General features: G+C 44.2%; 1 protein-coding gene across 1 annotated transcript; it reads right to left on the reverse strand.

The window, feature by feature from the left end:
- Nucleotides 1–4499: 4499 nt before the first annotated feature.
- Nucleotides 4500–118344, reverse strand: KIT (KIT proto-oncogene, receptor tyrosine kinase). Its single transcript, XM_063920918.1, has 21 exons — nucleotides 118194–118344; nucleotides 72700–72969; nucleotides 72122–72403; nucleotides 60023–60156; nucleotides 55742–55901; nucleotides 54443–54632; nucleotides 53248–53363; nucleotides 47324–47438; nucleotides 40449–40630; nucleotides 40204–40304; nucleotides 39958–40084; nucleotides 39451–39555; nucleotides 39256–39366; nucleotides 34892–35042; nucleotides 20942–21021; nucleotides 20526–20653; nucleotides 18449–18571; nucleotides 15678–15789; nucleotides 14842–14941; nucleotides 13421–13526; nucleotides 4500–6076 (listed from the first exon to the last, which is right to left on the reverse strand). Exons 1-21 carry the CDS (start codon nucleotides 118240–118242, stop codon nucleotides 5954–5956), a joined length of 2865 nt encoding a protein of 954 aa, XP_063776988.1. The 5' UTR covers nucleotides 118243–118344; the 3' UTR covers nucleotides 4500–5953.
- Nucleotides 118345–144179: the final 25835 nt, after the last annotated feature.

A 144179-nucleotide genomic window follows, 5' to 3' on the forward strand; every position in this document is an offset into this window, starting at 1 on the left:
CTCTAACGAGCAGGGCCCTCTTCCCTCATGTGCTTTTCCTTTTCTTACTTTAATCTTCAACTGCACCAAATCCCGCGGTTTTCTGCCAGCGATACTTATTTAAGTGTAATCCGCTGATAGGTTATTTACCCTATATTTGTCCTATATTGTCTTCAACTGTAAGTTGTTGTTTTCATGTTTTGATGATTTGTTTATGTACTCTGTAACTGAGCGCTGCTGAACCCTTGTGGTGCAATATAAATAAAGGAAAATAATAATAATAAAAGTCACAATATAGATTAAAGGACTGATCTGTCAACAGCAGACAAGTCCAACAATACAGCCACAAATTACCCTGCTCCAGAGATCCATGTAATGCCAGTAGGGATTTACCCCTGCTAGAAAGACATGTTTCTTGCTTATGGCGAATCCAACACATGGCATTACTTATAGTAGGGGAAGGCAATTTTTGCCATGACCATTACAACATCCTAGTAAAGGAACCTGGCATATGCTGCGTCACCTCGTCTATCCCTTGCTGCATGTCCTCCCCTCACTCATTGTTGGACTAGGGCATGAAGGCCCCACTGGAGGAATGCAGGGGTAGGGGCTCATGCTTAAGGGGTGTGGCCAGTCCGCACAGAGGCTTGGACAGTCAATAGAGACCATGTATCCTACCCTCTAATAGAGTAACAATGTATCATTTGAGTGCACCATCTGGAACCTGACATTAGAGGAGGGGGTGGGTCCCACCGGGGATATCCCCTGTAACCCTATGGGCCAGTCCAACCCTGCCCTCACTGCACCTCATCCAACTACTGCCCCACTGTATAATTAGCCCATTGTTCCCATTGCAGAGTGGACAAGCCATGTACGGAAGTACCACATTGTCCAAGGGCATCTCTAGCACATCAGAAGCTCTACGCTTCTCTTCCCCTTTCTCTTCCCATCCCCAAAAACACCCACAGGACCACTATGATTGTGAAGGGGACATAACTATAATCTTCCCAAGAGTTGGGAAAATGACAATTATCAGGCTGGCGGGATTGATCTTTGGGAGATATGCTAATATATCTGTGGTGATATTACTTTCATTTTAACTAATATTTTGGTCAGGTATTGAATTAATTAGTGATTTAATGAGGGAGAGCTATTTAAACCTCTGATGTCACTGATAAGTCTTCAATGGTAATAAAATAAATATGGAAATATGGATGTAATGCCGCCCGAGTTCGACCAACGTGCAGGATTCTGGCTGAACTGGGACTTTTTTTAAGGGGACAATCACTTACAAGGCAAAACTATACCTTGTAAGTGATTGCCCCTTTAAAAAAGTCCGGTATACCGCACAATGGCCAAACTCGGACAGCATTACATGAACCCGCCCACAGTTTCTAACACTTTGAGGCAGATGTATTAACCTGGAGAAGGCATAAGGAAGTGATAAACCAGTGATAAGTGCAAGGTGATAACGCACCAGCCAGTCAGCTCCAATATGTAAATTAATAGTTAGGAGCTGATTGGCTGGTGCATTATCACCTTGCACTTAACATTGCTTTATCACTTCCTTATGCTGTCTCTGGGCTTAATACATCTGCCCCTTTAACTCTTTCAGTACAGCCACATTATTATACAGCAGTGAACAAGGTGAATACATTAAAAAGATACCAAAAACTGTTGCAGGGCATGCTGGAATGTGTAGTTCCACAGCACATGGAGTGCCACAGGTTGTCAACACTTGTCGCAGAGAAATCTGAAGTGTCTAGTTTAATATACTACAAAAAAAGAAAACTACAATACAATGTCTTGAAAAAAACAAAACAATCTAGAATTTGGTTGGGTAGATTAAAAAAATGAAATGAAAAGGCCTCTTGTCTTGGAGGGGTTAAAAAGTAAATTGAAAAGAACTGAAACTTTGGAAATCTCACAATGGGAGCATAGTTTGGTCTGAGCTAATTACTATTTTGTGACATTTTGTCTGAACTTTTACTGCACAAATAATGAACTTGTTACTTTCAAGATGTTTGCACAGAAGTGAAGTGAACCGCTAAGTATTTGATAACTCTCCCGATGTCAGTGTTATGAAAGGCCATAAACTCTTACAGAAAAATAATAATAATTTCAAGTATTTTATTTTTCCTGGCATGCTCTAACTGAGACTAGTTATTAATAAGCAAAGTATTTAGTGTTGTAATACTTTATAGTGGAAAATTAACATTATAATTTACTCTCCAGAATCCTCTAAAGAACATTATTGTCAGTTTGCTATTGTTTGTGTGAGCTGCATTTATTTCAGGGTGTACACGTAGGGTAAGTTTACAAGCCTCAGGCATAGAAATGATGGATTTTATTAATGCTGGGCACACACTAAACAATGTGTGTACCCAGCCGACAGCATGACCGATATAACGATATATCAGTCAGCCTTACACACTGAATGATATATATTGCATGACATGTTGTTTGCGGCCACATTTAGGATGCATGCCGTCGTTGCCAGGATCGCCCCATTGGGCGTGCTGCACATCTGACGGGGGGACCTAGCAAACGACCCACAGGAGTGCACGATCGCGGGTACACACTAGATGATTATGGCAGATATATTGTTTCGATCCATGTCGAAAGGAAATATCGGACGATATATAGTCTTATATGTACCCAGGTTAAGAAAAGGATTCCAATTTAAAATGTTTTATGACATTTATTTTTCACATAAAATATCATGGGTCACTGCAGAGCTGAAATACTGATTGCTGAGTCTTCAGATGCACCATTGGACGCAGCACTGAAATTGGCTTGAGCCCTATGGTCGGTGCAGTTTCTCCATCTGGGTATAGCCTCCACTGTGAGTGGTTGAGCGTCTCTGTATGTGACCACTTTCAGCAAAATGTCTGCAGCACTCCCATTCGATGCAACATTTTCTTGCATCTGTTTAGCCACCCCGTTACTGCCCGGGAACGCCCACACATTTCTACTACTGTGCGGCATAATTTGCACTGAGACTCCGTACAAACACAATAGGGACGCATTTGCAGTAGGACTCTGATGCATGTGCAGATGAAAAACATTGCTGCATTGCGTCCGAATCAGGCCCTAAAATATTTGTTAATACAATGATTGCTGTATGCCAGTAATGGCTAAAACCTTCCAGAGAATTTGCTGGAATGATGCAGGTGGTTATTATCGTAGGGGTTTTATCTTACCAGGCCATGTGCTGCGTTGTTGGAGGGTGGGCCTGATTCATGCTTGTAAGTAGAGCAAAAAAGCAAGCAACTGGCCAAAACCATGTGCACACAGATTTTGATTTGGGTGGGGGCTGCAGGGACGACCATATAGTGCAGGAGGAACCACTTAGCACAAATAAACATACATATGATCATATACAGTGGTGCTTGAAAGTTGTGAACCCCTTAGAATTTTCTATATCTCTGCTGAAATTTGACCTAAAACTATCTAAGATTTTCACACCAGTCCTAAAAGTAGATAAAGAGAACCAAATATACAAATGAGACAAAAAAATTAGACATGCTCATTCTTTTTTATTGATGAAAATGATCCGTTATCGCATATCTGTTTGTGTCAAAAGTATGTGAACCTTTAGGATTAGCAGATATTTTGAAGGTGAAATTATAGTCAGGTATTTTAGATCTATGGGATGACAATCAGGCGTGAGTGGACTACCTGTCTTTTTAAAAGAACGGGGATCTATCAAAGGCTGATGTTCACAACACATGTTTGTGGAAGTGGTATCATGCCATGAACAAAGGAGATTTCTGAGGACCTCAGAAGAAGAGTTGTTGATGCTCATCAGGTTGGAAAAGGTCAAAAAACCATCTCTAAAATGGACTCCACCAATCAACAGTCAGACAGATTGTGTACAAATGGAGGATATTCCAGACCATTTCAAGTTATGTCACTGCACGAAAGGGGATTTTGCACAGCTCAGTTGGTATTTTGCACTTTGTAAATAGTTATATTTTGTAAACTCGAAACATTTTTCATAAAAGAGTGTCTTGATCGGTACATGTCTTGGGTTTTGAAGTGTCTGTTTCTCGGAAATAGTTTTATATTAGCACTTTTTGTTCTCACAAAATGTGTGGCTGTGTATGGACATTTACTATGCAGCTGAGTGCAAAATATTATGCTGTTAACAGCCACTTCAGACTGAGAGAGGCTGCAGACTCCTTTAGTTGGTTTACAGCCAGGAGGTCTCTTGTGTATCAGAAAAAAAAAAACTCTGTTCCCACCGCAATTTAAATTTTATCTCAGATGTCTTCAGTTCTGATAAACTCCGGCTTCCAGTCCTTGGGGCATATGTAATAGGTCTGATGTTGCTAGAGGTGCGGGATGCTGGCCGCCCTCAGACATGTTTTTAAAGGGGCAAGGCAAAACCATGCCTGTAAATGATTGCCGCTTTAAAAAACCCTCAGTTTTGGGTTTAGTGTTCTCTATGTGCACTTGAATGAGTAAGTTAACTATTCAACCGATCATGATCATACACAAAATGGCAAAGGACCATGTAACATGACAGAACCGTTTATTATTAACAATTGTTCTTAACAATCAGGCAACATACCCCAAATGTTTTGGAAACTTGCAACACTACTTACACCTATTTACATACATATAAAAATACTTTGAATATTTGGTGTGGGGAAAAGCTGGGGGTTTCAAAGAAATTATTACTCTATATTCCATATTTACAGGAACAAAATAACACAAAATGAAAGAAGAAATATTAACACCTAGTCACACTGAAAGTAACAGTTGCAGTAAAAAATGTACAAAAATATAACATCTTAAACCATTAAAATAAAAGTGTCCGACCAAGTGCCCCCAAAGTACCTTAGTATTAATGGTTTGGTTAACACGCATATTGAAGTGATTTGTACAGGGCCATACAGTGGAAATTTCTATCTAACTCCCTGAACAGTTCTGTCGGCCAGGAGCGGGAAGGGCAAAGCGTTTCTTTTTTCCCAAGAAAACATTTCAACATATTAAAAGGTGCAAAAACGGCAGAGACAAATGCAGTGCAAATTTGGGGCGATGCCTTAGCGAACCTTTTTGTAGAAGAACCGCAAGCTTTCAAAGAAAGTGTTAACATTAATATAGGGTTAAGCTATTGACAGCTGTTGCTATAGGATACAACGGCCAATCTATCTTCTAATACTCCTTTTATCCTGGTCTAGGTAGAAGGTAATTGAGGATGATAGAAGCTGTAGTTCTACAGTAAGCCAATCGGGAGTTCTTGCTTCAAGCTAAGAATTATCTACATAAGGCATGACATCCCTCTGGTACAGAACGTGGAACTTACTTACCCAAATAATTTAACTGTAATAACTATAATATTTCTTGCATTTACCAATGTGATTAAGTGCATGAGAATGATCAATAAATATCGGCATGTATCAGACCATATAGGAGAACTGAATCAGTAGCAAGAGATTGGAGAAGTGTGTGTCAAGTCGTACAGCAGGAGAGCTACTCAGTAGCAGTGTTTTTTTTTTGCATTTTTGCAGCTGCAATTTATCGTTTGTGTGCTTTCTTATGCTACAGCTGAACATCGTTTGTTAACTTCCTTAAGTCCCTAGCAAAGCTCTCAGAACTGGAATGACAGTTGGAGTAAGCATGGATTTCAACCTTTATAGTCCTTGGCAGGTACCTGTCACCGTCCCTGATCTGTAAGCAGAGCTGGATTGTTTAGTAATATCAAGACTATCTTGTCTCTAGTAACATACAACAACAAATATTTTCTGATTGCAGACAGATGTCACAGATTGCTCAGGTATCACATTTCTTGGAGGGAACCTTGGGGTCAAGCTCGATGCCTGGATCACCGAGGGCAGTGATGGCTCTTTCCTGAAATTCAGCAGCTCAGTTCCTCACTTTCTCTATGTACAGTGGTAGCACTGGAACATTTGGTGTGTGAAGATGAGAAAATCCACAAGCAGCTTGAGGTGACATGATGGGCTACTCATTGCTCCCGGTGTGCTAGTAATGGCTGAGTAGACGAGGTGCTGCTCCCCACTGAGTTTATCCTCACTGTGTGGTCCACTGGCGCATGGTTCGGACATACTGGAGAGCTGTTTGAAAATGTCTGTTTTCAAGAAAACAATTGAAAGCAATTAGTTTTTGTAAAGCGGTTGTGCAACTTTAGTACAAGCTTAGCCTAACTATGGTTATACAGTGGCTGCTGAACTACAAATCCCAGAATGCCTTGTCAGGCTTATCTCTGGTCTAGTAATGCATGTTAAAGGGTAGATTTACTACAACTTCTCCCAAGGTAGGGAGGCCAAGGTAAAGTGGAGTTTTTGCCCATAAACGCAATCGGGTTCTAGCTCTCATGTATCCAGTACAGTGTGGAAATGGTAGCTGGAATCTAATTTGGGTTGCTATGGGCAGGATTTCCACTTTTTCATTTTAGTGGGGGGGGGGGGGGGGCAGGGGGGAATCAAACCTTCAAGTGAGTCAAAGTAGAGAAGTTACCCATAGCAACTAATCAGGATCTATTTGTTTTATCTAGTGCAATCTATAAAATCACCAAGAGATGTTTACTGGTTGTTATTGACAACTTCTCCACTTTATCTCTCTCAAAAGCTTGATACATCTCTCCCTAAGGCGTCTATTCATGAAACGGTGAAACAAGTGGAGAAATGAGCCTGTGGAGAAGTTGCCCATGGCAACCAATCAGCTGCTCCGTACAACTGTATAGTATGCAAATTATAAATGTTACTTCAATGCTGATTGGTTACCATGGGCAACATCTCCACTGGCTCACGCCACCCTTTTCACTGCTTCATGTATAGAAGTTGCCCATGGCAACCAATCAGCTGCTCCATACAACTGTATAGTATGCAAATGATAAATGTTACTTCAATGCTGATTGGTTACCATGGGCAACTTCTCCACTGGCTCACTCCACCCTTTTCACTGATTCATGTATGGACCCCTTAATGTCTTATTAAATCTGCCCGAAGTGTTTCTTACTTTAGTGCTGAAAGGACATGAGGTCCAGAATCTTCATATAGGAAGATCCATCTTATAGCACTGATAACTTATTATTGGGGAATACAATACAGCATGATGTCTGCAATGTGCTGCAAACAGCCTCTGGAACAATCAGGCGGCACTTTGTGTCCAGTAACACTAATTTTACCTAGCACCCCATGGAGGTACACAACAAAATTAGCAATGTCTGGCTATCGGGTTAAGCAAACATGACGTTTCATTGATTTCCTCCCTAAGAATGACAGAATGAATGCTTTCTGTACACTTAATTAGAACAGCGGCTGATTATCCCTAGGTCTTCCTGCTATAGTCTGTTATACAATAGCTGACCAGCGGCTCTTCCGTAAGTCATGCTACTATGGCATAAGTTGCAACAGGGTTAGTGGTTCAGAAGGGTATTGACCCAATCACGGGAGCATTTCTAACATTATAATATCAATGTTTCATTACTATATGGGCGTGTAGTATTATGTGTGTGTAAAGATAAATGACAGGGAGTTAATTGATAAAATAAGATTTTACTTACCGATAAATCTATTTCTCGTAGTCCGTAGTGGATGCTGGGGACTCCGTCAGGACCATGGGGAATAGCGGCTCCGCAGGAGACAGGGCACAAAAGCAAGCTTTTAGGATCACATGGTGTGTACTGGCTCCTCCCCCTATGACCCCCCTCCAAGCCTCAGTTAGGTACTGTGCCCGGACGAGCGTACACAATAAGGAAGGATCTTGAATCCCGGGTAAGACCCAAACCAGCCACACCAATCACACCGTACAACTTGTGATCTGAACCCAGTTAACAGTATGATAACAATGAAGTAGCCTCTAAAAAAGATGGCTCACAACAATAATAACCCGATTTTTGTAACAATAACTATGTACAAGTAATGCAGACAATCCGCACTTGGGATGGGCGCCCAGCATCCACTACGGACTACGAGAAATAGATTTATCGGTAAGTAAAATCTTATTTTCTCTAACGTCCTAGTGGATGCTGGGGACTCCGTCAGGACCATGGGGATTATACCAAAGCTCCCAAACGGGCGGGAGAGTGCGGGTGACTCTGCAGCACCGAATGAGAGAACTCCAGGTCCTCCTCAGCCAGGGTATCAAATTTGTAGAATTTTACAAACGTGTTCCCCCCTGACCACGTAGCTGCTCGGCAAAATTTTAAAGCCGAGACCCCCTCGGGCATCCGCCCAAGATGAGCCCACCTTCCTTGTGGAATGGGCATTGACAGATTTTGGCTGTGGCAGGCCTGCCACAGACTGTGCAAGCTGAATTGTACTACAAATCCAACGAGCAATAGTCTGCTTAGAAGCAGGAGCACCCATCTTTTGGGGTGCATACAATATAAACAGCAAGTCAGACTTTCTGACTCCAGCCGTCCTGGAAAAATATATATATATATATATATATATATATTTTTAGGGCCCCGACAACGTCTAGCAACTTGGAGTCCTCCAAGTCCCTAGTAGCCGCAGGCACCACAATATGTTGTTTCAGGCGAAACGCTGACACCACCTTAGGAAGAAACTGGGGACGAGTCCGCAGTTCTGCCCTGTCCGAATGGAAAAACAAATATGAGCTTTTTTTTTAAGACAAAGCCCCCAATTCTGACAATCGCCTGGCCGAGGCCAGGGCCACAACATGGTCCCTTTCCATGTGAGATATTTCAAATCCACAGATTTGATCGGTTCAAACCAATATGATTTGAGGAATCCCAACACTACGTTGAGATCCCACGGTGCCACTGGAGGCACACAAGGGGCTGTATATGCAATACTCCCTTGACAAACGTCTGGACTTCAGGAATTGAAGCCAATTTTTTTCTGGAAGAAAATCTACAGGGCCGAAACTTGAACCTTAATGGACCCCAATTTGAGGCTCATAGACACTCCTGTTTTCAGGAAGTGCAGAAATCGACCTAGTTGAAATTTTTTCGTGGGGCCTTCCTGGCCTCACCCACGCAACATATTTTCACCACATGTGGTGATAACGTTGTGCGGTCACCTCCTTCCTGGCTTTGACCAGGGTAGGTATGACCTCTTCCGGAATGCCTTTTCCCTTAGGATCCGGCGTTCAACCGCCATGACGTCAAACGCAGTCGCGGTAAGTCTTGGAACAGACAAGGTCCCCGCTGGAGCAGGTCCTTTCTTAGAGGCAGATGCCACGGTTCCTCTTGGAACAGACATGGTTCTTGCTGAAAGCAAATCCCATCTTAGCTCCCGAGGCCATTAGTCCTCTGTGAGCATCTCTTGAAGTTCCGGGTACCAAGTCCCTCTTGGCCAATCCGGAGCCACGAGTATAGTTCTTACTCCTCTACGTCTTATAATTCTCAATACCTTGGTTATGAGAAGCAGAAGAGGGAACACATACACCGACTGTTACACCCACGGTGTTACCAGGACGTCCACAGCTATCGCCTGAAGGTCTCGTGACCTGGCGCAATACCTGTCCCGTTTTTTGTTCGGGCGGGACGCCATCATTTCCACCTTTGGTCTTTCCCAACGGTTCACAATCATGCGGAAAACTTCCCGATGAAGTTCCCACTCTCCCGGGTGGAGGTCGTGCCTGCTGAGGAAGTCTGCTTCCCAGTCGTCCACTCCCGGAATGAACACTGCTGACAGTGCTATCACATGATTTTCCGTCTAGCGAAAAATCCTTGCAGTTTTGACCACTGCCCTCCTGCTTCTTATGCCGCCCTATCTGTTTACGTGGGCGACTGCCGTGATGTTATCCCACTGGATCAATACCGGCTGACCTTGAAGCAGAGGCCTTGCTAAGCTTATAGCATTACAAATTTGCTCTTAGCTCCAGTATATTTATGTGGAGAGAATTCTCCAGACTTGATCACACTCCCTGGAAATTTTTTCCCTGTGTGACTGCTCCCCAGCCTCTCAGGCTGGCCTCCGTGGTTACCAGCATCCAATCCTGAATGCCGAATCTGCGGCCCTCTAGAAGATGAGCACTCTGTAATCACCACAGGAGAGACACCCTTGTCCTTGGATATAGGGTTATCCGCTGATGCATCTGAAGATGCGATCCGGACCATTTGTCCAGCAGATCCCACTGAAGAGTTCTTGCGTGAAATCTGCCGAATGGAAGCGCTTCGTAATAAGCCACCATTTTTTACCAGGACTCTTGTGCAATGATGCACTGACACTTTTCCTGGTTTTAGGAGGATCCCGATTAGCTCGGATAACTCCCTGGCTTTCTCCTCTGGGAGAAACACCCTTTTCCTGGACTGTGTCCAGAATCATCCCTAGGACCAGCAGACGTGTCGTCGGAACAACTGCGGTTTTGGAATATTTAGAATCCACCCGTGCTGTCGTAGAACTACTTGAGATAGTGCTACTCCGACCTCCAACTGTTCTCTGGACCTTGTTCTTATCAGGAGGTCGTCCATTTTCTTTGAAGACGAATCCTCATTTCGGTCATTACCTTGGTAAAGACCCGGGGTGCCTTGGACACTCCAACGGCATCGTCTGAAACTGATAGTGACAGTTCTGTACCACGAACCTGAGGTACCCTTGGTGAGAAAAGCAAATTTTGGGACATGGAGGTAAGCATCCCTGATGTCCCGGGACACCATATAGTCCCCTTGTTCCCAGTTCGCTATCACTGCTCTGAGTGACTCCATCTGGATTTGAACCCTTGTAAGTGTTCAAATTTTTCAGATTTAGAATCGGTCTCACCTAGCCTTCTGGCTTCAGTACCACCCTATAGTGTGGAACAATACCCCTTTCCTTGTTGTAGGAGGGGTAATTTTATTATCACCTGCTGGGAATACAGCTTGTGAATTGTTTTCAATACTGCCTCCCTGTCGGAGGGGGACATTGGTACAGCAGACTACAGGAACCTGCGAGGGGGGAAACGCCTCGACATTCCAATCTGTGCCCCTTTGATACTACTTGTAGGATCCAGGGGTCCTGTACGGTCCCAGCGTCATGCTGAGAACTTAGTAGAAGCGGTGGAGGGCTTCTGTTACTGGGAATGGGCTGCCTGCTGCAGTCTTCTTCCCTTTCCTCTATCCCTGGGCAGATATCTTATAGGGACGAAAAGACTGAGGCTGAAAAGACGGTGTCTTTTTCTGCAGAGATGTGACTTAGGGTAAAAAACGGTGGATCTTCCAGCAGTTGCCGTGGCCACCAGGTCCCATGGACCGACCCCAAATAACTCCTCCCCTTTTATACGGCAATACATCTTTGTGCCGTTTGGAATCTGCATCCCCTGACCACTGTCGTGTCCATAAACATCTTTTTGCAGATATGGACATCGCATTTACTCTTGATGCCAGAGTGCAAATATCCCTCTGCGCATCTCGTATATATAGAAATGCATCCTTTAAATGCTCTATAGTCAATAAAATACTGTCCCTGTCAAGGGTATCAATATTTTTAGTCAGGGAATCCGACCAAGCCACCTCAGCTCTGCACATCCAGGCTGAGGCGATCGCTGGTCACAGTATAACACCAGCATGTGTGTGTATACTTTTTAGGATATTTTTCTGATAAGCATGTGAGCGCCTTATCCACCCTGAGGGGTGTTTCCCAATGCGCCTTAACTTCTGGCGGGAAAGGGTATACCGCCCATAATTTTCTATCGGGGGAAACCCACGCATCATCACACACTTCATTTAATTTATCTGATTCAGGAAAAACTACAGGTAGTTTTTTCACCTCACACATAATACCCATCTTTGTGGTACTTGGAGTATCAGAAATATGTAACACCTCCTTCATTGCCCTTAACGTGTGGCCCTAAAGGAAAATACGTTTGTTTCTTCACCGTCGACACTGAAATCAGTGTCCGTGTCTGGGTCTATGTCGACCGACTGAGGTAAATGGGCGTTTTTACAAGCCCCTGACGGTGTCTGAGACGCCTGGACCGGTACTAATTTGTTCGCCGGCCGTCTCATGTCGTCAACCCACTTGCAGCGTGTTGACATTATCACGTAATTCCATAAGTAAGCCATCCATTCCGGTGTCGACTCCCTAGAGAGTGACATCACCATTACAGGCAATTTGCTCCGCCTCCTCACCAACATTTTCCTCATACATGTCGACACACACGTACCGACATACAGCACACACATAGGGAATGCTCTGATAGAGGACAGGACCCACTAGCCCTTTGGGGAGACAGAGGGAGAGTTTGCCAGCACACACCAAAATGCTATAATTATACAGGGACAACCCTTATATAAGTGTTCCTCCCATATAGCATTTAATATATATGTATATCGCCAAATCAGTGCCCCCCCTCTCTGTTTTAACCCTGTTTCTGTAGTGCAGTGCAGGGGAGAGCCTGGGAGCCTTCCCCTCAGCCTTTCTGTGAGGGAAAATGGCGCTGTGTGCTGAGGAGAATAGGCCCCGCCCCCTTTTCGGCGGGCTTCTTCTCCGGAGATTGTGAAGTCTGGCAGGGGTTAAATACATCCATATAGCCTCAAGGGCTATATGTGATGTATTTTTCGCCATACAGGTATTCTACATTGCTGCCAGGGCGCCCCCCCCCGCGCCCTGCACCCTCCGTGATCGCTGTGGGAAGTGTGCTGACAGACAATGGCGCACAGCTGCAGTGCTGTGCGCTACCTGAGGAAGACTGAAAAGTCTTCTGCCGCCTGGTTCCGGACCTCTTCAATCTTCAGCATCTGCAAGGGGGTCGGCGGCGCGGCTCCGGGACGAACCCCAGGGCGAGACCTGTGTTCCGACTCCCTCTGAAGCTAATGGTGTCCAGTAGCCTAAGAATCCAATCCATCCTGCACGCAGGTGAGTTGAAATTCTCTCCCCTAAGTCCCTCGATGCAGTGAGCCTGTTGCCAGCAGGACTCACTGAAAATAAAGAACCTAAAAACTTTTTCTAAGCAACTCTTTAAGAGAGCCACCTAGATTGCACCCTTCTCGGACGGGCACAAAAACCTAACTGAGGCTTGGAGGGGGGTTATAGGGGGAGGAGCCAGTACACACCATGTGATCCTAAAAGCTTGCTTTTGTGCCCTGTCTCCTGCGGAGCCGCTATTCCCCATGGTCCTGACGGAGTCCCCAGCATCCACTAGGACGTTAGAGAAAAGTCAATTTTAAGAACTATAAAGATAAGGTTTAGCATGGTAGTCTTGATAACCAAATATACCATTTCAGGCATTTCTGCATCTCACAGGAAACTTCTGAGTCACTGACTTGCTAAAACCATTACAGAGTATAGGGATCTATTCATGAAGCAGTGAAAACAGTGGAGAAACAGATCAGTGGAGAAGTTGCCCATGGCAACCAATCAGCATCTCCCTTACATTTTATAGTATGTACTTGATAAAGGTTTCCTTCAAAGCTGATTGGTTGCTATGGGCAACTTCTCTACTGGTCCTTTTCGTCACTCTTTTCACTGCTTCATGAATAGACCCCTCAGTCCATTTAGGTGTAGGAAAAAATAGAACTTACATGTCCCTTGCTGTCCGACAGCTGCTGTTCCACCATCTGTACAATCTGTTTAAAGGTTGGTCGCTTCAGTGGATCGGAGTTCCAGCAACTCTTCATGATTTCATACCTGAATACAAAAAAAAAACAAGTGATGTTTTTAAGGAACACAGTGATTTAGAGACTGTTTGTATATCATACAGGGAGAATTTGAGCCACCAGAGTACGGTTCTCAAGATATTCTGGGGTACAGTATGTATCTTATTGGAATCTTGGGACAGATAATGAGACTCATAAATAGGCCTCTGTGACATAAATACATAAAATAGGGATTTGTGATATATAAACATCAAAGACCTCTTTAGACAGAAGCAGTTACTGCACTGGTTGTCAGTTACAGCCAAGAGAGATCTTAAAGTATATAAAAGATAGCAATTTAAATCCTTCTTTTTGATTCCAAGACATTAATCGAAAAGCAACCAGGACGCATGTGTTACTATTTTTAACTAATTAATGACCAGAAAGGTTTTTAAACTTTCTTGATCAGATCATTTTAAGATCAGTTTCACTGGGAATAACGTTTCTATTTTAAGTTTTCTCAAGCAATATTTTTCCCTGGCAGCCCATGGCTTTCATTTGCTACCACGCTGGTATATTATATAACCCAGCCCCAACGTCACAGTAGATTATTTTAGAATTGTAATGTAAGTTGATATGCTAGCTAGCAATAGATTCCTATTGTCAGTGATCTGTATGGTGTGCAGGATTGGGTCTCCTCTGCTTTGTCACGGTTGCCTTCAGCCTGTAGAAAGCCCCGGTGAAATTATAATGATGTCTTCAGACTCATTAAGATATAGGAGTTAAGTAGGGTACACACGGGGAGATATGTGCTGAGCGAGGGGGAGAGGCGGCATATGCTCACTTCACCCAGCGGTGAAGTGAGCGATCTGACTAGATTGTGCCTGCATACAGGCCAATCTAGAGAGAGTGATAGCGGTGCGCGAGGCCATGCATTGCTATCGCTATGGGGCGTACACAAGGAGCGATGTGTGCTTCATTTCTAAACAATCTAGTCAGATACCCCCATCCCCTCTTAAGTCCGGTTATAAGGTGCAGATATGGCTATACGTACTATCTCGCATTGTAAAGAGAAACCTGCCCAGTATCTGTGTATTACATACAAAAGCAGCCTTATTGTTCTCTGTCTTGTCTGGGTATATATGAGCACCCTTTAAGCTGGACTGGCTGCTATCTCTCGATCAGGCCCATACTATGGCAGGCTCTGATATACTGTATACAGGATAGTGAAGTATTACCTAACTTCCCCAATATTAAGTTTCTCTTAAAGTCTTTCCTATATATTTTTTAAATAGACTCTGCAATCTATCTAACCCCCTATTTAGCAACTCACAAGCAAACAGGTAAAGCGTTCTGTGGTTACTTACAGTTCAGCCGGGGCACATTCTGGGCTGAGCATGCGGTAACCATCCTTTATCATTCTGTAGAACTTGGAGTCCACCGGTATGCGAGGGTAGGGGCTGCTTCCTGTGCATTAATCAAACAGTAAAGTGTTACGACAGGACAGGAATTGCTGGAGAAGAAAACTATATAGCATGTGGAGTTTTGCACTGAAAATAATGAAATAGCTTCAGTAACCGATTATTTGCCTCATGTTTAACTCAACAACAAAGAATTCTAGGAAATCTGAAGATATTTACAAAGCTAAATAATACAGGGGGAGATTTATCAATGCTTGGAGAGTGATAAAGTGGAGAAAGATAAAGCAGTAATAAATCAGCTTCTGTCATATTACAGGCTGTGTTTGCAAAATAACCAATTAGTTGGTACTTTGGGATCTATTTACTAAGCCCTGGATGGAGATAAAGTGGATGGAGATAAAGTACCAGCCAATCAGCTCTTAACTGCCATGTCACAGGCTGTGTTTAAAAACTGACAGTTAGGAGCTGATTGGCTGGTACTCTATCTCTGTCCACTTTATCTCCATCCAAGACTTAGTAAATAGACCCCATCTCTCTTCAAGCTTTCATAAATCTCAACCAAGGTGTCCTAGTATGTATTACTTGTGTTGCAAAAGCAGTAAGTAAAGTTCTGGGTAACACTGTGTACCTAGTGTATATATTCAGTTTATGTACAAGTATAGATATTTATTTTATTTTAATGCCCTCATGGTAAACATAGAATAATTAGGTAAATAATGAATAGTTTTGCAACTTCTTGGTTTTCATGTTTTTTTCCCCCCCAACATCCAAACACAACATACCCAGGGAAAAGATTTCCCAAAGTAGGATCCCATAAGACCAGACATCGCTTTCAAATGTGTACACGCAATGAAATATACTTTCAGGTGCCATCCACTTCACCGGGAGCCGAGCCTATTGGAAAACAATATTTAAAGTTCTAATTAAAAAAGGCACTAAGTCAATAACTTTGGGAACTGCATATTTTCACTAAATATTGTATAGATCTGCATGTAACATTATAGAGGAGGAAGAGCCGTGTTTTGAAACTGTTACTTGGATCACTTGCTAAACCACATTTGCATATAGTGTCATTAGCAATAAAGCTAATGGAAACAGATAAATGTATAAATAGTTGTATAAAGTTACACAAAAGGAGCATGTTTAAGTAAAACAAATACTCTGACCTAAAAAAACATTTATACTAATCTTTTATTCAAATCTTTTGCTAATACACTGCCCCAGATACAGGAAAGGTCAGACCACATCAGCATGTGCTCCTTATAGTTGTTTCCCAGCAAGATTGTTGTAAAAACGCATTTGTTTGTTTCTTACTTCTTTTCTAGAACGGTTGTATGTAGTCTGAATAATTTCAGCTCAGGCTTTGCTTACATTACTTGACACATGAAATCAATTTTAATAAATAAACATGCGCATGTCTCGCTAGTAAAATTAGCAGTTTGATCTGTTACTTCTCAGTTTAACACGGGCTGAATTTCAAGACATTTTTTTTATATCTCTTGTGGCTGTACCATGTCCTGCATCTAAGATGTGATCTATTTTCTAAAGTCAACACAGGTAAAATTTACTTTTCTTTTTCCATGTTCCAGATTTAAAGAAAAGGCTGGTTTCGGGTTTTATTTACAGTTTCTTATATAGCGCAGCATATTCCGTTGCGCTTTACAATTGGAAACAACAATGATAAGACAAACTGGGTAATAACAGACAGTCATAGAGATATGAACTATACATCAAATTCTGTAACCGACGTGCGTTCAAATCTAAGGGTGGCCCACAGGCTATACACTAAAGCAGTAGCTGTAACATATGCCTTTGAAAAAGCTGCAGGCTATACGCAGCGAAACGCGTTAGGTGTTGTCAGATTATCAGGACGCTTTACTGAATTCGAAACCGAACCAGCCCCGGATTACCCCCCTTTGAATTACAAGAGATCCAGAGACTTTTCGGCCTATTACCATACTGCATGAGGGACCTATTCACCAAAAGGACATTGCTACACCATCATTCCTCTAACGGTAAATTGCATGCATCTCTAAATGGATTAACTCTGCAAAGAGACTCTTGTTGCACTGGACTATTAATTTTACAGGGGCACTATTGGAACGGACTCCATCAATTTAGTTTTATTTCAGTCCTGACCGGATATCTATGGTAATATCCAATTTTTAACCACTGTATATGAATTCATACCATTTTTTACTCTTTGTTGTATGTATGCATTACTATGTTTTTTATTAAATTGTCTTGATATTTTATATTATGGTTATGTACTGATATATGAACGCAGCCTCCACCCCTATTCCATTTCTGTAATTCTGTGGGAGTGACTTCCCCATTTTTTTGGCTGCAGCTTAGCGAGGCATCTCCTACTTCAGCGCCCTCAATACCTGTGTACAGGTTTCTCTTGCTGTAACATTACTGCCTCATAACACTGAGGTCTTGGGTTTGATTCCTATAATGGCCCTAACTGTGTGGAGTTTGTATATTCTCCCATTGTTTGCGTGGGTTTTCTCCAGGTGTTTTGGTTTCCTCCCACGTCTCACTGGGGCAGGGACTGATGTGAATGGCCAAATATTCTATAGTCAGATGTGATTTATAAATGTCTATGTTGATTTACCAAAAGTAATTTAAATCAAATTAAGTGATGAGTCATGTTTCAGAAAAGACAAGTTTATATTTCAGTACTTTCTGATTACAAATTTAAAGTGACAAGCTGAAAGTAATTCTGGTAATTAAAGGGTTCGTGACAAGAAAGATGCCATTTTGGTTCTTTAGTGTACTCATAACGTGACCACAATTGAGTTGGCCATTTTCTGAGTCAAATCAATAGTCGATGGACGTGGCCTAGCTTTGCTTCCCATGCCTAGTGATGTTTCCGTAGATTGTAAGTTGGCGAGCAGGGCCTTCCTACCTCTATGACTGTTTGTTATTACCCAGTTTTGTTATATCATTGTTATTTCCAATTGTAAAGCACAACGGAATTTGCTGCGCTATACAAGAAACTGTTAATAAATAAATACTAGGATTTCATTACTACTGGTTTGTTTCCATAAAATGGCTGCGTTCACTGTACATGACATTACTACTTTCTGTCAATGTATTTAGTGGAAATGTTTCCAAAAAAGAATACAGGAACAATGCATTCCAACGTGTAATTTAACAAAGCTTCATGATTATCTATGTATTTATCACTGAGTGAAATAACAGAAGAAAAAATAATCTCTTGGAAATATAGGTTGCCCTATATTCCTATCCAACAGTTCCAGCTGTATTACCTTTTCCACCATTTGTTAATCGGTTTAAAAAGGTCAAAACATTTATTTTTTTTGTAAAATGTACATTATGTACAATACTTCCATTATGGGCAATAAAAATGTGTCTAAAAGGTCTACTAAAGTGTCATTTTTACATGAAGATTTACATTATATCACCAAATCATTATGTACTCTCCAAGAGAGAGCGTCCTGATGTGATTTGCTATCTTCTCAATGTTTTCTAAGTGAATTTGAGAACACTGAGTAACTCTAACTGAATTACACCTGATTTGACTTACATTTCCTTTAACCACATAATTTGAGTCATTTTTGATGTCTCTAGCCAGGCCGAAGTCGCAGATTTTTGTTATTCGACCGTGAGTGAGGAGGATATTTCTTGCTGCGAGGTCTCGGTGAATGCACTGTAAAAGAAAGAATTAAAGTAAATTAGGTAAGAATAGGAGATGAAAAACAACTCACACAGCAAGCAAAGAACCCTTGAGAATATATTTTATGTACATTAGAACTGAATTTTATGTGGAGATAAGTAAAAAAATAAAATGTAATTCTATGTTCTACTTTAATAATTCCATTTACTGATTTACTGAAAATGGAATTAGCCCGGGGACTTATTTATATACCCGCAGTCCCAGTATACACCATAAGATAATAGAAAAAAAAAATGTTCTCGCTTTTAAATAAAAGTAAAAATGTTACAATTTGAACAATCAAGTAGACAACCATAGACTCTTTGGTACCTATTCATTAAGCACTGCTGTTCGGCTGTGCTCATTTTGTATTCAACTTACTGCGAGCAGCAGTGGTGGACACACAAAAACACATGAGCAATTAAACATTGCTCCAGTGCGGAGACAGCTGATCTGAAGATCAGCTGTCCCTGTGATCCCTATCACTGGTACTTCTGTAGCAGTGAAACAGCACTGCCATGTACTAAGGTTCACGCATGTGCACAAAGCTCTCGATGGCCAGTAGAGGGAGATGAACAGAGGTGGAAGGATGTGAAATGATCTCTTTTCACAATCACAATTCCGCTGTCAAGCACCGAAAATTTGGAATTTTCGGAGCTTGATAAATTTAGGTCCACATACTATAGTATGGCGACGCTAGGGTAGATTAGGAATGAAAGCTAAGCCGGAGATATTCCAGATATCTTCTGTATTACCTATATCAGTGGTTCCCAACCTCGGTCCTCAAGTACCCTTAACAGTTTATGTTTCCCAGGTCTCCTCACAGGATTGCAAGTGAAATAATTTACTCCACCCGTGGGTCTTTTAAAATGTGTCAGTGGGTAATGAATGTACCTGTTCAACTGCTAGATGACCTGGAAAACATGAACTGTTGGGGGTACTTGAGGAGCGAGATTGGGAACCACTGACCTATATAATGAACGACCCAGATGTTAATTTTCACCTACTTTTGTAGAAATTAAGGGATAATAAATAGACCCCTAAGGAGCTAATGCAAATGCAAAAATGTTAAAACAAAATATGAAGTAAACATAGACATATGTAATACTAATTGAAGACTAACTTAGAGACCATGATAGTCATAAGTCTTTAAATAACTAAATATGAAAGAAAGCAAGTACAAGACTTGTTCCTTTTGAGCATTATTATTATTTAAATAATAATAAATATTATTATTATTATTATTATTATTATAGCATTTATAATTATTAATATAGCATTATTATTGGATTTACATTACAGTGAGTCTATATGGAATATATCAGTTGGCCAAAGGGATCACTGTGTCAAATATGTCTGTACCACTTGTCCATTCATGTTTATAAGTAAAGCAAAAATAGCAAGTAACTTTGTGTCTGGAACAAACCATGTTGTCATACAATGGTAGCAAATACATTTATATGTTTCCTGTGCAGGGTAAATACTGGCTGCTTTTGCATGTAGCCCACAAATGTTATTTTATTGTTACACTGCAATTTAGATTTCAGTTTGGACACACCCCACCCAAACCTAAATATCCCTGCACATGTTACATTTTTTCCACCTGCAGTGCAACATGGTTTTGTCCAGTTGCTTGTTTCTTTGCTTTACTTACGAACATGAATCAGGCCCCAAGCACAACTCATAAAGAAGTCTGAAAATATTAATGGTGCAAGAATAGTTATGGTTCCATTTTTAAGTCGCCTGAGTTTACGTTCAAGACCACTGAATAAACCATGTAGATAATCAGTCCATATATTTATTTTTGAAGCCTTGTTTTTGCCTTGTAAGTCAAGTAAATGTGTGTGTGTGTGTGTGTGTGTGTGTGTGTGTGTACGTGTGTGTGTGTGTGTGTGTGTGTGTGTGTGTGTGTGTGTGTGTGTTTGTGCGCATCTGTGTATTAACTCACATTTTTAGACGCCAGGAAGTTCATGCCCTGTGCAACTTGATATGAAAAACTAATCAAATCTTCTGTATCTAGGGCTAAATCATCCTCTTCAGGCATTGCAATGGTGACATCTTGATCAACATAGGAACCTATTCAAGATAAACGGTTTAAACAGTTACACTGAAGTTTACACAAGCTTGCATTGGGTCTAAGCAAGTACCACTTTATTTTATTTTTCACACTATAAAACTATGTGAAATTTAAACAGAAATTTGAAGTTTGAAGAAATATGGTCATTTTCTAACAAATACAATTATTTTAGCTTTCACTTTGGCATAAATTGTGTTTCTTCTGTATGACGTACATGTAAGTGACTGCGGAATACTTGTGGCTGAAGCCACTGTAAAATCCAATTTTGGAGAATGAATGAAAGTTACCTGATTTCCTCTTATCTGGCTTAGTTGGCACTACATAAGGTACTCCTGGTTTCATATCCATGTACTCGCTGATTCCATCACTGGAACACAAGAGGAAGGACAGAATTGAAAGCAGTGTCCCTATTTACAGTTCCATAAATGAAGATTCCAAGAACAAAGACAAGGATATGAATTGTTTTCCTTGGCAGAAGAAAAGAATAACAGCTCTTGACATCCATATTCTTCAGTAACTGCAGCACAGGATGCAACGTCTATGTACTAATTGCAGAAGCTCACTGAGACACAACCATTGGTTTCAACAACAAAGCCAGCTGAATACATTAAACAGAGAAACAGACCCTTTTATTTCATCCATGAATTGCTGTCCTTAAAGCCCACCTTTTCTTTCTTTTTTTTTTTTTTTACAAAGGCTTCTTATGTGTCATATGCTGGTTTATTAATGCAGGGTACCAGCATCAGGTTCGCTCCACTGTCCCATAAAGTCATAACATATGCTGGGAGCAGAAGTTATAACAATTAGTATCAGGAGGGGAAGACAGCAAGTGATGAACAATAGACCAGTCTCCGGGGAAATTTGAAGCCAATATTGTTTACATGTAACATGACCTTCTACAAATGCTGCACATAGGTCAGGTACATTCCTTCTGCTCTTAAATACGTTGATATGACTGAATGCATGGTACGCCAATAATAAGATTTTACTTACCGATAAATCTATTTCTCGTAGTCCGTAGTGGATGCTGGGGACTCCGTCAGGACCATGGGGATTAGCGGCTCCGCAGGAGACAGGGCACAAAACTAAAGCTTTAGGATCAGGTGGTGTGTACTGGCTCCTCCCCCTATGACCCTCCTCCAAGCCTCAGTTAGGATACTGTGCCCGGACGAGCGTACACAATAAGGAAGGATATTGAATCCCGGGTAAGACTCATACCAGCCACACCAATCACACCGTATAACTTGTGATCTAAACCCAGTTAACAGTATGACAAACGTAGGAGCCTCTGAACAGACGGCTCACAACAATAACAACCCGATTTTTTTGTAACAATAACTATGTACAAGTATTGCAGACAATCCGCACTTGGGATGGGCGCCCAGCATCCACTACGGACTACGAGAAATAGATTTATCGGTAAGTAAAAATAAGAATTTACTTACCGATAATTCTATTTCTCGTAGTCCGTAGTGGATGCTGGGGACTCCGTCAGGACCATGGGGAATAGCGGGCTCCGCAGGAGACAGGGCACATCTAAAAAAGCTTTTAGGTCACATGGTGCGTACTGGCTCCTCCCCCTATGACCCTCCTCCAAGCCTCAGTTAGGTACTGTGCCCGGACGAGCGTACACAATAAGGAAGGATCTTGAATCCCGGGTAAGACTCATACCAGCCACACCAATCACACCGTACAACTTGTGATCTGAACCCAGTTAACAGTATGATAACAAAACGAAGTAGCCTCTGAAAAGATGGCTCACAACAACAGTAATAACCCGATTTTGTAACAATAACTATGTACAAGCATTGCAGACAATCCGCACTTGGGATGGGCGCCCAGCATCCACTACGGACTACGAGAAATAGAATTATCGGTAAGTAAATTCTTATTTTCTCTAACGTCCTAGTGGATGCTGGGGACTCCGTCAGGACCATGGGGATTATACCAAAGCTCCCAAACGGGCGGGAGAGTGCGGATGACTCTGCAGCACCGAATGAGAAAACTCCAGGTCCTCTTTAGCCAGAGTATCAAATTTGTAAAATTTTACAAACGTGTTCTCCCCTGACCACGTAGCTGCTCGGCAAAGTTGTAATGCCGAGACCCCTCGGGCAGCCGCCCAAGATGAGCCCACCTTCCTTGTGGAGTGGGCCTTTACAGATTTAGGCTGTGGCACGCCTGCCACAGAATGTGCAAGTTGGATTGTGCTACAGATCCAACGTGCAATCGTCTGTTTAGACGCAGGAGCACCCATCTTGTTGGGTGCATACAATGTAAACAACGAGTCAGATTTTCTGACTCCAGCTGTCCTTGAAATATATATTTTTAATGCTCTGACAACGTCCAGTAACTTGGAGTCCTCCAAGTCGCTAGTAGCCGCAGGCACCACAATAGGCTGGTTCAAGTGAAATGCCGAAACCACCTTAGGGAGAAATTGAGGACGTGTCCTCAATTCTGCCCTGTCCGAATGGAATATCAGATATGGGCTCTTGTATGACAAAGCTGCCAACTCTGAAACTCTCCTGGCTGAAGCCAGGGCCAACAGCATGGTTACCTTCCATGTAAGGTATTTTAATTCTACCGATTTTAAAGGCTCAAACCAATGAGATTTGAGAAAATTTAGAACCACGTTCAAATCCCACGGTGCCACTGGAGGCACTATTGGGGGTTGTATATGTAGTACACCTTTGACAAAAGTTTGTACTTCAGGCACTGACGCCAATTCCTTCTGGAAGAAAATTGATAAGGCCGAAATTTGAACTTTAATGGACCCCAATTTTAGGCCCATAGACAATCCTGCTTGCAGGAAATGTAAGAATCGACCCAATTGAAATTCTTCCGTTGGAGCCTTCTTGGCCTCACACCACGCAACATATTTCCGCCAAATGCGGTGATAATGTTGTACAGTCACTTCCTTTCTAGCCTTAATCAAGGTAGGAATAACTTCCTCTGGAATGCCCTTTTCTTTTAGAATCCGGCGTTCAACCGCCATGCCGTCAAACGCAGACGCGGTAAGTCTTGGAACATACAAGGTCCCTGCTGAAGCAGATCCCTTCTTAGAGGTAGAGGCCACGGATCCTCCGTGAGCATCTCTTGAAGTTCCGGATACCAAGTTCTTCTTGGCCAGTCCGGAGCCACCAGTATTGTTCTTACTCCTCTTTTCCGTATAATTCTCAGTACCTTTGGTATGAGAGGCAGAGGAGGGAACACATACACTGACTGGTACACCCACGGTGTTACCAGAGCGTCCACAGCTATTGCCTGAGGGTCTCTTGACCTGGCGCAATACCTGTCCAATTTTTTGTTGAGGCGAGACGCCATCATGTCCACCTTTGGTTTTTCCCAACGGTTCACAATCATGTGGAAAACTTCTGGATGAAGTCCCCACTCTCCCGGGTGAAGGTCGTGTCTGCTGAGGAAATCTGCTTCCCAGTTGTCCACTCCCGGGATGAACACTGCTGACAGTGCTATGACATGATTCTCCGCCCAGCGCAGAATCCTTGCAGCTTCTGCCATTGCACTCCTGCTTCTCGTGCCGCCTTGTCGGTTTACGTGGGCGACTGCCGTGATGTTGTCGGACTGGATCAACACCGGCTGACCCTGAAGCAGCGGTTTTGCCAGACTTAGAGCATTGTAGATCGCTCTTAGCTCCAGTATATTTATGTGAAGAGACGTCTCCAGGTTTGACCACACGCCCTGGAAGTTTCTTCCCCTTGTGACTGCTCCCCAACCTCGTAGGCTGGCATCCGTAGTCACCAGGACCCAGTCCTGTATGCCGAATCTGCGGCCCACTAACAGATGGGCAGTCTGCAACCACCACAGGAGAGACAACCTTGTTCTCGGTGACAGTGTTATCCGCTGATGCATGTGCAGATGCGATCCGGACCATTTGTCCAGCAGATCCCACTGAAATGTCCGTGCATGGAATCTGCCGAATGGAATCGCTTCGTACGAAGCGACCATCTTTCCCAGGACTCTTGTGCATTGATGTACTGACACAGTTCCTGGTTTTAGGAGGTTCCTGACAAGTTCGGATAACTCCCTTGCTTTCTCTTCCGGGAGAAATACCTTTTTCTGAACCGTGTCCAGAATCATACCCAGGAACAGCAGATGCGTTGTCGGGGTCAATTGAGATTTTGGAAGATTTAGAATCCACCCGTGTTGCTGAAGCACTACTTGTGTTAGCGCCACACCGACTTCCAGCTGTTCTCTGGACTTTGCCCTTATCAGGAGATCGTCCAAGTAAGGGATAATTAATACGCCTTTTCTTCGTAGAAGAACCATCATTTCGGTCATTACCTTGGTAAAGACCCGAGGGGCCGTGGACAAACCAAACGGCAGCGTTTGAAACTGATAATGACAGTCTTGTATCACGAACCTGAGATACCCTTGGTGTGAGGGGTAAATCGGGACATGTAGATAAGCATCTTTTATGTCCAAGGACACCATGAAGTCTCCTTCTTCCAGATTCGCTATCACTGCCCTGAGTGACTCCATCTTGAACTTGAATTTCTGTATGTACAGGTTCAAGGATTTCAGATTTAGAATAGGCCTTACCGAACCGTCCGGTTTCGGTACCACAAATAGAGTGGAATAATACCCCTTTCCCTGTTGTAGGAGGGGTACCTTGACTATCACCTGCTGAGAATACAGCTTGTGAATGGCTTCCAAAACCGACGTCCTTTCTGAGGGAGACGTTGGTAAAGCAGACTTTAGGAACCGGCGAGGGGGAAACCTTTCGAACTCCAGCATGTAACCCTGAGATATTATCTGCAGGACCCACGGGTCCACTTGTGAGTGAGCCCATTGATTGCTGAAAATCTTGAGTCGACCCCCCACCGTTCCTGAGTCCGCTTGTAAAGCCCCAGCGTCATGCTGATGGCTTTGTAGAAGCCGGGGCGGGCTTCTGTTCCTGGGCAGTGGCTGCTTGCTGCCCTTTCTTACCCTTTCCTCTGCCTCTCGGCAGATAAGACTGTCCTTTTGGTCGCTTTTTATAGGAGCGAAAGGACTGCGGCTGAAAAGACGGTGTCTTTTTCTGTTGGGAAGGGGTCTGAGGTAAAAAGGTGGATTTGCCGGCAGTTGCCGTGGTCACCAGGTCCGAAAGACCGACCCCAAACAATTCCTCTCCTTTATATGGCAATACTTCCATATGCCTCTTGGAATCCGCATCACCTGACCACTGTCGCGTCCATAAACTTCTTCTGGCAGATATGGACATCGCGCTTACTCTTGATGCTAGAGTACAAACATCCCTCTGAGCATCTCGCATATAAAGAAAAGCATCCTTTAATTGCTCTAGAGTCAATAAAATACTGTCCCTATCCAGGGTCTCAATATTTTCAGTCAGAGAATCCAACCACACTACCCCAGCACTGCACATCCAGGCTGAGGCTATTGCCGGTCGCAGTATAACACCAGTATGTGTGTATATACTCTTCAGTGTAGTTTCCAGCCTCCTATCTGCTGGATCCTTGAGGGCGGCCGTATCAGGAGACGGCAACGCCACTTGCTTTGATAAACGTGTGAGCGCCTTATCCACCCTAGGGGGTGTTTCCCAGCGCGCCCTAACCTCTGGTGGGAAAGGGTATAATGCCAATAACTTCTTTGAAATTAGCAATTTTCTATCGGGGGTAACCCACGCTTCATCACACACATCATTCAATTCCTCTGATTCTGGGAAAAATACAGGTAGTTTTTTCACCCCCCACATAATACCCCTTTTTGAGGTACCAGCAGTATCAGAGATCTGCAAAGCCTCCTTCATTGCCGTGATCATATAACGTGTGGCCCTATTGGAAAATACGTTTGTTTCTTCACCGTCGACACTAGATTCATCTGTGTCGGTACCCGTGTCGACTGACTGAGGTAAAGGACGTTTTACAGCCCCTGACGGTGTCTGAGACGCCTGAACCGGTACTAACTGGTTTGCCGGGCGTCTTATTTCGTCAACTGACTTTTGTAGTGTGCTGACATTATCACGTAATTCCATAACTAAAGCCATCCATTCCGGTGTCGACTCCCTAGGGGGTGACATTACCATCATCGGCAATTGCTCTGCCTCCACACCAACATCGTCCTCATACATGTCGACACACACGTACCGACACACAGCAGCCACACAGGGAATGCTCTAATCGAAGACAGGACCCCCTAGCCCTTTGGGGAGACAGAGGGAGAGTTTGCCAGCACACACCAAAAGCGCTATAAATGTATATAAACAACCCTAGAAGGTGTTGTTTACTATATATGCGCTCTTAATATATAAATATCGCCAATTTATGCCCCCCTTCTCTTTGTTACCCTGTTTCTGTAGTGCAGTGTAGGGGAGAGTCCTGGGAGCCTTCCTCACCAGCGGAGCTGAGCAGGAAAATGGCGCTGAGTGCTGAGGAGAATAAGCTCCGCCCCTTTTTCGGCGGGCTTTTTCTCCCGGTTTTTAAGAAACTGGCCTGGGTTAAAATACATACATATAGCCTTAATGGCTATATGTGATGTATTTATTTTGCCACTAAAGGTAATTATATTGCTGCCCAGGGCGCCCCCAGCAGCGCCCTGCACCCTCCGTGACTGAGTCAGTGAGCCGTGTGACAACAATGGCGCACAGCTGCAGTGCTGTGCGCTACCTTCATGAAGACTGTGGAGTCTTCTGCCGCCTGTTTTCCGGACCTCCGTTCTGCCGTCTCTTCAGCGTCTGTAAGGGGGATTGGCGGCGCGGCTCCGGGACGAACCCCAGGCTGACCTGTGTTTCGACTCCCTCTGGAGCTAAGTGTCCAGTAGCCTAAGACTCCAATCCATCCTGCACGCAGGTGAGTTGGAAATCTCTCCCCTAAGTCCCTCGATGCAGTGATCCTGTTGCCAGCAGGAATCACTGAGATTGAAACCTAAAAAAAAAAACTTTTCTAAACAGCTCTTTAGGAGAGCCACCTAGATTGCACCCTCTCGGACGGGCACAAAAACCTAACTGAGGCTTGGAGGAGGGTCATAGGGGGAGGAGCCAGTACGCACCATGTGACCTAAAAGCTTTTTTAGATGTGCCCTGTCTCCTGCGGAGCCCGCTATTCCCCATGGTCCTGACGGAGTCCCCAGCATCCACTAGGACGTTAGAGAAATCTTATTTTCTCTGACGTCCTAAGTGGATGCTGGGGACTCCGTCAGGACCATGGGGATTATACCAAAGCTCCCAAACGGGCGGGAGAGTGCGGATGACTCTGCAGCACCGAGTGAGAGAACTCCAGGTCCTCCTCAGCCAGGGTGTGCCCCTGACCAAGTAGCAGCTCGGCAAAGTTGTAAAGCCGAGACCCCTCGGGCAGTCGCCCAAGATGAGCCCACCTTCCTTGTGGAATGGGCATTTATATATTTTGGCTGTGGCAGTCCTGCCACAGAATGTGCAAGCTGAATTGTACTACACATTCAACTAGCAATCGTCTGCTTAGAATCAAGAGCACCCAGTTTTTTGGGTGCATACAGGATAACAGCAAGTCAGTTTTCCTGACTCCAGCCGTCCTGGAAATCTATATTTTCAGGGCCCTGACAACATCTAGCAACTTGGAGTCCTCCAAGTCTCTAGTAGCCGCAGGTACCACAATAAGCTGGTTCAGATGAAACGCTGACACCACCTTAGGGAGAAACTGGGGACGAGTCCGCAGCTCTGCCCTGTCCGAATGGACAATCAGATATGGGCTTTTGTGAGACAAAGCCGCCAATTCTGACACTCGCCTGGCCGAGGCCAGGGCCAACATCATGGTCACTTTCCATGTGAGATATTTCAAATCCACAGATTTGAGCGGTTTAAACCAACGTGATTTGAGGAATCCCAGGACTACGTTGAGATCCCACAGTGCCACTGGAGGCACAAAAGGGGGTTGTATATGCAGTACTCCCTTGTCAAATTTCTGGACTTCAGGAACTGAAGCCAATTCTTTCTGGAAGAAAATCGACAGGGCCGAAATTTGAACCTTAATGGACCCCAATTTGAGGCCCATAGACACTCCTGTTTTCAGGAAATGCAGGAATCGACCGAGTTGAAATTTCTTCGTGGGGCCTTCCTGGCCTCACACCACGCAACATATTTTCGCCACATGTGGTGATAATGTTGTGCGGTCACCTCCTTCCTGGCTTTGACCAGGGTAGGAATGACCTCTTCCGGAATGCCTTTTTTCCCTTAGGATCCGGCGTTCAACCGCCATGCCGTCAAACGCACCCGCGGTAAGTCTTGGCACAGACATGGTACTTGCTGAAGCAAGTCCCTTCTTATCGGCAGAGGCCCTGAGTCCTCTGTGAGCATCTCATGAAGTTCCGGGTACCAAGTCCTTCTTGGCCCATCCGGAGCCACGAGTATAGTTCTTACTCCTCTACGTCTTATAATTCTCAGTACCTTTGGTATGAGAAGCAGAGGAGGGAACACATACACCGACTGGTACACCCATGGTGTTACCAGAACGTCCACAGCTATTTCCTGAGGGTCTCTTGACCTGGCGCAATACCTGTCCAGTTTTTTGTTCAGGCGGGACGCCATCATGTCCACCTTTGGTCTTTCCCAACGGTGCACAATCATGTGGAAACAACTTCTCGATGAAGTCCCCACTCTCCCGGGTGGAGGTCGTGCTGAGGAAGTCTGCTTCCCAGTTGTCCACTCCCGGAATGAAAACTGCTGACAGTGCTATCATATGATTTTCCGCCCAGCGAAGAATCCTTGCAGTTTCTGCCATTGTCCTCCTGCTTCTTGTGCCGCCCTGTCTGTTTACGTGGGCGACTGCCGTGATGTTGTCCCACTGGATCAATACCGGCTGACCTTGAAGCAGAGGTCTTGCTAAGCTTAGAGCATTGTAAATTGCTCTTAGCTCCAGTATATTTATGCGGAGAGAAGTCCCCAGACTTGATCACACTCCCTGGAAATTTTTTTCCCTGTGTGACTGCTCCCCAGCCTTTCAAGCTGGAATCCGTGGTCACCAGGACCCAGTCCTGAATGCATAACTGTGGCACTTTAGTAGATGAGCACTCTGCAGCCACCACAGAAGAGACACCCTTGTCCTTGGAGACAGGGTTATCCGCTGATGCATCTGAAGATGCGATCCGGACCATTTGTCCAGCAGATCCCACTGAAAAGTTCTTGCGTGAAATCTGCCGAATGGAATCGCTTCGTAAGAAGCCACCATTTTTCCCAGGACCCTTGTGCAATGATGCACTGACACTTTTCCTGGTTTTTGGAGGTTCCTGACTAGCTCGGATAACTCCCTGGCTTTCTCCTCCGGGAGAAACACCTTTTTCTGGACTGTGTCCAGAATCATCCCTAGGGACAGCAGACGTGTCGTCGGAGACAGCTGCGATTTTGGAATATTTAGAATCCACCCGTGCTGTCGTAGAACTACTTGAGATAGTGCTACTCCGACCTCCAACTGTTCTCTGGACCTTGCCCTTATCAGGAGATCGTCCAAGTAAGGGATAATTAAGACGCCTTTTCTTTGAAGAAGAATCATCATTTCGGCCATTACCTTGGTAAAGACCCGGGGTGCCGTGGACAATCCAAACGGCAGCGTCTGAAATTGATAGTGACAGTTTTGTACCACGAACCTGAGGTACCCTTTGTGAGAAGGGCAAATTTGGACATGGAGGTAAGCATCCTTGATGTCCAGGGACACCATATAGTCCCCTTCTTCCTGGTTCGCTATCACTGCTCTGAGTGACTCCATTTAGAATAGGTCTCACCGAGCCGTCTGGCTTCAGTACCACAATATAGTGTGGAATAATACCCCTTTACTTGTTGTAGGAGGGGTACTTTGATTATCACCTGCTGGGAATACAGCTTGTGAATTGTTTCCAATACTGCCTCCCTGTCGGAGGTAGACGTTGGTAAAGCAAACTTCAGGAACCTGCGAGGGGGAGACGTCTCGAATTTCCAATCTGTACCCCTGGGATACTACTTGTAGGATCCAGGGGTCCACTTGCGAGTGAGCCCACTGCGTGCTGAAACTCTTGAGACGACCCCCCACCGCACCTGTTTGTACGGCCCCAGCGTCATGCTGAGGACTTTTGGCAGAAGCGGTGCAAGGCTTCTGTTCCTGGGAATGGGCTGCCTGCTGCAGTCTTCTTCCCTTACCTCTATCCCTGGGCAGATATTATGGGGACGAAAGGACTGAGGCTGAAAAGACTATGTCTTTTTCTGCTGAGATGTGACTTGGGGTAAAAAAGGTGGATTTTCTAGCTGTTGCCGTGGCCACCAGGTCCGATGGACCGACCCCAAATAACTCCTCCCCTTTATACGGCAATACTTCCATGTGCCGTTTGGAATCTGCATCACCTGACCACTGTCGTGTCCAGAAACATCGTCTGGCAGATATGGACATCGCACTTACTCTTGATGCCAGAGTTTCGCATATATAGAAATGCATCTTTTAAATGCTCTATAGTCAATAAAATACTGTCCCTGTCAAGGGTATCAATATTTCCAGTCAGGGAATCCGACCAAGCCACCCCAGCGCTGCCCATCCAGGCTGAGGCGATCGCTGGTCGCAGTATAACACCAGTATGTGTGTATATACTTTTTAGGATATTTTCCAACCTCCTATCTTTTGGCTCCTTGAGGGCGTCCGTATCTGGAGACGGTAACGCCACTTGTTTTTATAAGCGTGTGAGCGCCTTATCCACCCTAAGGTGTGTTTCCCAACGCGCCATAACTTCTGGCGGGAAAAGGTATACCGCCAATAATTTTCTATCGGGGGAAACCCACGCATCATCACACACTTCATTTAATTTATCTGATTCAGGAAAAACCACATGTAGTTTTTTCACACTCCACATAATACCCTTTTTTGTGGTACTTGTAGTATCAGAAATATGTAACATCTCCTTCATTGCCCTTAACAAGTAACGTGTGGCCCTAAAGGAAAATACGTTTGTTTCTTCACCGTCGACACTGGAGTCAGTGTCCGTGTCTGTGTCGACCGACTGAGGTAAAAGGACGTTTTAACGCCCCTGACGGTGTTTTAGACGCCTGGACAGGTACTAATTGGTTTGCCGGCCGTCTCATGTCGTCAACCGACCTTGCAGCGTGTTGACATTATCACGTAATTCCTTAAATAAGCCATCCATTCCGGTGTCGACTCCCTAGAGAGTGACATCACCATTACCGGCAATTGCTCCGCCTCCTCACCAACATCGTCCTCATACATGTCGACACACAAGTACCGACACACAGCACACACACAGGGAATGCTCTGATAGAGGACAGGACCCCACTAGCCCTTTGGGGAGACAGAGGGAGAGTTTGCCAGCACACACCAAAAACGCTATATTATACAGGGACAACCTTTATATAAGTGTTTTTCCCTTATAGCATTTTAATATATATATATATATCGCCAAATAAGTGCCCCCCCTCTCTGTTTTAACCCTGTTTCTGTAGTGCAGTGCAGGGGAGAGCCTGGGAGCCTTCCCACCAGCCTTTCTGTGAGGGAAAATGGCGCTGTGTGCTGAGGAGAATAGGCCCCGCCCCCTTTTCGGCGGGCTTCTTCTCCCGTTTTTCTGAGACCTGGCAGGGGTTAAATACATCCATATAGCCTCCAGGGGCTATATGTGATGTATTTTTAGCCAGAATAAGGTATTATACATTGCTGCCCAGGGCGCCCCCAGCAACGCCCTGCACCCTCCGTGACCGTTGGTGTGAAGTGTGTGACAACAATGGCGCACAGCTGCAGTGCTGTGCGCTACCTTCATGAAGACTGAAAAGCCTTCTGCCGCCGGTTTCTGGACCTTCAATCTTCAGCATCTGCAAGGGGGGTCGGCGGCGCGGCTCCGGGACGAACCCCAGGGTGAGACCTGTGTTCCGACTCCCTCTGGAGCTAATGGTGTCCAGTAGCCTAAGAAGCCAATCCATCCTGCACGCAGGTGAGTTGAACTTCTCTCCCCTAAGTCCCTCGATGCAGTGAGCCTGTTGCCAGCAGGACTCACTGAAAATAAGAAACCTAAAAACTTTTTCTAAGCAGCTCCTTAAGAGAGCCACCTAGATTGCACCCTGCTCGGACGGGCACAAAAACCTAACTGAGGCTTGGAGGAGGGTCATAGGTGGAGGAGCCAGTACACACCACCTGATCCTAAAGCTTTAGTTTTGTGCCCTGTCTCCTGCGGAGCCGCTAATCCCCATGGTCCTGACGGAGTCCCCAGCATCCACTTAGGACGTCAGAGAAAAACAGTTCAGATAATTAGAATAAATAGCCCCTAATGTAAAATGATTATAAAGGTCACGGATGTGGTCTGTGACCAAATGAAAGCACACGGCTGTTACTCCAAAGGTGACTTCTGATATGTTTTTTTTTATCTTGGGTACAGTATTACTTATAATGGGGCAGCAAAGATTATTATTATTATTATTATTATTATTAACAGTTTCTTATATAGCGCAGCATATTCCGTTGCGCTTTACAATTAGAACAACAGTAATAGAACAAAACTGGGTAAAAACAGACAGACATAGAGGTAGGAAGGCCCTGCTCGCAAGCTTAAAATCTATAGGGAAATAGGCATAGATACACAAGGATAGATGCTACCTATTGCATAATGGTCCACCAGATTGCTAGGTTCTTAATAGGTTGTATGATGATACCCCACAAAGTTATCCAAGTGTCAGGAGAGTGTGAGACTAAAGAAAGACAAGATATGTGATGTTATGAATACTCTACAGAGGATGTAATTAGATAGGGAAGCACTGAAGGTTATGTGGGTGGGTCTGGAATTTGATAGGCTTGTCTGAAGAGGTGAGTTTTCAGGGAACATTTAAAGGTTTGGAGACTAGAGGCGGGTCTTACTGTGCGTGGGAGGGCATTCCACAGAGTGGGTGAAGCCCGGATAAAGTCCTGTAATTTTGAGTGTGAACAAGTAATGCGTGTGGATGAGAGACGTAGATCTTGTGCAGAGCGGAGAGGTCGGGTAGGGAGATATTTTGAGATGAGTGAAGAGATGTATGTTGGTGCAGTTTGGTTAATAGCCTTGTATGTGAGTAAAAGTATTTTATATTTAATACGGTAGAAGATGGCGTAGTGGCAAGCATTATTACCTTACAGCACTATGAATTCACTTTCATATCCAGGTGTGTTTTACCTTTACTGACAGCTACACATTCCATCACAGAAGACGTTCAAGATGAGTTACAGTATGTGACCCAAGTGGCCTCACTGCTCCCCAAATATAAATACGTTTACTTGAGTGACATTACTAAGCATAAAGGTGCATACACACAGTGCGATGTGTGCTTACGATTTTGACTATATAGTCAAAATCGTAAGAAAAGTTAGCACATATCGCACCGTGTGTACACAGCTTGCGATACCAATGTGCGCTCCCGTGGGCTCGGTAGCGCAAGAAAAAATAGACTGTGCAGGCATGGCAATTTTGACTATATTGTGTACAAGCTAGTTTCTAGTATAGTCAAAATTGTATACAGTCAAAATCGCAAGTAAAGATAGTCAATATCGGTGGTTTTGGGCTCCAGGGAGTTCAAGGGAAATCGCAAAGTCAAAATCGGCACTTAGACAATATCTCACCGTGTGTATGCACCTTAAGGATATATTTTAACCAAATATATATGTACGTCACCTGTGTATAATATAATGGTAACATTTTTAGTCAATAACTGTTGTTTTATTTACTATACAGGTTGAGTATCCCTTATCCAAAATGCTTGGGACCAGAAGTATTTTGGATATCAGATTTTTCCGTATTTTGGAATAATTGCATACCATAATGAGATATCATGGTGATGGAACCTAAGTCTAAGCATAGAATGCATTTATGTTTCATATACATCTTATACACACAGCCTGGAAGTCATTTAATACAATATTTTTAATAACTTTGTGCATTAAACAAAGTGTGTGTACATTCACACAAATCATTTATGTTTCATATACACCTTATACACACAGCCTGAAGGTCATTTAATACAATATTTTTAATAACCTGTATATTAAACAAAGTCTGTGTACATTGAGCCATCAGAAAACAAAGGTTTCATTATCTCACTCAAAAAATTCTGTATTTTGGAATATTCCGTATTTCTGAATATTTGGATATGGGATACTCAACCTGTATATGATAAATGGGGGCAAAAGGCTCACATTCTCACTTTGTCTTACCTATTTACAAAATATACCTGGACAAAGCACCTCACGAGTTCACACTAATACAGCTATTTTTAATTAGTTTATCCCATTAGTAAAAGAATATATGAAAACCATATCTCTGCTCACCAAACATGATTCCTTGAGTTAAGAAGGTTCTTGTAAAGGGCATTTTCTGAATGGTCTTCAAATTTTGGGCAGATGAAGGAATCACGCTTTCTTCTCAGATAATTCAGTAGATCTCCGTAGCAACAATATTCAGTGATGACCAGAGTGGGGCCTGGTGAACAAATCAAAATTCATATATGTTATGGGAAAGTTGAACATATGCTTTTACAGTGTGACACATTTTAGCGCAGTATGGGGGGAGGCGATTCAATTCAATGCAAAGGCAGTGATGGATTCCGGAATGCCAAATTGCCTCCATCCATATTGCAAGTTTTGCGCTCTCACCGCATAAAGCTGCGTAGTGCTGTAAATGGCTGATATGTGCGCAGGTGGACATTGCGGCGCCGCTCAGCGGCACACTGCCAGTAAATGAAATGCCAGTAGCAAGTCTAATCAAATATTGAAAAGATTAAATAGCTCATTGCCTTGCAATAAAAAAAAAGATAATTTTACACATTTATACATCCAAATGTGACATCTTATTAATGCAAACCATTGCCTGTTTAAGTAACATGAACAATTAGGTGAAATATTGACTTATTTTAGGGCTTGCTACAGATCTTGTGATTCCTCGCGTCTTACTTCCAGCTTGCTGAGAGCTTTTATAAATCTATTTACTTACACTGCAGTGATAGGTGACAGGAAAGATCACAATATACAATTGTTCGTTCTAAGGTATTCCTATGTTTAACACGTTTTTTTTAGCTGCATTTCCAATCTAAGTAATTGTTATTGATCATTAAGACAAAAGTAAAAGAAAATCCAGTCAGTGTACTTTATCAGTTTAAAGAACCCGTTAGAGGAGTCAATAGGCAATAAGGCCTTTCATCGGCGTAACATAAACCTTCCATTATATTTAATTCTATATTAGCTGCACTCATCAAGCATCATTGTACATGACAAATACACTTGCCCATGAATCCATCAGTAGTGCTCTTCTTTAATATATATATTCTGTTTTGACTGAACACACTCTCTAGCAGTTTGCAAACTGTGTCCTATTTTGCTCAGAATACTATGTTCTGCTCCTGATTTTCCCACTGATTTTCCAAGTAAATTAATGGTGAACATATCTTCCATATTAATTATTTCAGCTGAGGTTATCTCAGTTTGGCCGTCAGGAGATAAATGTGGTTGCAGAACATTGTATTCAAGGTTTCTGTGGGAATATTCCAGTCTAGCTCAAAATTCTTAACTACAATATAAAAATTCAGTAGCTTCAGGAGGATAGGCTGACTAACTCCCAGGACATCTCACAATTCAAAGCAAATAAAAATCCTTAATTTAAACAGTGTACCTAGAAGGCGTCTGGAAAACCAGAGTTCCATAGGCTGACGTTTATAATGAATGGCTGCTACAAAATCCACACCAGTGCCACAAGTTAAAGACGTGTGAATTATAGAGTCATTAACCCTAAAATACAAGTGGGCTAATATTAAATAGCCACTAATAATATAGGGGGTCATTCCGAGTTGTTCGCTCGGTAAAAATCTTCGCATCGCAGCGATTTTCCGCTTAATGCGCATGCGCAATGTCCGCACTGCGACTGCGCCAAGTAAATTTGCTATGTAGTTAGGATTTTTACTCACGGCTTTTTCATCGTTCTGGCGATCGTAATGTGATTGACAGGAAATGGGTGTTACTGGGCGGAAACAGGCCGTTTTATGGGCGTGTGGGAAAACACGCTACCGTTTCCGGAAAAAACGCAGGAGTGGCCGGAGAAACGGAGGAGTGTCTGGGCGAACGCTGGGTGTGTTTGTGACGTCAAACCAGGAACAACAAGCTGTGAAATGATCGCAGATGCCGAGTAAGTCTGGAGCTACTCAGAAACTGCTACGAGGTGTGTAATCGCAATATTGCGAATACTTCGTTCGCAATTTTAAGATGCTAAGATTCACTCCCAGTAGGCGGCGGCTTAGCATGAGCAAATCTGCTAAAATCCGCTTGCGAGCGAACAACTCGGAATGACCCCCATAGATGTATACATTTCACAAACATATTAGTGTTGAAGCCACTTTAGAAAAAGTTGTGATCATAGGGATGGACATCCTGCAGTGACATCAGTGAAGGACACAGACCATTAGGTATTGTCTCCCAGACTTTGCAGAAAAGATAACACAAAACATTAGCTAGTTTTCAGCTGCACAGACAAAATTAACATAAAACAAGATATTTCCAGCTCTGTAAGGACGTGGAAACTTTCACTGATATAGCTGTAATTGTGAATAGCGGCTCTTTTATATAAGGCAAGTCATATTTTAGGCTTAGCGGTCTTTAACTGAGCATAGCTTTTACCACAACAACCAGCCCCCTCCCCCACCTCTGATGTTGGATAGTCTATCATCAGTTACACGTCTAAGGTAAACAGCATGTGACTGAGACACTTGTCTGGAGAATAAGCACACACAAAGGCATGCACACAGATTAAAGAGCTGCGGTTACTAGCCTCATCTGTGGCGAACACTGATGCTTTCTTGGTAGAACCAAATTGATTGTCACACACATACATTATCACAAGTCGTACTAGTGTGAGACACTGTTTATAGAAAGAGGAGGGTAAGCTCTCTGTGACTGCCCAGGCGCAAGTCTACTATGCATGTAATCCACCAGAGAGAGATAGTATTAAAGCATATCAATGCTTGAACTCTACTGAATAGAGTGTGTGTTTCTGTCTGACGAAGAATGATTGCTGACACATTTACTATGCTCCACATATAGCAGCACAAGTCCACATTAACACTGCTTTAATTTTCACTGGCTCCATAAGGCTTAGTCACACACTGGGACTTAAGCTGTATTTGCAATTAAATAATTATCATTAACCCTTAGGCAACCAGGTGGCTTATGTCGCAAACGTATGTTTTTGGCAGTACAGTGTACTTTAAAAAAAAATAAAAAAATAGTTCCACATAAAAAATACACCAGACTAATCTATCATATTACCTGTCTGTGATACGTGACAGGGATACAGCCTATTTCACGAGCATACACTATCTGTGTGTCCAACTTCCCCATTCTGTTACCAAGCAAAGAACTATATTTACTGACGGTGTAATAAGGAGTGAAAGGGTGTATATACATGTAATCACCAGAGTACAGATATGTCTGTGTTTTCGTGGCTTAGAAATGTGAAAATACACACACACACACACACACACACACACACACACACACACACACACACACACACACTTTTCGATTCCAACATATAAATGGAGCAGGGAGAGCTGAGTCTTGGTAATAAAGGGCAGTTTCTTGAATGGTAAATCTGGTAACACTTCCGAATAATTTTACATATCTGAATTGTCCCAAAGCATGAAGCGTAAAATTTAAAATTAATTTAAAATTTCAATTGACGTAAGCTGAAACCTATGCACTTTCTGTCCTACCACTATGGCTGTGCCCATCAGAAGTGTGATCCGAAGTCTTTGTGGTCTAGTATTCAGACTGATGATCTGATCAGACAGATCTGGCCATACACTATGGGGTATATTTACTAAAATGAAGTTTTCATAAGTGGAGTTGTTGCCCATAGCAACCAATGATTCTGACTATTATCTTCTAGTAGTAAATATACCCCAATGAGTCTCCTGTGGTGCAGTTGGATGATCACCACATACAGTAATCATCCACCAGGTTCATTCTCCGTTCTAAATGACATCTGAAAGATCCTGACCAGATGTTGGCCTTGATCAGTAGACTTTTTGGGCCCACACAATTAGGTCCTACTTAGCCATACAAGCTGCAACATGTATGGGATATCTAGGTCAGTGGTTGTGAGTGGAAAGGGGGTGACTGGTAAAGGTTTCTCTGTGAGGTTTATAAAAACAATCATAAAATTGATCTCTCCAATTTTTCTAAATTATTATCCCAATTATAGTACTCATTTTTCAAGGGCCCCATCTCACCAGTATTTTTCATGGCCCCAGGTTCTTATGTATAAACACAACAACTGCTGATCCAACTTTAATCCAACTCTCCATTAGAGGAGCTATGTTAGTTCTCCCCGGATGCAGCAAGAACCACACAGTGACAACAGTACAGGCTCAAACTATATTTAAGTGTCAGGGCCCTGCTAAACACAACAAAGGATTGAGGTTCCGAGAGTGGGACACCTACCAAGTTACTATAATTGGGAGGGATTTGCTAAAATCGGAAAACCCCTTAAATGACATGCAGATATTGATTAAAGACCTACTTTGTGGTTTCCTCTTTAACTGTACAGTGTTCTATTTCAGAACAGTTGGATGTAGATGGATTTATATTAGAAGAAACATATTTCATGAGGTTATTTACAGATGATAGTTACTTATATATTCATTTACCTCCCACAGTGCAAGCTCCCAGGAGATTCACAATGTTCTTGTGATGGCCAAGATAGCTTAAGACTTTCAGTTCAGACATAAGTGCTTCCCTCTCCGTGGCATGGGCACTTGCTGCAATTACAGAGAGTTTTATTCAGCATCAGATGTAAAGCGTCATTAACAATTGACAGGAGACAAAAAGGCACCAGAGCTTACGTTTCAGCATTTTCACAGCAACTGTAAGAGCATTGTCTTCTTTCAAAAGGCCATAAGCAGTGGCTTCAACCACTTTGCCAAAAGCACCGGCACCCAGAATTTTACCTAGTTACAAAAGAAATTAAAAAAAAGTCCTTCAGATCAGTATAATATAAAAAACTATAATATTCAACTAGAATAACATAGAAGAGTCTATGAAGATAAAACAGAACACACTTGGCAATACTTATGCACAGTGGATTGCAGGCAATTGCAAATATTGTAACCCAGAGCAACCGGAAGCCCATAGGAGCCAATCAGATTCTGCCATTAGCCTATTGATCATATTTTATATTTATAGTTTTCCACAGTTTATACAACTGTCTGCTTAAGAGTATTATGTTTTAGACTTGTGAGTACAGAAGTGATGCCCAGACATTTTGTAATTTCAATATTTTATGGCTAGGATAATAAATACTAAAAAAGTGTCCAGTTTAATACAATTACTGTATAGTCTAATACACTAACCAAAGCACAGTCTGTCTCTAGGGAATTCCCATTTGTTGTCGTAAGGAAGTTGTGTTGGGTCAATATAAACGTAATTATTTCCATTGATTTCTTCTACTACTTTCCACTGTATTTCATACTTGGGTTTCTGTTAAGCAAAAGAAGAAGTAAATAAAAAAAACGTAATCAATAAATATAAAGAGAAGTACTGCTACTTGCACAGCGCCAAGCAAGGGATGAACATTAATTGTGCTAAATTTGACGTACCTGCATGTATTTGTACATAAGGACAGTCACAGCGACTCCCATCACTGCAGCAGCCACAATGAACCCGATCAGCAGGGGAGTGAATAAAGTGTGGGGGTTTTCTAACAGGAACAAAGGAACAGTACATTGAGATATCACAAGTACCTTAATAAAATACATAAAAGTGTTCTTTCATAAATGTATAATGATGTACTACCACAAACAGGCTTAGCATGAAACTAATACAATTAGATCGTTTTATTTACCTTTGATTGCAAAACTGAAATGAGATGCGGTGCTGTCCACACCATTGGACGCAATGCATTGCACAGTGCCGTTTTTCTTAAAGGAGCTCACGTCAATGTAGCTTTCCACCAGCATACGCCCAAGTGATGAGTTTTCCTGAATATACTTTGTGTCGGATGGGGGCATCGGGGAGTTTGTACAACTGCAATAACAATGTCATGTTATACAGATGGTGCAATAGTTAGCATTACTGCCTCACAGCATTAAGGTTGTGGGTTTTGAATCCCACTCTTGTATATTCTCCCCGTGCTTGCGTGGGTTTCCTCCCACAATCCCAAATATACTGGTAGGTTAATTGGCTCCCTAGTGTGTATGTGTGGTAGGGAATAGAGATTGTAAACTCCTATGAGGCAGGGACTGATGTGAATGGACAAATATTCTTTGTGAAGTGCTGCGGAATATGTGTGCCTTATATAAATAACTGATACGATAGAATATTCCTTATGATGGACTAAGCACAATCGCTCACGTTGGCGTGCAAGTTTGAGGCTAGTGCACATTTTCGATGGTGAGACTGACTGTTGCGTCTGAAGGCTCACCAAGTTGTATTTGGATGTCTAAAGAGGCTCAAAGTGGGCGTCTCAGTCACATTCAAACACACGGCTGTACACCAGGGAAGTGCTTGTGGCGGCATTTGCATAGAGTTGCTGGTGTGTCAAACTCAGAATCAGGTCTCTTTGTACAGAACTTATACATATCCTCTGTCAATAATGCATGGCAATGTAGGAAGAAGCAATGTCTGGCTTTCAGGAGTATTTATTGTGCATCTAATAAAGAGTTCTCCATTTAAAATAGGATTTTAGTACCTACCGGTAAATCCTTTCCTCGTAGTCCATAAGGGATACTGGGGATCACTTAATACGATGGGGTATAGATGGGGTCCAAAGGAGACGGTGCACTTTAAATTTCTTCCACTGGGTTTGCTGGCTCCTCCACTCTATGCCCCCTCCTACAGCCAGTCTAGGTAAAACTGTGCCCGAAGGAGAATGGACATACTTGAGAGAAGGAACATAACAATAACAAGTAGTGAGATTCACACACCAGCACACCACAACATAAACCGACCAGCAACGGCTGGCAACAAAACAGCAACAGCTGAACAGATAAACTTTCGCAGCAAAAAAACCTGCAGACAAGGCCACGCACTGAGGCGGGCGCCCAGTATCTCTTATGGACTACGAGAAAAGGATTTATCGGTAGGTACTATAATCCTATTTTCTCTAGCATCCATAAGGGATACTGGGGATCACTTAGTACGATGGGGACGTCCCAAAGCTTACAGAACGGGCGAGAATGTGCGTAGACATCTGCAGCAACACCTGCCCAAACTGGGTATCCTCTTTGGCCAAGGTATCAAACTTGTAGAACTTCACAAAGGTGTTATTCCCTTACCAGGTAGCAGCTTGGCATAACTGCAAGGCCGAGACTCCACAGGCAGCCGCCCAGAAAGACCCCACCGATCTTGTAAAGTGGGCCTTCAGAGACTGAGGAACAGGTAAGGCTGCTGACACATAGGCCTGTTGGATAGTCAGCCTAATCCAATGAGCAGTGGACTGCTTAGAAGCAGGGTAACCTTTTTTCTTCGCATCATAGAGCACAAACAAGGAATCCGTCTTTCTGATCCGAGCCGTCCTCTTGACAAAGATCTTAAAGGCTTGCACAGCATCCGATGCAATCGGAGGAGCAGAAGCGCCAGAACTAGACGGGACCACAATAGGTTTGTTCAAATGGAATACAGACACAACTTTCGTCGGGAACTGCTGCCTAGTCCTGACCTCTGCTCTGTCTTCATAAAATACCAAGTATGGACTTTTACATGATAAGGCCCCCAATTCTGAGACATGCCTAGCAGAAGCCAGGGCCAGTAACATTACCGTCTTCCACGTAAGGTACTTGTCTTCCACCGTCATCAACGGTTCAAACCAGGAGGACTATAGAAACTGCAATACCACATCCAAATCCCAGGGCGCCGTTGGTGGCACAAAGGGAGGCTGTATGTGAAGTTCCCCTTGCAAGAGGGTCTGAACTTCAGGCAACACTGCCAACTTCTTCGGGAAGAAAATAGAGAGGGACGAAATCTGTACCTTAAGGGAGCCCAGACGTAGGCCCATATCCACTCCAGCCTGGATGAAACACAAGAAGCGTCCCAGGTGAAAATCCACAGAAGAATATGTGCGCTCTTCGCACCAAGAGACATATCTCCTCCAGATATTATGGTAGTGCTTTGACGTCACAGGCTCCCTGGCCTGAACCATGGTTGCAACAACCTTCTTGGAAAGGCCATTGTGTGCTAGGATGTTCCGCTCAACCACCAAGCCGTCAAACGAAGCCGCCGTATGTCTGGGTAGACGAACGATCCTTGTTGCAGAAGATCTTTTCTCACTGGCAGATGCCAAGGGTCTTCAACGGACATGTCCAGAAGATCCGCATACCACGCCCTCCGAGGCCAATCCGGGGCGATCAGAATTGCCTGGACACCTTGATTTCTGATTCACTTTAGCACCCTCGGGAGCAAAGGAATCGGAGGAAACAAGTAGACCAGCCGGTAAGGCCAAGGGGACGTCAGCGCATCTATTGCCCTCGTCTGAGGGTCCCTGGTTCTTGAGCAATACCAACAAAGCTTCTTGTTGAGTCGAGAAGCCATCATTTCTATCTGTGGGCAGCCCCACAGGTCGATGATCTGTTGAAACACCTGTTGGTGGAGACCCCACTCTCCCGGGTGGAGATCGTGACAACTCAGGAAGTCCGCTTCCCATTTGTCCACACCCGGAATGAACATGGCGGACATTGCTCTTGCGTTTCTTTCTGTCCAGGCTCTGCTTTTTGTCCCTCCTTGTCGATTTATGCAAGCCACCGCCGTGGCGTTGTCCGACTGAACCTGGTTCACTCGATCTCTGAGCAGAGGAGAGTCCTGAAGCAGAGCATTGTAGATCACCCGAAGTTCCAGAATGTTGATTGGAAGATTGGGCTGACCATCTGCTCTTGATCTGAGCCCCTTGGGTGACAGCTCCCCATCCTCTCAGACTCGCATCCGTTGTGAGAAGGATCCAATCCTGAATCCCAAAACTTCGACCTTCCAGCAGGTTTGAGGACTGTAGCCACCACAGGAGGGAAATCCTGGCCTGAGGTGAGAGACGTATGATCCGATGCATCTGCAGATGTGATCCGGACCACTTGCTCAGGAGATCCAATTGAAATGTTCTGGCATGGAACCTGCATACTGGATTGCCTCGTATGAGGCTACCAACTTTCCCAACAGTCGGATGTAAAGATGGATGGATATCCGATTTGACCTTAGAACCGCACGGACCATGTACTGAAGCATCATTGACTTGTCCTCTGGGAGGAATACCTTCTGAGGTACTGTATCCAGAATCATCCCCAGAAACAGGAGCCGCTGAGTAGGCTCCAGGTGTGACTTATGGAAATTGAGAATCCACTCATGATGTGACAGAAGCTGAATAGTGCGGTTGATACTAACCAATAGAAGCTCTCTGGATCTCTCCTTTATCAAGAGATCGTCCAGTAAGGAACAATGTTGACCCCCTGGACTCGGAGCTGGAACATCATTTCCGCCATCACCTTCGTGAAGACTTTTGGAGCCAGGGACAGGCCGAAGGGCAGAGCCTGGAACTGGTAGTGGTCGTTCAGCAGGGCAAACCGCAGGTAAGCCTGGTGAGGTGGCCATATCGGGATATGGAGATAAGCGTCGTTTATATCCAGCGAAACCAGGAGCTCTTGTTGTTCCAGACCTGAAATCACTGCTCGCAAGGATTCCATCTTGAACTTGAAGACCTTTAGGTAAGGGTTCAAAGATTTTAGATTGAAAATGGGCCTTACCGAACCATCCGGTTCCAGGAACCACATACAGGGTGTAGTAGTAGCCCTCCCCCTGTTGTAGTAGCAGCACAGGAGCAATGACTTGGGACTGGACCATCTTCTGGATGGCCTGTTGCAGTGTAACTCGAGTATCTTCCAAAGCTGGTAAGCCTGATTTGAAAAATCGGTGGGGAGGAGCACTGTTGAACCCCAGCTTGTAGCCCTGAGAAATGAGCTCTCTTACCCAGGTATCCTGGCAGGAGCTGTCCCAGACGTGGTTGAAGTGACGCAACCGAGCTCCCACCTCGAGATCCTCTTGGGGTGGGGATGCACCGTCATGCTGAGGTCTTGGAGGAAGCTGAACCGATGCCCTGTTCCTGGGAACCCGTAGCCGCTGGTTTTCTAAGCTTACTTCTGGTGCCTCGTGTAGCGTCTCTGGCTCTAGATCGAAATTTAGTGGTCCCAAAGGACTGAGTAGATGGCCCCGGATAGGAGTGCCTAGCCGGCGGGGCCCCAGAGGGGAGAAACGTGGATTTTCCTGCAGTAGCTTTTGAAATCCAAGCATCCAACTCAACCCCCGAAGAGCCACTCCCCTGAAAAAGGGAGAGCCTCCACACTGCGCTTGGAATCTGCGTCCACTATCCACTGGCGCAGCCACAAAGCTCTTCGTGCAGACACTGCTATAGCAGTAGTCCTAGCATTAATAGCGCCTAGCTCTTTAATAGAGTCGCACTCGACTCGTGCCGTGTCTGAATGTGCTTGACCAGAGTAACTTTACTCACCAGAGACATATCCCCCCACGAGGCCTTCCTGAATCTGGCCAGCCCAGGTGTGAATGGCATGTGTCATCCAGCCACCCGCTAGCACAGGACTTTGTGATACACCAGCTGCTGTGTAAATGGACTTGAGCGTAGACTACATTTTTCTATCCCCAGGGTGCTTCAAGGCCGAGGTTCCAGGGACCGTTAACACCACATTTTTAGAGAGACAGAGACGTCTACCACAGGGGTGTCTTCCCAGTGTTTCCTGCCTTCTGGAGAAAATGGGAAAGTGTTAAGGAAGTGCTTAGTCACCTGGAATTTTTTCAGGATTTTTCCAGGCTAACTTAAACAAGTCATCTAGTTCCTTAGAATCAGGGAAATTGACGCTAGCCTTTTTCTGTGCTGCGAAGAACGACTGCTGTGCTACAATGTCTTTCGACGGGATTTTTAACACATCCCTGATAGCAATTATGAGGGGCTCAATCCCCTGTGCAGGAGATTATGAATCCTCAGTAATATGATCCAGTTCCTCCCCCTCCTCCTGGCCTTCTTCATCAGATTCTGAGAATAAATCAGGGACCCCACGCTTATGTGGCCCTGAACTAGGGAGGGGGGTCTGTCTGTCATCTGCCTTTGCTGCCAGGTCTGCTACCGCCTGCTGCAGCTGCTGTGTCTTTTGACTATTTGCAGTGAGCTGAGATGACATGTCTGCCATCATGGTTTTTATAGCACCCAGCCAGGATGGCTCCTGGACTTCCCCCCCAGCGTCCTCACTAACCTGGGAGGACTGACTACATTGTTCACATGAGAGAGAACCATCTACGGAGGGAGATAATCTGGTATGACATACAGTGCATAATTGGTGTTTTACCATGTTTACAATATAACACTCACACACATATACAGACAAGTATAGATATAGACAACAAGCCTGCCCAAACTGTCTGTGAGGAGGAGACCCAGAGAGAGAGACCAGCACACCCAAGCCTAGCAGACTCAGTAAGACTGCAGGCTGCCTGTAACACGGTGTAACACCGGAGTCTTGTCCTTTTTTTAAAAATATAACATTATATAAACGGCTCTCCCCCTTAATTACACCCCTGTACCAGCTTTCCTGTGTATCTGGAGTGCCTGGAAGGAGCTGTGAGTCCCTGCTACTGCAGCTGTAAGCTGAGGAAGGCACCAAAATGTTGCTGGTCCTGCTCTGAGGTAGCTCCGCCCCCACAATGGCGCCGGAGCTACAATGATTTTTATACTGGCAATGTGGTGTAAAACGAGGTATGAATACCTGATTTCACCACCGCTGGCCAATATACACAGGGGAGCTATAGCAGACCCCCCGGGAAGTGTACGTATGCCACCTCTACGATTGTGCCGCACCTATAAACGGGGGACCCCCCTAGTGGGGCCCCCAGTGTATACTCACCGCTCTTCCTACCTTCAGGCCAATGTTAGGGGTGTGCGGCGTGCTGCGTTTGCGACCGCTAAGGCGCAGTGCACCGCTGTACAACAGACTCTCAGGGTGGTGGTCCTGCAGCGGGGAAGGCCGGTGACCATCCACCCCCAACTCCCACGGTGCAAGTATGCTGTTGCCCAAACAGCATACCGAAATAATAAAGTTTAAATCAAACTGAAGAAAAAATCCTCTGGAGCTCCAGAGTGTGCATCCTCTCCTGAGGGCACATTTTCCAAACTGGCTGGAGGAGGGGGCATAGAGGGGGAGAGCCAGCACACCCAGTGGAAGAAATTTAAAGTGCACCGGCTCCTTTGGACCCCATCTATACCCCATCGTACTAAGTGATCCCCAATATCCCTTATGGATGCTAGAGAAATCAATATTTATGTGTATTAGCAACTATCTTGTACAGAAAAATAAATGCATTTGCCCCCTGTTTCTCGCTCCTTTCAGATGTTTGACTCTGCCAGTAATCTGCTACTGCCACTAACAGAATACTAGTGCATCCTGTGGGTGATTCTCAAACTGGTTGCTATGTGCCCAGGTTTCCACCACCATCAAACGCAGACCCTCAAGAAAGGAAGGTGTCTGTAAGGTAAGTATATCATTATTTTTAGTGTACACCCGCCAAAATTCTCTTGGCCTGCAGCTGACATGCCATTTGATTTCCATTTGTGCCCTCAAGATTATGTATCAATATTGCTGCCATGTGACCCTATGGAATAACTAAACCACATACCAACAATGGTAGTCATCTAAAAACTTTTGCCTATTTAAAAACATTTTTTTTTCTTATTACCTCTGGTCAGATCCTGGACAGAAGTACCAGTTGATGGAGGGCAGAGGGAACCCGGAGGCCACACACTGCAGCAAGTCATTACTAAATTTCTCTGCAATTAGGATTTCTGGTTTTGCTGGGGAAATATATAAAAAATAAGAATTTACTTACCGATAATTCTATTTCTCGGAGTCCGTAGTGGATGCTGGGGTTCCTGAAAGGACCATGGGGAATAGCGGCTCCGCAGGAGACAGGGCACAAAAGTAAAGCTTTTCCGATCAGGTGGTGTGCACTGGCTCCTCCCCCTATGACCCTCCTCCAGACTCCAGTTAGGTACTGTGCCCGGACGAGCGTACACAATAAGGGAGGAATTTTGAATCCCGGGTAAGACTCATACCAGCCACACCAATCACACCGTACAACTTGTGATCTAAACCCAGTTAACAGTATGATAACAAAAGGAGCCTCTGAAAGACGGCTTCCTACAACAATAACCCGATTTTTGTAACAATAACTATGTACAAGTATTGCAGAATAATCCGCACTTGGGATGGGCGCCCAGCATCCACTACGGACTCCGAGAAATAGAATTATCGGTAAGTAAATTCTTATTTTCTCTATCGTCCTAGTGGATGCTGGGGTTCCTGAAAGGACCATGGGGATTATACCAAAGCTCCCAAACGGGCGGGAGAGTGCGGATGACTCTGCAGCACCGAATGAGAGAACTCCAGGTCCTCTTTTTGCCAGGGTATCAAATTTGTAGAATTTTACAAACGTGTTCTCCCCCGACCACGTAGCTGCTCGGCAGAGTTGTAATGCCGAGACCCCTCGGGCAGCCGCCCAAGATGAGCCCACCTTCCTTGTGGAATGGGCATTTACATATTTTTTGCTGTGGCAAGCCTGCCACAGAATGTGCAAGCTGAATTGTACTACAAATCCAACGAGCAATAGTCTGCTTAGAAGCAGGAGCACCCAGCTTGTTGGGTGCATACAGGATAAACAGCAAGTCAGATTTCCTGACTCCAGCCGACCTGGAAACTATATTTTCAGGGCCCTGACAACATCCAGCAACTTGGAGTCCTCCAAGTCCCTAGTAGCCGCAGGTACCACAATAAGCTGGTTCAGGTGAAACGCTGACACCACCTTAGGGAGAAACTGGGGACGAGTCCACAGCTTTGCTCTGTCCGAATGGACAATCAGATATGGCTTTGTGAGATAAAGCCGCCAATTCTGACACTCGCCTGGCCGAGGCCAGGACCAACAGCATGGTCGCTTTCCATGTGAGATATATCAAATCCACAGATTTGAGTTGTTTAAACCAATGTGATTTTAGGAATCCCAAACTACGTTGAGATCGCCCAGTGCCACTGGAGACATCAAAAGGGGGTTGTATATGCAGTACTCCCTTAACAACTTCTGGACTTCAGGAACTGAAGCCAATTTCTTTCTGGAAGAAAATCGACCGGTCGAAATTTGAACCTTAATGGACCCCAATTTGAGACCCATATACACTCCTGTTTGCAGGAAATGTAGGAATTAACCTAGTTGAAATTCTTCCGTGGAGCCTTCCTGGCCTCACACCATGGAACACATTTTCACCTAAGCAGTGATAATGTTGTGCGGTCACCTCCTTCCTGGCTCTGACCAGGGTAGGGATGACCTCTTCCGGAATGCCTTTTTCCCTTAGGATCCGGCGTTCACCCGTCAACGCGGCTGCGGTAAGTCATGGAACAGACATGATTCTTGCTGAATCAAGATCCTTTCTAGTATCTCTTGAAGTTCCGGGTACCAAGTTCTTCTTGGCCAAACCGGAGCCACGAGTATAGTTCTTACTCCTCTCCTTCCTATCATTCTCCATACACTGGGTATGAAAGGCAGAGGAGGGAACACATACACCGACTGGTACATCCACGGTGTTACCAGAGCGTCCCAGCTATTGCCTGAGGGTCTCTAGACCTGGCGCTTCATGTGGGACGCCATCATAACCACCTTTGGTCTTTCCCAACGGTTTACAAACATGTGGAAACTTCCAGATGAAGTTCCCACTTTTCCGGGTGGAATTCATTCATGCTGAGGAAATCTTCCTAGTTGTCCACTCCCGGAATGAACACTGCTGACAGTGTTATCACATGATTTTTCGCCCAGCGAAGAATCCTTGCTGTCATTGCCCTCCTGCTTCTTGTGCCGCCCCGTCTGTTTACGTGGGCGACTGCCATGATGATGTCCTACTGGATCAGCACCGGTTGACTTTGAAGCAGAGGTCTTCCTAGGCTCAGAGCATCGTAAATTGCCCTTAGCTCCAGTATATTCATGTGGAGAGAAATCTCCAGACTTGACCACACTTCCTTGGAAATTTCTTCCCTGTGTGACTGTTCCCCAGCCTCTCAGACTGGCATCCGTGGTCACCAGAACACAGTCCTGAATGCTGAATGTGCTGCCCTCTAGAAGATGAGCACTCTGCAGCCCCCACAGAAGAGACACCCTTGTCCTTGGAGACAGGGTTATCCGCTGATGCATCTGAAGATGCGATCCGGACCATTCGTCCCGCAAATCCCCCTGAAAAGTTTTTGCGTGAGATCTGCCGAATGGAATCGCTTCGTAAGAAGCCACCATTTTTCCCAGGACTCCTGTGCATTGATGCACTGATACTTGGCCTGGTTTTAGGAGGTTTCTGACTAGGTCGGATAACTCCCTGGCTTTCCCCTCCAGGAGAAATACCTCTTTCTGGACTATGCCCAGAATCATTCCTAGGAACAGCAGACGTATCATCGGAAAACAGCTGCGATTTTTGGAATATTTAGAATCCACTCGTGCTGTCGTAGAACTACTTTAGATAGTTCTTTTCCGACCTCCAACTGTTCTCTGGAAACTTGCCCCTTTCAGGATATCGTCCAAGTAAGGGATAATTAAGATGCCTTTCTTCTTTTAAGAATCATCTTTTCGGCCATTACCTTGGTAAAGGCCCGGGGTGCCGTGGATAATTCAACGGCAGCGTCTGAAACTGATATTGACAGTTCTGTATCACGAACCAGAGGTACCCTTGTTGAGAAGGGCAAATTTGGACATGGAGGTAATCCTTGATGTCCAGGGACACCATATAGTCCCCTTTTTTCCGGTTCTCTATCACTGCTCTGAGTGACTCCATCTTGATTTGAACCTTTTTATGTAAGTGTTCAAAGATTTCAGATTTAGACTATGTCTCACCAAGCCGTCTGGCTTCAGTACCACAATATAGTGTGGAAGACTAATACCCTTTTCCTTGTTGTAGGAGGGGTACTTTGATTATCACCTGCTGGAAATACAGCTTGTGAATTTTTTCCCAATACTGCCTCCCTGTCGGAGGGAGCCGTTGGTAAAGCAGGCTTCAGGAACCTGCGAGGAAAAAATGTCTCGACTCTCCAATCTGTACCCCTGGGATAATACTTGTACGATCTAGGGGTCAACTTGCGAGTGATCCCACTGCGCGCTGAGACTCTTGAGACTACCCCCCCACCTCACCTGAGTCCGCTTGCACGGCCCCAGCGTCACGCTGAGGACTTGGCAGACGCGGTGGAGGGCTTCTTTTCCTGGGAAGGGGCTGCCTGCTGCAGTCTACTTCCCTTTCCTCTATGTCTGGGCAGATATGACTGGCCTTTTGCCCGCTTGCCCACATGGGAAACGGAAGGATTGAGGCTGAAAAGACAGTGTCTTTTTCTGCTGAGATGTAACTTGGGGTAAAAAGGTTGGATTTCCCAGCTGTAGCCGTGGCCCCCAGGTCCGATGGACCGACCCCAAATAACTCCTTCCCTTTATACGGCAATACTTCCATGTGCCGTATGGGATCTGTATCACCTGACCACTGTCGTGTCCATGACATCTTCTGGGAGATATGGACAACGCACTTATCTTGATGCCAGAGTGCAAATATCCCTCTGTGCATCTCGCATACATATATATAGAATGCATCCTATTAAATGCTCTATATCAATAAAATATTTTTAGTCAGGGAATTCGACCAAGCCAACCCAGCACTGCATCTCCAGGCTGATGGCGATCGCTGGTCGCAGTATAACCACCGTATGTGTGTATATACTTTTTAGGATATTTTTCCAGCTGCCTATCAGCTGGCTCCTTGAGGGCGGCCGTATCTGGAGACGGTAACGCCACTTGATAAGCGTGTGAGCGCCTTATCCACCCTAAGGGGTGTTTCCCAACGCGCCCTAACTTCTGGCGGGAAAGGGTCTAACGCCAATATTTGCTATCGGGGTAAACCCACGCATCATCACACACTTCATTTTATTTTATCTGATTCAGGAAAAACTACAGGTAGTTTTTTCACTCCCACATAATACCCTTTTTTGTGGTACTTGTAGTATCAGAAATATGTAACACCTCCTTCATTGCCCTTAACGTGTGGCCCTAATGAGGAATACGTGTTTATTCACCGTCGACACTGGATTCAGTGTCCGTGTCTGTGTCTGTGTCGACCGACTGAGGTAAATGGGCGTTTTTTTAAAAACCCCTGACGGTGTTTCTGAGACGCCTGGACCGGTACTAATTGTTTGTCGGCCGTCTCATGTCGTCAACCGACCTTGCAGCGTGTTGACATTTTCACGTAATTCCCTAAATAAGCCATCCATTCCGGTGTCGACTCCCTAGAGAGTGACATCACCATTACAGGCAATTTCTCCGCCTCCTCCAACATCGTCCTCATACATGTCGACACACACGTACCGACACACAGCACACACACCTGGAATGCTCTGACAGAGGACAGGACCCCACTAGCCCTTTGGAGAGACAGAGGGAGAGTTTGCCAGCACACACCAAAAAACGCTATAATTACATAGGGACAACCTTATATAAGTGTTTCTCCCTAATAGCATCTTTATATATATATTTATATCGCCAATTAGTGCCCCCCTCTCTGTTTAAACCCTGTTTCTGTAGTGCAGTGCAGGGGAGAGCCTGGGAGCCTTCTCTCCAGCCTTTCTGTGAGAGAAAAAATGGCGCTGTGTGCTGAGGAGATAGGCCCCGCCCCTTTTCCGGCGGGCTCGTCTCCCGCTCTTTAGTGAAGTTTGGCAGGGGTTAAATATCTCCATATAGCCTCTGGGGGCTATATGTGAGGTATTTTTAGCCAGTATATAGGTTTACATTTGCCTCCCAGGGCGCCCCCCCCCAGCGCCCTGCACCCTCAGTGACAGCGTGTGAAGTGTGCTGAGAGGAAAATGGCGCACAGCTGCAGTGCTGTGCGCTACCTTTAGAAGACTGTCAGAGTCTTCAGCCGCCGATTCTGGACCTCTTCTAACTTCAGCATCTGCAAGGGGGCCGGCGGCGCGGCTCCGGTGACCATCCAGGCTGTACCTGTGATCGTCCCTCTGGAGCTGATGTCCAGCAGCCAAGAAGCCAATCCATCCTGCACGCAGGTGAGTTCACTTCTTCTCCCCTCAGTCCCTCGTTGCAGTGATCCTGTTGCCAGCAGGACTCACTGTAAAATAAAAAACCTAAGCTAAACTTTCTCTAAGCAGCTCTTTAGGAGAGCCACCTAGAATTGCACCCTTCTCGGCCGGGCACAAAAATCTAACTGGAGTCTGGAGGAGGGTCATAGGGGGAGGAGCCAGTGCACACCACCTGATCGGAAAAGCTTTACTTTTGTGCCCTGTCTCCTGCGGAGCCGCTATTCCCCATGGTCCTTTCAGGAACCCCAGCATCCACTAGGACGATAGAGAAAAGACAGTGTTAAAATTAGTGATGAGCGGATTCGGTTTTACTCGGTTTTACTCGGTTCTCAAAACCGAATCTTATTGGCTCACTGATGTCACGTGTTTTGGATAGCCAATAAGATTCGGTTTTGAGAACCGAGTAAAACCGAGTAAAACCGAATCCGCTCATCACTAGTTAAAATTAAGCTGGCCGGAAAAACACAACTGTCTTAACCCATGACGCGCAATTAGAAATATATTTACTTTTTACAAATATGTTGAAGCTGACGGATGAGTTGGCATCAGAATTGGAGGAGTAAAAAGTATATGTTCCTTTCTCACTCCCTTTCAGGCGGATCAGATGCAGTTCGCTAATATACCTGCAGCATGAAGAAAGCACACTTTAGCCATTGGGAATATAGCTTTTACATGGGATGCAATATACAGCATGTGTATTGCACAGTCCAACTGTAAGCATGAGTCGGCAACTAGAGGTTAAGCAATAAGAGTACAACTGCTCCATCATTACACTATGGAAATATGACTCAATGGGCTATTATAGGTGGAAGTATGAAACACTGTCCTTTTCAATCTCAAACCACCGAAATATATCATGTGGGCATCACATGTAAGTGATCAGCAAAAGTGCCATACTGTGTTATGTGCTATGTTATTATCATGAATGTTATTATTATAATAATCAACATTTCTTCATATACCATAAAGATGCTGAATAGCAAACTAGAAGGACACATAAAAGGCAGTGAACCAAATAGCACAAAGGAGCTCGCCCAGAAGAGTTTGTAAATAAGACTAACGCAGACAAGAAACATATGGTCTGTCCACTATGTCATACAGTTTTACCTGGGGTAATTAGGTGGATAGAAGAAGTCACTGGGCCTGGTTCAGATTTGGAAGCAAAGCAAAAAAGCAGCAACTGGGCAAAACCATGTTGCATTGCAGGTGGGGCAGACGTGACATGTGCAGAGAGATTTAGATTTGGGTGCGGTGTGTCTGAACTGAAATCTAAATTGCAGTGTAACAATTAAGCTCTCTAACATTTGTGGGTTACATGCAAAAGCAGCCAGTATTTACCCTGAACAGAAAAAATATAAACGTATTTCCTCCCCTTGCATTGCAAAATGGTTTGTTCCAGGTACAAAGTTACATGCTTTTTCTGCCTTGCTTCCAAATCGGGATCAGGCCCATTGAGCACAAGGCTGTAGATAGAATACTTTTACATAGGTCACAGATATGTGAGACGTCTTATTATCTGCAATAATTTACAGTAGGATTTGCATCTTCCTAATGAGCATTGACGTCATATAATCACTGTACAAATGTAGAGTGAGATTGGTTGACAAAATTGGGTATTTTTTGTAACTTTATTCTTATTTTTTTTAAGACATATTATATTCAGTTCAGATCTAGTGTCAAAACTAAACAATTATTATTTTACCTGTTGTTGCCTTCATCTCGGAACTCTGCAAAGTGTCCGGAAGTGTTTAGAAGGGTTCCATTCATGTACATCCAGGTTTGTTCATCTGGTCGGGGGTATGCATCAATAAAGACCCTCAACACAAGGTTATCTCCAGCAGTTACATCGACGGTTGTGTTCTCCATGACGTCAAGGCTGATGTATCCTATTTCTAACCAGACAAAATAATAACATTCATACATTTACATTCTGTATGAAAGCCTCCTAAATGTACCCCCCCAAAAAAAAATTGCAGCACAGTATTAAATGTATTTCCAATCTGGATGCCACAAGTTGAACAACTTTATATTATCAGGCAGGCCTATATTCCTTATCTTCTTATACTGTCTAATTCATGTGGAGACACACCTAATTTACAAGTCTGGATTTCTGGATCGGTTGTATTGAGCAGGGTCTATTGTTGCTCTGGCCTAAACATTAAGCCCAGTACTCACGGGCCGATCAAGGAGAGATGCTTGCTGAGCGAACCGCTCAGCACACATCTCTCCTGCCGCTCAGCACAGCGCGATCTGTGCTGAGCGTGCGGGGGGAGACGGGGGGGCCGCTCACTTCACCCAGCGGGTGAAGTGAGCGACCCGCTAGATTGGCCTGCATGCAGGCCAATCTAGCAGCGGCGATAGCGATGTGCGGGGCCGCGCATCGCTATCGCCGAGGGGGCTACACACGGAGCGATCCTGCCGATATTCTAAGCAATCTAGTCAGATTGCTTAGAATATCGCTCCGTGAGTACCCCCCTTAAGTCTATATATTAATCTATTATATGTTCTAAACATATGACAATGGGTTGGAATAGAGCTAAATCCTTTTCATTTGTTTCATATAGATTAGTGGGTGGAGGGAACATGGGCAACTATAGGGTTAGCAGGTATAAGATGGTTCCGTGTAAAGGGGCAAATAGTTATTGTGGTCATGAACTTTATAGCAATTTTTTGTAACCACTGATCTACAGTTCTTAAATTATTTGTTCAATAAATGATGTAGCAAAGAAAGAATTTGGGGCTTTAGCACTTCAGAGTTGAAGTACACAGGTACTCCCAGCTGCTGGAGTACCACAAACACGCTAATTGTTGGTTAATACAACAACAGAAGCAGCAAACAAACTAAGCTCTGTAAAATCCAACTACAATTTAGGCCAGCAAACCAAACACAGCTGTTTAATTATTTTATAGAAAGTTAAATCAAAATTTGACAGAAAATTCTAAAGCCAGTCTATTATGAAATCCCGAAAATATTTAGTAGCTGTGCCATGCAGAAACTTACCAAGAACATCTAATGTGAACGTTACATTCACTACACCAATGTTATTCTTTGCTTGACAGACATATGTCCCAGACTCATTGAACTGTACCGCTTTGCTGCTCAAAGTGCTGTTCCGTACAAAGTTGACACCGCCTTCATAATTGCTTTTTTCAGTGATCGTCTGCAAAGAAATGACAGAATTAACCTTCATGAAAAACACTATTTCACCTTAGCAATGATTCCTCATGTCATACTAGAGAGCATCCAAAGAAATAGCTGAAAGCATCTGCATGCCAACTTTCTAAAGCAAACTATTTTCTTAGAATAGGGCAATGCCAGATTAATTGATAAATACAACAATGCATACACTGGGCGGTCAACCAGTACAAAAGTTTATTACTGCGATGTTGCCGATTGCAAATTCACCTTTCCAAGTTCATTAAAATATGCTAATTGCGGAATACTGGGTGGCCATATCTTTATGTGCAGACAAAAGGAACGTAATGAAGTGACAGATAGGAAATGAAGGTCGATGCTGCAGGGAATGCTATAAAAGAGGCAGGAAGTGGGGGTCTTAAGACTCCACAAATGCTGCTCAGTTTTTCAAAGATGCCAAAGAGAATTTGCTAATTATGTCAAGGAAGGTGAGTAATTATGTCAAGGAAGGTGAGAGACAACTGATTACTATTAACAATGTTGCAATAAGGCAGTTACGGTAAGACAGCTAGAATAATTGTAATCGTAATATAAAAGCTGTCTATCATGAGCAGAGAAAGAAAGTTTAAGTAGAAGACATACACACACACACACACACACACACACACACACACACACACACACACAGGTTAGCCGTAACATTTAAACCACCTGCCTTGTGTCGCCAAAACAGCATTGACCCATCAATGTATTGACTTCACAAGACATTTGAAGGTGTCCTGTGGCATCTGGCACTAAAACTTTTGCAGCAGATCCCTTAAATCCTCCAAGTTGCCAGGTCAGGCCTCCATGGCTCGGAATTGTTTTTCCAGCACATCCCACAGATGATCATTCAGATTGAGATCTGGGGAATCTGAGGCCAAGTCTACACCTGGAACTCTTTGTCATGTTCCCCTAATCGTTCCTGAACAATATTTAGGTGTGTGGCAGAGTGCATTATTCTGCAGAAAAAGGCCACTGCCATTAGCCAATACCATTGCCATGAAGGGGTTTACTTGGTCTGCAACAATGATTAGGTAGGTGATATGTGTCAAATCAATATCCATATGAATGCCAGGACCCAAGGTTATCCAGCAAACTGCCTCCACCACCTTCTTTCTTTCCATAGTGCATCCTGATGCCATCTCTTCCCCAAGTAAATGACGCACACACACACCCAGCAGTCCACATAATGTAAAAGAAAACGTAATTCATTAGTTCAGGCCACCTTCTTCCATTGCTCCATGGACCAATTCTGACACTCATGCGCCCATTATGGATGCTCTTGGCAGCCCCATATACAGTAAGCTGCGATGCACAGTGTGTTTCTGACAGCTTTCTATCACAGCCAGCATTAACTTTTTCTACTGTGCTACAGTAGATCTTTTGCGGGATCGGAATAGAAGGGCTAGCCTTTGCTCCCTGTGCACATCAATGAGCCTTGAGTGCCCATGACCTGTCGCAGGTTACTGGCTGTCTTTCATTAAACCACTTTTGGTAGGTACTAACCACTTCATACTGGGAACACCCCACAAGAACTGCCATTTTGAAGATGCCCTCAGCCAGTCATCTAGCCATCACAACTGGGCCCTGGTCAAAGTCGCTTAGATCCTTATGCTTGCCCATTTTTCCTTCTTCCAACACATAAATTTCAAGAACTGAGGGTTCACTTGCTGCCTAATGGTATCCGGATGATAGATCTACATTGTCTAGTTAGACAGTCAATAGGTCGATACAATATGGTTGACAACAGGTTAAGTCAACAGGTACAAAAGGTCTATAGTGCTTAAGGTCGATAGGCACAAAAGTTTGCCATGACAATAGTTGACAGATTTTTCAGGTTTTTCACATGTTTTTCTGACATTTGCTTGATTTACTATACACGTGGACTACAATTGGGAGTAGTAACCGTAACCTTGCCCGAAGCGTGGCGAGCGAAGCGAGACTGCAAGGATCTACGTTGGTACTGATTGTGGTCACAAACAAAGAAATATACAAGATGTCTAAAACAAATGTGTCAACCACTGTTATTTTGACCTTTTGTTCCTGTCAACATTTTATCTGTCGACCTCGTGACCCTGTTGACCTAATGTATGTCGGCCATATGGTGTTGACCTATTGAATGTCTATCTAGACAGTGTAGATCTTCTATACCACACCCCCGCCTAATATATCCCACCACTTGACAAGTGCCATTGTAAAAGATAATAAATGTACCTACCATGGGCGATTGCTTTTCATTATTGATTCATCATGATATCTACCATATATTCTTGGTAATGTTTATATGTCATTGCTAGTTTAAAAGCAATTCCTACCTTAACTGATGTTAAAAGATCTTCTGTTGGATTTTTTTACCACCACTATATTAAAGATATCACTTATTTTCTCTTCCCAACCAATACGTATACATGGATTGTCAGTCAAGCATTCTGATTTTAGGCATTTTAGGCTTTAGTACATCCTGCCTCTTGTCTCAAAAATAAATCTACAAATATGTTTATAATCGTAACCTGCTTTAGTTGCACATTAAAAACGTAAAACACTTGTACACTCCCCTGGTAAGGACGGTACTGCACACCTTATAATTAAGATTTTTGTTTTCCTTCTTCTCTAAACAGTATTGTTTTGTTCCAGGAAAATATAATGCTGGCCATCTTAAAATGCTGTATTTACAATCTAAACAGCTACATTCCAATGCTAGGACACTGATCCCAATCTACTGTGTTTGCAAAGGCTATCTGACCCGTAAGACAGCACAGGCTAGATTCATGACAGGACAATTGAGAAAAGATCTCTGCACTATATATAAGAGCACACCTTTCAACAACACTGTTACCATGATGCTGTAAACTGAGATGTCCACAGTAACAGGTATATGGGAACACATTGCATGTGTGCTGGTTTTTCTTGAAATGCCTATGGCTAAACAACAATAACACGTCCCATAGTTAGCTGGAGAAATACTAACCAGCTTAAGAGATATTTATTTTTTAATGTAAACTATCCTATCATTTTAGATAACGAACATGTCTCCCATTAATGCAGTTACTTAATTACTAGTGCAGTTGCTTAATTACTAGTTTATACAAAGTCATAAGTACAACATTTTATAACAAATGAAGACAACAGATTTAAAAAAATCATGTACCATATATGTTAGAGGGAATTTAAGTTTTGTGGAACAGGAAACTTTTATGTGTATACAGTTTTTAAAAAAAATACTTTTTCACATACATACTACAGGTGTTCTAAAAAGCTTTAATACAGTGTTCATATTACAAACACATAGCAGACTACTTGACTTAGTATTGTAATGCTACAACACATTCCAAAGCTCAGCACCAAGAGATTTATCAAAGCTTGGAGAGAGATAATGTGGAGAGATAACGTAACAACCAATCAGCTCCTAACGTCATTTTACAGGTTGTGTTTAAAAAATTAGTTAGGAGCGGATTTGTTGTCTCTTTCAACTTTATCCCTCTCAAAGCTTTAATAAATCTACCCCAAAGCTTTGATAAATCTACCCCCAAGTCAATAATATAGGGATTTTTATATATAATGCCAGTCATAAGGCTAAAAGAGGATCTGACATATAAAAAGGCTGTCAGACGTTGATTTGGGAGATTCTTCCACAAAATCACTTGTGGACAGGACAGAATGATGTTTTTTGTTTTGCAGTAATATGTTTCCCAAGGATGGCTGGTACTAAAAAGACATCACTTCTGGAAAATGCATTGTTTTACATAAAACGTGAATACACTCCAAGGCGCCCAGTGCTAAATCAAAAGACTTCTGTTCATAATGCACTGAGAATTCACGACACTCACCAGCTGTTACCACACTGCAGTCTATCCCTCCATTACAGGAGCCTTTCAAATCACAAAAGCTTTTATGTGACCAAAACAGCAAATTAATACGTAAGCGGCACAACCACATTTTAATAATTTAGCACTGTTTGAAGGCCATTATTCAAAGAAGTGTCTTCATTTGCAATACAGCATGTTTTGTTGTCGAAAATACCAACTGACTGATATGTTGTGGCAAATGTCACATCCAATTTTAGTATTATGCACTCTAGGTATATCAAGAAGAGACACTGCTTACCATTAAGGGAGTACTGATCCAGGTAACCTTTGGAGGCTTAACATCCTTCACCACACATGTCACCGCAAACGGTTCCCCTGTCTTGATAAGCAGCCTGGATTTTGTTACAAAAACCACAGGTAGTTTTTTTGGTACTGAAAAGAGTCATAAATAAGACAAAGAAAAAACATAAGATGCCAACAATAAGCTCTAATTAGAACATAGCAACAAACCATTATTTGTTTTGCAAATAATTATATTTAAATAAAAATATTGTAAAGTAAATCCTTGTGTTTGATCATTTCATGGAAATTTTATTTTCTGCTGCAGCTGCTACAATCTATTATCTCACATTACAGCATATCTTGTCAGCCTACCTACCCCTAAGAATAAGACAGACCTCTCCCTAGTAATAATGAACCAGCAGAGAGCCTCTTACATTAATAGAATATTTTGGCATTTTACTATTGACAGGAATAAATAAGCTACAATCAGGGCGGACTCTACCATTAGGCAGCTTTAGGCAGCTGCCTAGGGCGCTGGGTTCTGCGGGGGGCACCACTGAGATTGCCTATCACAAAATGAAGGATGTCTCTGAAAGAAAAATCCTTGTTGTACTTAATGCAAGTGGTGGCTGTGGAACTTATATATCACACTTTCATCTGTAGGGCTGGGAAGTGGGTATTGGTGGTGGTTGGGGGCAGTAGGCTGAAGTTTTGCCTAGGATGCAGAGAAACCTTGCACCGGCCCTGGCTACAATAGTACCCGGGTCTACAATTAAATTGATCCTGTGGATCTTTGTATGCAGCTTTATGGGGCTATGAACAAAAAGCGGTGAATTCATGGCAACCATAAGTGCGGCATAAGCGGGCATTTACTTGTGGGGTGAGTCGACTTGCGGCTTATGGAAACGACATCTATTAGTGCATTTCTTATGACCCTTCATTGAATACATTATGGAACCCATTAGAAAATAGGGGCTAATTCAGACCTGATCGCTGGGAAGAGATTTTTGCAGCCCTGCGATCGGATAGCTACCGCCTACAGGGCGAGAGTATTTTCGCTGTGCAAGTGTGCAATCGCATTGTGTAGCAGAGCTGCGCAAACAGATTTTGTGCAGACTCTGCTCAGCCCAGGACTTACTCAGCCGCTGCGATCACTTCAGCCAGTTCAGAACCGGAACTGACGTCAGATACCATCCCTGCAAACGCACATGGGCATGCCTGCATTTTTCCAAACACTCCCTGAAAACGGTCAGTTGCCACCCACAAACGCCTTCTTCCTGTCAATGTCCTTGCAATCGCCTGTGCGAACGGATCCGTCGCACATAGCCATTGCTGAGCGGTGATCCGCTTTGTACCCGTGCAATGCACCTGCTCATTGCGGTGCATACGTATGCGCAATTTGTGCCTGATTGTCCTCTGTGCGAAAACGCACAGCAGCGATCAGGTCTGAATCGGCCCCATAGTTTTGTATACTGTTAATGGATTACATTTATTCCCCAGATAATTACAATATACCCACGGAAAATAAAAACAGATATATAAATTACTTTAAAAAGAACAAACACATTCTTTATTTAAATTTGTAACACATTTGCATGAATGTGGAATCCTTGTACTTCAATGTGTCATGTCCCCTTGTACTATAATGCATTTCAATAGGGCCATTTTGGTGACTTTGCAACATAAACTGTACCCGGATAATGTACTTTATATTTACATTGCTGTACAGTGGTTTATGTGCAAGTGTGAAGTACAGAATGTCATATACAGTGTATAGGACTGAACATTTTAGGTCAGATAAGGACAAGTTTAATTTTCATTTCTCGAGTAAACTGTTTTGTGGTACCTTTATTGTCACCCATGGAAACACATGGGTGAGCACATGTACGCATTTCACATGCTGCGCAAATAGGATTTTGGTTACCTACCAGTGAATCCTTTTCTCGTAGTCCGTAGAGGATGCTGGGGTCCACATTAGTACCATGGGGTATAGACGGGTCTACCAGGAGCCATAGGCACTTTAAGAGTTTAATAGTGTGCGCTGGCTCCTCCCTCTATGCCCCTCCTACCAGACTCAGTATAGAAACTGTGCCCGAGGAGACAACATACTTCGAGAGAATGATTTACACAGATAGTGGCGAGATTCATACCAGTTCACACCACATGCAAATCCGGCCAACATGCCGGAAAAACTCAGCAACAGCTGAAACAGTAAATAACGCAGAACTTACCTAGGAACCAGGCAGTACTGAACTATAACACCAAAGCAGGAAACGCAGCGCTGGGCGGGCTACGAGAAAAGGATTTACCGGTAGGCAACCAAAATCCTATTTTCTCTTACGTCCTAGAGGATGCTGGGGTCCATATTAGTACCATGGGGATGTAGCAAAGCTCCCAGAACGGCAGGGAGAGCACGGAGGCTCCTGCAACACTGCTTGACCAAACTTGAGGTCATCAGAGGCCAAAGTATCGAACTTGTAAAACTTGGCAAACGTGTTCGACCCAGACCAAGTAGCTGCTCGGCAGAGTTGTACAGCCGAGACACCCCGGGCAGCCGCCCAGGAAGAGCCCACTTTACGAGTAGAATGGGCCTTTACAGATTTCGGACACGGCAAACCTGCCGTGGAATAAGCATGCTGGATAGTGAACCTGATCCAGCGTGAAATCGACTGCTTAGAAGCAGGACATCCAATTTTCTTGGGATCATAGAGGACAAACAAAGAGTCACTTTTCCGATGACGAGCCCCATAAATCTTCAAAGTCCTCACTACATCCAAGGCCTTTGAAGTAATTGAGGAGTCAGTAGCCACTGGCACCACAATAGGTTGGTTGATATGGAAAGCCGATACAACCTTAGGCAGGACTGTGGACGAGTCCTAAGTTCCGCCCTGTCTTCATGGAAGATCAGATAGGGGCTTTTACAAGATAAAGCCCCCAATTCCGACACGCATCGTGCAACAAGGTGACCGCCTTCCACGTGAGAAACTTGAGATCAGCCTCCTGTAGAGGCACAAACCAAGCAGATTGCATGAACTGCAACACCACGTCAAGATCCCATGGTGCCGTAGGTGCCACAAAGGGAGGCTGGATGTGCAGAACCCCTTTCAAAAAGGTCTGAACCTCAGGAAGAACAGCCAATTGTTTTTGGAAGAAAATGGACAAAGCAGAGATCTGGACCTTGATGGAGCCCAAACTCAGTCCCATATCCACCCCTGCTTGCAGGAAAAGGAGAAAACGTCCAAGTTGAAACTCCACCGCAGGAAACTTCTTGGCCTCACACCAAGAAACATATTTCTTCCAAATGCGATGGTAATGTTTAGACGTTACCCCTTTCCTAGCCTGTATCAGGGTAGGAATGACCTCACTCGGGATACCTTTCCGAGTTAAGATCTGGCGTTCAACCGCCATGCCGTTAAACGTAGCCGCGGTAAGTCTTGATAAGCGAACGGCCCCTGCAGGAGCAGATCCTCCCGAAGAGGTAAAGGCCGTGGATCTTCCAGCAGAAGATCCAGAAGATCCGCGTACCAAGCCCTCCTTGGCCAGTCCAGAGCAATGAGGATTGCCAGAACCTTTGTTCCTCTCACGAGTTGAAGAACCCTTGGTATCAGAGGAAGTGGAGGGAACACATACACTGACTTGAACACCCACGGAGTTACCAGTGCGTCCACCGCCACCGCCTGTGGGTCTCTCGACCTGGAACAGTACCTCTGTAGCTTCTTGTTGAGGCGGGAGGCCATCATGTCTATGTGAGGAACCCCCCACCAACCGGTTACCTCCTCGAACACCTCCGGATGGAGGCCCCACTCTCCTGGATGGAGATCGTGTCTGCTGAGGAAGTCTGCTTCCCAGTTGTCTACGCCCGGAATGAAGATTGCAGACATCGCCACCGCGTGCCTTTCTGCCCAGATGAGGATTTTTGACACCTCTGACATGGAAGCCCTGCTCTTCGTTCCACCTTGCCGGTTTATGTAGGCCACTGTGGTCATGTTGTCCGACTGAACCTGAACAGCCCGATCCTGTAGAAGGTGTGCTGCTTGCAGAAGGGCGTTGTACACAGCCCTGAGTTCCTGGATGTTTATTGGGAGAAGTGACTCTTGATCCGACCATCGTCCTTGAAAGGTTTCCCCCAGAGCGACAGCTCCCCAAACCTCTTAGACTTGCATATGTGGTTAGAAGAATCCAGTCTTGAATTCCAAACCTTCGCCCTTCCAGAAGGTGCGGAAGTTGTAGCCACCAGAGGAGTGAAATCCTGGCCTTCGGAGACAGGCGTGTCCTCTTGTGCATGTGTAGGTGAGAGCCCGACCACTGGTCCAAGAGGTCCAGCTGAAAAGGTCGAGCATGAAACCTGCCGTACTGCAGAGCCTCGTAGGCGGCAACCATCTTCCCCAGAAGACATATGCATTGATGAACCGATACCCGGGTAGGCTTTAGGACATCCCAGACCATTGTTTGAATCACCAATGCTTTCTCCACCGGGAGAAATACCCTCTGCACTTCTGTGTCGAGGATCATCCCCAGGAAAGACAGCCGCCTTGTCAGCTCCAGATGAGACCTTGGAAGGTTCAGGATCCAACCGTGCTTCCTGAGCAGCTGCGTCGTGAGCGCAATGGACCGCGACAACATCTCCCTGGACGACGCCTTGATCAGGAGATCATCCAGATATGGAATTACGTTCACCCCCTGCTTGCGGAGGAGAACCATAATCTCCGCCATCACCTTGGTGAAGATCCTCGGTGCCGTGGAGAGGCCAAACGGTAACGCCTGGAACTGATAGTGATCGTCCAACAGTGCAAACCTGAGATATGCCTGATGCGGCAACCAAATGGGAATGTGGAGGTATGCATCCTTGATGTCCAGAGACACCAGGAACTCCCCCTCCACCAGTCCTGAGATGACAGCTCTCAGAGATTCCATCTTGAATTTGAACTCCCTGAGATAAGGGTTCAAAGACTTTAAGTTCAGGATAGGCCGTACCGAACCATCTGGTATTGGTACCACAAAAAGGTTCGAATAATAACCTCTGTTCCGCTGTTGAGGCGGAACTGGAACAATGACCTCTGACACCACCAATTTTCTGATGGCCTCCAGAAGAATTGTTCTGTCCGCCAGCAGAGCTGGCAAGCCTGACTATAAGAAACGGTGAGGCGGGGGATCTTGATTCTCCAGTCTGTACCCCCTGGATACTATATACAGGACCCAGGGGTCCAGACCGGACGACACCCAGACGTGGCTGAACTGCCAGAGTCTTGCCCTCACCTGACCCTACTGCAGGCCTAGCTGTCCACCGTCATGCGGAGGACTTAGGGGTATCAGAAGCGGGCTTCTGGGTTTGGGAACCTGCGGGAGCAGGTTTCTTTCCTTTGGCACGACCACCTCTGAAGAAGGTGTTCGAAGGCTTGTTCTTTCTAGACCTCGCGGGCCGAAAGGACTGTGACGTGGCTGATGAAAAAGGCTTCTTCGTAGCCGGAGCCGCTGAGGGGAGAAAAGGAGACTTACCCACGGTAGCCGTGGCAATCGATGCATCCAGCGCCTCCCCAAAGAGAGCCTGACCTTTATATGGCAGGCCCTCCACACTCTTCCTGGATTCCGCGTCTGCAGACCAGTGGCGCAGCCAGAGACCCCTGCGGGCCGAGACGGACATGGAGGAGATCCCCGCAGCCATGGAACCCAGGTCCTTCATGGAATCCACCAGGAACCCTGCAGAATCCTGAATATTACGTAAAAATAAATCAACGTCACCTTTATCCAGCGTAGTCAATTCCTCCTGTAGAGTGATAGACCACCTGGCAATAGCTTTTGCAATCTATGCACAGGCTATAGTAGGCCGCAATATAGCCCCTGAAGCCGTGTAAATGGATTTTAGCGTAGCATCGACCTTGCGATCTGCCGGGTCCTTCAACGCGGTAGAGCCCGGGACTGGTAACACCACCTGTTTGGACAGCCTGGAGACCGAGGCGTTGACTATCGGTGGGGACTACCATTTCTTTCTATCTTCCTCAGGGAAGGGAAAAGCAACCAAGACTCTCTTGGGGATCTGGAATTTCTTTTCCGGAGTTTCCCAGGCCTTTTCAAAGATAGCATTTCATTCTTTGAACGCCGGGAAGGTGAGGGGGGGCTTCTTATTATCTGTAAAGAAGGCCTCCTCCACCTGTTCCGGAGCTGTGTCCAAAATGTGTAAAACATCACTAACAGCCTCAATCATCAACTGCACCCCCTTGGTAAGTGATGCTGACCCCCTCAACACATCCCCGTCACCGTCTGCTGCGTAAGAGTCGGTGTCCGTGTCATCCTGCATAATTGCAAGTGCACGTTTGTGAGAATGTACCGCAGGGGACCCCGAGGAGGCAGTATCAGACCGTACAACCATAGAGGACTGGAGGACCTAAGTGGCATGCTCAGTCCTAGCAACTCTATCAGAAATCTGAGAAATAGTCCCCCTCAGAGAGACTAACCATTCTGGCTCTCTAGCTGGGATCTGTGCTAAAACAGTACAATCCTGATTACATGGTATGGAGTATTCCTGGGAAGATAAATCCTCTGCAGCATATGAAACAGTGTCCCTAGACATGTTGTACATACACCAAACACCCCACAAACACACAGGGTACTGGGTAGACAGAGTTCCCCCCCCAAGAATGGCAGAGAGACAGAGATTGGAGTAAACCCACACACAGCGCTATTAGAGTATAGGGAGACCCTAAACCCGTGCTGACTGTGTCCCTTAATAGGTGACAAAGTCTTTACACAGCCTCCCCTCCCTTCTACAACCCTCTGGTACCGTACAGATAGCTGGAGTCGCTCTGGAGGGACCTGTGCATCCACTGGCAGTGAGCTGCAGGCAGGAAAATGGCGCTGAACGCTGCTGGGTCCGCTCTGAGGATAAGCTCCGCCCCCTCAATGGCGCTGTCTTCCCGCTCCTTGAAGATTATACTGGCCAGAGGATTTTGTGCTGGCCTGGATCCACAGACCCTGACAGGCTTGTTTTGGTCAGTGTAGGGTCCGAAACTGGCCCAGGGTGCCCCTCACAGCGCCGCACCGCTGAGCCTTCCAGTAGCGCGGTGAATACCGCGCTCCTACCCTCTAGCCACCCTCTTCACACTGACCCCCCGCTTGCAAGGGGGGACAGTCACTCACTCGCTACACTTCAGCTCCCTAAGGGGGTGGCGGCTGCTGCCGGGGTGAGCGTTCCCCTGTGGTGGGGCGCGATGTGACCCCTCTGGAGCTCAATGTCCAGTCAGCGGAGGCAGTGGCTCAAGACCCCGCAGGGCGGACACTGCTCCCCCCCTCAGTCCCTCGATGCAGGGAGGCTGTTGCCAGCAGCCTCCCTGTAAAATAACAAACTCTAAAAAAAAAACTTTTTCTAAGAGAACTCTGTAGAGCTCCCCTAGCTGTGACCGGCTCCTCCGGGCACATTTTCTAAACTGAGTCTGGTAGGAGGGGCATAGAGGGAGGAGCCAGCCCACACTATTAAACTCTTAAAGTGCCAATGGCCCCTGGTGGACCCATCTATACCCCATGGTACTAATATGGACCACAGTATCCTCTAGGACGTACGAGAAAACTGTTTAATAACAGGCAGTCCACTGAACATAGGGGGTCATTCCGAGTTGATCGTAGCTGTGCTAAATTTTGCACAGCTACGATCATCTTTCATGACATGCGGGGGAACGCCCAGCACAGGGCTAGCCCGCCCCGCATGTCAGTCCGGCCCCCCCTCGCAGAAGTGCAAAGGCATCGCACAGCGGCGATGCCTTTGCACTTCAGGAGTAGCTCCCGGCCAGCGCAGTTTTAGCGTGCTGGCCGGGAGCTACTCCTCACTCCCTGGCCCGCAGCCGCTGCGGCCTGCACCCCCGTTCGGTCCGGCCACGCCTGCGTCTACGAAACGGCAGCCAAACGTCGCCGTTTCGCCCCCTCCCGCCCATCGATCTCCTCTGCCTGTCAATCAGGCAGAGGCGATCACTGTCCTGCTACGGCCTTCGACCGCCCCGCATGTGCAGGCGCAATATAGCGCCGACGCATGCGCAGCAGGGACTCGTTCGCTCTGCTGCGTTAAAACGCAGCGAGCGAACGGGTCGGAATGACCCCCATAGACTTGTGTCATTCCCCTTATTTTACTTGACATTTTTGGATCTTTTTTAGACTTATACTGCTTTTAAAAAACACATTGGGAAATGTAAAGAAGTGCGATTTGTCACAATCAGATTCTGTCATTTGTACAGCTTGATTTAAATTTGCAGTTTAAAGCGGCAATTCATTTAAAGACACAACAGGGCATTTTGTGTTGGGAAAAACATATTTACATATACATTTCCCACATTATCTGTAGGTATATTGTGTATTTTCTGCCTACTGAGTTTTATTTGTCTGCAGAATGCTGAGAACAAGAATTATGAGATAAATCTGTTTAGGGAACGAGATGTCCTTCGTTATCTAATGCCCATGTTAATCTGTTGACATGTGCTGAGCTATCAGTGCCTAGAAAGATAACTTTTGTCTCCTTATGCCTATTACTAGATGGGGAGAGTGCGTTATACTCCTGGGAAGAATTTAGCATCATTAGTAGCTGGGGTCACGTGTTAATGGGTCATACAGTATTACAGCTGAAGCTTAGCTTCATGACTTCATTTAGTAAATGATAAGAAAAGTCATTTTGCTGGTGGCTGGGGAGCAGAGTGGGTCATTACGTTTACAAGCATGTTACACACTCAGTGATATCTCCTAAACAACATACAAATGACACTTCTTTTTTAAGTCTATCCAGAAAAGGGTATTGTGCTAAATATGACATGTGTGGGAAATGATAACATTTTCAAAACTATCTAGTGTGAGAGAGAGAGAGAGAGAGAGAGAGAGCGTAATTAAATGGTGGTTCATAAATAAATAGCAAACAAGATGCATTGCTACTGAGCGTCTTCCAGGGTCTGTCCATTAAGCACTTTCATAAATAACACAAGAGTTATAGTTTGTAAGCCATTTTTTTTCACTTAAATTGTACATTAGGAGAATTTAGATTGCACAAATGTGTATATACATATATATATATATATATATATATATATATATATATATAAATAATTTATATATATATATACAGCAAATGAGATGACCAGCCCTGTAATTTTGTGCCAGCCCGCCCTGTGCAGCCACCACCCAACACTCTGAGATCATGTTGCCATAAGGCTGTGCCCGTTAGGGAGGATGGCGAGTCCGCCTTCTCCAATTCACTACTACACTCTGCTAGCCGGATGCCGAGGCTGCAGCAGTACCGTCCAGGGACGTGCAGTCAGGGGAGGCAGTGCCTCCCCTGTCATTAATGATTAAAATAATATAAAGAAGATACAGGTTGAGTATCCCATATCCAAATATCCGAAATACGGAATATTCCGAAATACGGACTTTTTTGAGCGAGAGTGAGATAGTGAAACTTTTGTTTTCTGATGGCTCAATGTACACAAACTTTGTTTAATACACACAGTTATTAAAAATATTGTATTAAATGACCTTCAGACTGTGTATATAAGGTGTATATGAAACATAAATGAATTGTGTGAATGTAGACACACTTTGTTTAATGCACAAAGTTATAAAAAATATTGGCTTCAGGCTGTGTGCATAAGGTGTATATAAAACATAAATGCATTCTGTGCTTAGATTTAGGTCCCATTGCCATGATGTCTCATTATGGTATGCAATTATTCCAAAATACGGAAAAATCCGATATCCAAAATACCTCTGGTCCCAAGCATTTTGGATAAGGGATACTCAACCTTGTACTTATGACACATAGTCTGTGTCATAAGTATCTGCTTTATATTAATCTAATCATTATCCCTGCCTAAATGTGTTTGGGAGGCACCGATCGTGGTGCCTCCCGGTGTGAATGGGAAAGGTATGGGAGCGGGGGGCGGCCGCGGGCGGGGTTTCATACAGGGACGTGCTTTCAACCCATCAAAGCACGCCCCTGTCAGCGAGGCCATAGTGATTGGCCAGCGGATCCGTCACTGGATCCGCTGTCAATCACTGTGTGGGCGCGGCGGAGGTGCAGGCGGCGGGTGGCGGCAGAGGTGCAGAGTTTGGAAGCGGAGCGGTACCAATTTAAAAAATGGCGCCACAGCGTCATTTTTTAAATTTAAGATGGCCGCCGCGAGCCAATCACAGCTCGCTGCCTCATCGCCCCGCCCCTCCGGCTGACTTATATAAGTCAGCATTAGGCAACGGCGCGTCAGTCCGATGGCGGAGGAGGAGCAGAGAAGAGCTCCTGAAGGAAGAAGACGCCGGAAGTCCTGGATGGACGGCGGCTATGCAAAAGAACTTAGCAGCCGCCGCCCACCAGGTGAAGACGCTGGAAGCCCTGGGGAAGGCGGCGGCCATGCAATAGAGCTTAAAGGCCGCCGCCTCCCAGGTGAAGACGCCAGAAGAAGACGCTGGAAGCCCTGGGAGGCAGCGGCCATGCAAAAGAGCTTAAAGACTGCTGGCCCCAGGTGAAGACCCTGACTAATAAACTTTTTTTTTTTAAAGATAGTGTGTGTGGTGTTTTTAGTTTAATATTTTCTTTAAAGGTGGACTACAGGTACCAGCGGGCCATTTATGTCCGGGCATGCTGGCACTTGTGGTTCTCCAAGTGCCAGCATGCTGGGGGAGGCTTGCTAGGACCTGTAGGCCACCTGTAAAGAACAATATTACCGTTCTTTACAGGTGGAGTACAGGTGCCAGCGGGCCATTTATGTCCGGGCATGCTGGCACTTTTGGTTCTCCAAGTGGCAACATGCTGGGGCTTGTTTGCTGGGACCTGTAGGCCACCTGTAAAGAACAATATTAACAATAAACCCCGCACCCACCGCCACCAGGGGTGCGGGGCATAGCCCAGTTCTGGTTATTGCTCGGGAGGGAGACCCCCTTTTTATTTTTTGGGGTCCCCACTTCCGAGGAATTCCAGCCTGGGCTGACTAGTTTGGGGGGAAGGGGGCAGATTAATGCTATGGCAGGGGGACCCCATACCGAGTGTCTCCCCTGCTATGGCATTATCCCCTCTGGCTGGTTCTGCCTGTTGCTGGTTTTACCAATGTATGGGGGAAGCTACACTTCCTCCCCCCCCCCCCCTCCACTCTATGGAGTGTAGGGGGGGTGGGGGGAGGGGTTAGCTGCTTGTGCCTCCCCAGCCACTGACCTCATTGGTACCGTCCCCAGGTGCAAAAGCATCGGTAGCACCACCGGCCTTACAGCCCTGGAGATGACGTCATTATAACTCTTGTAGCTTGTCTCAATTTCTTCTCCCGTAAATAATAGGAGACATTTCTGAGCCTATGGGCCTGATCAGGATAACCCAGTTCTATTAGGAATAGCAAAGTGGCATAGCTTTCCCGAAACTCATTACATTCAGAGTAAAACCTTATCTATTGTGTCTCTATGGCAGACAGACAGCTGATTACCCTCCCCCACCCTTATGGGGAGGCGAACTGTGCCTTGTAGAGAGATAAACTACCAACCAATCTGCTGCTATCTGTCATTTTTCAAAAATAGCCTGTAACATGGCAGTTAGGAGCTGATTGGTACTTTATCTCTCTCCATGTATCCCTCTCCAGTGCTTAGCCCATCTGCCCGCTTATAGCCGCTACACACTGGCCGATTGCCGGCCGAGGTGTCTGATGGCTGATGGCCCATCCGGCGGCGGGGATGGGGGGTGACCAGGGGAGGTAAAGTTAATTCACTATCCCCGTCACCAGGCACCATAGCCCTGCATGCTAATATGGACGAGATTGTCCATATTGGCTTGCATGTATAAACGAGCCGGCACCAGCGATGAACGAGCACAGGGCCGCTCATCATTCATCGCTGGAGCCTACACACTGAAAGATATGAACAATATCTTGTTCATTAATGAATGAGATCGTTCATATCTTTCAGTGTAATCAGCCAGTGTGTAGGGCCCATTAGTCATTTATACAATGCCATACATGTCGTCTGTATAGTAATCAGAGACTGTTCACTCTCCTGTTTTCTGATGGTTACAAAAGAGTAAAAAAGTGATATATTACATCTATTTTGTATGTTTAAATGTCACCAACAGATTCCGTAAAGGGGTTAAAAATCTGATCCATGAGCATCATCTACTCACCTGGTGATACCATCAATCTGAATTCACCGGTGGTCCTCACAATCCCACTTTTATTCACAGAGCAGTAATAGCAACCATTAAAATCTGTCTGCACATTCTTTATGGTGATCCCATTCTCAATATCATTTTTGTAAGTGAAACCTTTGGGCAAATCAGATTGTCCACAGCGTTGAATAGTATAGTCGGTCACATGTGGGTCAGAGAGAAGACACAGCCCAGAAACATCATTCCCCTCTTTCACATCATAGTATGTCGTAGAGAAGCAAAAAGTTTCGCTTAAATCTGAAATAAGAAGCAAATACTATTGTTAGTATTATTATAGTACTCAGCTGTGCAGAGGTAAACAGAGTACACACACACACACCATACAAATATAACAGCTAGAGGGGATAAATGCAGACACGAAAACAAAGGGTGGGGAGGCACCTGTGAGACATAACAATCTAGCTGGAAAAGTCCAAGCAGAGACAAGAGGATTATGGGTGCCTTGATGCAGAGTTTGGGGCATTACATCTACATTTTCAGTTGTGCACTTTTATTGTCCTGTTCACTAGGCCCTGTATATATATTGGACTCACCTTCCACAAAAAGATAAAAGGAAGCGTTCGCTTTGGTCACTGTATTGCTGCATGTGTACTTCCCAGAATGCTTACAGCCTACGTTTTTTATCCTAAGCTTATTACCAGCGGTATCCACACTCCTAGATTTCGACGGGTTCTTATCGTACCCAGGTTTTTTATAATACCATTCAACCACCTCCGAATCTTTGCATAATACAGCTAAAGTGTCCCCAGCGTTCAGGAACGTTGTGTTCTTTGCAACTCCAGAGATCAAAGGAAATGAATCCACTAGAAAACAAAAGTAAAACACTGTGATCACTAAATGTTGTACAAGTTAGAAATGTAGATTTTGGCACGACACAGTGAAAGGTTTACACACAATCCTATACCCAGTGTTGACTTTTTTAGGGCCAAGAGGACCACAAAAAACTACTGAATTCACAATGCCCTAATTCATTGTGTTTCAAAGAACAAACACCAAACAAACCTTCAGAAATGGTAAATACATTTTTATTATTAATAAAAAGTTATTGTACATGGTGAAACAACAATTTGGACTATTTAACTTCTTATAACAATGCCTTGCCAATCCTATATAATAAAAGGCTAATGCTGCTCCTCACCTCTATGGGGAGATTTCAAGTGTTTTGCGTGCTGGCGGCCACTAGAGGGTGCCCGACAAAGCAATTCTAGTGTTGCTCTGTTCGGGTGCGCACAGCCGCCGGCGCTGACATTACTGTTATGTTGTTCCGTCATCTTGATGGGCTGGCAACTAGTATCTTATATAAACTATAAGACTTTACCGTTAAAGTTAAAATCTGGGGTTGTTACTCACAGCACTTATTTCATTTATTGGGCCTTTTGTTTGTCACTAACACTTAATCTTTATTTATATAGCACATTTCATACATAAAATGAAGAACAATGGGGGTCATTCCGAGTTGTTCGCTCGCAAGCGGATTTTAGCAGATTTGCTCACGCTAAGCCGCCGCCTACTGGGAGTGAATCTTAGCATCTTAAAATTGCGAACGATGTATTCGCAATATTGCGATTACACACCTCGTAGCAGTTTCTGAGTAGCTTCAGACTTACTCGGCATCTGCGATCAGTTCAGTGCTTGTCGTTCCTGGTTTGACGTCACAAACACACCCAGCGTTCGCCCAGACACTCCTCCGTTTCTCCGGCCACTCCTGCGTTTTTTCCGGAAACGGTAGCGTTTTTTCCCACACGCCCATAAAACGGCCTGTTTCCCCCCAGTAACACCCATTTCCTGTCAATCACATTACGATCGCCAGAACGATGAAAAAGCCGTGAGTAAAATTCCTAACTGCATAGCACATTTACTTGGCGCAGTCGCAGTGCGAACATTGCGCATGCGCATTAAGCGGAAAATCGCTGCGATGCGAAGATTTTTACCGAGCGAACAACTCGGAATGACCCCCAATAAGCGTTACAAAAACACTGACAATAAGAAAAAAATGCAATATTCCTCATTATAAGACACACATTTATCTATAAAATAGTAATCATGCAAAAGCAATAAAAAGGTGGTTTAAGTTCCTAAAAGAATATTCAAATTATTTGCTTTTTTTTTTTTTTATTGGTCATTCCCCATTGCCATTTTCCTTCTAACTCTAGAAATAATAAATAACATAAAACCAGTCCTTCCAGGATAATTTATGGTCAACAACTCAGAAATAGATTTCAGACCTAGGCCGTGTAGAGACTTAGGGGTCTATTTACTAAGCTTTGGGTGGAGATAAAGTGGACGGAGACAAAGTACCAACCAACCAGCTCCTAACTGTCATTTTTCAAATATAGCTTGTGACATGTCAGTTAGGAGCAGATTGGCTGGTACTTTATCTCTGTCCACTTTATCCCCCTCCAAGGCGTAGTAAATAGACCCCTTATTACCCATAATTAAAATTTTAAATCAACTGTAAATGAAACTGGGAGCCAATGCACAGAACTTGAGACAATGTAACGTGCTTATTGTGTCTACTTCCGCTCCCTCTCGCACCCAATCTCATGTCTAAAGTGATCGGGCGATATACAAATGTTTGTGCCGGCGTGCATAAGCTACTGGTCACCCATTACTTATCGCACATGTCACCCAAATGCACCAAGTTTAGATACATAAAGCAGCTAAACCTGTGCAAGTATTAGGTGTGCTGCGTTTGGGTGCCCAAAAGCCTGAGTTTTGTCAGATTTCTAGCAGAAGCAGAAAATAATAGGCACACATGGTACTCACACCCATTGGCACAAGCAGGGCAAAACAGCTGCTGGCAGTGTAAAACAATTTAATTCCCCCTCACGGCTGCATTCTGTACAAACTGCTATCAACCTATACATTTTTTTAAGTAAACATTGCACAAATGCACAACAGTAATTTAATCTACTGGATATGAAAGCTTGAACTAATTTCTCCGAGCTGGCAAATCAAATTAATACCCATACTCTAACAATATTACAAAAATGGCAAAAAAAAATAAAAAGCTGATCAAGCAACAGTATTTGCATGGGCTTTGAAATTTAGGTCAGAATCTATAACCACACACAAATGTTTAACCTGTGACCTGGCTATAATTGAATTTGATTCCAAAAATGTAGACACTTTGGGGTAAATTTACTAAAGCTTCTTAAATAGAGAATTGATGTTGTTGCCCATAGCATTTTTTTCTAAAAGGCAATAGAGAAATGATAGACAACATCTGATTGGTTGCTATGGGCAACACCAATTCTCTGTTTTAGAAGCTTTAGTAAATTTACCCCTTTGTGTCTTTGTACTTGAATTCCCAAGACTAAGAACTCAGTTTATCATTATTTAATTGGAGCTATACATTCCAGCATGCCCTGACAAAGTTTATGGGGTATATGCAATTGCGGTCGAATTCCCGAAATTGTCGAAAAACGGGATTTTTTCGCCCAAAAAAAAAAAATCGACAATGCAATTCAGTACTTTCCATCAAAAAAACGGACTTTCCAAATTCGACTTTTTGAAATTCGACATTTGTCAAATTCGACATTTTTGCAATGGTACAAATGCGGCAATTCGCCAAAAGTATATTCAATTGAAGTTTGGAAATTCGACAACAGTGCTTTTAGACAGTAAATTCGTCATTTTCAATCCGTCACACTTTGGTGGCGGAATCTAATAAAAAATTTTAAAAACATGTTTTTTTTGGTGTTTGTTTTATTGGTAATAGCATATCTATTTATATTAGAAGGGATTAGGTACTTGGTTTGTCTATTTTGGAGGCACAAGTATTATTTATATATTTTTAAAAATATTATTTATTTATTTTTTAAATGGAATGGTAAAAATCAGAAAAAAAATTGCGTGGGGTCCCCCCTCCTAAGCATAACCAGCCTCGGGCTCTTCGAGCCGGTCCTGGTTCTAAAAATCCGGGGGGGGGGGGAATGACAGGGGATCCCCCGTATTTTTAAAACCAGCACCAGGCTCTGCGCCTGGTGCTGGTGCAAAAAATACGGGGGACAAAAAGAGTAGGGGTCCCCCGTATTTTTTACACCAGCATCGGGCTCCACTAGCTGGACAGATAATGCCACAGCCGGGGGTCACTTTTATACAGCGCCCTGCGGCGTGGCATTAAATATCCAACTAGTCACCCCTGGCCGGGGTACCCTGGGGGAGTGGGGACCCCTTCAATCAAGGGGTCCCCCCCCCAGCCACCCAAGGGCCAGGGGTGAAGCCCGAGGCTGTCCCCCCCATCCAAGGGCTGCGGATGGGGGGCTGATAGCCTTGAGAAAAATTAAAGAATATTGTTTTTTCCAGTAGTACTACAAGTCCCAGCAAGCCTCCCCCGCAAGCTGGTACTTGGAGAACCACAAGTACCAGCATTCGGGAGAAAAAAGGGCCCGCTGGTACCTGTAGTTCTACTGGAAAAAAAATACCCAAATAAAAACAGGACACGCACACCTTGAAAGTACAACTTTATTTCACACATGTCGACACACACATACTTACCTATGTTCACACGCCGACCTCTGTCCACTTGTCCAAGTAGAATTCACGTGTACTTGTGAATAAAATTATACTCACCTGATCCAGTGTCCAGATTATAATCCACGTATTTGGCACAAAAAAAAAACGAACACCCGGACCAAACGGACTGAAAGGGGTCCCATGTTTACACATGGGACCCCTTTCCACGAATGCAGAGACCCCCCGTGACTGCTGTCACAGAAAGGTCTCTTCAGCCAATCAGCGAGCGCAACGTCCTGGCACTCTGCTGATTGGCTATGCGCGTCTGAGCTGTCAGACAGCGCATCACAAAGCCTCTCCATTATATTCAATGGTGGGAACTTTGCGGACAGCGGTGGGGTCACCCGCGGTCAGCGGCTGACCGCGGGTAACCCCACCGCTGAACGCAAAGTTCCCACCATTGCAACTAATGGAGGGAGCTGTGTGATGCGCTGTCTGACAGCAGACGCGCATACAGCCAATCAGGAGAGTGCCACGAAGTAGCGCTTCCTGATTGGCTGAAGGGACCTTCTGTGACAGCAGTCACGGGGGGTCTCTGCATTCGTGGAAAGGGGTCCCATGTGTAAACATGGGACCCCTTTCATTCCGTTTGGTCCGGGTGTTCGTTTTTTTTTTTTTTTGCCAAGTACGTGGATTATAATCTGGACACTGGATCAGGTGAGTATAATTTTATTCACAGGTACACGTGGATTCTACTTGGACAAGTGGACAGAGGTCGGCGTGTGAACATAGGTAAGTATGTATGTGTCGACATGTGTGACATAAAGTTGTACTTTCAAGGTGTGCGTGTCCTGTTTTTATTTGGGTATTTTTTTTCCAGTAGAACTACAGGTACCAGCGGGCCCGTTTTTCTCCCGCATGCTGGTACTTGTGGTTCTCCAAGTACCAGCTTGCGGGGGAGGCTTGCTGGGACTTGTAGTACTACTGGAAAAAACAATATTCTTTCATTTTTCTCAAGGCTATCAGCCCCCCCATCCGCAGCCCTTGGATGGGGGGGGGACAGTCTCGGGCTTCACCCCTGGCCCTTGGGTGGCTGGGGGGGACCCCTTGATTGAAGGGGTCCCCACTCCCCCAGGGTACCCCGGCCAGGGGTGACTAGTTGGATATTTAATGCCACAGCCGCAGGGCGCTGTATAAAAGTGACCCCCGGCTGTGGCATTATCTGTCCAGCTAGTGGAGCCCGATGCTGGTGTAAAAAATACGGGGGACCCCTACTCTTTTTGTCCCCCGTATTTTTTGCACCAGCACCAGGCGCAGAACCCGGTGCTGGTGCAAAAAATACGGGGGATCCCCTGTCAGTTTTTCCCCCGGATTTTTAGAACCAGGACCGGCTCGAAGAGCCCGAGGCTGGTTATGCTTTGGAGGGGGGACCCCACGCAATTTTTTTCCGGGTTTTTTACCGCTTTTTCCCGTTTTTTAAAAATCGGATCAAAATCCGTCAAATCGGCCGTTTTTCGACAGCGGGACTGTCGAATCCGTTTTTTATTGAATATGTTGAATTTCGGCACCCACTTGCCGGAATTCGACGGTCGAATTGTGTCGAATTCAAAAATGGGCGGAAAATTGCCGCGATTCGCCGCTAATTGCATATACCCCTAAGTATTCCCTAACAGCAAAACTGTGGCAGAACATGTAGTTCCACAATAGCTGTAGGACTGCAAGATGAGCACCCCTTGTCTAAACTAATTCACCAGGCATTACTGATAAGTATGATAGTGTATAAACAGAATAGCTATGAAAATGTATATTTTCATATACATCATGGTGGTCATTCCGAGTTGTTTGCTCGTTGCCGATTTCCGCTACGCTGCGATTTGTTGCTAACTGCGCATGCGCATGGTACGCAGAGCGCATGCGCTAAGTTATTTAACACAAAACTTTGTAGATTTGCTGGTGTTCGTGCGGCGAATTTCAGTCGCAGTGCTGATCGGTGAATGATTGACAGGAAAGGGGCATTTCTGGGTGGTAACAGGAGTGTGCTAGAAAACGCAGGTGTGTCAGGCAAAAACGCGGGAGTGTCTGGAGAAACGGGGGAGTGGCTGGCCGAACGCAGGGCGTGTTTGTGACGTCAAACCAGGAACTAAACGGACTGAGCTGATCGCAATCTAGGAGTAGGTCTGGAGCTACTCAGAAACTGCAAGAAAATATTTAGTAGCAATTCTGCTAATCTTTCGTTCGCTATTCTGCTAAGCTAAGATACACTCCCAGAGGGCGGCGGCCTAGCGTTTGCAATGCTGCTAAAAGCAGCTAGCGAGCGAATAACTCGGAATGAGGGCCTATATACATAAATTAAAAAGAAGAGTCTCAAGAATTTATCCCAGTGGGACACCACAGAATACCTAACAATTTAGCTGGGCTTTTTGTGCATTGCTGCTCGCTCACTCCAAAATAATGGGCCCCCACATTATGCATGCCTGATCAGAGCAACAATTGAATAGCTCCGTCGGGTGCAGGGCACCCCAAAAAAACTATTGAATTCTCCCTAAAGTGACAAAGATCCTGGGGGCCGTGACTAAAGTGCTGGGTGACAATATGCGCCAAGATAGCACAGTGCTGCCCCTTTACAACTGGTGCCCGTATAATTAAAAAGTACTGAATAGCAAGGAAGGTTTGTGGTCGGGCCTCTTGGCATTATCTGCTCAGCAAACCATTTGATTTCTAGATGCTATCTGTAAGCCATCAACATTGCAGTGCATTACAGTATGAGACTAGCTCATGAGCAAGGAAAGGGATGTTCCAATGCTGCCCCCTATGTAATCTGTCATGTGACTGTGGTTGCCATGGTAATCGCACACTGCAAATTGTTTGTAGTAATGAAAAAGGGAATTAACACTGTTCTTACCGGTAACCTGTGATTTACACTATGGGGGTAATTCCAAGTTGATCGCAGCAGGAAATTTTTTTAGCAGTTGGCCAAAACCATATGCACTGCAGGGGAGGCAGATATAACATTTGCAGAGAGAGTTAGATTTGGGTGGGGTATTTTGTTTCTGTGCAGGGTAAATACTGGCTGCTTTATGTTTACACTGCAATTTAGATTGCAGATTGAACTCACCACACCCAAATCTATCTCTCTTTGCACATGTTATATCTGCCCCCCCTGCAGTGCACATGGTTTTGCCCAACTGCTAAAAAAAATCCTGCTGCGATCAACTTGGAATTACCCCCTATGTTAAAGAAACACACATTGGCCCTCATTCCGAGTTGATCGGTCGCAAGGCGAATTTAGCAGAGTTACACACGCTAAGCCGCCGCCTACTGGGAGTGTATCTTAGCATCTTAAAATTGCGACCGATGTATTCGCAATATTGCGATCACAAACTACTTAGCAGTTTTAGAGTAGCTCCAGACTTACTCTGCCTGTGCGATCAGTTCAGTGCTTGTCTTTCCTGGTTTGACGTCACAAACACACCCAGCGTTCGCCCAACCACTCCCCCGTTTCTCCGGCCACTCCTGCGTTTTTTCCGGAAACGGTAGCATTTTCAGCCACACGCCCATAAAACGGCCTGTTTCCGCCCAGTAACACCCATTTCCTGTCAATCACATTACGATCGCCGGAGCGATGAACAAGCCGTGAGTAAAAATACTTTCTTCATAGCAAAGATACTTGGCGCAGTCGCAGTGCGAATATTGCGCATGCGCACTAAGCGGAATTTCACTGCGATGCGATGAAAAATACCGAGCGAACGACTCGGAATGAGGGCCATTATTTGTAGAGGAGACTGTCAATTTAAATCCATAAAACATTTAGTTGGAATTAGTCTTTACTGATAGCTTTCCATATTACATAGAAAACTAAAATATCCATTAAATATTAGTTTATTATATATTTGTACAAAAAAAGATAGCAACTGTTTAGATTAAAGTATTAGATTAAGTATTTGGTAAATAGCTCAATAAACTGTCTACATATCAGAAGCATTTCATAATGGCATAATGTACATGGGAGAGATGTATTAAGTCTTGAAAAGTGATAAATTTCACAGTGATAAAGTACCAGCCAATCAGTTCCTTACTGCCATGTTACAAGCGGAGTTTAAAAAATGGAGCTGATTGGTTGGTACTTTATCAATGTGAAATGTATCCCTTTTTAAGGCTTACTACATCTAACCCTATAGACAGTATTATTCTCCTAATAAAAACTGCTTTATTTAACACAATACTTCTGATTGACTCTACTGTGCACATGATAAAATATATAAATCTATTTAATTGCTGCTGATAGAGTTATAGCAGGAGTCACCATGGACAGATCAAAAGAGATATTGCTACACAAGAACAGTGGTACATTTTAATTGTACCTTGTAAAATCCAAATATATCACTGAAATATAAACTCAATCACAAATTAATTCAGTGATTCCATGGACTCAGCAGTTATTCCGAGCTGTGTTTACAACAAAATGGAATAATAGGAACCAGTGCACTATAGATGAGATGTTGACCACCATTTTTCTGAAGTTCTTGTCATTTGTAGCTCTGCACATATTTGTTTTTGATTGAACACTAGTAAAATGGCTTGCTGAAAAGTAAACATATTTCTTCAAAATGCACCTATTTACAAGCTATGTCATCTGAACCTTGCTTAATACCTTTATATATATTTTACTAAAAGCAGCATTCCCAAGTAGGGTGACAATGAAATCATTCTACCCAAGGTTCCTCTCACTGGAACACGGGGGGCTGCTCTGTGCTGCAATTTTTCATCTTGCAGCTCATATCCATCTCAGCAGCCATTTTAAAATGATAGATAATTGTAACTGATGAGCACGAGTGCAGCAATAATAAAGTTTGTACAATTGAAAAAAAAAAAATTCTGACATCAGGGCGAATGGGTGGCATCCACAGATGTTTTCCCCCTAGTACAATCCAGAGGGAATGAGCTCCTTTTATAAAGCTATAAACATGTGGCATTTGTTGATGTTTGCTAATTGGCTTCTCTACGTTCCATGCACTGTGATTGGTCTGAATCTCCAGCGGGTATAATTGATTGGATATATCAGGAACGATATGCAAATGAATTTGCCAGTGGTGGAGTACAGTATAGGAAAAGTAGCTGAATTTTAAAATAATCTGAATTGATTTGCCAAGGTCTAGAGTCTCTGATGACTTATACCCTCTATTCCATTATGCAATGCTCCAATAACAGACCGCTTTGTCTGCCTGACTTGCTGAGCTGTTTTTTTTCTGGGACCAAATCCAGAGAATAGAACCAACTCATTACTATAAGCATAAAAACATGCAATACACAGTTAGATAAAGAGACATAAAATTTCACTTTTAGGTGACCTAAGGATAGGCAATGAATCCAGCTTACTTACAATACCATACATTTACATCTAATAATTACAAAAAAATGCATAGGAAAACTGTGACTGAGTGTCATGCCTATCACATGATGAATAAAATAAAGAATTAGTTCATCGAAAGGTGATTCTGCACCACTTTATGTGTAACCTTAGATCGCCTGGTAAGAGTATAGGAGTATATAAGCAATATTGGGGCAGCTGTATTAAGCCTGGAGAAGTGATAAAGCAGTAATAAGTGCAAGGTGATAATGCACCATCCAATCAGCTTCTAACTGTTAATTTACATATTAGAGCTGACTGGCTGGTGCGTTATCACCTTGCACTTATCACTGCTTTATCACTTCTCCGGGCTTAATACATCAGCCTCATTGGGTGGGATGTAATGGTGTCCGTGATCGTCGGAAGTGCGGGATGCCGGCCGATCTCAGGCGTTTTTTTTTTATAGGGGCAATCACTTACAAGGCTCGGCTTTGCCTTGTAAGCGATTGCCCCTTTAAAAAGACATCAAAGTTCGTCCGGCATTCCGCACCTCTGACGATCTTGGACGTCATTACATCCTGCCGACAATCTGTATTACTGCCCCGTGCTCTGAAGGTAAATTTGCCTCAATAAATAGACTCAATATATTTTCTTTGCTAGCTCAGTTATTGTGCACATCAAATAAAACTTTTAATCTAATTTTTTACATATTCAGTTACGAAGTTTGTCATATAATTTTGCCATTAACTAATGAGGCTTACGTCAGGAGAAGTTTACACAAAAACATGATTAGTAGACACGTCCCCATATAAAAATTTAAATATCAGTGGAAAACAATGAGGGAGAAACTAACCAAACAAACCTACTTGTACCATAATATTATAACTAGTCATTTTCCCCAATCAGTAAAAGCTGCGGGCACCATATAGAACCTGCACCACTCAGGATTACTACCTATTGCATCCTATGTTGTATTACAAGGATAGGTGTTGAACTTCTCTCAAGGGGGAGATTTATCAAAGCTCAGAAAGAGATAAATTGGAAAGAGAGATAAAGTACCAAACCTTTAGCTTCTAACTTTCATTTTTGAAACACAAACCTTTAAAATAACAGAGAAACAGAGAATTTGACGGCAGATAACCACTTGTTTCATCTAGTCTGCCCTTACAGTGTTAGCGGTTAGGGTTGGGTTAGGGTACCAGGGTTGGGGTAATATTATTAGGGGTTAGGGCAGTGGTAGCCAACCCTGGTACTCGAGAGCTACGAACAGTTCACGTTTTTCAGCTTACCTAGCAGGTGCACAGGTGCCGTTATTACTCATACTCCTTTCACATCGCCAATGCCAGGTCCCACCTGGGAATTGGAAACGGGTCCTTCCCGGGTGGATCCAGGCATTGGACCCTAACAGCTGGCTTCCCGACCCGTTGCCATAGCGGTGGGGGTGGAGCTGGCAGCAGGGAAGGAGCTGGGAGATAAGCTCATCTCCACGCTGCCTCTCCCTGTGTAGTGAAAGTGTCCTGGGTCGCATCAACCCGGCAACCTATTCACACTGCCACTCACCCCGTATTCAACCGGTGAATAATACTGCTTTATTCCCAGGTTGAATTACCCCTGAATTACCGAGTCAGGCGACCCGGAAATTCAACCATGGCCCTTTTCACACCGCACAGCAACCCGTGTTGACCCAACAATGTACCGGGTCGATACCGGGTTGTTTGTGCGGTGTGAAAGGGGTATCACTGACACATTTAAAAAAAATTCACAGATGAAGTTAATTACTTAACTTGTGATTCTGTGAGGAGACCTGGAGAACGTTAACTGTTGGTAGCTCTCAAGAACCTGGGTTGGCTACCCCTGGGTTAGGGTATAGGTTAACGGTTATAAAGTAACATTATTTGACACATGTGTGACATGCTTGAAAGCAGTCTTTCAAAGCTGGATAAATACAATGTGTGTAAAGGAGGCCTTACAAGGAGATTAGATATAAGTGGTATGAGGCAAACAAACATGCATTGGTATGATAACATCAAGAGGTCTAATATCATGAACTCCACTAACTCATCTGTAATATCACAACTTTGTTTTTTTTGTATGTTGATCAGTTACCTCCAAGGTTACAAAAGTAACCATAGAAGCACTTTTCTAGAAATATATTTTACAGATATCAGTTAACAGTCTATTACTTATTTATTGTGCTTAGTTATTAGAGTACTGCACTGACAAATGCGTCTGTTCTATAATTATCCTTTTGGATTCAAATTTCAAAATAAGAATGTTCGTTTGGAGGTGAAACCAGCAAACACTGCATGATAATTTACAGAAAAACACAGCTGAAAGGGTTTTAGCTATTTTGGTCTGAATCCAGGGTGGAACTTTGAAACTTCAGGGGCTGTTGTTGCCTACGGAGTCTTATATTTTATAGGGGGGAGATGTACTAAGCAGTGAAAAGAGTGGAGAAGTGAGCCAGTGGAGTCAGCTGCTCTGTATAATTTTATAGTATGCAAATTATAAATGCTACTTCAATGCTGATTGGTTGCCATGGGCAATTTCTCCACTGCCTCACTTCTCCACTCCTTTCACTGCTTAGTACAGTGGTTCCCAAACTTTTTGAAATCACTGTACCCTCAAGTATCAGAATTTGTATCATGGCACCCCTAGTCCAAAAGTTTCTTATTGGGAAATTTAGAAAAAATATGAAATTAAGTAGATTATGTTTATATGTGATACTTGGTTTCAGTTGTGTGGTGAGGGACAAGATATCCACATATGTTATGATTGGCAGCCACCAGCACTGGTTTTGCCTATTACATGGACAATAAATAATTTGAATTGGTCCTGGACCACCAACCTGAGGCACCCCTGCAAGTGTCCCGCGGCACCCCAGGGTGCCACGGCACACAGTTTGAGAACCACTGACGTAGGTATTACATCTCCTGTAAACAAAACAAAAATTGGAACTGTCAGATTCTGTGGAAAAATGTCAGCTTCTGTAAAGTTGTTTATAAGTATTTATGTAATTATATGTTACATTTCCAGTGGATAGATATATTTCGATTGTGTGTGAAGCACCATAGTACTTCAGATATACTAAAAACGTAAAAAGGTCCACCTGAATGTGATCTGTGTATGTAATACCCATTTCACACTGCTGGATCCCACCCGGGAATTGGAAACGGGTCCTTCCCGGGTGGGATCCGGCATTGGCAGCTGCTGCAGGCTTCCCCGACTCGGCAATATGCCGGGTGGGTTGCCATAGTAGCGGGGGGCGGAGCCGGCGGCGGCACTGGGAGATGAGATCATCTCCGAGCCGCCTCTCCCTACTGTAGTAAACGGGTCCCGGGACGCATCGACCCGGGAGCCCGTTTACGCAGCCACTGACCCGGTATTCAACCCGGGTATAACACTGCTTTATTCCCGGGTTGAATTGCCAGATCAGACGACCCGCGATTTCGGCTATGCCCCTTTCACGCCGCACGCCGAACCGTGTTGACCCGGCAATATGCCGGGTCGATACCGGGTTATTTGTGCGGTGTGAAAGGGGTATTAGTAATTCTAAAATCGGTTTATAAACATAGCTCTTAAAAATAAAAGTCATGACTTCCGCTTCCGGCTCCGGCATGTGAGCAGCGCAGCGGGTCAGCTCCTGCCACACGCCGCCGATACCGCTATTTCACGGCTCCCAGAGCCTCCACAAACCGAGCCCACCAGCAGTGGAATCCCCGTAGCACAAGGAGATTTATATGGAGAAATTCCTAGCCGCCTCCATGCCCCGCAATAAGAGTAAAACCGCCGGGAGGGGGGAATCCAAGATGGCGCCCACCATAGTGCCGGGTGCAGCGGGGACCCCTGCACCCAGGAAGAAAAGTGATGAAGCCTGCGCCTCCCCTCTGGGCTCAGAGAGATCGATGGAGACATCGGGGAGTGAGTATACTGCATCCTCACCCACTTTGCAGAACATGCACACAGACACTGTTTTGCCTGCACCCACCACACCAGTGACGTAAGGAGACATGGTAGTAGCTGTAAGGGCTGCTATAGCCCCCCTTTTGGCTGCCCAGACAGCTGACATTGCCAAATAGATTGATTCTCTTACTAAAAGGATCCATAAGTCTGAATGCCAGGTCGGTGCTTTATTTGGAGATGTCTCAGATTTACAAGTGTCCCATGCGAAACAAGTTAAAATGCAGCAGCAACTATGGCTGAAGAATGACGATCTTGAAAATCGATCACGTCGTAATAATCTGAGGCTAGTGGGAATACCAGAATCACTTAAAGGCACAGAGTTGATAAATTTTTTGAAAGTTACCTTACCTTCGCTTCTGAATATTTCTGAATCATGCTCTCATATGGTGGTAGAACGTGCTCACAGGATCGGGCCGGAACGAAAACCAGATTCTAGACCCCGTGTGGTCATATTTAAAACACTTAACTATTTGCATAAAGAAGCGATTTGGTCGGCCTCCCGACGACACTGTGACCTTGTGTGGCAGGGACAAAAGATAATGCTTTTTCAAGACTATTCGGCTGAGCTGACTAGGGCTAGAAAGGAATTCTCACCAATATGCACCCATTTGGCGGCGAAAGGGAAGAAATTTGCACTGCTTTAACCTGCACGTTTGCGCTTATATGATGGAAACTCACATGTTGACTTTACCACAGTGCAAGACGCAGATGCCTATCTTAAACAAGCTACTATGGAAATATGCCGTGATAATATGTCCTCTGCAGCGGAAGGAGATGGAATTTGAACTCTATTGAGACTCGGTCTATTCTGATGTTGTTTCAGTAATTTCGGCGGCTGTGGGCCGGATGAAAGGCTCGACACGCTGAGTGTTGCTGGCTAAGATGCTAGCAATCCCGGGAAGTCTGTTTTATGCTATTACAGGAGTTCCATTGGTCCTTAGCGGGCCCTCTGTTTCCCCTGTCAGGAAGCATACTGGTTCTATGCTTATTAATAGTTTCTGTTTATCTGTTAATTTGTCCATCTTTTCCTCCTCATCTCCCCACCCCCTCTCAAAAATCCCTTCTGGTCTGGTGGTATTTCTTGTTCAGACACTCTATAACCATATTGGTCATCAATACCTCAATATGTACTACTGTTTAGATACACACTTGACCTGTTGTAATGTCTATACTTAAAATTGGGTCGTGGAATATAGGAGGTGCAAATACTCCACAAAAACGTAGAAAAATTTTGTTATATCTCAACAAACTAAAGATTGACCTGATTTTTCTTCAGAAAACGCATTTACTAGAAAAAGATGTTATACGTTTTAATATATTAGGATGGACTGTTCTGGGTTCAGGCTCTTGTTCATCGAAGACACGGGGCGTGGCACTATTGATCAAAAGAAATATTGCTCATGAAGTGTTTTCTACTAAAGCTGACCCTGAAGGTCGCTATCTTCTTTGTGATGCGAAAATAGCTGGTATTAGATATTTATTATGTAATGTATACGCTCCCAATGTTTATTCTGTTAGCTTTTTTCAACTACTGTTAGCCTAACTTGGTATGTGGAGATTTTAACTTGATTTCTTCACCCTCATTAAACAGACAAAATATACCGACTAGAAGCCGTCGCCTCCCGAAGCTAGGCATCCCAGCCTTCATGAGGTGGCTGCAGTTATTAGATGCATGGCGCTCCTTTTACCCAACTGACAAGGAATTTTCATGTCTCTCTGCAGCGCACCATACCCTCTCCAGGATAGATTATATAATGACATCTAGTTCTTTATTTCCTAAAATAAGACAGGTTGAGATGGAATCGATATGTCTATCAGATCATGCTTTACTGTGGGCGATGTTGCCATCTGGGATAGACAATGGCCCATATAGACAATGGAGGTACCCTTCTGGTTTGTCACTATTATCAGACTTCCAAGACAAGGTGGTGAGTGCTTGGGAATCTTATAGAATGAATAATTCGGCCATGTTGGAAGACAAACCAGCAATCTATTGGCTAGCCTCAAAGGCGGTTGTCAGAGGGTCCATAATATCTTATGTAACAGCTCACAGAAAGGCTTTAACCCAAGAATATGTAGAGATGCAACAAGTACTGACGTCTACTTACAATTCTTATCATGCCCATCGAACTGCTACTAGGAAACAATCATACCTTACAGCAAAGGCACATATTGATGCAATACTCACTAAGATGGAAACGGCTTATTCGTTTTCACAAGATGCACGATTTTTTACGTTTGGGAACAAAACCGGTAAGCTGCTGTCCAATTTATTGAAGGGCCAAAACCCCCCTATGGTTGTCCACCCCGTAGTGTTACCTGATGGAAGCAAGACTGCCTCCAGTGCGCAGATTGCGGAAGTCGTGAAGGATTTTTCTGAGACTCTCTATGCACATACTGATGAACGCCCTTCTGGTGCTGTTGTAGCTGATTTTTGGGAAGGATTGGATGTCCCCCGATTATCACCTTTAGCGGAAGTATCCTTAGTTTCTCCTATTACTGAGGCTGAGGTTCATCAAGCAATTAAGGTGTTAAAACTTGGTAAAGCCCCGGGGCCAGATGGCCTCACGGCGGAATATTATAAACTTCTTGATCAACGTATTACACCGGTATTGACAACACTGTTTAATGATATATTAGATTCTGGTCGAATGCCTATACACTTTAATTCAGCCATAATCAAAGTCCTACCTAAACCTGGTAAAGATCTTAGTAACCCTGGATCATATAGACCCATTTCCCTCCTTAATACTGACTACAAGCTGCTCACAAAGATTTTAGCTAATCGTTTGAAACAATTTCTGCCAAAAATAATACATAGTGACCAAACTGGATTTATTATGGGTAGGACTTCTATAACTAACATTAGGCGGGTACTGTCTGCTATTTATGACTCTTCCAAATCTACAGTTACGACAGATAGGGCAATTATGTCCTTGGATGCTGAGAAGACTTTCGACATGGTGTTGTGGGAACATCTCTATGACACCATGTCGAAATTTGGATTCCCTACTAAATTCATAGGATATATATCTACTTTATATTCTGACCCTTCCACTCAAATATCATGCAACGGCTACTTAACCCAACCAATCACCATACAACGTGGCACCAGACAGGGTTGCCCTTTATCCCCACTTCTGGTATTGTGATAGGAGATATAGATTTACGGGTGGCACTATTTGCAGATGACATGTTGCTTTTTCTTTCCAACCCTTCCCATTCTTTACCGATTATTTTTGATATCATAGACAAACTTGGCGAGTTATCTGGCTATAGGATTAATAGGGACAAATCTGAGATTATGCCAGTGTCTGGTAGTCTTGCCTTTTTGTCTACTGAGACTGATTTTCGATCCATTAAGGTAGTGCGGTCTCATTTCAAGTATTTAGGAGTGCACATACCACTGGCCTTGTCCTCTCTGTATAAAGTAAATTTTTCCCCTCTTCTTGACGCAATCTCCAAATTGCTTGAGGCTTGGCATCTACTGCCTCTCTCACTACTTGGAAGAGTGGCAGTAATAAAGTCAATAATATTTCCTAAAATATCTTATACTATGCAATTGTTACCTATTTCATTAGCTAAAGCAGATATAAAACGTCTTGACACTATGATTGGTCGTTTTCTATGGAGAGGAGGGAAACCTAGAGTGGCTAAAGCCAAGTTGTGCCTCAAACGTAAGCAGGGGGGACTTGGACTCCCTGATTTTCAGTTATATTCACACACTTTTTTCTTCCGATATATTATAGATTGGTTGTATGAACGGAGTAATTTTGTGATATATGACTTAGATTGTGCATTGCTAGCGCCTTACTCTCCTAATGCGTTACTTCACACCCCTAAGAACCACCTACCTCCTCAGTGTTTGGTAAATCCGATGTTTTCTGACACCTATAGAATATGGCAACTGATCAACAAAAAATTTGGGAGACACCCTGGTTATTCTAAGCGTGTTGCGCTGTGGGGAAACCCGATGTTTTTACCTGGTATGACAGAGTCTGCGCTACTCAGACTTAGACATAAGGGCATATGCTCTACTGCAGATGTTTTTGACCCTGGGGGGAAGATGTACACCTATTTGGAACTACGGGAGAGGTATGGCATCTCCGCTAACACCTCCTTTGTGTACTTTCAAATTAGACATTATGTACAATCCCTGATTACATCCCGATACCCGATCGACCCCAAATTCTTTATCTATACTTATCGATCTTCTTAAAAGTATCCCATATAAAGCTAAATACTTGTATGAGGACCGCCTTAAACAATCATCTCCTAAGATATGTAGCAGTTTAGAAACTTCTTGGCGAAGAGATCTTTCCATTTCCGAATTTCACGCACAGGTATTGGCCTACTATGATAAGGCATTGAAACATTTAAAATCTTCCTACCTGCAGGAAATACATTTCAAGACGATACATAGGGCTTACACCTCCCAAGCCATTTATCATAAACTACACCCTGATTCCACTGCTCACTGCCTAAAATGGAAGGGATCCACTATGGATTACACACATCAGTTTTGGGGGGGTGGAGTTATAAAGAAATTTTGGAATAAAGTTTTAGTATTTATAAATAATACCTTTGGTTTCAAATTGTCTTTGTTGCCATTACCTTTACTTTTTGCAAACTTTACTGAATGGCTTGCAGAAGGTATGACGAAGGTAGTAATACCTGTGCTGGTCAATATTGGGACTATAGCAAAGAAAGTAATACTGTCACATTGGATCGCAAAGACTACCCCCTCAATATTAGAGCTTAAAACGTTATTGTTAAAAACTTTATATATGGATAGACAAACTGCTCTACCTGACCTAGAAAAAGGAGCGGTTTTATTTTATAGAAAGTGGGATCCTTATATAGACACTCTAGACGATATTGCCCAAACACGGATCTTTAAACTCTTTGATAAGACGAATTGGTGGGCATATTGATGTATAGATAAAGGCTCTAATGTTTAATGCTCTTAGAAATTGAAGAAGTCGAATATATATTTAGTTTTAGCTCTACTATCTAACTGAAAATGTTCTACTCCTATTGTGAATGTTGATCGAGCTCCTTTAGGTGGATCATGTCTGCTTTGACACCACCGGACCAGATCCCCCCCCCCCCCCCTCCTCCTTTTCCTTCCTACTATTTTGTTATTCATGTTTTATATTTGAATGGTTATTGTCATCGTATGTTTCTACTAGAAAATAACCAGAGTGAGATGTGAGACAGATGTAGATTCTCTTAGACAATATGACATAGACGTATTTGGACCGTTAACCATAACGAGATGTTGAAGTACGGTATAATTTGAAACAACTACAGTAGGTACGACTTGTCTTTGTTTCATGTATTCATAACTCATTTTTCATTTCCTTACACATAAGATGTATTGTCTTACTTGTGTACCTTTTGTAATATTTGACTTGATGTTTCTCTCTGGCAAAAACTCCAATAAATATATTTGAAAAAAAAATAAAAAAAAATATAAGTTATAATATTGAATATAGTTTAGGTGGGAAATGGTGTAAAATAATAACAGATATAAATAAAAAAAAATACTGCTAAAGATATGTCCTCATACAGTGAGTGTCTTTACGCCATACAGGCCCTCCAAAATCAGTAGCGCAGCATATTTTCCTTTATATTGTGCATCTTATATGCATTGCAAACAGAGCGAAAAGTTGCACAGAGTGTACTAGAGACGCTAGGCTGCAACTTTAACCGCACAGATGCTAAAGTTGTGTTAAAGTGAGACTTGTCGTGAGAAAAAGGTGCAGCTATTCGCATCGGAGCCCTTTTTGCACAGTTTCAGATTCAATGGCACACATATGTCACATTATCAGTGGTCTGTGTGCGCAAGCAATGCAGATTGTTGCTTTTAGTAGTTTTATTTGTGTATATAAGACTCACATTTTTCAGTGCAGCTGAATCGCCCCGGACCTGGAACGCTGAGAAGGGCTATTTGGTGCGACTGAAGCCACAGTGCATAAGGACACACCAGGAACATCTGTTTATATACCTATTTCTTAAAAAATAATACAATTTGGCAGATTTTACAATGAGAGATATTCTTGATATAACTAGTTACGAATGACAAATGGTGTCTAAAAGTAAAAACCATACATGTTAGAAAATAATTAGAATCGGATTGGTTGCCATGGGGAGCACATCCACATTTTCTTTTTAGAAGTTTTGATAAAGCAAAACAAGTTAAATAACACTTATATTCGTTTAAAGTGGCCATCGCAGCATAATTAAGAAGCCTGTTTATATGAGCAATACTGCATTTTACAACGGCTATTTGTCACAATCAAATATGCACACTGCAACACACCATAAAGTAACATATTGATGGGTGTATTCCCAGCTCCCTGTCTCGTACAATTAACCAACAAATCATATTACTTCCTCATGTAGCTTCCATGAAGTACAACACAATAACCTTTAAATTACATGAAATAAAAAACTGGTCCACTCCATACCAGCATATGCTCACATACAGTAGCAATAAAGTTTTAAGCCCTTTTTACTGCCCAAACCAGTTGCTCTGTGTCCATGGGCTCGCTAGGTAGGTAATACAAGCCTAGAATTTCTGTAAGTAATTCTCTTTTAACAATAAAACTATGCCTATATTCCCACAAGCTGGTAACGACAATGGTTTATGCAAAACTCAACTCTAAATACATAATATAATGGTCAATCAATTCCAACAATATGTAGTATTGTTAATAAAACTAAACTAACTGCAACAATAAAGATTACAGCTATTCAGACTTACAGCTAATATACTTATCACCCTAGACTGGTTATGTTATAAGTTCTAATACACTAATTGTTCATAATGAATATGGAGTATACCCGACATTGGTGTGCCATTCCAGAATAAGGTGCAAGGGAAAATTGATATCAGCAGTGCCAAAGTGCCCAATATGTATGCAGCCGGGCCTCATGGCGCTTTCAATTAAAGTGAACTCCCTCCATTATAAGGAAAAACATACCCCTTCCATATACAGGTTGAGTATCCCATATCCAAATATTCCGAAATACGGAATATTCCGAAATACGGACTTTTTTGAGTGAGAGTGAAATAGTGAAACCTTTGTTTTCTGATGGCTCAATGTACACAAGCTTTGTTTAATACACAGTTATTAAAAATATTGTATTAAATGACCTTCAGGCTGTGTGTATAAGGTGTATATGAAACATAAATGAATTGTGTGAATGTACACACACTTTGTATAATACACAAAGTTATAAAAAATATTGGCTAAAATTACTTTCAGGCTGTGTGTATAAGGTGTATATGAAACATAAATTAATTCTGTGCTTAGATTTAGGTCCCATCACCATGATATCTCATTATGGTATGGAATTATTCCAAAATACGGAAAAATACGATATCCAAAATACCTCTGGTCCCAAGCATTTTGGATAAGGGATACTCAACCTGTATTGCAATAATATTAAAAGTCATGTATGTTTTTGGGGTTGAAAGATCCAAACATTGGAAAATGTCAAAGAATACCGTCGACCAAATAGAGTACTTCTAGCGGTTCACTGCCTAACTTATCAAGCATCTGTTAATGACTAGATCAGGCTAATTGGTAGACTGCGGATTTTGTCTAAAATGTTTTTTCTCCCCTTCAGAGGAAAATGTAGACTGATGGGTTAAAGATCAGTTTCCTATGAGTTTTGAAGAGAAAGTGCCACATTTATTGTTCCTATACTTGCTAGATTTGTAATTCTACATCATACATTTCCTGTTTAAGGAAATATATAGGCATATACGGCAAATTCCTCAGGGCCAAATGTTATAGCCAATGAATTGCGGGAGCCGCCACAATTCCAACAAAATGGTCATTACAATTTAAGCAGGCGCTAGTTTATAGGCAAAACCAGGTTAGACTCACCAGAACTGCACCAGTCTTCTAATTAGATGGACAACTTAGATCCTGTGCCATATACATAAAACCATATTATGCCTCATTCCTATAACAGGTTGAGTCTCCCACATACGAAAATACAATATCCAAAATGTTCCGAAATCCTAAATTTTTTAAATGTGACTGAGATAATGATACCTCTGGTCCCTGATGGTTCAGTTTACACAAGCTTTGTTTCATGCACAAAAGTATTACAAATATTGTAAAAATTACCTTCAGATTATGGGGGTCATTCTGACCCGTTTGCTCGCTGCTTTTTGTCGCAGCCGAGCGAACGGGTCCCTACTGCGCATGCGCCGTAGTGCGTCGGCGCATGCCAGACGGCCGAAGGCCGTAGCAGGGTTGCGTCCGCCTCTGCCTGATTGACAATGCAGACGTGGCCGGACCGAACGGGGTGGCGGGCCGCAGCGGCTGCATGACGTCACACGCAGCCGCTGCGGGCCGGGGAGCGATGAGTCGCTCCCGGCCAGCACGCTAAAGCCGTGCTGGCCGGAAGCTACTCTTGAAGTGCAAAGGCATCGCCTTTGCACTTCTGCGGGGGAGGGAGGGGGGGGGGGGCGGCACTGACATGCGGGACAGACTAGCTCTGTGCTGGGCGTCCCCCGCATGTCAGTGTGATTGATCGTAGCTGTGCTAAATTTAGCACAGCTACGATCAACTCAGAATGACCCCCTATGTGTATAAGATCTATAGGATACATAAATGCATTCTGTGTTGAGACTTGGGTCCCATCCCCATGATCTCTCATTATGGTATGTAAGCATTCCAAAATACAGAAAAATCCCATATCCAAAATACCTCTAGTCCCAAGCATTTTGGGATATGGTAGATTCGATCTATAGCACTATATATTATTACAGTAGCTGCTTTGAGTGACCTATGAACCTACAGTTACGAGTATTATTTCCTACATGTATATTTCTGGTAGCTACTAAAAGGTATTTCATTCACAAAACCCACTAGGTGCAATATGAAAACATCTCAGACCTGTCACATGCATAGTTTGAAATGATTACTCTCATTCCATATTTCCAGGCTGCATTCACAGTGCACTTAAAAACCTGGAAAGACCTGAAAAGCCCAATGTGTTTCCCTGGCACTCTGCCCACTACTCAAACACTCCAAAAAAAGAACAAGGACAGGGGGTGGCAGCCAGCAAGCGAGAGGGATGTTGCTTAGATTACAACAGGAAATGTATTTGCCTTTTAAATTAATATATTTTCAGTTCCGGGACATGAATTATAATGTAGACATTATAATAATAGTAGGCGTCTGAATCACTTATTTATAACTGTAAAAGCAAACAACTAATATTTAAAGTTAAACAAAAGACTGTACCACGTTTATCTGATCAGTAAATGTGACAGACATGTTTTCAGCACTTTATTCAACAAGAACAGTATCTGGAAACTTGAACTAATAGGAATTTTCATATTTATATCTGACTTTCTGAAATTGTTTCTGTGTATGTAATTTTGAGCACACAAGTAAACACATTGGCCCTCATTCCGAGTTGTTCGCTCGCTAGCTGCTTTTAGCAGCATTGCACACGCTAGGACGCCGCCCTCTGGGAGTGTATCTTAGCTTAGCAGAATAGCGAACGAAAGATTAGCAGAACTGCTACTAAATAATTCTTTGCAGTTTCTGAGTAGCTCCAGACCTACTCCTAGATTGCGATCAGCTCGGTCCATTTAGTTCCTGGTTTGACGTCACAAACACGCCCTGCGTTCGGCCAGCCACTCCCCCGTTTCTCCAGACACTCCCGCGTTTTTGCCTGACACGCCTGCGTTTTTTAGCACACTCCCGGGAAACGCTGTTACCACCCAGAAACGCCCCTTTCCTGTCAATCATTCACCGATCAGTAGTGCGACTGAAAAGCGCCGCAGGATCCACAGCAAATCTACTAAGTTTTTAGTTAAATAACTAAGCGTATGCGCCCTACGTGCCTTGCGCATGCGCATTTAGCATCAAATCGCAGCATAGTGAAAATCGGCAACGAGCGAACAACTCGGAATGACCCCCAATACGTTTAGTTTGTGTGTGCATGTATATACACATTCATACACATGCACACAGATAAGTATTGTTTTTACTGTAGCAAAAATATATTAATCTTGCCATAAACAACATTAAGAATGTCATAAAAGTTTTATTATGGTGCACTGTAACTAATAGTTTAAATATACACACAGATAAGTATTCCGAGAAATGAAAAACTTTTATGTACTGTAAAATTTTACATAATTGAAAAAGTCACACTCTCGACAGGTGCATTAATCCGGCAATAAATTCCCAGTCCTGCACAGTCTACCAGTAGGTATTTACTATTCTGTAATTCTATGCCAAGCGACAAGACCTTCAATCTCACATCTAACATTCGTATTGACTAACAGAATGAACTGCCCACACATGGGAAACTACTTAATTTACTTTATCCTTTTTTTTTTTTTTTTTGTATTTCAAAGTGGGAGGTCAAGTTTATGTTCTGTGTGTTACTGGACACTAACATACACACAGGCACTCAAAAATAGTATTTTACAGAAAGAAAAAACCTTTGCAGATGTTTTGTGTTGCTATACAAAGGTAAAGCTTGTGTCTAACATTAAAATATATGAAAGGTTTTATATTACTGTGATGGATAATATAATACAAGAAGTAAATTAAAGGGTATGGGGCCAACTTACCAATGTACTTGAGACATCCATGCCCCCCCCCCCCCCTTCCTATTGAATATAAGAAAATAGGACATTATTTTAGTAAGGAATCTATCAAATGTCTCGTGCACAGAGTGAGGCTGGGTACACAGCACAATGTGTACCCAGCGTGATCACATCAGCATACACACTTCGTGGTGCAGGCAGCGACAAGAGACAGCGGGGGGGAAGGGGGTGGGGGGTATGGGCGGTTGGGGGAAAATGGATGGAGGCCATGTTACATTCGGCAGCAAGGCCCTCGCTGGCGATGTTGCCCGTTGGACCTAGAAGGGGATGTCGCTGACGGCACATGGGAGTGCCCACCAGCATCGATACAGTGCGTGTGTACCCAGCTTAAGATGTAAAGAGTCAATTTGCACTATCACTTTAATTTCGTGTATGGGCCGTGCATCAGTACCTGATCCAGGAGGGTGAAGGGTGAGAACATGGCCCCAATGAGAACAGGGAAGCTGCAGCTGTTCAGAAGAGGTTGGAATTGGGAGACCGGCGTTTGGGATCCTAGAGGTCACCAGGGATCTCAGTCTCCAGAATGCCGGCTTGTGAGGGGGGTGAGCGCTCGCTACAGGTTCTGGAAATAGTCCCTATTAGTCGGCATGCCAACTGACGGGCTGTCTAACGCTCGGAATTCCAGCGGTCAGTCACATGACTACATCCCGTTCCGAAGAAGCAGGTGTGTGTGTTACGAGGCGATAGCCTTGAGTAAAACCCACCCACTTCCACCACTAACATGCAAAAAGTATGGGCTGATGGGTAGGAATACCAAGGCTCTCCTAGGCCAAATATGGTTTAAATATGGTGTTAGCTATCGGCACAAGCTCTGAAAAGTTAAGTATTCAGAGCTTAGCAAGCTGCCCGTTATCACAGTCCCCATAGACAATTAAAGGGGCTGCTTTTGCGTATGACAGTGGAAGAACCACAGCAGATTTTAGAGATATCCCACTTTCTAAAAAGACCCCAAAGTTCCCTCCAGCTGAGAGACTCACAGTGAGCTACTGTCAGCTTCCGGCGAGGGGAGCTTCGGTGTGGTGGTGTTACCCCTTATCTGATGTGCAAAGCAGTCACTTTGTTTTAGAAGGAGTTGCTCACTGTTATTTAAACCTGTAATGCAGTGGATTCCAAACTTTTTTGAATCACGGCGCCCTAGAATATCAGAATTTTTTTCACGGCACCCCTAGGCCAAAAATTTCTTATTGAGAAATTTAGAAAGAAATATTACATTAAGTAGATCGCATTTATATATCATCCTTAGGGTCAGTTGTGTGGTGAGGGACAAGATTTGCTTCTGTTTGACCACATATTTTATGACTGGCAGCCACCAGCACTGGTTTTTCCTATTATATTGACCATGAATAATTTGAATTGGTCCTGGACCACCAACCCAGGGCACCCCTGCAAGTGTCCCGAGGCACCCCAGGGAGCCACGGCACACAGTTTGGGAACCTCTGCTGTAATGTTTCAAAAGTGTTTGCTATTTGCATACCATAAAGGAGATATTTTGGGGATGGACCCAAGCCTAAACACAGAATGCATATATGCATCATATTCACCTTATACACATAGCATGAAGGTCATTTTATAAAATATTTGTAATAGTTTTGTGCATGAAACAAAGTTTGTGTACACTGAACCATCAGAACGCGAAGGTGTTACTATTGTATCTCAGTCACACTCAAAATATGGGTGGTCTTCAGTATGCCGACTGACGAGATCCCGGCGCACAATATACCGGCGCCGGGATCCCGACAGCCGGCATACCGACACTTATTCTCCCTCGTGGGGGTCCACGACCCCCCTGGAGGGAGAATAAAATAGCGTGGCGCGCGTAGCGTCGTGAGCGCAGCGAGCCCGCAAGGGGCTCATTTGCGCTCGCCACACTGTCGGTAAGCCGGCGATCGGTCTCCCGGCGCCGGTATGCTGGTCGCCGGGAGCCCGACCGCCGGCATACACCAAAATATTACGTATTTCTGAATGTTGGATATGGTAGACTCAGCCTGTAGTACTATTTGTCTAGACAAATGACACTTTTGTTACCTACTTCTCTAAAGTCTAGTACACACTAGGCGATCCCTGTCGACGCCGATATTGTCGGTGGCGGGGACCCGGCGGGGTGCTGGCATCGGCAAGTGCATACACACTTGCCAATGCCGGCTGGGAAGGCAACGACGGCGGGGAGCAGCAGGGGCAATGACAGCCATGCTGCTGTCATTAATGAGGACCTCCCGCGTCTATACATGTTCAGACGAGGGAGGGGGTCGTTAACAATGAGTGGGAGAGCACATCGTTAACGACATTGAGTGTACACACTAGATCTCGCTCAGATCGGCCCTTCTGAGCGAGATCTTTCATTTTCTCGTCTAGTGTGTATGGGGCTTAATACCCTTTGGTAAATCTAACCTTTTTTTCTTTACTTTATGACGCACCAGTAGATGTAAGTACTGTATCACATCAAAATCTAGAAAGATCCTTCTATACAATTTGGGTTACCCTTTTCTACTAAGTGCATGTGTACACTGCTCCTATTAGTCATTTGCTGCCCCATCTGAATGAGCATCTCCCACTCCCAGAACTGAACGCAAAGTATGGCGATATACAGTATATCCATTTTACAAGTGTCTTCAGACCACCCCCTCTATTGATTACTAATCTCTAACACGTTAAACTCCTTGTACTACCATGAGGACAGAGAAATCTATACTCTGGATAGATGATGAATGATAAAGTGTGTAGGGCAAAGAGGCAGCACATCAGATCCGTATTTGAAACACACAGCATCACCTAAAAGAAGCAATGGTATGCTATTTAATCTCAGCACATCATAGGAGATTGTGGATCTATTTAAAACGGCAGTAAATTTCCTACCGTCTACTCTGTAAATGAAAAACTTACACTCGTCTCTAGATGTAACCTTGTGACTCTGCAAGTATACATAGGTGGCACGTTAGTACACAATCATGTGATGAGTACACAGCACATGGCTAGGAGGACTGTGCCATGTTTATTTGGGAACTCTGTTAAGAAAAGCACCTTGTACATGCAAACACTTGTCTTGCAAAATGATATATAGGGGGCGGCTAATTGATCCCCCGGGGGCTTTCAAATCAGCCCCGAAAGGCGGCAGTCATCCGGGATTTTTTCACCTGTCCGAGACAGGAGAAAAAAAATCCCAGATAAATGAGCATTCTTGCAATCGCAAAAACACATAGGTCCACGGTAAAACACTGTTTTTTTGCCCGAAATTTTTTTGTGGGTAACTGAATATCCTCCATAGTGTCATAGTCATATCCAACTAATCATATAGGGTGTCCCAAGTGAACAAATTCTTTAAATGACTATAAAACATTATGAATAAGGAAAATACACATACACAAGGAGGTCTGACACAAAATCATCCAATAGATCCCTGACAACTTTGTCTTTCTAATCTTGTAACATTACATATATGTATTCTTAGAAGTGCTCTGCATGCGCAAACTAAGCACAAAAGGGGCTGATGCGGAGCTGAACACGCACAAGTTTGCGGAGCATATATTGCAAGAGTTTGAACTGCGCATGCTCCGGAAATGTGCGCAGTCAGGCCCGGGTGAAGCAGTCATAATCTAATAATATATACTTACGACCAAAGAAGCAGATCTTATGTAAGCAAAGCTCAGTGAGGCTGTACACTGTGTTGGACACAAAAGAAAATATGCCAGTTTGGAGTACCCTTTGCACCTAGTATAGGGTGGGTGCAAATATGTGCTGATGACAGGGTCGGACTGGTCCACAGGGGTACCAGGGAAACCACCGGTAGGCCCCACTGCCTGAGAGCCCACTCCTTCCTCTAGGGATCAGGTTCCACACTGTGCACTTGTATTATACATGGTAGATATGTTGCATTACACTGCACTAAACTATTGTGTATTTCAAGCCTCTGTGGAGGCTGGCCACACCCCATTTGTAGGCTGGCCACACCCCTAAGTATGGGCCCCTATCACTGCATTCCCTCGGTGGGCCCTTCATGCCCCAGTCCGACACTGGCTGATGATGATTAGTAGCAATTAGTAGCAGATACAGCCACATACAGGACACATGTTTGTACACAATGGCAGATGTTCAGGCAAACTGAGCGATTATCGGCATATTGTGCATATGCTGCGATCACAATGCGCATGTGTGAGGGCGCCGCAATTGTATATGCATACAAACATAAATTAGACCCGCAATGCGGTAGAAGGGCGGATATATGCATTTTGTCTAGACCCACAATGCGGTAGAAGTGCGGATATATGCATTTTGTCTAGACCCACAATGCGGTAGAAGGGCGGATATATGCATTTTGTCTAGACCCACAATGCGGTAGAAGGGCGGATATATGCATTTGGTCTAGACCCACAATGCGGTAGAAGGGCGGATATATGCATTTTGTCTAGACCCACAATGAGGTAGAAGGGCGGATATATGCATTTTGTCTAGACCCACAATGCGGTAGAAGGGCGGATATATGCATTTTGTCTAGACCCACAATGAGGTAGAAGGGCGGATATATGCATTTTGTCTAGACCCACAATGCGGTAGAAGGGCGGATATATGCATTTTGTCTAGACCCACAATGAGGTAGAAGGGCGGATATATGCATTTTGTCTAGACCCACAATGCGGTAGAAGGGCGGATATATGCATTTTGTCTAGACCCACAATGCGGTAGAAGGTCGGATATATGCATTTTGTCTAGACCCACAATGAGGTAGAAGGGCGGATATATGCATTTTGTCTAGACCCACAATGCGGTAGAAGGGCGGATATATGCATTTTGTCTAGACCCACAATGCGGTAGAAGGGCGGATATATGCATTTTGTCTAGACCCACAATGCGGTAGAAGGGCGGATATATGCATTTTGTCTAGACCCACAATGAGGTAGAAGGGCGGATATATGCATTTTGTCTAGACCCACAATGAGGTAGAAGGGCGGATATATGCATTTTGTCTAGACCCACAATGCGGTAGAAGGGCGGATATATGCATTTTGTCTAGACCCACAATGCGGTAGAAGGGCGGATATATGCATTTTGTCTAGACCCACAATGCGGTAGAAGGGCGGATATATGCATTTTGTCTAGACCCACAATGCGGTAGAAGGGCGGATATATGCATTTTGTCTAGACCCACAATGCGGTAGAAGGGCGGATATATGCATTTTGTCTGCCCTGTGCTGCTTTGGAGTGAGGTAAGCCCAATTTACTTCCAACTAAACAGCTGATGCTTGATGGTAAAAGAACCCACTGCTGTCACAGCTGCTCCTTTGCTGTGCTGTAAGCTCCCATTCTCATATCTAACACAGTGAAACAGCCATGCACCCTGCCTTTGCAGCTGCAAAAGAACATGCACCTGTGTGGTCACTCCACCAAAGTCAAATCCCAATAGCTCCATTAAAGTTATGCTAGCTTCATTCTGGGTGTCTGCCGCAAAGAATACCAGGACACATGGGAGCTGTACAAACACAAAGCTCCAGCAGATTCTGAATTAATATTGGGAGGCGACTGATATCCCCCCCTACCCCCACCCCGTGACAAAATGTAAGCTGAGCTGTGAAGGCCCACAAACCCTTCTATCAGATAGTACGAGCATGTCTGCAGAGACAGACGCCCAAAGTCCTCCCACAGCGGTAGGCCATACTAGCTGCCTTTTACAGGGTATGTGCACCACAACTGCTTCAAGTTCTAACACCTACGTTGCTGCTGGTTAGTAGAACCTTCCCACCCAACATCATCATAGAAACCAAGAGTTAGTAAGAACAGAATTAGGAATGGAAAAACCAAAAACGGGAAGGGGGGTGGGGGGGGGGTGGAACACACACAATTTCACAAGATGGCTGATGGGCTCGCCCCTAGCCTTATGAATCAAGATAGAGCCACTCCTAAAAGCTCCCTAATGGGCCAATCCTGACCACTCACAAAAATTCCCCAACCTAATCTACCTAGCAACAGTTGACGAATTCCCTGCCAATTACAAAAAAATGAGGACTCTTACAAACCCTTAAGCCTATACGGCCCTCTTCTTATTTTAACAATGACCAAATACAGCACAAATATTACCAGGGAAAGCAAAAATCACCTTCACCAACCGACCAACTCAGAACTGATATCGGCCCTGCTTGCAGTGCGATTAGGCCATATGGCATATCTGCTGCACAGTCCTATCATCTGCCCACACGCAGCACTTGTACTGGACAGTGTACATGGCAGCATCAGGCTAGTGCAGAGATTGTCAACCTTTTACAACTCGCGGCACACTAAACAAGATTTAAATATTGCCAAGGCACACTCAAATATAATGGTGATGCATGGTGCAGTTGCGTATCCTAGGATGTCATGTCGCAGCTTCTCCATAGGTAACGTCTGAGCCACATCTGTGAAAGCCAGAAGAGCCCAACACTGCCCTTGCCCAAAATTAGAACTGGCTCTGCAACCACTAAACCCACCAGTATTGATCGTTCCAGGGCCTCAGTAGAGGCAAAACACAGACGGGCCTGGCTCTGCTTCTATGGCGGCACACCTGGAGACTGCTCAGGGCACACTAGTGTGCCACTGCACCGTGGTTGAAAAACACTGGGCTAGTGGCACTGTACTTTATGCAAAGGAAGAGGAGGAGATGCAGCAGCAATCTGAGTGATTTCAAAAAAATGTATCCCTAATACATGATAGCTCTGCTGGCAGAAATAATAACGGGGTAACTGTGGCAGCTTCTCGTTAACATGGCGAAAATATGTGATTTTTTTTTTTTAACACAACAATATGGATTTATGCAGCCATGACCTGCCAACCTCCCCAGATATGAGGTCATTTTAGCTTACATCAAATGTCAAATAAATGACTAACTGTTTACTTAAAACTGACACCAGATCACAAGCTCCATTTCCGGAGATAAGCAACTGGCAATGGTAATCTGGGACAGTGAACACGCCTTTTGTGCGTCTGTGACTGTCTCTTTCATAAAGCTTTATACAGAATTCCGTACAAATCAATTTATAGGATGTGTAGAAAAAATCCCTTGTGCTCTGAGTAAGTAACACAAGTTCTATTCTGTAGAACACTTTGGATAAGACCTCAGATTGTTTTATTTGCTTGATAATCTAAGCGTACAGTATGTATATGTCATGGGATTAAGGTATAAACCACTGCATGTGTCTGAGAGTTAGGACAAAACATCTTTTCAGTTATTCTTAGCAAAATATCATCTCATATTCTGGTTTTGCTAGAACTAGCATACAACTAATTCTTCTGTATATTCCCCCCTGCTTGTCGCACATTACTGCTGTGGCTGATCTATAAAACCATAATGAGCTTTGTTAGGTTCTAGCGCACACCTGAACATCTCATTCACAGATATTTCTATCTTTTCAAGTTAACCAACCCTGACTGCTTAGTGCTACCCACACCCCATCCCCGCAATGTTTATTTTCTGTAAGCGGTCTGTGAAATTCCGCCTAACCTTTCATAAGACACAAAAAACTGCATGAATGTCCCAAACAAGACTAAAAGCACAATTATCACTTATAATAGCCAAGACAAAACAACAAAGCCGAAGGCTTAGTGTACATTCTGAAGCTGTCGGACCAGCGAACAAAGAAACGTATTCCATTATGATCATGTTGAATAATCCTATTTAAATCTGATTCTGAGCAAGATGTGATTGAACGGTTTTCTCTAACATTTTCTCTTAAAAAAAAACCTTGCAAAATGTCGGTTATTTATTTTTAAATTAAATCACTGATTATTATTATTATTACTATTATCCTTTATTTATATGGCACCACAAGGGTTCTGCAGTACCTTACAAAGTAAACAGAAACAGAATGAACATAACAATAAAAAAGTGACCACAACCCCGTACACACTAGAGAGATGTGTGCTGAGCGATCTGTCACAGACCGCTCAGCACACATCTCTCCCACGCTCAACACAGCGCAATGTGTGCTGAGCGAGGGGGGGGGTTCTGTACAAATCTAGTACCGGCGATAGCGACTGTGGGGCATACACACGGAGAGATTCGTGCTTAACTTCTAAGCAATCTAGTCAGATTGCTTAGAATTTAAGCACAGATCTCTCCGTGTGTACCCCCCTTTACAGTACAGAACATTACAGGACATGGACATGGTTTATAAACATTGCTGCATCAGCACTCATAATACTCGAATAAGCAGCAGGGTGGCAGAAACCAAGGGTTAGGTGCTGTTGTAGGCAGTAGGGAGGAGATGATGTTATACGCTGGGAAAGGGAGGAGATGATGGTATAAGTTGGGAAGGAAAAGCAAATGAGGGAAGAGGACCCTGCTTGTGAGAGCTTACAAAGTGCTACTATCACAGCGCAACTCACTACATAATGCAATATTCAGAATAGGTTGGGTACGAAATCCTGGCAGTCAGAATCCAGATGGTCAAAATCTAACACAGCCCTCCAGCAGCCTAATTCTTAAGGGGGGTACTCACGGAGAGATCCATGCTTAAAATCTAAGCAATCTGACTAGATTTCTTAGATTTTAAGAACAAATCACTCGTGTGTACCCCCCACAGCGATAGCGATGTGGGCTCAATCTAGCACGTCGCTCATTTCACCCGCTGGGTGAAATGAGCGGCCCCCCATCCTCCCCCGCATGGCCCAGCACACATCGCGCTGTGCTGAGCGGCGGGAGAGATGTGTGTTGAGTGGTTCGCTCAGCACACATCTCTCCCGTGTATATGGCCCTTTACTGTCCCCTCCTGCAGCTTAACCCTAACTGTCCCCGCCCACAGCCTAACCCTCCCTCCGCAGCCTAACCCTAACCACCCCCATCTTGCAGCCTAACCCTAACCCGTCCCCCCCCCCCCCCTCCCCTCCCGTGCAGCCTAATCCTAAGCACCCATACCCCTGCATCCTAACCCTCCTTCAGTGCCTAACCCCCCCAGAGGGATCCGGAAGGAATCTAACTGTTGGGATCCTGTGACTGCATCACCTTAAGAACTACATATGAATGCAGTAATTATTAGACTATTGTTCCAATCGAATCATTTCAAAACAAGCAACTCATTCCTAATCAGACAGGAAATTTTAGTAGAGAGCAGAAGGGTGTTCCACAAAGTAATGTTTCTTTGCCTGTTTTATTAATGTATGGGTATTACCATTAGCAGCTAACATTCAGATACATTTCCCAATGAAAGATAAACAATTGAAATTGTTGTGTTTTTTCTGTTTCCTGCGTATGATTTTAGAAACAAGCACATAACACAAAGTTGCTTCTAACTAAACAAACTGAAAGACATTTCCATGCTAATGAGCGCAAGCACTACAGTAGTGGTGAGGGGACGACCGTCCAGGATGTTATGAATGCTGGTGTTTCCTGATGTCTTTTCTATAAAATAAAGTTTGAGGAAATGAGTCAAATTCCTGAAATGTGCCATGTGGGCAAATGGAAAAATAAGTGTAAAAACTACTGAAATAAATATGCCATCTGTGGTTTGTGGGCACTACTGGGTTTCTGTAGAGATCAATAATGCTTACAGTAAATGCAATTACCGCATCTGCCAGTACTGGACAAGGTGCTAGGACAGTGTCTCTGGAAGCCACTGAACAGTCCCACATATCTTATGCTGGTGTGGTATGGAAGGTAGATGGTAACTAGATCGACAGTGTCTAGGTCGGCCACTATAGGTTGACAGTAACTAGATCAACAGGGATGCGAGGTCGACATGTTCTGGGTCAACAGGTCAGAATGTCGACATGAGTTTATGTTTTTTTGGTATCGTTTTCTTCGTAGAGTGACCGGGAACCCCAATTAGTGCACCGTGTCCCCTCGCATAGCTCGCTTTGCTCACCACGCTTCGGGCAAGGTTCCTCGCGCCGCTACCACGGTGTTCGGCACAGGTTACTATTCCCAATCGTAGTCCGCGTGGATCGGTAAGTATGAAAAGGTTCAAAAAAAGAAAAAAATTGTGAAAAACTCATGTCGATCTTTTGACCTGTTAATCTAGAATAGGTCGACCTAGAGACCATATTGCCCTAGAAACCCTGTCGACCTACTGTCGACCAATAGTGGTCGACTTAGATAGTGTCGACCTAGTTACTGTCGACCTAGAGACCGGATCCCATCTTATGCTATACATCAGGCTAGGCAGTCTTTGTATTAGAAATACAACTCTCATCGTCCTCAGACAAGCTGTAGTGAAAGCTGCCGCCATCGCCCTACTGTTCACCACAATAGTACCTTCACCTGTGTAGAATGTAGAAAGCTGCATCTAATGGACAGAAGTTCTGCTCCGGCATATAAAGCAAAGCCTTATACCAGGATGTGACTCCCTCCAGGCAACAGTGATTGTTAAATGCAGCATTTGGAGCCCCATGCTGACTTCCAGCTGTACTGCTTGTTTGTGAGGACTTAAACATAAACCTTCTTGCTTAATGAGCTGCGAAACAATACATCCCCTTTAAAATGATCAAAACTCCTCTACTAAAGAAAAAAATATTTTGGTTTTGATCAGCCACAACCAAATTTTGTTAATGCCTTCACAATGATTAGCTGGAGGAGCTACATTAGCATTGATACATAATACTGGTTTGACTTACAATACAAAAAAAAAATCAGAACATTATTTATTTATTATTAATTTATTATTAATTAACAGTTTCTTATATAGCTCAGCATATTCCATTGCGCTTTACAAATAGAAACAACAGTGATAAAACAAAACTGGGTAATTACAGAAATAGAGGTAGGAAGGCCCTGCTCACAACCTATAGGGAAATAGGCATTGATACACAAGGATAGGTGCTATTTATATCATAATGGTTCACCAGATTGCAAAGGTTCTTGGTGGGCTGTATGTTATGGCCACACAGCAATGTTGGCCTGGGGTCAGGAAGTAGGGAAAGTGATGGAAGAGAAAATATGTGAGGATATGTGTGGACTGTACAGTGGAGATGTAATTGGATAGTAAAGGTTATGAAGATTATGTAGGCGGTTTCTGAATTTGATAAGCTTGTCTGAAGAGGTGAGTTTCCAGGGAACGCTTGAAGATTTGGAGACTAGAAGAGAGTATGATTGTGCGTGGGAGGGCATTCAATAGAGTGGGTGCTGTGCGTGGAAGAGCATTCCACAGAGTGGGTGCAGCCGAAGAAAGTCCTGCGTGGGACGAGTAATGAGTGTGGATGAGAGACGTAGATCTTATGAAGAACGAAGAGGTCAGGTTAGGAGACAATTTGAGATAAGCGAAGAGATGTACATTGGTGTCGTTTTGTTAATGGCCTTATGTGGGAGTAAAATTATTCAATACTGTATACAATAGAATACAGGTAACCAATGGTGGGACTGTCAGAGCGGATCCACAGAAGATAGAGCCATGTTTGTATTCATCATTTGTTAAGGAGGCCATACGTAAGCAACCAGCCATAAAGCCTGAGTGGGCAAATCTATGTCCAAAGCAGACTGATTCGCACAGCTGGATCCCAGGAGGCAGGAAATTTCTGCACTTGTCTCACATAATTGGTTTATTCGCCAACCATATTTTCTTACAGTACCTGATCGACGTGTTATACTTCTATACCAGTGTTTCTCAAACTTTGTCCTCCGGACCCCTAACAGTTCAGGTTTTCCAGATCTCCTAATTGGTGCACAGGTGCATTCATTACTGTCACCATTTAAAAGTTCCACAGATCTGGAAAACATGAACTGAGGACCCAGTTTGAGAAACACTGTCTTATACTATATTTTAAATAACAACAACTGTTTCCCTCCTATCCTCATCATGGGGATAGTCCCATATAGAGGTATTTATATTGCTAAATACGTATTATTTATGTTTTACCAGTTATTGGTACTTTGATACTGCGTTCTTTGCAAGTCTGGAGCACATATAATACAGGACAGACATGTAAATAGACATGGTCAGTGAAGGTATTTCTGATAATGAGCAGATTTCAAGGACCAATTAACATTTACTGTCCACTTAACTCCCTTCATTGCACTGCAGAGATGCTTAGCGGTTACTGAGACCAGCTCCCCTAAAGCCAAATGATGTCATTAAACCAATACTCAATTACTACCCATAAATGCATCCACGAAGCACGCTGTACAAGTAACTGGTGGCATAAAAATAAAATGGCATCATTTGTATGATCAAAAGCTAATTATTCCTACACTTACCTAAGGTTGTGATTCCATAAATACCAGAAATAAAAAGAGCCCTTTACACTAGCTTCTTCTTGTGATTACTGTAAATCAGGTCTCTTGTTTTGTACAGAAGACATAAAATAAGTAATCAGCTACTATACATCATATCCAGGGATATGTAACCATCACACGCAGGTGGGAGAAGCGTGTATTGTGTTCTATGAGGAGAACTGTGTGTTGTGCTATGCAGATCATATTCTTTGAACAGCTGATCGGTAGGCAGTATTACTCACACCTACTCAGAGTTCCTGGTGATATGAAATGGGAAACTGATAACATTCACAGATGAAGGAGTTAATTAGAAATATTTGAAATAAGGCTGTGATCATGGTGGGAAATGTTATTAGGTGATATTGGCCCTGATGCTTACTATCTGTCAATCTACTGAATGATAATGCGCGGAGGCACTCTGATCTAAAACTGGCTGCTCACTCTTTGTGATCTGCTGCAAAACAAGGACATACAGGGGGAGATGTATCAAGCCTTGGCGAGAGATAAAGTACCAGCCAATCAGCTCCTAGCTACCATTTTACAGTCTGTCTTTGAAAAATGACAGGAGCTGATTGGTTGGTACTTTATCCTTCTCCACGTTATTTGTCTCTAAGGGGTTTATTTACTAGAGTGCGGGTTTTTAGAAGCGGAGATGTTGCCCATAGCAACCAATCAGATTTACATATCATTTTTCTAGCACCTTCTATAAGATAATAGCTAGAACCTGATTGGTTGCAATGGGCAACATCTGTGCTTCTAAAAACCCACACTTTACTAAATATAACCTATAAGACTTGATACGTATCTCCTACAATGAGATTTAGCTTGATATGGGATGCAGTCAGGTTAAATAGTCCTCCATCACTGTACAGTATATGTGGCATTATCGTTCCACTGGAAAGTAGAGGTGGCAAATGAAATAATTCCAATCTTGTGCTTGGTTCAGCACCTGAACAACTGGATGAAAGCATCTTGGAAATCCAGAAGATCATAGATCCAGGTCTTTGGCACCTGTCATGAAGATAGCACCATTTCTTACATTGTGATTTATTAAAAGAAATCATTAATTAACAGGCTATTAACTTGCGTCCTTAAGTACCTACAAGCTTCTGGCACATTTCTTATTACAGTGGGTTGTCCACTTTTCAACATCCATATTGTTTTAAGCAGCACCCCCATGTAGTCTTTCATTGTGAGTCCTCCCTTACCTGCATCTTCTGGTACAGCTGTGCTAACACCTTGTCAATGAGAGCACTGTGATATTTCAACTCCCAGCTGATTGAACAGGAGCCACATACAAACTACTGGATCCCATACAATGCAATCCCCTATCCCAGCTGTCTGCATGGCTAGGGTGGGTTCCTTACACCATGGGGTAAATGTACTAAGATGGGAGTTCTATTAAAGAAGGGATGTTGCCCATAGCAACCAATCAGATTCTACTTCTCATTTATCTAGCACCTTCTAAAAGATAATACCTGGAATCTGATTGGTTGCTATAGGCAACTTCCCATCTTAAATAGAACTCCCATCTTAGTCAGGGGTGTATCTAGGAGTCGGAGCGCCCCTGGCAAAGTAAGGGGATGGGCGCCCCCCCATGTTTGAAATAGGGAAGGCATGTGTGCTGAAAACAGGGCTTGGCCACAAAATAGTACCACAAATTCAAATTACAACACACAGTAGTGCCCCTTACTCATTTTACGCCACACAGTAGTGCCCCTTATACCCATTATGCCACACAGTAGTGCTCCTTACAGTGTGAGCCTAATTCAGACCTGATCGCTGTGCTACAAATTTGGTTGTCCTGCGATCAGGTAGTCGCTGCCGAAGGGGGAGTGTTAATTCGCCCGTGCAAGTGCGTGATTGCATGTGTAAAATATCCCTCAGTCAGCGGACAGCTGCAAATCCGTTTATAACTCACTCACCACTGAATTTTTTTTACAGTGTGTGCAGTCCAGGACTAACTCCTACAGTGCGAAAAGAACAGGTTGATCGGGTTAGGAGCTGACATCAGACACCCTCCCAGAAAATGCTTGGGCACGCCTGTGTTTTCCCTGACACTCCCAGAAAACGGGCAGTTACCACCCACAAATGGCCTCTTCCTGTCAATCAGCTTGTGAATGGCTGTGCAATCAAAATTTTCACACAAGCTGTTTGGTGACACATGTGTGCATTGTGGTGCATACCCATGCACAGTCAATCGATAATTGCCCGCTGTGCCACAGCAGCAATCAGTCTGAATCAGGCCCTGTGGCCAGTATTTAGAAGCAGCAATTTACCATGATTTATTAACCTGCCCGGGAAAGTATTTATGGTCAATGTAGTAGGGAATACCAGTGCTGGTGACTGCCAATCATACAATATGTGAACAAACAGAAGCAAATCCTGTCCTTCACCACATAACTGACCCTAAGGAGGACATATAAACACTATTTACTTAACATAATATTTCTTCTAAATTTCTGAATAATAAACTTTAGGCCTAGCGGTGCCGTGATTAAAAAAAACTTTGGGATCCACTGGGGTAGTGTGTTCTTCTCCATAATACACCCCCCCTTCCCCCTCCACTGGGCAGTGTTCTCTTTACTATTACCCCGTGCAGTGTGCGCCCCTGTACATCCTTCCTCTCTCAGTCTCCACAGTGTGCAGTGTGCCCCTACTCACAAAAGGATCCGTTTGAACAGCGCGTTTTCCATGGGCAGGGGGGATGACGCTTGTCACCTCCCGGCCGTTCCTCACACCCCCAGCTGGACCTGCAGGAGCTGCTGCACCGCCCTCCACTCATCAAGCACTGTGGCCCGGTGTCTCACACTGGTCGGCTGCAACGGGACGGGTATCACCGCATGTACTTACTGTTAACAGCGCCGGTGCTCGGTGCCGCATTACCGTGATAAAGCGCTAAAGAAACTACAGCTCCCAGCAGCCCTTGCTGCCGGGAGCTCCCAGCAGCAAGGGCTGCTGGGATCTGTAGTTTTAGAGCGTCCTTACTGTAGTGCGGTACTGAGCACCGGCGCTGTTTACAGTAAGTACATGCGGTGCGAGTCTCCGTCCTTGCCAGGCACTGCTCAGAGGGACTGGGGCAAACTAGGTTCTACCCATGGCCACGGATGACACTGCCGGGTGGCGCCCCTCCTCAGCCGGCGCCCCTGGCAAGTGCCATCCTGGCCAATGGGTAGACATGGCTTGATCTTAGTAAATATACCCCCATGTCTATAACAGTATTATCTGTGCACTGTCAAACAAGGCAGACGTTTTAAGAACTAGGAATATATACAGCTTTGCAAACTTGCATACAAAACACAAATAATTCACTAATATATTAAGGAGAACCGTCAACTGTACCTAACAGCTCTTATGAAAGAGGCTATTGATAAATGATCTAGATTGCCAACCAAAGTGATTATTACAATTAAGTTATGCTATACACAAGCAAACATGAGTTTTGCTGAACTAAATCTGTGTAAGAGTTTAACGCTCTGCAATAGTGATTCTGCTACTTAACAAAAATTTCTGAGCACAAGCTTTTGATATTGCAAATCAAGTCCTATCTCTCTGTAACAAGTCTTTACAAATGTGGAATTTGGACCGCAGTTCCATTTGAATTCTAGAACAAAAATTCTGGGGTCTTTTTACTAAGCCTTGGTGAGAGATAAAGTGGATGGAGATAAAGTACCAACCACTAAGGTGGGGAATTGCGTCATCTCAATCTCACAAGCTTTGAAGGGAGCAGAGGCCGGCTGTGAGAGTACAGTGGAGCTGCGGCACAACGTATAAGAGAAGTGCCTTCACCAGGAGTGAACTACGCTCCACCACAGCGGAAGCGCTGTATTACACAATGTGGAGCTGCGGCACAACGTGGAGAGAAGTGCCTTTACAAGGAGGGAAGTACGATCCACCGCAGCACATAGCGGGAGCGCTGTATTACACAATGTGGAGCTGCGGCACAACGTGGAGAGAAGTGCCTTTACAAGGAGGGAAGTACGATCCACCGCAGCACATAGCGGGAGCGCTGTATTACACAATGTGGAGCTGCGGCACAACGTGGAGAGAAGTGCCTTTACAAGGAGGGAAGTACGATCCACCGCAGCACATAGCGGGAGTGCGGTATTACTATCATTAGCGGCAATCTTGCCCTCAATGGGCACAGCACATAGCGGGAACATCAAACCATACGTACCAGCGGTAACTTTGCCCTAAATAGGTACAATAAGCAGCATTCCAACTTCTAGTGGTGGTTTCACCCTGAATGCACACTGTACACCGTGGCAAAGAGTTCTAGGGGATGTGACAACTGAATATACGTCTCTCTGGATATGGCCACGTAAAAAGGATAACAGTACCAGTCACCGTGAGAACTGTGAAACCTATGGTTCTAAGGAAGCGGTAAATATATTCACATCTTTCTCCGCTTTCTATGTTAATGAATGCCAACTAACCTTCTAGAGCTTTGTGCAATTTCATCTCCTTGTCGCTTCCGCATACCAGCGTTTCTTTACTAATCATTTCATGCTGAATTAACGAAACTTTTGGGCTCAATACGTACCTGCCTCTGATTGTCTCTGATTAATGAGGAGGAATTTATAACTATCTTCGCTGGATTGGTTCTAGCACTTTTATAGTTTTTAGTTGTGACAATTTTGTTTTAAATTGTGATTGTAATAATAATTCATATAATATGCTGGCCAGCTGATGCTCATGTGCAGACTGTGAAATATTTAGATTTGCATATTTTGATACTTGTCTTTCTAAATAAATAAAAACAAAAAAAACCTTTTTAACCCTATACCAGCGCTTTTCTAATTTCTTGTTCCCGTAGAAAAGCTGCAGGTATTTGGTTAACTAATAGGCGCCAGGTCATTTTCTCTTTCTTGCCTACCAACCAGCGAGCTCCATTTTTCAAACCCAGCCTGTAACATGACAGCTAGGAGCTGATTTTCTGGTACTTTATCTCCATACACTTCATCTCTCTCCAAGGCTTAAGGGCCCTACGCACTGGCAGATAAAATGCACGATATGAACGTTCTCGTTCATTAATGAACGAGAACTCGTTCATATCGTGCATTGTGTAGGCAACAACGATAAGCGATGCGCGGCCCCACGCTCGTAAATCGTTGGTGCCCCGTCGCTTGCATGCAGGCCAATATGGACGAGATTGTCCATATTAGCATGCAGTGCTATGGAGCCGGGTGACGGGGGGAGTGAAGAAACTTCACTCCCCCGGTCACCTTTCCCCCGCCGCCGGGTCGCCCGTTGGCCTTTTAATAAATAGGCTTCTCTGTTTAAAAAGTTCTACTGTCCGGAAAACAATGACAGTTGGAGTGCTGTATAACAGACCAGAACAGTCTCACATGTAGCTGCTATAAACCACCTCTTTAAACACTGATGTTATCAACCCCTTTCCTTGTAGTTGAGTCATTACTGGCTTGTCATGTGGTTCCTGTTTATATTTACTACCTTTACTACATACGAACACAAAAAAAAGAACTCTGCAGTCCAATTAATGAGCAGTGTATGTATTTCATCCTGTGTATGGAAATAATCAATTTTACCTGAATAAGTACAAGGTATGTGGATTTTAGGTCTAGACGCAGAACATATGCAGCGCTTGCTTGTAAATTCCTATCCATATTTACTTTTACACTATTATAACCTATAAACAGCAGTTAACGGTCATGTCCCTTTGATGCTTCCATTAGTAATCCCTCTACATTGTTTTATACCTGGGTATTACATTTATTAACTTGGGCACCACAAAGGAAATGGTAATATAAAGAGACCATCTAAGACGCATAAAGTCTCTTGCTGTAACAGACACTGCAGACGTTTATAGTTTAATAAATCAGTAGACGCATATACAGGGCAATGTAACTCATGACACTATCTTAAGAAGCCACAGAACTGGTCAGATGGTTGGGAAATTTTGGGTCACTAGACAAAATACATTAAACTTATTTAGGAAAACAGTGCAAAACAACACATGTACTCCATAACTCATAGCAATTGATCAGCTGTTCAAGGCTAATATAAACTGGCATCTTATTGGTTGCTATAGAATACAGATTACCAAAACATAATGTTAAAATAAATCCTATACACTAAATCAGTGGTGTGTAACTTTTTTTTTTTTTAGCTGGGACCCCAACCATCAGTTTGCCATTGTCACGGTGACATTTTTCCTAAAGATGATGGGTCCAAATAAAATGCATTGCTTACATGACAAATAAGGGACACCCAACAATAGGATCCGAGACCCCAAATGAACTTCTCTGGACGAATGCTGGCCACACACTGCTGGGAATTCACAGCCGATATCAGCAACGATGTGTGTTTCCCAATCTAAATCCCAAATCAGATCATTATCGGGCATATTGCTATACGTACTTGGAAGATTATTATTATTTTTAATAACCGTTATATAAAAAGCTCCAACATATCACAGAGCTCTTTCTTCATGCAAATCAGTGCCTGCCACGGTGGGGTTTACAGCTTCAGGGGTCTATTTGTCAAGGCAGAATCCTTATTTACGGCTAAAATAGATTTTTTTGCCGGCTTTACTGATTCTCCCCGTTTATCAATGGAAGCAGCTTGTGATGATCATCTCCCAGTATTACTAGGTTTACCAAGAAAACAAGCAGGGACTCCGACTGGTGGATGATGTAGTAAGTCTAAGCTTTATGATACCGGATAGGATTATAAAATGCTGAGCACCATTCTGCTAACCTGCCATTTATCAACTAGTAGATTACAGACCACTTTCATGCCAGAAGTGATCAAGCGTCTTGACCTGAAGAGCTGAATAGTTGGATCTCATCCAATGAATACATGTGAGAACAAATTAGACATTGGCCCTGCCATCTGCCACAGCTGGTGCATGTATGGCCAGTATCACACACAAACATAATAAACATATGAGGGCATATTTAATTACCTGCTATGTTGGGGCACAATGTGCCGCTGTGTACAATGATGATACTTGCGGTAGCCCAACATAGCTCATTTTACTGCACAGCCCAATGGGAGTGCAAGGTAAAACAAGCAATGTTGCATTCAATAGATTCCGACCATTCCCACAACGTTTTGACTGCACATGTAATTGAATTGTCCCTATGTATTATTCTCTTAAATATTAAAGTGACAAAAGAAACTCTTACAAGACAATTTTTAGTAATTGCACATTTGGAAACGCATTCCAGTTTTCCCTATTTTCATTAATATTAGTGGATTTTAGTTCCATGGAGCCCATTTATTACTTATCAGACTCGATAATTACAGTTATATATCGCTACTATTCACACCAATAAAAATTCTGTATTAAAAATCGCATCCAGCGACAGGTGCAGCGATAGGAGACCGTCCCTGCGATATGTAAAGCGATCGCATTAGCGATCACTTTATGCTGCTGGACGTCATCAGACAGCGCATGTACAAGTAGCTATTATCCTCTCCCAGTAAATTATGTGATATGGAGCCTATAGGCCATTATAGGATGGTGTTAGCTAACGGGGCTAAGCTCCAGAATGCAAAGATAAATCTCACAATATAGCAGCCCCCGTAGAGACCTTATGAAGGCTGCTAATGCGATCGGAAACAGGGAAACCATTCAGCGGATACTTATATTTTGGGTAGCACACTGTCAGGGTTTTTTTTCCATAAAATGTTTAATAAATATGACCCCATGTGTCGATAAAATATTACTTTAACGAATTGGAGAAAATGGTTTAACCCCCCCATACCACTATTGTTTTCTGATTTGCAAATGACACCTATGTATTGCTTACAAGCTACTAATTAAATATTTGATTAATTATTGTACATAAGAAAACATCTACAGTACTATGGTCCTTAACTGGAGTATTATACAAAAGTAATGCCATGGTACATTTCACATTATACTGCCATTTCATTTTTCCCAGTGTCAGGATACCATCAGTTCCTATGTGCTCAGTGCAGGACACCAAATGCTGAATGGTTATTTTGTAGAGGGCAATTTGCTGAACACTGTAGGAGCAGTTTGTGTTGTTGTCCAGTGTTCCAGTAACCCTAACAACAAAACGAAGGCACTCATTTTCCAACACCTTTTACAAAGGCATGTCTAAGATTTCAGTAAAGTTTTCATTAAGTTCCATGGCAACATTTCAAATGCACAAAACAGACATACAGTAGATAACAGACAACGCAAGGTAAAATAGAAATTGCACATTTCACTTCTGTTCACACTATCACTCTCGTTATAGTAATATATATATATATATATATATGTTTATTAATATTTATATGGTTCCAGCTTATTCCATTGCCCTTAATAATTGGGATTGGTACAAGAGTTTTTATGTAACAACGAAAAACTAAACTAACATCTAGATATTTTAATTATAAGCAAACAAATAGTGCTAGCGCTTTATATACTCATCTGATCAATGGATACAGCAATCAGTTTACTACTGTGACAGTTTAGTCTTTACAACACAATGCCTTGCAGAGTCATCATATAGTGAATTCAATTATTCCACTGGCTGGCACACCATACCAAGTCCTTACACAATGCAAATGAGCAAAGTTAAATTGATATTGGCATCAGTTTAACATATTTTGTAATGCTCTTCCCTGATTGGTCACCCACATCCTTCATTTAATAATATTATTAATAACAGCTATTTGTTATATGTCTCACAATGCTACTGGCTGCAAATACTGCTGTAGACTAAAATGGAAAGTTGCACTAGGTTAAAATTGCAAGTATGTCAAGTTGTACTCATTACCTAGAACTAGGCACAGCATCTGCTATTGTATAGCCATCAATATGTCTCCAACTGTTGTAGAACTACAAGTCCCAGCCTTTAGGGATCTGCAATTCCTCAACGACAGACAAGCCAGGGTTTGGCTGAGTCTCTCCAACAAGTCACTCCAAAAGCTGGAGTATGTTAATTATTACATGAAGGAACAAACAAATAGTGCCCGTCTAGTGATCGATGCATGCAGGTGTAACCCTTTGCTGACCAGCAGGCACTTGCTACATGCAGAACCAACAGGTAACAATAATGTTACAGCAATTGCACCTATAGTTTGCAGCAATTTTGGGAGGACGATTTATTTTTGCAACTTATCTTGCAAATGCACGTGTTCCCTATGTTGCAGCAGTGTGATGAGAAGCTGCATAATCACTACAGATATACAACACTGAAACAGAACATCGCAGTATATCAAACCCATCACACAGCATCAGTATCACACTGGCTTTGCATGACATACTACAAAGATTGCACAACCTGCTGAGACAATTTCAGAAGCCAGCATGAAAGTAATACACTGCACATGGAGCAACGTTTATTCATCTTCGAGTAGTGTAAACAACAACTCCAAAACCTCATGGTGCCCACATTACTGCATTTGTCCAAGCAAAATTTCAAAAAAGATAAAAATAACATGCAGATTCCAGGCTGACCTGTGTGATAGGTGACCAGGAGCATCAAGCAGAGACAATCCCAGCCCATGGTGAAAGCACTGGAGGGTGGTTGCCTCAAAGCACCCTGACAGTAATAGTACAACTCTCCTCTCTTCCCCAAGGCAGCGGCAGCAGCGGCAGCGGGACAAGTTCTCACACTGATCTGCAAATGAGCAGACAAGGTATAGGTTAGGGAAAGCGTGCAGGTCACGCCCCTTCTCTGTCTGGCCACGCCCCCGTCCTCCCACTTACCAAGTGCCTGGCTCAGCACCTATTGCTGGCCCATCCAGCGTTGTGATCATTATACTTCTACTCATTTATCCGAGCACATATATATATAAAAAAACAAACTTAAATCGGTTTGTGTCCACCTGCTCACATCTCATCATAAATAGTGTCAGTGTCATATCCCCATTCTTATTGGAGTATTAGCTATATTATAATAAATTAATTGTATTATATACACTGCTGAGCCTACTTTTAATGTTATGTTTGTGCATTACTTTTGTTGTGCATTGTTGTTTGTGCATTACTGTTGTGTGTGCATTATTATTTTATTACCAGTTATTTATATAGCACACACATATTCTGCAGCGCTTTACAGAGAATATTTGGCCTTTCACATCAGTCCCTCTCTCAGTGGAGCTTACAATCTATATTCCCTACCACATTTACGCACATATATTCACGCTAGGGTTCATTTTATTTGGAGCCTACCAGTATATTTTGGGATTGTGGGAGGAAACCAGAGTACCTGGAGGAAACCCACGCAAGTACGGGGAGAATATACAAACTCCACACAGTTAGGGCCATGGTGGGAATCAAACCCATTAATGTCATGTGTGTGCATTATTATGGGCAGTAATGTCATATTTATGCATTGTTATGTTTGTGTATTATTGCTATGCTTGTGCGTTACTGGTATTTGTTTGCGTTACTGGTATTTGTGCATTATTGTTTGCAATCTTATCTTTGTGCATTACTATTATATTTTTGCATTACGTTATGTTCGTGCATTACTATTATTTGTGCATTTTTGTATTACGTTATGTTTGTGCATTACTATTGTTTTTGTATTATGTTGTTTGTGCATTACTATTGTTTGCATTACATTATGTTTGTGATTAACTATTAGTAGTGCACTATGTATTACTATTGTTTGTGCATTACTATCATATTTGTGCAGTAATATGTGTGTGCATTGTTATGTGTGCATATACTAGCACGCACACTATGTATTTACAATTGTCTTTTATTTTCCTCCGAGACATTACAGATACATTTGGGATATAACCTAATTCCAGTTTCCCTCTGATTTTCCTTATTTCCCGCCTTTAACTCTCGTCTGCTGCTTTTCTTGTCCCCACACCTTTTGTCGTAGTGATTTTATCTCCAGAAAGACCCCTAAGGGGGGCTTCGGTGCATCTGGGATTGGCGGCAATGTAGGCTGCACTTCCCTATGCTGGCCGCTAGGGGGCCGGGGATCTCTTGAGTTACTTAACACCCAGCCTTCCTCACATAGAAAACACATCAGGTTACGGATTGCTTATCTCATTTGTCATGCTGATACACCACTACACACTCTCTGAGGAGAGGGAAAATAGCGTTTTTCTTACTCCTATAGCTGGCTGACGTAGTAATAGCTGCACTATGAACTGAAAACTTTATTTTTTCAAGTTGATAGAACTTTAATTACGTATCAAAAATATAATGCTGTCCCCTGCTATGTAAAGTATATTTGTTTACTCTCTCTCTCTCTCTCTCTCTCTCTGCATCTCTATACCATTGACCTCTTTGGCACCTTAAGCAGCGTAGCCATCTACTCGTCTCTTCGATACATAGAGAGATGTATGTGTAAATCAGGGACGTGCGGTGAGGTAAATGGCTCACAAGGCACTGGCTAGTACTAGAGCCAGATTTACACATAATATATAGTCAAAACTCTGGTGTATACGATACTATGACAGGAAAAGCTCTGCCTCACCTGTCTCTGCTAACTGCACATCTCTGATGTGTATTATATATACCGTATCTACTCGAATATAAGTCGACCCGAATATAAGCCGAGGCACCTAATTTTACCACAAAAACCTGGGAAAACGTATTGACTCGAGTATAAGCCTAGGGTGAGAAATGCAGCTCTAGCCGTACACAGCCCTCAGTGCCAGATATGCCCTCATACTGCCAGATATGCCCCCACAGTGCCAGATATGCCCTCATACTGCCAGATATGCCCCCACAGTGCCAGATGTGCCCTCATACTGCCATATATGCCCCCACAGTGCCAGATATGCCCTCATACTGCCAGATATGCCCCCACAGTGCCAGATATGCCCTTATACTGCCAGATATGCCCCCACAGTGCCAGATATGCCCCCACAGTGCCTGATGTGCCAGATATGCCCTCATGATGCTGCCAGATGTGCCCCTCATGCTGCTGCCAGATGTGCCCTCATGCTGCAGCCAGATGTGCCCCTCATGCTGCTGCCAGATGTGCCCCTCATGCTGCTGCCAGATGTGCCCCTCATGCTGCTGCCAGATATGCCCCCTCTCCAAGTGCCACATATGCTCCCCCAGTGCTGTTACTTACCCCTCCGTCGATCCCGCGCTGTCTTCTGAAGGAGGGACACGGAGCGCACAGCGCGCGGCTCTCCTGTGTCCCTCCTGCATCTCCGGCGGCCGCGGCCTGTGTCCCTCCTGCATCTCCGGCGGCCGCGGCGGGTCTATTAAAGGAAGTGCCGGTTCGTGATCAGAGGTCACGAACGGGTACTTCCTTTAATAGACCCGCCGCTGCCGCCGGAGATGCAGGAGGGACACAGGAGAGCCGCGCGCTGTGCGCTCCGTGTCCCTCCTTCACACTGCACTCCCTGTCACTGTGCACTGACTCGAGTATAAACCGAGGTGGCTTTTTCAGCACAAAAAAAAGTGCTGAAAAAGTCGGCTTATACTCGAGTATATACGGTATTTCTGCTGCGGGGTACACTGGGCTCCACAAGGATAGACATTGGGGTGTAGAGTAGGATCTTGATCCGAGGCACCAACAGGCTCAAAGCTTTGACAGTTCCCAGAATGCACAGTGCCGCCTCCTCTATAACCCTCCTCCCTGCACAGGAGCTCAGTTTTGTAGTTGGTGCTGCAGTAAGCAGGCACATAACAGAGGGGCTGCTCCAGGCAGCCCTAAGAAGAGCTTTTTTTGAAGAAAAAAGTGAAGACTACAAGGGCAGCAGCGGTGGTAAATGTCAGAAGACATTCACTGCTGCAGCTCCAGCTCTCCCCAGCTGCGCTGTACACTCCCGAGCCCTGGTTGCCGGGTAACTACAGCAGGAGGCTCCGGTTTTCATCACATCAGGCACACACGACGGGCTCTCCGGGATCGCGTGGCCGCGCTTTGGGAGGTCGGGAGTGGGTCCCGCTTGCGGGACCCGGTCTTTATCGCGATCTGGCGCGGTCAGTGGGAGGCGGGCCGTGCGCGCTGGCGGTGGACACTGTGGCAGTACAGGCGATCCCACTAGATCACCAGGGCATGGGTGCAGGTCAGGTTTTCTCTCTAAACCATTTTCAGTAGCCCACAGTACCCAGTGGTTTTGCCAGCAGAGGGATAAGACTTAGACCTGAAGCCCCTCCCCCAGCCCCAGGGCACCATTTCCCGCAAATGTTCCCGCCCTGGAGCTGCATATCTGTCTCTCCCTCACTCCCTGTCAGTGTCTGGGCGCCATTATCTCTCAGCTTCACTGTTCCTGGGACTGCTTGGGCAAATCCTCCTGTGTAAAGCCGCCTGGTTGTCAGTGCTGTGACTGTACATGACACTTAAGTATTCTATCTGCCTTTTTAGACAGTGCTAGTTAAGAAAGAGTGCATTTAGTCAGGGTTTTCTAGTACAATTACCCTGTGATATACATCCAGTTCTTACTGTGCAGTGTTATATCTATTGACTATATAGCTATATATATAAGCTAGTCCAGTGCAGTATTATTGTTAGTAATAACCTCTGCATTGTACAAACTGTGACTATCTGTGTGAGCATTAGATAGCTGAGTGGTGTCCATTTTGTGTCTTTCACTCAACTTGCTATCCCTATATTCTATAACCTGAGGGGGCTTGGTGCGTCAGGTTTTATATTGATATAGGATTTTCACAAAGATATACTTTAATACGTATTTTTCTCTGTGATTTAGTCACCATATCTCTCCTTTATCTCTGCTAGTGCTGACTACACTGCGCAGGGGTTTGGGTAAGAGGTATTGTGCTGCTGCCAATTGTACTGTGTTACCTGATACTGCAAGTTGTATCATGTCTGCTTCTGAGGGTAACGGTTCTGGGGCTGAACACACTGCCGGTGTTGCTAAAGCCACAGATCTCTATGAGGAGAATATAGAAGCTGTGGGATCTGGTTCTGGGGGCTCCTTGCCCCCAGTGGGACTGTGGCAACGGAGGTACATAATGACCCACCGTGGGCCGCTTTTTCCACGCTTCTACATACGCTAGTTAATAAACTAACACTCCCTATGGACCCCCAATGCCGGTACAACCGTATGTGGTTCCTGCAGCTAACCCGCCGTGGGCGGACGATTTATCTGCTCAATTGAAGAAGTTGAACCAGTCCCTGACTACTAAAAAGTCTGACCATCGCTCGCCTAAGCCCAAGGGGTCCTCTAAGCGAGCGCTTGTCTCCTCACAATCCACTGATGTCACTGACACCTCGTCTGATGAAGACGGCACTTACACTGACCCCACAGGTACTGACTCAGATACTGCTGATGGGGAGGGTAGTTCACATGTGTATGTTCCTGATCTTTTGGAGGCTATTAAATTAATTCTACAGATTACGGATGATCCAGAGCCATCCGTCCCTTTTAAGAAACCAGATAGGTTCAAGCGTCAGAAGGTGGTTAAACAAGTTTTACCTCACTCTGATCACCTAGTGGATATACGTCAGGAACCCTGGGAAAACCCGGGTACGAAGTTTTTGCCTCAAAAGAAGATGCTGGCTCGCTATCCCCTCGCACCAGAGCTGTCTAAGAATTGGCAAACACCTCCTCCAGTAGACTCACATGTGGCTAGGATGGTGGTTTCCTCAGCGCTACCTGTCACTACCGTCACGTCTCTAAAAGAGCCTACGGATAAACGTGTGGAGGGTTGTCTTGAAGCGATTTACACCCTCACGGGTGCTGCACAAAGGCCCACTATTGCAGCAACATGCGCTGCAGAGTCTATTGAAGCATGGGCCTTGGAGTTAGAAGCTGAAATCTCTTCTGACCATGCTAGACAATGCTTATCATATATTGTCACAGCTTCTCGCTATATTAAAGAGGCGGCTTCTGATGCCGATATCCTAGCAGCCAAGGCCTCTACTACGTCAGTCCTGGCTCGCCGGATATTGTGGCTGAGATCCTGGTCTGTGGATCTGGACTCTAGAAAAACCCTGGAGGTACTCCTTTTCAAGGGAGATATTCTGTTTGGGGAGGACTTAAATAAGATAGTGGCTGACTTGGCTACTGCCAAAACTGCCTGTCTGCCAAGTACCGCTCCTTCTGTGTCGAAGGCTAAAGGTACTTCCTTTCGCCCCTTTCTCTATCGTCCTAGTGGATGCTGGGGTTCCTGAAAGGACCATGGGGAATAGCGGCTCCGCAGGAGACAGGGCACAAAAGTAAAGCTTTCCGATCAGGTGGTGTGCACTGGCTCCTCCCCCTATGACCCTCCTCCAAGCCAGTTAGATTTTTGTGCCCGGCCGAGAAGGGTGCAATTCTAGGTGGCTCTCCTAAAGAGCTGCTTAGAGAAAGTTTAGCTTAGGTTTTTTACTTTACAGTGAGTCCTGCTGGCAACAGGATCACTGCAACGAGGGACAGAGGGGAGAAGGAGTGAACTCACCTGCGTGCAGGATGGATTGGCTTCTTGGCTACTGGACATCAGCTCCAGAGGGACGATCACAGGTACAGCCTGGATGGTCACCGGAGCCTTGCCGCCGGCCCCCTTGCAGATGCTGAAGTAAGAAGAGGTCCAGAATCGGCGGCAGAAGACTCCTCAGTCTTCTAAAGGTAGCGCACAGCACTGCAGCTGTGCGCCATTTTCCTCTCAGCACACTTCACACGGCAGTCACTGAGGGTGCAGGGCGCTGGGAGGGGGGCGCCCTGGGAGGCAAATGAATACCTATTTTGGCTAAAAATACCTCACATATAGCCTCCGGAGGCTATATGGAGATATTTAACCCCTGCCAGAATCCGTTAAGAGCGGGAGACGAGGCCGCCGAAAAAGGGGCGGGGCCTATCTCCTCAGCACACAGCGCCATTTTCCCTCACAGAAAGGCTGGAGGGAAGGCTCCCAGGCTCTCCCCTGCACTGCACTACAGAAACAGGGTTAAAACAGAGAGGGGGGGCACTAATTTGGCGATATGCTTATATATATTAAGATGCTATAAGGGAAAACACTTATATAAGGTTGTCCCTATATAATTATAGCGTTTTTGGTGTGTGCTGGCAAACTCTCCCTCTGTCTCTCCAAAGGGCTAGTGGGTCCTGTCCTCTATCAGAGCATTCCCTGTGTGTGTGCTGTGTGTCGGTACGTGTGTGTCGACATGTAGGAGGACGATGTTGGTGAGGAGGCGGAGCAATTGCCTGTAATGGTGATGTCACTCTCTAGGGAGTCGACACCGGAATGGATGGCTTATTTAGGAAATTACGTGATAATGTCAACACGCTGCAAGGTCGGTTGACGACATGAGACGGCCGACAAACAATTAGTACCGGTCCAGACGTCTCAAAAACACCGTCAGGGGTTTTAAAACGCCCGTTTACTTTAGTCGGTCGACACAGACACAGACAGGGACACTGAATCCAGTGTCGACGGTGAATAAACAAACGTATTCCTTATTAGGGCCACACGTTAAAGGCAATGAAGGAGGTGTTACATATTTCTGATACTACAAGTACCACAAAAGAGGGTATTATGTGGGATGTGAAAAAACTACCATAGTTTTTCCTGAATCAGATAAATTAAATAAAGTGTGTGATGATGCGTGGGTTCCCCCCGATAGAAAATTATGGGCGGTATACCCTTTCCCGCCAGAAGTTAGGGCGCGTTGGGAAACACCCCTTAAGGTGGATAAGGCGCTCACACGCTTATCAAAACAAGTGGCGGTACCGTCTATAGATAGGGCCGTCCTCAAGGACCAGCTGACAGGAGGCTGGAAAAATATCATAAAAAGTATATACACACATACTGGTGTTATACTGCGACCAGCGATCGCCTCAGCCTGGATGTGCAGAGCTGGGGTGGCTTGGTCGGATTCCCTGACTAAAAATATTGATACCCTTGACAGGGACAGTATTTTATTGACTATAGAGCATTTAAAGGATGCATTTCTATATATGCGAGATGCACAGAGGGATATTTGCACTCTGGCATCATGAGTAAATGCGATGTCCATAACTGCCAAAAGATGTTATGGACACGACAGTGGTCAGGTGATGCAGATTCCAAACGGCACAAAGGTGTATTGCCGTATAAAGGATGAGGAGTTATTTGGGGTCGGTCCATCGGACCTGGTGGCCACGGCAACTGCTGGAAAATCCACCGTTTTTTACCCTAAGTCACATCTCTGCAGAAAAAGACACCGTCTTTTCAGCCTCAGTCCTCTCGTCCCTATAAGATCATATCTGCCCAGGGATAGAGGAAAGGGAAGAAGACTGCAGCAGGCAGCCCATTCCCAGGAACAGAAGCGTTCCACCGCTTCTGACAAGTTCTCAGCATGGCGCTGAGACCGTACAGGACCCCTGGATCCTACAAGTAGTATCCCAGGGGTACAGATTGGAAGGTCGAGACGTTTCACCTTCGCAGGCTCCTGAAGTCTGCTTTACCAAGGTCTCCCTCCGACAAGGAGGCAGTATGGAAAAAAATTCACAAGCTGTATTCCCAGCAGGTGATAACTAAATTACCCCTCCTACTACAAGAAAAGGGGTATTATTCCACACTATATTGTGGTACTGAAGCCAGAAGGCTAGGTGAGACTTATTCTAAAAAAAAAATTTTTGAACACTTACAAAGGTTCAAATCAAGATGGAGTCACTCAGAGCAGTGATAACGAACCAGGAAGAAGAGGACTATATAGTGTCCCGGGACATCAGGGATGCTTACCTCTATGTCCCAAATTTGCCCTTCTCACTAAGGGTACCTCAGGTTCGTGGTGCAGAACTGTCACTATCAGTTTCAGACGCTGCCGTTTGGATTGTCCACGGCACCCCGGGTCTTTACCAAGGTAATGGCCGAAATGATGATTCTTCTTCGAAGAAAAGGCGTCTTAAGTATCCCTTACTTGGACGATTTCCTGATAAGGGCATAGTCCAGGGAACAGTTGGAGGTCGGAGTAGCACTATCTCGGATACTGCTACAACAGCACGGGTGGATTCTAAATATTCCAAAATCGCAGCTGATCCGACGACACGTCTGCTGTGCCTAGGGATGATTCTGGACACAGTCCAGAAAAAGGTGTTTCTCCCGGAAGAGAAAGCCAGGGAGTTATCCGAGTTAGTCAGGAACCTCCTAAAAACAGTGCATCATTGCACAAGGGTCCTGGTAAAAATGGTGGCTTCCTACGAAGCAATTCCATTCGGCAGATTTCACGCAAGAACTTTTCAGTGGGATCTGCTGGACAAATGGCCCGGATCGCATCTTCAGATGCATCAGCGGATAACCCTATATCCAAGGACAAGGGTGTCTCTCCTGTGGTGGTTATAGAGTGCTCATCTTCTAGAGGGCCGCAGATTCGGCATACAGGATTGGATGCTGGTGACCACGGAGCCCAGCCCGAGAGGCTGGGGAGCAGTCACACAGGGAAAAAATTTCCAGGGAGTGTGATCAAGTCTGGAGACTTTTCTCCACATAAATATACTGGAGCTAAGGGTAAATTTATAATGCTCTAAGCTTAGCAAGACCTCTGCTTCAGGGTCAGCCGGTATTTATCCAGTGGGAAAAACATCACGGCAGTCGCCCACGTAAACAGACAGGGCGACACAAGAAGCAGGAGGGCAATGGCAAAAACTGCAAGGACTTTTCGCTGGGCGGAAAATCATGTGATAGCACTGTCAGCAGTGTTTCATCCCGGGAATGGAAACTGGGAAGCAGACTTCCTCAGCAGGCACGACCTCCACCCGGGAGAGTGGAAACTTCATCGGGAAGTTTTTTCCACATGATTGTAAACCGTTGGGAAATACCAAAGGTGGACATGATGGCGTCCCGTCTGAACAAAAAACGGGACAGGTATTGCGCCAGGTCAAGAGACCCTCAGGCAATAGCTGTGGACGTTCTGGTAACACCGTGGGTGTACCAGTCGGTGTATGTGTTCCCTCCTCTGCTTCTCATACCTAAGGTGCTGAGAATTATAAGACGTAGAGGAGTAAGAACTATACTCATGGCTCCGGATTGGCCAAGAAGGACTTGGTACCCGGAACTTCAAGAGATGCTTACAGAGGTCTTATGGCCTCTGCCGCTAAGAAGGGACTTGCTTCAGCAAGTACCATGTCTGTTCCAAGACTTACCGCAGCTGCGTTTGTCGGCATGGCGGTGGAAAGCCGGATCCTAAGGGAAAAAGGCATTCCGGAAGAGGTCATTCCTACCCTGGTCAAAGCCAGAAAGGAGGTGACCGCACAACATTATCACCACATGTGGCGAAAATATGTTGCGTGGTGTGAGGCCAGGAAGGCCCCACAAAGAAATTTCAACTCGGTCGTTTCCTGCATTTCCTGCAAACAGGAGTGTCTATGGGCCTCAAATTGGGGTCCATTAAGGTTCAAATTTCGGCCCTGTCGATTTTCTTCCAGAAAGAATTGGCTTCAGTTCCTGAAGTCCAGAAGTTGTCAAGGGAGTATTGCATATACAACCCCCTTTTGTGCCTCCAGTGGCACTGTGGGATCTCAACGTAGTTCTGGGATTCCTCAAATCACATTGGTTTAAAACCAGTCAAATCTGTGGATTTGAAGCATCTCACAGGAAAAGTGACCATGCTCTTGGCCCTGGCCTGGACCAGGCGAGTGTCAAATTGGTGGTTTTTTCTCAAAAAAGCCCATATCTGTTTGTCCATTCGGACAGGGCAGAGCTGCGGACTCGTCCCCAGTTCTCTCCCTAAGGTGGTGTCAGTGTTTTACCTGAACCAGCTTATTGTGGTGCCTTGCACCTACTAGGGACTTGGAGGACTCCAAGTTGCTAGATGTTGTCAGGGCCCTGAAAATATGTTCCAGGACGGCTGGAGTCAGGAAAACTGACTTGCTGTTATCCTGTATGCACCCAACAAACTTGGTGCTCTTGCTTCTAAGCAGACTATTGCTAGTTGGATGTGTAATACAATTCAGCTTGCACATTCTGTGGCAGGCCTGCCACAGCCAAAATATGTAAATGCCCATTCCACAAGGAAGGTGGGCTCATCTTGGGCGGCTGCCCGAGGGGTCTCGGCTTTACAACTTTGCCGAGCAGCTACTTGGTCAGGGGCAAACACGTTTGCTAAATTCTACAAATTTGATACCCTGGCTAAGGAGGACCTGGAGTTCTCTCATTCGGTGCTGCAGAGTCATCCGCACTCTCCCGCCCGTTTGGGAGCTTTGGTATAATCCCCATGGTCCTTTCAGGAACCCCAGCATCCACTAGGACGATAGAGAAAATAAGAATTTACTTACCGATAATTCTATTTCTCGGAGTCCGTTGTGGATGCTGGGCGCCCATCCCAAGTGCGGATTATCTGCAATACTTGTACATAGTTACAAAAATCGGGTTATTATTGTTGTGAGCCATCTTTTCAGAGGCTCCGCTGTTATCATACTGTTAACTGGGTTTAGATCACAAGTTGTACGGTGTGATTGGTGTGGCTGGTATGAGTCTTACCCGGGATTCAAAATTCCTCCCTTATTGTGTACGCTCGTCCGGGCACAGTACCTAACTGGCTTGGAGGAGGGTCATAGGGGGAGGAGCCAGTGCACACCACCTGATCGGAAAGCTTTACTTTTGTGCCCTGTCTCCTGCGGAGCCGCTATTCCCCATGGTCCTTTCAGGAACCCCAGCATCCACAACGGACTCCGAGAAATAGAATTATCGGTAAGTAAATTCTTATTTTCGCCCTTCAGGTAAAGCAAAAGGTCAGGCGTACAACAAGCAGGCCCGCACTTCCAAACCTGGTAAGCCAAAGCCAAAAAGAGCCTGGGCGGCGCGCCAGCCAGCTTCCAAGGCCGATAAGCCTGCCGCATGACGGGGCGGGCCTCCCCCTGGGGGATCCCAGGGTGGGGGGCCGGCTTCTAGTGTATACCCAGGAATGGTTGAAGACCACTTCAGATGCCTGGGTACGGGAAGTCATCACTCGAGGTTACGCCATAGCCTTCAAAAACTGACCCCCTCATCAATTTTGCCAGACAGCTGTCCCGTTGGACCAGACAAAGGCAAACACTCTGCATTCGGTGGTACAGACCCTCCTGGATACAGGAGTCGTAGTACAGGTGCCTTTTGCGCAGAGGGGCCGGGGATACTATTCTCCGCTGTTTCTAGTCCCGAAACTGAATGGGTCCTCCCGGCCCATTCTCAACCTCAAGGCATTGAACAGGTTTGTGAAGGTTTCCAAGTTCCGGATGGAAACCCTTCGCTCTATAGTTCTGGCCTTGGAACCTGGGGACTACATGGTCTCCCTGGACATATAGGATGCTTACCTGCATATTCCTATAGCAGCGTCACATCAGCAATACCTGAGCTTTGCTATTGGCAACCTCCATTACCAGTTTCGGGCGTTACCTTTTGGTTTAACAACGGCTCCGCGAGTCTTCACCAAAGTTATGGCGGTGATGACGGTGGTACTCCGCCGTCAAGGGGTCAGGATACTGCCGTATCTGGACGACTTGTTAATCCTGGCAAATTCCCCAGAACTTCTCCTACGTCTTCTAGATATGACGGTCCGGTTTCTACAAGCCCACGGGTGGCTCATCAACTGGAAGAAATCCTCCCTGATCCCTGCTCAGAGCATGGTGCATCTGGGAGCGCTGTTGGACACTCACAACCAGAGGTTGTTCTTGTGTCAGGAGAAAGTCCTGAAGCTTGAGGACAGGATTCGTTGCTTCCTTTCTCGTCCTCAAGTGTCGATACATTCGGCGATGCAGGTGCTGGGCCTCATGGTATCAGCATTCGACATGGTGGAGTATGCTCAATTCCATTCTCGCCCCCTCCAGAGGCTGATTCTAACCGAGTGGGACGGCCTGCTTCACCGGATCAGGTCTCAAATGATCTCATTGACTCCGGAGGTCCGTCTGTCGCTGCTCTGGTGGCTCCGGGACCAACAATTGTGCAGGGGCCGTCCCTTCTGGATAGCCAACTGGGTCCTGTTGATGACAGATGCCAGTCTAAGAGGTTGGGACGCGGTGCTGGAGCAACACTCCCTTCAGGGTCGGTGGACCAAGGAGGAGTCCCTCCTCTCAATCAAAATTCTGGAATTGCGGGCGGTCTTCAATGCATTGAACCTAGCCCAGCATTTAATTCAGAACCGTCCTGTTCAAGTGCAGTCGGACAACGCCACCACAGTGGCTTACATAAATCATCAAGGCGGCAGTCGAAGCCGTCTGGCAGTGAAGGAAGTCTCACGGATTCTACATAGGGCAGAACGCCATCTACTGGCCATATCGGCAATCTTCATTCCGGGAGTCCTGAATTGGGAAGCGGACTTTCTCAGTCGTCAGGACGTACATGCCGGCGAGTGGGGCCTCCATCCAGAAGTGTTTCAACTCCTAGTAGAAAAGTGGGGTCTTCCAGACGTAGATCTGATGGTGTCTCGACACAATCACAAGGTTCCTGTCTTCGGAGCAAGGACAAGGGATCCTCAAGCAGCATTCGTGGATGCGCTGGCGGTGCCGTGGAGGTTTCGGCTGCCGTACGTGTTCCCTCCGGTGTCACTCCTGCCCAGGGTAATTCGGAAGTTCAAGTAAGAAAAAGGAATTCTGCTTCTCATAGCTCCAGCGTGGCCCAGACAGCACTGGTTCTCAGACCTGCAAGGCCTATCGTCAGAGCATCCAATTCTACTTCCACAATGCCCAGACCTCCTCGTTCAGGGCCCCTGTGTCTACCAGGACCTATACTGGATGTCTTTGACGGAGTGGCTCTTGAAGCTTCCGTCTTAAGGGCTAAAGGGTTTTCTGAGGCGGTCATTCAAACTATGTTGCGGATATAAAATAGTGAGTACGCTGTTAACGGCAGCCAGTATAGGGGGGGTCAGCCCCTAGTATATGATGCCACAAAATAAAGATATGTATACTGGCGCCGGCTTTTGATCCAATAAGGGACAGTACCAAATCATAAAATTGTCAACAATTTATTAAATACATAATAAAAATTATAAGCTAAATACAGGTTGAGTATCCCTTATCCAAAATGCTTGGGACCAGAGGTATTTTGGATATCGGATTTTTCCGTATTTTGGAATAATTGCATACCATAATGAGATATCATAGCGATGGGACCTAAGTCTAAGCACAGAATGCATTTATGTTACATATATACCTTATATACACAGCCTGAAGGTCATTTTAGCCAATATTTTTTATAACTTTGTGCATTAAACAAAGTGTGTGTACATTCACACAATTCATTTATGTTTCATATACACCTTATACACACAGCCTGAAGGTCATTTAATACAATATTTTTAATAACTTTGTGTATTAAACAAAGTTTGTGTACATTGAGCCATCAAAAAACAAGGTTTCACTATCTCACTCTCACTCAAAAAAGTCCGTATTTCGGAATATTCCATATTTCGGAATATTTGGATATGGGATACTCAACCTGTAGTTTAAAAATGGGTGAATAACAATTCTCTGTCTGAGTTAGGTTGTCACAGTTCTCTATCTTTACTGCGTAGATGACAGAGAAATATTTGTAAATGACCACTTCGTTCTCTCTCAGATTGACATTCGCAAAATCTGGTTAGGGCTCATTCCTCATCATAGCCATTGGTTAATTTAAAGTGCAGTGTTTACCCAGTCCTTGCAGGTGTATTCCCCAAGGATCCCAATTGCAGCTGTGGATCCAAATGGCAGTAGGGGATGGTTCCGGGTTCTCAGGTTGAAACACTTTTGAAAGTCCAATGGAGGCACAAGAGTCCAGTTATTACCAGTCGAAACAGAGATGGAGATCGTGCTGGTGGTCAAAAGATTGAATGAAGCTCAACATGTTTCGCTGGACTAATAGGCTGCCAGCTTCCTCAGGAGCATACCTCACAGATCACCTATAGCTGTTTATATACCCTATTACTTAGGTTCAGATCACATTCACCTGTTGTGATCAATAATACATTTAGAAAACGTCCCATAGAACTAATATAAATTCATTACAGAAGGCATTCCCATTGTGTCACATATTTAAAAATCATTAGATACCTTAAAAACGAGTGTTTAATACTTTAATTCAATGCATAAACAATTATATAGTTTATAATACTACCTGGTCACGTGATCGCGCTCCGATCACGTGACCAGTGATGAGCCTATCCCAGAATCTCCCTTACTCTATCAGTGCATATAGTAGTAAATCATTTATAATACTTCCCGGTCTCGTGACCACTATCCGATCACGTGACCGGGAGTAGACCTATCATGGTTTTTCCTTCATTTATCTATGTTGCGGTCACGTGACTATCTTTGATCACGTGACCGCAATAGTGTAGTTTCAACAACACCTCTATGTCACCTAGTCCGATCACGTGATCGACCCTCAGCCTATCATCTCACACCCTTTGTCTGTAAATATAACAACTGTGCAAGAGAGATAAAAACAATAATCTCCAAAAATTATAGAGTACTCAAACAGGATCGGATTCTAAGTGAGATCTTACCATCCCAGCCCTCTACAGTATATAAAAAGAATCGATCTTTGAAATCCATACTGGCACCCAGTTATCTGGGGCCGGATGTGAAAAAGACAATACCTATGGGCTGTGAATGGTTATCCACAAAACCCATGGGATGCTATAAATGTGGGAAATCTCGTTGCACAACATGCACATATATGCCTAAGAAGACCCTGGCTATAACACTACCGGGTATAGAAGATCCATATTTACTTAAATCGTTCATGAATTGTGATACCAAATATGTGATCTACTTACTCACTGTGGCTGTGGCCTTAACTATGTGGGAAGGACTACAAGACCTATACATGTACGATTCATGGAGCATCGTAGAAATATTGTCAAAAAATATAACCAACACAGTGTCTCTCGCCATTTCAGTCAGATACATGCAGGGGATCCAAAAAGTTTATTGATAATATGCATCGAACATATTGCACCAACACCAAGGGGAGGTGATAGATTCAATAAATTATGTTGTAAAGAAGTATATTGGAATCTGAAATTCAATTCTCTGCATCCAGATGGATTGAATGAAAGCATCGAACTTAATACTATCCCCTGAATGTACGTATATGTGTTTGGTGCAGCATGTATGCATGGAGGTATATATATGCATGTATCCATGGACACATGGATACATGCATACCCAAAAAGGTACTATCTCAGTGATATTTAGCGATATCACAGCTCATGGTCATGTCAATTATCCCGATGTAACACAATGTGACAGCTCTTGTAGAACCTCTTGCTCTGTTCCATTTTATGTATATATTTATATTTATATGTACTCTTCCATTTTTTTTCTTTCCCCCTTTTTTGCTAACCTCTGTTTCTATTTAGTACAGGGTAATCCACTAATTTTACAATCCCAGTATTTCTATGTAGATCCAGCATTTCCCTCTTTATGAAGAAGAATACATGCTAACAATGTTAACATAATATATGTAATTATTAAGGAAATATAAAGTTATGCACTTTGTGGTAAAACACAATGTGTGAAATGATATACGATAGAGTTCTTTAAAGAATATTTATATCTTAACCTGTTACCCTGTAGTGGAACGCAGCGCTACTGGGAGATACAGTGGAACGCAGCGTCATGGATAAACACACAGGGTGTGAGATGATAGGCTGAGGGCCGATCATGTGATCGGACTAGGTGACATAGAGGTGTTGTTGGAACTACACTATTGCGGTCACGTGATCAAAGATAGTCACGTGACCGCAACATAGATAAATAAAGGAAAAACCATGATAGGTCTACTCCCGGTCACGTGATCGGATAGTGGTCACGAGACCGGGAAGTATTATAAATGATTTACTACTATATGCACTGATAGAGTAAGGAAGATTCTGGGATAGGCTCATCACTGGTCACGTGATCGGAGCGCGATCACGTGACCAGGAAGTATTATAAACTATATAATTGTTTATGCATTGAATTAAAGTATTAAACACTCGTTTTTAAGGTATCTAATGATTTTTAAATATGTGACACAATGGGAATGCCTTCTGTAATGAATTTATATTAGTTCTATGGGACGTTTTCTAAATGTATTTTTGATCACAACAGGTGAATGTGATCTGAACCTAAGTAATAGGGTATATAAACAGCTATAGGTGATCTGTGAGGTATGCTCCTGAGGAAGCTGGCAGCCTATTAGTCCAGCGAAACGCGTTGAGCTTCATTCAATCTTTTGACCACCAGCACGATCTCCATCTCTGTTTCGACTGGTAATAACTGGACTCTTGTGCCTCCATTGGACTTTCAAAAGTGTTTCAACCTGAGAACTCGGAACCATCCCCTACTGCCATTTGGATCCACAGCTGCAATTGGGATCCTTGGGGAATACACCTGCAAGGACTGGGTAAACACTGCACTTTAAATTAACCAATGGCTATGATGAGGAATGAGCCCTAACCAGATTTTGCGAATGTCAATCTGAGAAAGAACGAAGTGGTCATTTACAAATATTTCTCTGTCATCTACGCAGTAAAGATAGAGAACTGTGACAACCTAACTCAGACAGAGAATTGTTATTCACCCATTTTTAAACTATTTAGCTTATAATTTTTATTATGTATTTAATAAATTGTTGACAATTTTATGATTTGGTACTGTCCCTTATTGGATCAAAAGCCGGCGCCAGTATACATATCTTTATTTTGTGGCAAACTATGTTGCGGGCCTGGAAACCGGCTTCGGCTTGGATTTACTATAGGGTCTGGCATTCTTACTTTGTTTGGTGCGCATCTAACGATTATGACGCTTCCAAGTTTAGTATAGCCAAGTTGTTGGCTTTTCTTCAGCAGGGCCTGGACTTACGCCTACGTCTGGCCTCCCTCAAGGTTCATATTTCTGCCTTGTCGGTGTGGTTTCAGAGAAAAATTGCGACCTTACCTGATGTGCATACCTTTACTCAGGGTGAGTTGCATATCCAACCTACCTATGTCCCGCCTGTGGCTCCTTGGGACTTGTCGGTGGTTTTGGAGGCGTTACAAGAGTCTCCGTTTGAACCTCTTGGTTCAGCTGATCTTAAGTGGCTTTCCCTTAAGGTGGTGTTTCTGCTGGCTATTGCTTCAGCTAGAAGAGTGTCGGATTTGGGTGCCTTGTCTTGTAGTACCCCATATCTGATATTTCACCGTGACCGGGCGGTTCTTAGGACTCGTCCCGGATATTTACCTAAGGTGGTTTCCTCGTTCCACCTTAACCAGGAGATTGTGGTTCCGGCATTTGTTTCTCCTGATCTGTCTCCCAAAGAGAAGTCTTTGGATGTGGTACGGGCTCTCCGTATCTATGTGAAGAGAACTGCTTCCATTAGGAAATCTAATTCTCTCTTTGTACTGTTTGGATTTCACAAACGGGGCTGGCCTGCTCACAAGCAGACTTTGGCCAGATGGATTAGAATGGTGATTGCACATGCTTATGTGAGGGCTGGTCTGTCGGCTCCTGCTCACATTACGGCCCATTCTACTCGGTCTGTTGGACCTTCTTGGGCGGCCCGCCATGGTGCGACCCTTGAACAATTGTGCAAGGCGGCTACGTGGTCCTCAGTGAACACGTTCATAAGGTTCTATGCCTTCGATACTGCTGCTTCCCAGGATGCTTCCTTTGGACGCCGGGTTCTTGTGCCCGCTACAGTGCATCCCCTCCCATAAGGAACTGCTTTAGGACATCCCCAATATCTATCCTTGTGGAGCCCAGTGTACCCCGCAGCAGAAAACGAGATTTATGGTAAGAACTTACCTTTGTTAAATCTCTTTCTGCGAGGTACACTGGGCTCCACAAGGCGCCCACCCTGACGCACTTCGCTTCATTGGGTTGGTATGGTATTAGCCGCTGACACTTCTCCTGTTGTGAGAGTGTGGTGTATGTGGCTACTAACCATTGTCGTCTCTTTTCCTGCTACTGCATTGGTCTGGTTAACTAAAAACTGAGTTCCTGTGCAGGGAGGCGGGGTTATAGAGGAGGCGGCGCTGTGCATTCTGGGAACAGTCAAAGCTTTGAGCCTGTTGGTGCCTCGGATCAAGATCCTACTCTACACCCCTATGTCTATCCTTGTGGAGCCCAGTGTACCTCGCAGAAAGAGATTTAACAAAGGTAAGTTCTTACCATAAATCTTGTTTTATGTATGTATATATATATATATATATATATATATACTGCTCAAAAAAATAAAAGGAACACTAAAATAACACATCCTAGATCTGAATGAATGAAATATTCTTATTAAATACTTTGTTCTTTACATAGTTGAATGTGCTGACAACAAAATCACACAAAAATTATCAATGGAAATCAAATTTATTAACCCATGGAGGTCTGGATTTGGAGTCACACTCAAAATTAAAGTGGAAAAACACACTACAGGCTGATCCAACTTTGATGTAATGTCCTTAAAACAAGTCAAAATTTGATTTCTATTGATAATTTTTGTGTGATTTTGTTGTCAGCACATTCAACTATGTAAAGATCAAAGTATTTAATAAGAATATTTCATTCATTCAGATCTAGGATGTGTTATTTTGAGCAGTGTATGTATATATATATATATATATATATATATATAGTAGCACCCATAATAACAGAGCTGTATTTCCATTGGAACCGCACTCCACTTTCTGTGCTATGCAATACATTCTGCTTAGTGGTAAATCACCAATCATCATCACTCAATCCCATCTATAACAATGATAATAATAATAATTCAGCCCTATTTATGATGAAATGTTCTCCAGATGTAAATAATTATTCATATGTGTGACATCTCGTATAAAACTAACAAGATGATCAGATTGCTTACTTACACCTTTGCCACCATAGGCCTGGATCATTGTGGCCCTTACACAAATCTAGGCATGCATAGTGTTAGACACTTATATCACCAGTATACAGTAGACCTTTGCAGAGTGTCCTTTTTTTTTTACTGATTATATTGGTCATTTACACAATGCTAGTTTAGTGTCGCCCAGTATATAGAATAAATATTGCACTATTCCATCTGTACCAAAACAGATTCTTAATTAATTAATTTATTTATTAACAGTTTCTTGTATAGCGCAGCAAATTCCGTTGCGCTTTACAATTGGAAATAACAATGATATAACAAAACTGGGTAAAAACAAACAGTCATAGAGGGAGGAGGGCCCTGCTCGCAAGCTTACAATCTATAGGGAAATAGGCATAGATACACAAGGATAGGTGCTATCTATTGCATAGTTGTCCACCGGATTGCAAAGGTTCTTGGTGGGCTGTATGATATGGTCACACAGAAATGATGAACCAGGGTCGGGAGGAAGGGAAAGTGAAGAATGACATGTGAGGATATGTGTGGACTGTGCAGAGTGGATGCAATTTGATAGCAAGGTTTATGAAAGTTATGTGGGCGGTTCTGGAATTTGATATGCTTGCCTGAAGAGGTGAGTTTTCAGGGAACGCTTGAAGGTTTGAGACTAGAGGAGAGTCTTATTGTACGTGGTAGGGCATTCCATAGAGTGAGTGCAGCCCGAAGAAAGTCCTGCAATCGTGAGTGGGAGCGAGTAATGAGTGTGGATGAGAGACGCAGATCTTCTGAAGAGCGAAGAGGTTGGGTTGGGAGATATTTTGAGATAAGCAAAGTGATGTATGTTGGTTTAGTTTGGTTAATGGCCTTGTGCGTGTGTAAAAGTATTTTAAATTGAATACGGTTGAATACAGGTATCCAATGGAGGGACTGATAGAGTGGATCTGCAGACGATGAACGTCTAGTGAGGAAGATTAGCCCCGCAGTTGCATTCAGAATGGATTGTAGTGGTGAGAGTCTCGTTTTGGGAAGACCAGATAGGAGACTATTGCAATAATCAATGCGGGAGATAATGAGAGCATGGAGTTTTAGCAGTGTCTTGTGTAATGCATGGTTGTATTTTGGATATGTTTTTTAGATGCATGTAACATGATTTTGAGACAGATTGAATGTGGGGAACAAAGGACAGATCAGAGTCAAGGATGACTCCTAGGCAGCGAGCTTGTGAGGTAGGGTAGATTGTCGAGTTTTCAACAGTGATAGAGATATCAGGTTGGTACCTACTAGTGGTCAGTGGAAATATAATTAACTGTGTTTTTGAAATATTAAGTTTGAGGTGACGAGATGTCATCCAAGATGAAATGGCAGAAAGGCATTCCGTGACACGGCCCAGTACAGATAGGAACAAATCAGGGGAGGATAGGTAGATTTGAGAATCATCTGAGTACAGATGAAACTGAAATCTAAAAGAGCTGATTAGTTTACCAAGAGATGCGGTATAGAGAGAGAAAAGCAGAGGACCCAAGAATGAACCTTGCGGTACTCCAACTGAAAGAGGTAGTGAAGAGGATGTAGATTCAGAGAAGCGAACACTGAAGGAGCGATTAGATAAGTAGGATAAGAACCAAGAAAGGGCTGTGTCTTTAAGACCTAGGGATTGTAGTGTTTGTTTGAGAAGAGAGTGGTTAACAGTGTCATATGCAGCAGATATTTCTTCATTCCTAATGAAATATTTCGAGAATTTTTATCATGAGCTCTCATCTGTTCCTATTCACCTGTACAACTACCGGTTTTATAGAAATACATAATAAATGTTTACTATTTTTATTATTGCACACCTAAATATGTACAGCATTGTTCTGTAATTTAGTACAGTCCAGAAAACAAAGTATACATATTTTATTGCCCGATAATTTACATTTACTAAAAGGCCTTGTGACGCTCCAAATTTTACAAGAACTTAATTAAAAATGCCTTACATCCATCTAGGCATCAAACCTGGTAAGTAATCACATCACACATTTCCTTCTCTGCATAGGTCATATGGCAAATTGGAGATGGTAACCTTTATAATGCTTCGGGGGTATTAAAATGCCACTCAAAAATACATATTGAATTACCATTTTTTTATTTATTTTTTTAAAATGGTGAACTCATTAGAACTCTATTACTTGTATTGACATAGACTCTATTTCCAGCCAGGTAATTTATGCAAAGGGCAAAACCAGCCTACACAATACAAAATTGCCTCAATTTACTTGTATTTCCAGAATTTCATTTTGACCTTTGTTTTATTCTTTATTGTTTATTTATAATGCTAACATTCCCCTTACTCCAACCTAGCAGAATTGTGGGAGTCACATGCCAGGAACGTCCGCTGTTCAGTGTAATGATGCATACACATGGTGCGCAGGGACATGCGGTGAGCTAAAAGGCTAAGGAGGCACTAGCTAGCACCAGAGCCAGATTTACACACAAAATATGAGCCAAAGCGTACATCTGGGCATTATACACAGGTGCAGCAGTATAAACTCCTGGAAATTTGGTGAGTGTTGATCAGAGATGTGCTGAAAAGATAACCAGGTGAGGCACTGCCTCCCCTGCCATAGACTTTTTACTCCAGAGTTTTGGCTATAAAAATGATTAGAATAATGCAAAGAAGATATTTCAAACATATTCTTTGTATTTTTCATATACTTTATACAATCAAAACTCTGGTACAAACATAAGTATGACAGGAAAGGCTCTGCCTCACCTGCCTCACCCCACTGCACGTCACTGATTTATTGGTGCAATTTTCTGTGCGATATGGACTATATAGTCCATATTGCACGGAAATATAGTGCATATCACACCGTGTTTATAAGTTTATAAGCTTGCGATGCCAAAGCACGGTCCCGCGGGTTCGGCATTGCAAGACAATGTAGCGGGTGCAGGCAGGGCCGACACTGACTACTTGCCTCTGGACAGAATATAGTCAGTAGCGGCCGCGACATCCTGTTGCACCATATGTACGCTCCTTAACTCATATCTTTCATTGCCCCCACACTTCTTTTCCAAGTGTTAGCAACCACAAGCAGCTTGGCAGGAGCTTCTGACACTCACTCCGTGGCTCTGTCCAGTTAGCAACGGTGCAAAGCTAGCTACACAAGCTGTGATATTGCAGCTGATAAAATGTAAGTAGCCTAATATCAACATGTGTATAGCACAAAAACAATATTAATGCAATATAATGATCCTAGTACAATCAACAGATTCATTATTAGGCTGAGCTGAAAAAGCGACTGGGAGATGATTGCTGTTGGGCTGTGGGTGCAGCATACTTGCCTACTTTTGAAAACTAGTTTCAGGGAGATCACAGTCAGTATTAGAAGGCGACAGGCAAAGCATGGCGCGTCGCTGATGGGGAGTTTCATGGTCTGCCCAAAGGGCGTGTCTAACTCCACCTATGGGTGCATCTATTTTCACTCAGGGCGTTGTCCTGCATTTATAGTATTTTAGTATAGTAGTATAGTATTTTATAGTACTAAAATGAAGATACTGCTGCTGCCACTTGATAGATCTATTGGGCAGGGGAATCAGGGGTTTTTAATTAACTTTCCAGGGCAACGTAAGACTCTACACTGATCCGGAGGATGCGGGGGAGAAGTGAAATATGTCCCTTATGCATATAGTGGCCAGCATACACCCCCCGTACCCATACAGTGTCCATCATAAGCATGAGGAGACAGATGCCGGAATCCCGAGAGCCGGTGAAATTCCGATGCCCAAAATCCCGACGAGCGCTCTGTATTCCGACTCAGTTGGTGGGTGCAAACCACCAACCGAGTAGGAACAGAACCTGTAGTGAGCGAAGCATGCCACCAGGCCCAAAGTGTGGCGAGCGAATCACTCTCTCGCTGCTGGGATTCTGGCAGATGGGATGCCGCTGTCGGTATAGTGACAGTCGGCACCCCGTCTGCCAGCATATCATGTGTATTCCTCACACAGTGCCCAGCATTCACCCCCCAAACTGATACAGTGCCCAGCATACACTGCCATATCCATAGAGCGCCCAGCATAACCCCCCATACCTATACAGTGCTCAGCTGACAATGAAGCCAGAAGTGAATAGGCCAGATCACTCCTTGTGTGGCCACTTTTAGAAAGTAGTACATGTCGCATCGTGTGTTTACAGCTTGCAATGCCGATGCACACTCCCGTGGGGTCGGTATCGCAAGAAAAAATAGACTGTGTAAGCAGGGAAATTTTGACTAGAAAGTTTCTAGTATAGTCAAAACATATAGTCAAAATTGTACATAGCCAAACTTACACCGTGTGTGTAGTCAATATCGGTGGTTCTGGGCTCAGGGAAGTTCAAGGGAAATCGTGAAGTCAAAATTGTCCTTTAGGCAGAATCGCACCGTGTGTACGCACATTTAGGTATGTATGTACTGCACAGGCAGTAACAAGAGACACAGGCAGAACATGATCTTGGCTGTAGAAATGTTCTTTTGAACTTGCAATGCCATATGGAAGCAAGTGTTACTCTTCTGTATTCAGTTTTTCCACTGCATTGCGTATTGAGTGGGTAAGTACTTAGGGGGGGTATCCAGTTAGCCGCGATAACCCGTTTTCATTCGAAAAGACAAACTTTTACAGCAAATATTAAAAAAAACTATCCAATTGGCTGCAAAAAACTTTCCAGCAATAATTTTACCACAAATTTCACTTCACTTATTCTGACCAGATAAAAAGTTGGGGAAAATCCCTATTTTAAGAATTTTTTTTGGAAATTTGGTTCAGAACCCCTGAGCCAATAATTACCTGTCAGTTTTGGGGTGAAAAAGTGCAAAGTGATGGAATTTGGGGTTCAAGGTATAAGATAGGTATATTGCGATGCTTTATGGATAGGACAAGCTTGCAGGTTAGAGTAGTCATTTTTTTCCATTTTTAAAAAGAAATGCATTTAACAGTCATTTGACCCAATTTAAATACCTCAAATATATTGAATTTGACCTATAATACACGCCTATACTAATGTCCTATGTTAGTTTATCATTTTTTGAGGTACAGGCTGATTTCCCCAATTCCTGTTTTCTCACGTTTGGAACAGGATAGAGTGAAAAACGGGAGCGAGTGTACCAGCGATAAGACGTTTTCGCAGCAATGTTCGCCCGCGAGACGGGGAAAAATTAAACTGGAAAATTTGCCGCAATTTCGCTGCTGTTTGGATACCGCCCTTAGGTGGTCATTCCGAGTTGTTCGCTAGCTGTTTTCGTTCGCAGCGCAGCATTTAGGCAAAAAAGCGGCACTTCTGCGCATGCGTATGCGGCGCAATGCGCATGCATATGCGGCGCAATGCGCATGCACGACGTTCTTTCACAACAGCCGAAGTAGTTTTACACAAGGTCTAGCGAAGCTTTTCACTCGCACTGCTGGCCGCAGAGTAATTGACATGAAGTGGGAGTTTCTGGGAGGTAACTGACCGTTTTCTGGGAGTATGTGGAAAAACGCAGGCGTGTCAGATACAAACGCAGGCGTGCCTGGGGAGATGCAGGCGTGGCTGGCCGAACGCAGGGCGTGTTCGTGACGTCAAAACAGGAACTGAATAGTCTGAAGTGATCGCAAGCGCTGAGTAGGTCTGGAGCTGCTCAAAAACTGCACAATTAATTATGTAGCAGAGCTGCGAGCCTTTTTTTCCACTTCTGCTAAGCTAAAATACACTCCCAGAGGGTGGCGGCTTAGTGTTTGCACAGCTGCTAAAAGCAGCTAGCGAGCGGACAACTCGGAATGACCACCTTAGTGTATTAGGGATGTTTGTGGTACTTTAAGATCTGTATTTAGTTTGCCTACTTGTATGTGTAAAGTTTTTTGTTTTTAAATGCAGGTAGTCAAAAACATTGTGTAATTCATTTTTTTCTTACTAGTTGCAAACCTGTTATAGGGAAGATACCATAAGGGTGCACTATGGAGACTACCTAGGAGGGCATTCTGCACCAGGTGGGGTTAGGCAGAAGCCCCTCGCTGTGGGAGAACAAGACAAGCTCCAGTATATAGAGACATTATAATCCGAATAGTGATTCGACCTATTCAATCCCATCAGTTTTTATTCAGCAAGTCGTGGAATTCGACTTGTCGAATAGTACATGAATCGGCGGTATAGCTGCCGAATGCCGATTCACGTACTTTTGAGTGAAACGGGGACAAATTCGACAGGATTTCCCCCCGTTTCCGACCATCTCAGTCCGACATAAAAAAAATTTCGTACTGAGATGTGGGACCCAGAGGAGGAGGGGGGGGGGGGCCGCGGGGAGACGGGGGACAGCCGCGGGCATACAGGGGAGAGCAGCGCTACAGCACGGCGCTGCAGGAGGATGTCACACAGCCGCGCCGCTCACGGCAGCGTTCACCCGGCTCCAGCAAGTGAGGTCACGCTTGCTGGAGCCGGGTGGACACTGCCGTGAGGTCTGGCGGCTGTGAGACAACCTCCTGCATCGCTGCTCTCCTCCGTCTGCCCTCGGCTGTCCCCGCTGATCTCTCCGCGGCTCCTCCCCCCCCCCCCCCCCCTCCTTATCTGGGTCCCTCATCTCAATTCGACTTTTTAAAAGTCGAATTGAGATGAGATTGAATCGGGGTTGTCGGATTCATTCCGACAAATGCATGTCGGAATGGATCCGACCCTAATTGAATATACCCCTATATGTATTAACAATGTATGGTAATGTTACCACTAAATTGGAACAATTATGGCCCTCATTCTGAGTTGATCGCTCGCTAGCTACTTTTAGCAGCAAGTCGCCGCCCACGGGGGAGTGTATTTTCACTTTGCAAGTGTGCGAACGCCTGTGCAGCCGAGCT

Source organism: Pseudophryne corroboree, chromosome 1, assembly GCF_028390025.1.
Source record: "Pseudophryne corroboree isolate aPseCor3 chromosome 1, aPseCor3.hap2, whole genome shotgun sequence".
Classification (NCBI taxonomy): Eukaryota; Metazoa; Chordata; class Amphibia; order Anura; family Myobatrachidae; genus Pseudophryne; species Pseudophryne corroboree.

Excerpts from the sequence above, each read along its gene's own strand:
- KIT (XM_063920918.1), bottom strand. The coding sequence starts at position 118,242 with ATGGGCTGGGATTGTCTCTGCTTGATGCTCCTGGTCACCTATCACACA. Across the intron at positions 55,902-60,022 it reads GGATCAGTACTCCCTTAATG|ACGATCACTGAAAAAAGCAA; the intron begins GTAAGCAGTGTC and ends ATTTCTTTGCAG. Across the intron at positions 40,085-40,203 it reads TTATGTACAAATACATGCAG|AAACCCAAGTATGAAATACA; the intron begins GTACGTCAAATT and ends TTTGCTTAACAG.